The 132,286-nt window shown below is 29.9% G+C and overlaps 4 protein-coding genes across 4 annotated transcripts; all 4 read right to left on the reverse strand.

Annotated features, from left to right (window-relative positions):
• Nucleotides 1-5,356: 5,356 nt before the first annotated feature.
• Osi20 (DUF1676 domain-containing protein Osi20) lies at nt 5,357-8,096 on the reverse strand. The gene is made up of 3 exons (XM_085954968.1): nt 7,682-8,096; nt 6,557-6,742; nt 5,357-5,661 (listed from the first exon to the last, which is right to left on the reverse strand). Exons 1-3 carry the CDS (start codon nt 8,094-8,096, stop codon nt 5,357-5,359), a joined length of 906 nt encoding a protein of 301 aa, XP_085811094.1.
• An 8,779-nt stretch (nt 8,097-16,875) lies between these two features.
• Nucleotides 16,876-18,624, reverse strand: Osi19 (DUF1676 domain-containing protein Osi19). The gene is made up of 3 exons (XM_085954970.1): nt 18,412-18,624; nt 17,495-17,911; nt 16,876-17,013 (listed from the first exon to the last, which is right to left on the reverse strand). Exons 1-3 carry the CDS (start codon nt 18,622-18,624, stop codon nt 16,876-16,878), a joined length of 768 nt encoding a protein of 255 aa, XP_085811096.1.
• An 11,254-nt stretch (nt 18,625-29,878) lies between these two features.
• Osi18 (DUF1676 domain-containing protein Osi18) lies at nt 29,879-31,824 on the reverse strand. The gene is made up of 3 exons (XM_085954972.1): nt 31,395-31,824; nt 30,759-30,905; nt 29,879-30,063 (listed from the first exon to the last, which is right to left on the reverse strand). Exons 1-3 carry the CDS (start codon nt 31,822-31,824, stop codon nt 29,879-29,881), a joined length of 762 nt encoding a protein of 253 aa, XP_085811098.1.
• A 6,404-nt stretch (nt 31,825-38,228) lies between these two features.
• On the reverse strand, nt 38,229-94,201 carry Osi17 (DUF1676 domain-containing protein Osi17). Its single transcript, XM_085954973.1, has 8 exons — nt 93,853-94,201; nt 83,255-83,479; nt 60,197-60,453; nt 59,650-59,885; nt 52,437-52,560; nt 43,863-43,982; nt 40,518-40,741; nt 38,229-38,379 (listed from the first exon to the last, which is right to left on the reverse strand). The coding sequence occupies exons 1-8, from the start codon at nt 94,199-94,201 to the stop codon at nt 38,229-38,231; spliced, it is 1,686 nt and encodes a 561-aa protein (XP_085811099.1).
• Between the last annotated feature and the right edge of the window lie 38,085 nt (nt 94,202-132,286).

The following is a 132,286-nucleotide window of genomic DNA, read 5'->3' on the forward strand; positions in this document are numbered from 1 at the left end:
CCAGAATAGAACACGCACATGACTCCAAATTTGTATTGGCAGTGACGACATGCAGATCGTAAAACTGACAAATCAGCTAAATTTTCAACTGTCTGACGTGAATGAAAATCCATCCCGAAGAGAAAACTATGGCGCCGTCTATACACACTTTACAATTATTATATTAAAATCCAACACCAAGTCACTATGACGAAAAGCTGTCTGCAAGACCTAGCAAGACAGACTGGCGAGAGCCAGCTGGCTCAGCTAGTCTCCTATATATTATTATCCTAAGAGATTTTGGAAAATACACCAACAGCTCATTTAAGCGACATTTTATTGTTATTTTTACATCTTCACTTCGAAATGTGCGCTACCGATTCATCTACCGATTGAATTGAACACATTTCAGAAATTTTCCATGATTTTACATGTACGTGACGTTTATATCCGATATTTTCTTACACATCGTATGCAATCGCCATATTTACTGTTTACGCCCCACAGAATGACGTCTTCGTCGCTTAAGACCTTCTAATCCTTTATTTGACAAACGAATTCGATTATTTTTATTCAAATATCGTAATGTAGGCATTGGCGCACTTTTTCCGGTGAAAAAACCAAAATCCTGGTACAATTCACTATGTATAATATCTTTTGACAGGAGCGTGCGCCACTGTCCGCCATTTCATAGATAACATGATATTCCAAATTTGATTTTTTTTAAATACTTCTTTGTGGCTGTTACGCACTATTTTTTTTATTGAATAATTACCTAGGCTACTAATTTCCATAGATCAGAATATAGTCATATTAAACTAACAAAGTTGCCATTGCAAACAATGAAAGAAATTAATACGAATTGTTATAGTTATCAAAATGAGTCATATTGTATAATATCTACCTATTTTTATCGTCCCTATCATCATAAATCTTGACCTATCCACTGCTGGATGAAGGCCTCCTCAGCCTTATTCGACTCCTTACTTACACATGAATTGTTATATTTATCAAAATCAGTGATATTATATTATTATCTACCTATCTATATATAATGCCATTATTATCACGAGCCTCAATAAATCCACTGCTGGATGAAGGCCTCTCTACGTTGATTGTATTATTGACAGTATTGAATTTCTAATGTTATTTATCTACATATTCATATCGTCATCATAATCATCATCATCATCAACCAGGATCAATCCACTGCTGGATGAAGAGTTCCGCAACCTGATTCTACTACTATTGGTTTAACGAATTTGTGATATTATACATATTTCTATCCATCTTATCATCATCGACTTGAACCAATCCACTGCTGGATAATGGCCTCCCTAGCCCGAATCTTCTCCTTTCTGTCATATGAATTGCTGTATTTATCAAAATCGGTGAAACTATATTTATCTACATATTCATATTGTCATCATCATCATCATCAACCAGGATCAATCCTCTGCTTAATAAAGACCTCCATAGACTGATTCTACTCCTTTTTGTCATATGAATTTCTGTATTTATCAAAATCGGTGATATTATATTTATCTACATATTCATATCGTCATTATCATCATCATCATCATCGACTTGAACCAATCCACTGCTTATTAAAGACCTCCCTAGCCTGATTCTACTCCTTTCTGTCATATGAATTGCTGTATTTATCAAAATCGGTGATATTATATTTATCTACATATTCATATCGTCATCATCATCATTATCATCATCATCATCATCGACCTCAACCAATCCACTGCTTAATAAAGACCTCCCTAGCCTGATTCTACTCCTTTCTGTCATATGAATTTCTGTATTTATCAAAATCGGTGATATTATATTTATCTACATATTCATATCGTCATTATCATCATCATCATCATCATCATCGACTTGAACCAATCCACTGCTTATTAAAGAACTCCCTAGCCTGATTCTACTCCTTTCTGTCATATGAATTGCTGTATTTATCAAAATCGGTGATATTATATTTATCTACATATTCATATCGTCATCATCATCAACCAGGATTAATTCACTGCTTAATAAAGACCTCCCTAGCCTGATTCTACTCCTTTCTGTCATATGAATTTCTGTATTTATCAAAATCGGTGATATTATATTTATCTACATATTCATATCGTCATTATCATCATCATCATCATCATCATCGACTTGAACCAATCCACTGCTTATTAAAGACCTCCCTAGCCTGATTCTACTCCTTTCTGTCATATGAATTGCTGTATTTATAAAAATCGGTGATATTATATTTATCTACATATTCATATCGTCATCATCATCATTATCATCATCATCATCATCGACCTCAACCAATCCACTGCTTAATAAAGACCTCCCTAGCCTGATTCTACTCCTTTCTGTCATATGAATTTCTGTATTTATCAAAATCGGTGATATTATATTTACCTACATATTCATATCGTCATTATCATCATCATCATCATCATCATCGACTTGAACCAATCCACTGCTTATTAAAGAACTCCCTAGCCTGATTCTACTCCTTTCTGTCATATGAATTGCTGTATTTATCAAAATCGGTGATATTATATTTATCTACATATTCATATCGTCATCATCATCATTATCATCATCATTATCATCATCATCATCATTGACCTCAACCAATCCACTGCTTAATAAAGACCTCGCTAGCCTGATTCTACTCCTTTCTGTCATATGAATTTCTGTATTTATCAAAATCGGTGATATTATATTTATCTACATATTCATATCGTCATCGTCATCAACCAGGATCAATCCACTGCTGGATGAAGGGTTCCGCAATCTGATTCTACTACTATATTATACCTATTTCTATCGTCTTTATCATCATTGACTTGAACCCATCTACTGCTGGATAATGGCCTCCCAAGCCTGATTCTACTCCTTACTGTCATTTGAATTGCTGTATTTATCAAAATCGGTGATATTATATTATATCTATTTATATTTCCATTATCATTAAGAGCCTGAATCAATCCACCGGTGGATGAAGGCCTCTCTAAGTTGTTTGAATTTCTGTCGGTCATATGCATTGCTATATTTATCAAAATTGCTGATATTATATTTACCCATTCATAATATCGTCATTATAATCATCAACCAAGATTAATCCACTGCTGGATGAAGGTTATCCCAACCTAATTCTACTCTTCTTGGTCATATAAACTGCAATATTTTTTTAAATTTGTGATTTTATATACCTACCCATTTATATCGTCATTATCGTCATCAACCTGTATCAATCCACTGCTGGATGAAGGCCTCTTTAAGCTGATTCCACATCTTTAGGTCTTATAAATTCCTATTTTTATCAGATATAATATGTATTGCTTCATTATTTATCAACATTTGTCTCGATATGAATGTCCCGCACCGGGAAACTATATTGTTTAAGGTTAATTTTTAAATCAAAATATGATTTTTAAAATATTTTTCTATGGCTCCGAGCATTTATTTTTTATAGACAATGAAACAAAATAATGTTTAAATTTATTTTTTATGCTGCTAACCTTTTTCTATTATGTAAATGGGACCCGAAAGAGATTAATATTCGCGTTATATTGGATCGCTATTTATGATAATCACGATTGAGATGTAGAAATATGTATCATATTTAAATGCACATACCTACACATAAATTGTATTAAAATTAAAATGACAGTGGTAGCAATCGGCGATTGCCAGCTGTTCTGCTAGGCCTGGCAGCCTGAAATGGTTTCAGACGATATTGAGAAGGCCAGACTCCAGAATAGACTACGCACATGACTCCAAATTTGTATTGGCAGTGACGACATGCACAAATCAGCTAAATTTTCAACTGTCTGAAGTGAATGAAAATCCATCCCGAAGGGAAAACTATGGCGCCGTCTATACACGCTTTACAATTATTATATTAAAATCCAACACCAAGTCACTATGACGAAAAGCTGTCTGCAAGACCTAGCGAGACAGACTGGCGAGAGCCAGCTGGCTCAGCTAGTAACAATAATTATCTCGTTTTTAAATAAAATTAATCATGTTTAATAGCATGAAGGAAAATACGGCGCAAGTAACTTTTTTTGCCATACATGAAACAAATTCATGTGAAAAATGCCCTTTTAAAATTTTTTTAGCTACTTAACACTCAAGCCTATTTCCTAGCACCATTTATCGTACAAAGAATTGCCTACATTTTTCCAGATAATATGTTCTGTCTATTATGTTTGGATACTGATTTGTTTTATTGAGACTCAAATGTTATGCACTAATTATCAGGAATTCTTAAACTCCTGAATAGAATTATTATTATGTATTTTTAGCAATATTTTGCATTAATTCTTTTATTTCATACCTGGCAAGTGTCGCCCTTCATCGGTACACAACATACGTAGGTAGGTATTTCATAAATTTCAACATAAGATTCGGTTTTAGTACCTAACTGAATGTAATATATTTTCAACAGTATTACTAAAACATGTTTATTCCATGTACTTATGTATTTTTCCGCCAAGTGAAATCTGCTGTGCACCCCCAACACTCACTGAACTAGAAAATAATTTATTTTGATGGCATAAATTATAACAAACAAAAAAAAATACACTGTCATTTAAAATGAGCTGACATCTTTATTTCTGTTGTATCAATATTTTGAAGTCCAAAAATATATCTTTCAGTTTTTACAAGAGCTTTCTGTATCTACTGGGGTTGTGGTTTATAAATTTATTGTTTTATATACATTTTTCATAATTTATATAAATAAATAATTTATTAAATACTTTGCATTATTAAATAGATGAGCAAATTCACTTACTAACATTGGCAGTATGTGTTTAATCTCGTGCATTTAAAATATAATTCGTCGACTAACATTTTTAGGTTTTGTATAAAATATTTGATTCATTGGAACAACTGTCTATCTTTGAAATAGAAACAAAAGCTTAATAAAAAAATGTTGTGAAAAAAGTAATATAAAACTTAAAAGAAAACAAAAATAAATGTGAATATAAATAAAAAAAATCTTAAATTTCTTAGAAAATATAAAAAGTGTAAAAAATTGAAGCTGTCAAAATAAAAATGCAAATAATAGTAAAAAAAGTTAACAAAAAGCATTTACAAGAGATTGAGGTACGTAGTATCAGTCTGTTAATTTCCTAATGATAATAGCATTTAGGTAAAACACATTTTTAAACAAGACTTTTTGAATTACAATCGTCATCAAAAAATCTTTAGAAACGTAAACCGAAATAAAAACATAAATTACGATTAATATTTAAATAAAATATGTAATGGCGAAAAAACTCCGTTCTCAACAAACCAAAATAATATCCTACACGTAAACCGTTTTTCGTCAATGACTCAAACCAATAATACATTAGTACGTGGCACTACTGCTAGATCCCGTTGATCCAGAAGAAACTGAGGGGCTTGAATAACTTGAAGATGAGATGGAAGATGAACTTCCTGATGTTCCTGGGTAATAGGCACTGTACGCCGTGTTATGGGCAGCTGCTGAGTCCCATACTCTGGATGATGCGGGTCCGTATGAGTTGGAAGGTTCCCAGTGAGGACTGTAGCTGTCTGACGGGGCTGAAGATGCGACAGGCGCTGCTGGTCCGTATGTGTTTGATGGAGGTGTTGGTTCTGGAAGTGGAGTCATCGCCATGGCCATTGGCATACCTGAATAGTTGAATAAAGATAGTAATACACAAATTAAAATTAAGTACTCAGACCGCCACACGCCCCGATTTCTAAATTCTAGTAAGTATAATCGTCCGGTGTTCGAGTTTAGAACTAAGCTCATCACAGTATAACAAGTATTGAATGCTATGTCAAACGTAGAGCATGGCGCCCTCACTCAGCGGACAACTTATACTTGTGGATCTATACGAGATAAGTTTATTTATATTCGTTACCATTTTATTTTTCATTACTATTTGTTTAAATTTCATGGAATTGTATAGTTTGTTTTCTTTTTGTGTGGTTAATGACCGTTGGTTTCATTGCAGAAAGTTTTTACTGTAAGTAGAAAAGTCTAAGTAGAAAATAATATATTTACGTGAATAATTTACAAAATGAGTCATATTAATAATTACCTAATCAATAAATACCGAATCTAATATCAAACCATATTTCTTCCAATGTACCATAGAATAAAGGACAGATTAAAAAGATAGAAAATAGAATCTAAAATCCATCGCCATGGACCAGGGTTTTGAAGCAGGATAGTTTATGACGGCCAGGCCATAAAACACAAATTAAACAAAGCGCGCCGACTTACTCAAATATTGAATGCGCGTTATAGTTACGTGACAAACTGTAATACATAGTGATACCGACGTATCTATTGAAAATAAAATATTTTTGAACATATTGTGTTTAAGTTTAACCCATATTTTCCACACTGGAGATCCGTATCCTGTTATACCACACCCAATATGGTGAACCAGTTCTTATTAATAGTTGTGTGTTCCCTGCCATACATGGCTTTGTAGAATACCTAATATAATTTATACGAATCGTATATTATATAGAATAAAAGTACTAATAAATTAATCAAAAAAATATATTTTACCTCCTTTCTTGAGCAATTGCATGACTAAGAATCCTACGACGAGAAGGATTGCCACCTTGCTGAGCACCAAAGCCTTCAGGGCCTTGAGTCCGATGAGAGCGACGAAGATGGGCATCAAAGCTTTCATTTTCAGCTTCAACAGAAGCAGTACTGGCAGGAGAAGTTTCTTCTTCAGAAGACCTCGTGCTGAAAGAAGATATAAAGTTGATATAGAGCTTTATGAAAATCTGATTTGTTTTTCATCACTTTCTTTGATAATCGAACCAATGAAAGTAATTACTTAATATAGGTACCTAAAGTCTGAAATTTTTCTTGCAAATACGTATAATAATTATCTCATACGTACTTACCGATTTTTATGTTTGCTACACAATTAAAAAATTTTCCGAAACAATTAGAAATTAGGCTTACGTCATTATTATGTCAATATGATTACAAGCAAATAACATTGATATAATTATATATAATGAAATTTATGCAAACTTATTGCTATACTTTATCTAATTTTTCATCGATAACATAAAATTAGGAATTTTTATGAATATTCATGAAAAATTAATGATTCTCACTTAATACTTTGGACGCGGAAGACGCACACGGTGCGTAATGACCAGGCGGCCGATCGATGTAATTAACGTGCATTTTAAAGGGGGCAATTAAAATCTCATTATCTCTTCAGCAGCGAAAGCGTTAAATAATGTATAGTAGAATTGTAATATCTACTATACTCTATTATAGGGTAGATAGCGGTAATTACATAATATTATTATTTCTACTTCGAACAATCTAAACGAATATGTATTTCTACCGAACTTATCATAGATTCGATACTACTTAGTTCAATTATTTATGTTAATCGAAAAAGTATTATGATTAAAAATAAAACTAAATCTTTGTATATGTAACTCTTTCATTTCATAGTTACTTGGGTCACTGGCTCGGTACCAAGTCAAAATTTCTAATACCGCGAGCTTTTATAGCATTTATTTATAAGATTCCATATTATGTTTAAATTAAATAATTAATTATATTTTTAGAGACAAAAAAGGGTAATTATATGTCGTGCATTTATACCTTCGAATACTTATTTATAGTTGAATTTGTTTTTATTTTAAGAGTTTGTACCTTCGACGTCCTCTTCGGCACTTTGGGGGAAGTCAATATCCAGTCCTCGATCAGCCCTGTAGCTAACTTCAGCAGCTTGGAAGAAAAATTCCGGAAGTTGCACTTTGAATTCATTATTCTCCATCACCCTCCCAACCCTATTGAATATAACTTTATCGATGTTATCACCAGAAAGAGATCTTGCACCGTCTTCGCTTAGTCCCAAAACTGTATCAAGATACGTTAGGACTTTAAGTTTTAGACACTCGGTCGCCGATTCGGCGCCAAAACAATCGTTCACAATCGTCGAGAGAAGTTCATCTCCACTGTTTATTCTTGCTGTTGAAGAAATCTCGTTTCCGGTAAGTAATATCCTGGCGTCGCACGCTGATAAAAATACTGCGAAGCCTATGACGATGCAAGCGAAAGGCTTCATCTTTATATAATTATTTTTTTAATATTTAAAAATTATGAATGATTATTATTGATGTCTTTCTGTTGTCAGAGTCGCAAGTGTTGTACAGTTTTCGAGGTTCCGACGGTTTATATATAAGCGGAAGCCAGGTGAGTTAGGTGGCGCACTTTGGATCGTGTGCGGAATAATTGATTTGATTTGATCGAAGAAGAATTTATTTGTCCGTACGCGTGCAATGTTTATATGGCAGTGAGCCTCCAAAAATACACAGCACACTTTATATTAAACGACGTTTACAAGTGGAGCAGGTGACATATTGAACGGACGCTGGTTTGATTAGTCGTCTACGACTAAATGTCTTGACAGTGACACTTAGGAATATTATTTTATAACCATTATCATACCAAATAATATACGACAACTACTTTTCACAATTGCATATCCTTGTTTGATAGAGGAAACTAATCCAAATAAAAAATTAAAATATATACCATATCTTGTCATTGTGCCACCACTCACCACGCCTCCACACCAGTTGTGCATGCGTACACCATGGTGTAAAGAACATTAGGCACCCTTCAATCTTATACTAATAGTGTCCCAGCAGCAACTTCCCAAGACATTAGTGGACGCTTCATATTCTGATATAATATATTACAGTCAATCTTCGATGACAAAAGACTTTCTCGCTCGCCGTAAAATGATGTATTTTTTTATAAATTATAATATAAAACTATTTTCTATATAATAAAACACAATTATGCATCTCCTTCCAAATACCGTTTAAAAATTCTGATTAATTCGGAACTTTAGCTTTTTCATAATTTAAATATTTCGTAATACAGTTACTAAAGTACCACGGTCAAAGTTTAGTAGTATATATCACGTAACCAATATAAATATAAAGGGCTTCTAAATATATATATTGTTCATTTTTACATAAAGATATTGCGACTAGGCTGATTATGTATTAATCATATTCGGAAATAGTACTTTACTAGTTTATCTTATTTATTGAAATTTAATTTCTGGTCACTTGGTCATTATCAATCGTTGCTGCTATTACTTTAATTGAGATCAACACTAATGTAATATTTTTCAAAATCATTAAATTATCAAATTGTCAAAATCAGTCAATTGGTCCAATGATTAATAATATATAGGTAATGATACATTCATGGGAGGAATCTCGGAAGTACTTTATTATAGGTTTTGAGATGTAGAAGGCTTTGGGGGACTCATTTGAGTCTAGTATGACATCTTGATATTAATATAGGAAGTATTAAAGCACAAACTAGGTACCAGACAGTAATCGTCCGCGTGGATATATATAATAATTGACGACTCTAGAAACAAAAACCGCAGTTTAAATTTTTTAAATGTTGAAAAGTCAATAAACATGTCTTATATCTCTTTTATATGTATAACTTCTAAAAAAAATACTATAAAATGTGAAATATAATAAAACTAGTGTGTACAAAAACAATTTAAAAAACAGTTTATTTACAGAAATTACACTTATTAGAAGGATTTGCCAACATTTTATGAAAATTGAAACTCCCGTTTTTATTTCATTCACATAGCCCCTCAATTCATTTATATATTTTATATAGTTAAACAGCATAAATATGCTCTAATTATTACGATGGAAAAATTTGGTAAAACTAATTTAGCTTATTTTTAACACACAGAAAACACAACATCTTGAATTATGACGGTGCGAAATGTTTTTGATTTTCGACGGATGCATAATGTTACGAAAGGTTGAATTTCGGGTCTTAATTTGGTATCAATACATAGGCTACAAAGTTTTTTTTCTTAACAAAGTTTTCGATGACAATGAATGAATCTGATTGTCAAATTATTGAATGGCTTGGAGCGACAAAGCAGCAGGGATTATTGCGTATGCTCTCATTGAACAATTTCAATTTTCTGTGATATCATACATTTTTTATACCCATATTTTTTCTAACAATGCAACAAAACGTTAAGCCCAATTACCAATAGTGTAATGACACAGCAGTGTATTTAGTAATAGAAGAGAAACAATCGCAAACACCTAGACTTTGAGAAAAACATGTAAATATATTCACCTCACCGAGATCGAATGAAAGGCCAGCGGCCTACGTACTGGACTACAAGGGACTTGGATTATACGCAAGCGATGTGGATGATTTGAAGTGAAAATCTTGTACACCACGTTATACATTTGGGACTCGTTGGCTTGCATCAGTTTCACTGAGAAAATCCACCGCTGATGATCACTCATACAATAATATCAACGCATCTTGGTATTCATTGCCTGCGCCCATGGTCTGCTGAAGTTACATTTTCCATATTATGTATCGAACAATATTAAATTTTGATTAGAATTATATATAATAGATTTGAATAGAAGTGATTGATTACCCAGTAACAGTAATACATACAATAATAAATGAATACGTTCATATAAGTAAACAATATACACTGGGTTAGTTACGCTTTAATTAATACACGAAAAATATAAGATAACCATTATGTTATTAATTGGTTAAAATACATATGCGTGCATATAACTGCATCACGTCAAGTAATTTATATAAATTATATATTAAAAATGATAACTTCTTAATAAAATAAATATCGAGTCATTCTTAGTGCAAGTCAAGTGATTACCTGGCCTGCGTCTACGGCAGGTCTACGGCACCGTAGAGACCTTGCAGTAAACTAATCTTTGGTCGCAGTGTATTCTAACTAATGATCTCTTCATCATCATTATTTGTATACACATAAACTCGTATTGTTTAGTATACAACTAATATTATGCTACGCTGATGCTAATATATGGAAATTTTATCGCAATTAATATATTATTATTAGTAATAACAATAACTAAATTTTTGATTGTTAATATGCAAAGCTTTATAATGCAGTGAAACGTTCGTATTACAGCAATTATTCGTAATTTTAAATGAAAAACAAAACTGAATCAGAAGGATTTTTCTGAGCGTTCATGCATTCAAACATTCATTATTTTTTCACACTGTCAAACTCCAGCATCGGAGTATAAGACAAGCGTAAGTTCCCATAATTTACCTCAGCTTGGTTACCACCGAGACATGAGTACGATTCAGCCACGATGCCACAATCCATGCGGCTATGTTACAAATCACTAATTTCCATTCTGCTTATCTATGTTGGCATATCTACATACACCATACCACTGGTAAAAACTATTATAAAGATGCAGACTTCTCATTAATATACTTTTAATTAATTATGTTTTATTAGGATATATACAAGTGTTATATTGTAAACCTATCGGTGAAGTTTTTTTAATTTCCTTTAGTTAAGTTAAGCAGTTAGCTTAAAATGTAGAATGTCGATCGCAACCACAAAGAAGTTGACCACCTCTGCAATATAACAATGCATTTACAAAACTACCATGGTATCCAATAAAAATGTTAACTTTTGTTTCGACAAACGTATCAATCACCATTGTCAGATTTCAATGATTGTGTTAGGTTCCTACGGGCTTCTATGGTTGTTTTGCCTTAATGGTATCATTTTTTTTTCAGAATTTTGACACCCTACCTACATATATACTTGTACTCATAGCTTTGGTATTGCGTAAATTTAAGCGACCGGAACGCTAATGATTGTCAAAGGAATTAAAAATAAAATAGTGATGGCCATACTTAAGGAGATTATTTATTTATTATCACGACTTTCTTTTGTTTACGTTCATTGATTAAATAATAATACCTTGATTAATTTACAGTCGTTGTTAAAAAAAAGTATCCGGCTCTTGCAGCACGTATTACAAATTATTTTGTCATTGCATATTAAATACGTCAGGTTCATAAACGTTTGTGAAAACAGGATCTATGAGGCTCATTCAATAATAATTATTATTACTGAATAAAATATACAATCAAAGTTGACATTTTTTTCATGTGTATCTAATAAATATAAACAGTTGTAGATTAAGGCATGTGTTTCAGGTACTAGGGAAAGAGCTACAATTATTGGCCAGTTAAGGATTTTTTCAACTTTGTTAATTTTTTGTAGACAGATATCATTAGGAAGGTGAAATAAAAAAATATTATTTGTTAAATTGTTTATTTATTTATAATAATCAATTATCAAAACATTTAAAAAAATATATTTAACATCATAAAAAAAATAATCAAAAAAAAAGGCAGAAATCTACAATTATTGGCCACTTTTTTCAATTATTGGCCACCCCGAAATTGCTGTAATAACATTATTTAAACAAAAATTAAAAAACAGTTTATGTAATATTATGATCACACATCATTATTAAGTGTTCAATCAAGTTCTTAATGCAACTTTATCGTCATTTTATTAGACATACGTAACATATTACTTAAAAATACAAAGAACACATTCACATTGAGTTACAGTGAGATAGGCATATTTAATTAAATACGTAAAGCTTGTTGGAAATTGATTTTAAAAATTTAAAAGAAATATTATACCTCCCTGATAGAAGTTAACAAACATCTTGACGTAGCATAAAGGATAAATGAGAATCATTGAAGTTTTCTCACAGTATGAACAGCATACATAACTTTTCAGTAGAGGATTTTTGCGGAAGGAATTTCAGTGTGCTTCTTGGTATTTCAAATCTTCTTGTTACTGAACGCAAAGACTCTTCACTATGGTCTTTCATATACTCTATTGCTTCTTTTATTCTTCAGTTCTTGACTATATTTCATTCGTTTATTTTGATGCATTTTTATTCTGGAACAATCAAGAAAAAAGTTTCTATTATCGGCCATCAAAACTACAATTATGGGCCAGGTGGCCAACATTTATCCACGAATGTCGGAGAAATATAATAAAAACAAAGATGATTAATAATACTGTTAAAACACTATTCAACTAATAAAAATAAATGTAATACTTTACTAATTAGTCACATATTCTATTATTAGCAAGGCCGGCCGATAAAGGAAAATCGACGTATTTTGGAATCAGTTATTGGCCACCATCATAATATACCTACCCACCTATTTTTTTTCCAAAATATATGTCTAATGATATATACATAAACCAAATACATAGATACTTGTCAATTGGATTAGCATTTTGTATGATATTAAATGTTTAACATACCTTTTAACAGAAGTCATGTCCTTGTACAATTTACAACAAATCGCACTTATTTCACGGTTTTGCTCGAACTGTCAGATAAAAATGCGGTTTTGAGGTTGTTTTATAATGCTAAAAGTAACAATTATCTGTTTTACCAATGGAGGAACAATTGACGAGATTTCTTAATAACTGAACAGATGGCAATGTTGATTTAATATCTTAAAAAACTAGATTTTATCTGCAAGTGGCCAATAATTGAAGCTGGCCCATAATAGTAGCTCTTACCCTACAACCCAGATGAGCTTCTAACTTGTTTTCATATTATTTTGCTGCAATTTGTCTGCAATTGTTTAAGAACATCTAAACAGCAATATAAATCACTCCTCAATGAATAGAGCTCAGATAATTTAGTCAAATAGAAAATAAAAACAACGGATCATCACGCGACGTTAAAGCAATAAGCAGTAAGAGTGAGCAGTAATGTAGATTGTTGTGGATACAAAGCGCTCCAGGTCTGTGACCTGGGATTTTTTTCCCAGGCTGGACTATTATATTATTCATACGATTTTTATAAAAATAAACAAAACATAGTTTAAAAAAATTTAATAAACTCTTAACTCTAACTCTAAAAAAGTACGTTATAACGTTATAGAGATCTTGTTGTCTGTTTTATTAATCAAAGTAATTGATATATTGATTTTAAAACTAAAAATCCGATTGAAAAAAAATAACGCTATTTTATACGCACTTCAAGATGTAAAAACTACTAGTTAATTTCATCGTTACCAACAAAATAGGACGCTCGTTAATTGGTAAAGCATATTGGCGCGTATCCAGTGGATACAGAGTCGAGTCAATCGTCGAATTTTTTTGAAAGATTTTTTCTAGTGGGTATTTATATACCTGAGGTGTTTTCAAATTAATATGAACTTTATGCGTGGTTTCTCACTAAATCAACCAAGATATTAGCAAAATCCTGATAAATCTAAAACGTCTCTTTTCCATGTTAATCACTTTTCAGTCTACTTGTTATTACGATTACATTAAGAATCGCTTTGAAATAAATATATTTAAAATATATATTCATAATAATCAAAAAAAATATCAGTGGTAATCATATAAAAGAGCAATTCAACATAATATAAAATTTTTACTCCGTATTAAATAAGATTGCGATTATTTTGCCGATACACAACAAAATGTTAATAATATACAAATCATTATGATACAAAGATATTTTTATACTTTCATTTTTTATTGTTTAATTAACTTCTCAAATTCAGATTGTAAACAATACATATTTTATAAAATATTCTGAGATATATAATACTCTAGAACTTTGGTATTTAATAGTATGGCGTATTATTTTTATCACAAAATTTCACATCTACAAGAAAATTTGTTATCCGTTATTTATTAGATACTAATATTCATATGAAACAGTATAGGTTTCTATTATTTATGTTTGAATCACTTTTGTAGTTATTATAATGCACAATTTTATTATTGAAAGCTTTTTTGGTCAGTTATATAATAATTATATACTTATCTATAATACCATACTTCCACGATGTGAAGAAACGTAATATTTATTCAGTAGATATGGTTTGTATAAAATGTGTAGATAAATTAAGAAAATTTCTGTAATTTACACTTTCAGATTATACCTATACATTGACTTATTCTTACTCTTGCTATCTGAATTTAGTCAATATGTTTCTATTCACAGCACTATGTCTACCCGAGGATAAGACCTACATAATCAAATTCAAAGGACGCAATTAATTATTGTATGTCAGGAGGTTTCAGTGGCAAATTCCTCTTCATCAAACAAATGTTATTTTCCTACCAGGTACTACGTTCATCAAGTATGGTGACTGACGCCTCAATATAACAAACTTATAGTGCATACTAATTTTATTGTATTGAATATATTATTATTTCGGCTTCTTGCTTGGTAAGCTGTAACGGTAATAGATAAAGAAAGTTTAATTCATTTTTAAATATTTGAATCGTCTATCATAAACGTTCACTAAAAACTATAAAATATTAGATTAATATGCAATGACGTTGTATTATTTTTTTAAATATAAAATACCCATTTTTAAATCTACATTTAAAAAAAAGTAATATTTACGTATTAAGTATTTAGTTTACATCAAACAATTTTTATTTCAATATTACAACATAATACATTCCATTTTATTTCTATTTATTATGTCTATTAATTCTTTAAATAGTTTTGTAAAATTGAATTATATCTCATTTATTGTATTAATTTAAGAAAATTCTTATTTATGATCTAGCCACATAATATTATACATATATATATAATAATAGTGAAACTTAACAATATATTAAATCGCAACTCATAAAATGAATGGACAATATTTATTAATTTACGAGACCATGTCAAAATATAGAAGATATAAAATTTAACAACGATACATTTTAAAATCTTATCTACTTATTATAAATTCAATCGTTTAATTCTCCACTTTATTTTTCTAGTATTTTTTAAAAGAATTGTTTTTAAAAAAGTAGTTGTAACGACTATACAGAAGATAATGAGAGTCTTGACTGTCTCTCAGAAATGTCTCGTCTCAGTTCTACCTACCGCAAGTTTCCATCTGATACCTACTTCAGCTTCAAGGATTTCCTGTCCTTTTTTACAGATTCCAACCACTCCAGTCTAGGTCTCCCGAAATATTGATTTAAAGCTAACCGTATTATTTTTCTCGTAATATTAATTTTATGTGATATATTATACTCCGCAAAAACCGCAAATATGTTAACATAACATCTATCATCATGCAACGGCTTTCAGGGTTTCATTTATTTATTATTTTTTCTGAGTTGGCTCAAACAAGTTGTTTGAATATATGCAGGAGCACATTTAATCGACTTATTCTTTCAGCAATCTATAATATATCATTATGTCCTATAATTTAAAAATATCTCTGGATTACCACTCGGTGTCAAAATTAAATATAAAATATAATAATTAATACCTTTGAATGTGTGCCTTTTCTCAGTCTATTATCATATCATATCGATAAGAGTAGGTATATTACAATATTTTTTTTTAAATCGATTCCAAGATCTAAGTCAAATGAATTATATTATTTTTTAATTATGTGTAAATATTCTATACCATATCCCACATTAATGTAATTTTAATATAAATCAATATGTAGTGTAAGAAATATTCTTTGGTTTTTCTAATATAATATACAAACCGATTTAAAATGTTGATGAAGATATAAGCTGTTTCTTAATTGAAAAGAATTAAATGTAACAGTCGAACAATATTATTATTATTACTATTGATGAAATGTTTTTTTATATTTCACTTTTTGGTATTAAAAAAATGAAAAAACAAATGTTTAAGTTCATATTTTATTTCAATAAATAACATCATTTAATAAATTAATACATCATACAATATTGTCTAAGAGGTGTCACTCCAATTGCTTATCAAAACGCTTCAAATATTTCCAAAAATCTTTCATAGTAATTTGATAAATTCATTAGCATGTGTTCATTCGATGAAAATAGTAAGTTGTATTGATTCAGATCAGATTCAGAGGTAATTATTTGAAATATACAATGGAAGAAAAGGTAGATTTTTGGAATCATAATATTTGGTCTCGTTTTTCAGATTTTTCGTGAAGTTGTTTGCGGTTTTCTTATTAATTTATGCGTATGCGCTGTAGGCGATGTCTTGGGCTTGGAGTTGGGGCTGTTCATCCATGGAGCGAGCTCTGTAGGCGCTGGCCATGGCGTCCCAAGGTCCGTGGGCGGAGATCTGGGGGTGTGAGTTATCAGCAGCAATCTGGAAGATACAAAGCATATTAAATATAGCAAATTATAATGTATGATTCAATCATATAGCTTTAGATTTGAATGAAGTTGAAATCAAAATTGGATTCAGCTGTAGTATTGGTCTCTAAAATGTTGCTAGATGAATAATAATAGTGTGAATTAAAAGAATATCATCTAAAGGTTTCTAAGCGGTGCAATTAATATCTAAAATCCTTTTTCGTGTCTAATATTATAATTTAAAATAAACTAATGTATTAAAAACTATTTATGAAAAAAAAAACCACCAACAATTGACATTTTGACTTTATCTATTTTAATAATAATTGTTAGAAACTCATCTGTGTATTAGAATTAGTTGTAGGATTAACCGATTTAAAACTACTAAATTTTAATGAGTTTGTTCTCATTATAATCGAGTATACGCTACTATACATTATTATTCTAGATAATTCACGAACCTAGAATGAGTTATTTTTATTTGACTATCTTACCTTCTTGCACAACTGGAAGACGGCCAAAGCAACGGAAACGACGAATGAGAAGAAAGAAAGCTGAAGAGCGTTCCAGGCCTTCAATCCAAGGACACCGAGAGCCAGAGGAACCAAAGTCATAGCCTTCAAGAGGACGAACACGAGGATGGGGACGATGATCTTCTTCAGCTTGGACTTGCGGGGCTCAACTCCTGAGGACCTGGCTTCATCAGCGAACTTAACATTGAGGTTGATCTCATCTTCCTCGAGGTTGCGAGGGCTGACAGTCACCTTGGCGCCTCCGACGGGGAGTTTGAAGGTCACGTCGTGGGATTGGATATACTCTTGGACGGTGTCGAAGAAGTCTCCCGATGAGCGGCCCGATGCGAGGTCGTTGGCGGAGTAGCTGTTGCGGACCACTTCGACGGTTTCGGATACCTTCAGTGACATTAATATTTGTAAAATATATTTTTATTAGAGAAAAAACTAAGAGTATAAAAAATACACACAAATTATTGATGTTTTTAGTTAACTAAATATATCGAAAGCCTATGCTTCAAATTAAAAAAAATCTCGTATACTTCATAAAAGCATAAATAAGTAAGTGTTATTAATTAATTTTTAAAACACATTTTTAATATTTTCTTAACTATTAAATAGTGACTAGTTATTGGTGTTTAAATTGTATACTTTTATTACTTATAAACTATACATTGATTTAATTTTTTTATGATAATCAATTTGGAGAATTATTTGTGAAGATATTATATTATTGAATATTCATATATGTTAATCTAGAAATGAGATTAATTAAACCGTAGATGCGTTTAGAGATTAAAAAGAACTTGAACATAAAAGTGTAATTTCATCAATGGTGGTTTTTAAATTTACTATTAGTGTATGTTTGTATTCAGTGGCTGTAAATATTTTAAAAGCACCTGGTATGAGTCTTTCTTGAAGATAGTGTCAAGCAGAGACATCACTTTGTACTTCATGCAAGCAACTGCATCATTTCCTCCGCTGCACCCTGATCGCATCTCTTCTACAAGACCATCCATGGGAGTGCCTTTCCAGAAGGCAGGCTTTGCAGGCTGCGCTGCGGCCATGCCTAAGATGGCGAGCCCGAAGAGACACAACACTTTTCCGGACATGTTTTATTTGATTAAAACAAATTGAAGTTGATTACTTGAGATACTAATGTGCTGTTGACAGCTGGAAGGATCGTGTGCTACTACTGATTAGTGGGTGTGGACTACCTTATTTATACTGCAATTTCTTACAAGCAAACTTAACGAAAGAAAACTCACACATGAAAATTCAATCGTACGCACACTGTTATACACTGCATCACTATACACGCATAAAAATAAAGCTCGATATCTTACAAATAACCACAGTGTAATAATACAATACAAACTTTATTTGACATCCGTCGTTTTGGTACTAGAAATAATTTAAATTCTCGCTTTGATACAAATAAGCATCCTATTTAGTATTGACGTTCTATTTTTTATCTCTTTTCCACACATTTGCAATATAACAAATCAAATGTGATAGAAATACTTTTGTAGACTTACTGAAGGCATGCTTTAATATTTTATATGCAAGGCAAATTGTATTGAGGTGCCTGAACTGCATGCAAATTTTATGTCAGGCTTGTCGGTTTACTCTTGACAATGAATTCCTTTGGAAGTCAGTCACGGATATTGGCAATGCTTCATTTCTCTTCAATGAACCAGTAACGATCGACTCTTTGTATTTAAAACTTATTTGCAAATAATTAGTTAGCATCTTTCACTAGTTTGTTACCTATCCAGTTTTATCAATCAAGATCGAGCAAGATTAAAATACAAACAAAATATTCACAATACATACTATATTAAATTTATTCATGTGTTATTTTGTTCATTGGAAGTAAAGAAAGAACATTATAACTTTATATGAAGTAATTAAGAGATAAGTGTATCTAAAGTTTGCCAATGAATACCTAAATAAATGTACATTCCAATATGATAGTGATATTATAATTAAACTATTTAATAATGAAAATTAAACATATAATAAATAGTCCTCAATTCACGTAATTTAATAATGACCATTACTTCGGCTACATTATGAGAGTATAAAAGTACATCTATAATCAATTACGTAACTCGTTACCTTACGTTATCGAAAGAGACATCAACAGTAAACTTTACTTCATTACTTAATAACCTTCGTGATTGGACCGAGCGCAGTTCCACCAAACCATTGTAGATAGCAGATTATAGAGTAAAGAGATCGCCCTGATGGTGGCCGACCTCCAATAGGGGATATCATGAGAAGGGCGAGGATTAATTTTATATGCATATAAGGAAATTAGTAAAACCTATCAAACAGTAAAGTTATAAACCGCAAAAAACACTATGAATTGTCAAATCTCAACTCTATTTCGACAAGAAAGTAAATTAAGCGTAGGTATATTTATTTATGAGGAGAATATTCGTGATTTGTTAATTTTATTTATACGTGAATATTGTATTAAGAAGGAAATTATTTGAAAATACTAGCATATTATTCCTTGGCCTAAGCACTCTATACTGAATCCTATTGATCGCCAGTCCTTTGTAAATTACAGGTCCATCCATCCTGCTCCAGTCTTCCTTCACACAGACACGCTATCTGATTCTTGACCGCAGTCGCTTCCCTCGGGGTATTCACGTGATCACGATCTCTGGTACCCTGGTATCATATATTCTCTTAATGTAACCTGCTCATTGCATTTTATGTCCCTTACAGAATTCTTCAATGATTAATTTGGTTTTCCACCAGGATGTCTAGTCAATGTTTGAAGTTGTTCGAAAGATTTTTTGCAATAGTTGTCCTTCAACGACTGCTAATTTATGTTCTTCGGCCTAAGCTAGGTACCATGGTTCATAACCATGGCCCCCACATCCTGAAGCGGGCCCCCAGGCTAGGATGTTTGGGGGCCCCCCTACCTATCGCTAAGAGTAAAGGCAGTGTGACGCGCTACAGTAGCGTTTTCCAAAATCGTGTATGCGGTAAAATTAAAGTGTATTTTTAGTGATCTTTTGTATTTTTAATATGTGCATCCATTTGAATTATGGAGTTGTCGAGTAAAGACACACAGTTAAAAATTGCATCGTACAACCAAATGTTTTAAATTATCAATATTATTGAAGTAAAATAGGCTTTTTTTACTATTAGAGCAAATTTGTGACCTGTGTTTATCTCATTTACCTGGTTGACTCGCCACACTGGGCCCTTCCTGAGCCCGGGCCTCCAGGCTAGAGCCCTGTCTGCCCCCTCCCCTTGTGGGGGCCATGTTCATAACCATAAGTTTGCATTGATTTTATTACAGATTATATAAATCAAGAGTTTGCTTATTCATCCCAGTCTTTTCAATCCTAGGAGTTTTCCACGATTATACTTAGACTATGTATTCCGGCTGGATCATTTCCACCCCATCATACACATTGCCTATAGATATTGTATTCTATGTGATTTTATTGTGCCTATAAATATTATAATCTATGATTGGTTTGTATGGTATTTATTTGCATCCCGTATGCTTAAGCCTACCTTTCAAGGTGCTACCTTGGTCAATCATCCTCTGCTTAAATCAACTCGTAATAGTTATGTCGTTTGCATACATCCACATCCTATTATTCATATTGTTTACTATTATCAATAGTTTGATCGTTATATTGAAGATTTGTGTTATATATTGTTCTAATCAAAAGTTCATTGAAACAGCGCAATTTTGAGAAATATTGGTCTATACATAATAGTATATCAATTATTGCGCAATATCGATGCGGTAGAATAATGGAGTGTGAAAGTGAGTAGCGAAGAGTGGAGGTAAGTTGTTATGATCCAACATAAATAGTGGACAAAACTTTGTCAATCAAACGTTTCTATTTTCATTCTTCTAAGACTACACTATGTAGACTGTAGATAGTGTTTTTTAGTTTTTAAAATTCAATTAAACCTCGCCTAATCCAAAACATAGTATATAATAGTCAAAACTATTCGTCTAAAATGATGCCATTAAACCATATATAATTTTAAATATTTTATAGATAGAAAAATATTTTTTATCGATTATGGTTTAGTATAAGCAAGGCTTAATGAATTTTAAAAACTAAAAAACAACAACTATAATATGTATTATCAATTCAAAGAAAACAAATAAGTATGACTGAAAAAATGTGTACTATTTTTGTCGAATATTAACAGCCTGCCTTCACCCCTCGCCACTGACAAAAGCACACTATCAACAATCAATTTGTTATAATCATGAACTTTACTTTATCATATTATGTATTATATTAGACTAACTAGTCTATTCACTTTTTTATATTGTTATAACGTATGTGTATTTTTGCGCAACCTCGGAAAAAATCTAATAACCCTAAAGTAAAGAAAAACGCGTTACACTTATGATTCGTGTGTAAGGATACCAATCCCACTGACTGGGTAAAATTTACATATATTTTCTAGCAGGTGGTTTTGATCCTATCAAAAGAGATTACTAACTTTACAATCACTCTAGAAGTAGATTTGTATTACAATAAATATTTGTATGTATTTGGATCCAGGGTGTCAGTAGTTGCAACGTTTTCAGATTCCTCTTCCCATTTATCCTCAACCTAAAAGGATTGATCAAATAGCGAAGCATTGGTCCAATCGTTTGAGGGAATGACTTTCAATCGATTCTTGCGATAAAACGTATACCTTCGTATTATTATGGAGCTTGATAAACACCGCGTTAAAAAAAATAGTGATTAACCTTGCTTAAGTAACATTTTAAATTGGTTTGTATTATAGTTAGATAATCAGATTGTTTTGATAAATAATTTGTCGATTTGTATGAGGCTCAACATTGCACTTTGTGTGGACACATGCAAGTAATAAAATCACATAATCAACAAAATGGTTCATTTAAAATTGATAAAATATGTAAATATAAAAGGCGGCATACAGCGTGGTATTTTATGCAGCCTTTGTTGATAGTTATATTTTTTTATCATTTATTTTAATTATAGTTTTGCATCGTATATTATAAAACAATCAAAGAAAATTAAAATTTCTTAGCCTATCAAAATATTATGCAGATTCTCTCCGTATTACGCGTATTGCATTCACTATCGTTTAACATATTACTCTGAGAAGATGTTTAATGATGCATTATATAATTACTGTATCAGCACCATCATTAGTGACTTAAAAACCCAGGATGGGTCCTAGCCTATTACAAGAACTTACTCCATTTCTCCCTATTTTAAACCAGTGTGCTTCAAGTGTCTGCATCGGTTATTCTAACTTGTTTGTTGACAACGTTCAACCATGGACGTTTGGGCCTGCCAGTCAACTTGCGACCGTTCGGCATGCTATCCAGGCTATCCCTAGGCAGTTGGCCCCTGTCCTTCTCGTTGGAAGAGATTGTAGAGCTCCAGATTATGTAATATACGCCCTCTGCCTCCCTCCAACTAGTATGGGGAGATATTATAGCCTAAGCATCATTTTCCTCTAGAATACATTGAGTATAGTTAATATAAGTCGGATCAACGTCTTATCTATAAGGATTTTCGCACGACAGAATAAGAATAGATGATAGTAAACTTTTTCAATTTTTTTAGACCAATGTAGCATCCATTTGCTGTTATGATTATTTGTTTTATAATTATTATATACAATTTACAATTCATGGCATATAAATAAATATTCTTCGATATGCAGATGATGAGATATAGCCAAACTACTTATGACTTTCGAGATAACTGAATCTGTGTGGGCAAAAACTTAGTATTTATGTAATTGGAACAATCAATAGTCAATAAATAAAATGACATTATAGAGCAGTTCAAAACTATATATTTAATTTAAATAAAGAAGTTTTTATGCAAAACAACTGAATGGCGAATTTGTGGTAAATGTGGACACAGCGGATAAAAGTACAAAATTTTATCCACGTGCTACATATGACCATAGCTTCCAATTTTTGATAGGAACCACCTCCCTTGGTATCTTAGATTTTTAGCGGCCATTTTGATATTGTATATTCACAATTTTGGTAGATATGTAAAAATACATATTTGGTGCCTGGGAAAAATAAATATTTAGATAATTAGATTTTTATTTATAATGTGTATAAGTCACCAAAATTTTGTTTCTAAATGATTTAGACCGATGTATTAGTAATGTGGTTATATTTCAAAATGACTGGTATAAAAATCAAGATAGTAGTCAAATAAGATAGTTATTATCAACAATTGAAAGGTATAGAATTAATACTTGTAAAATAAATGGTGATTTTGTCCAGTGTGTTCGTATTCATATTTGTTGTGTAGAATGAATGAAGCATCGTTCAAAAGGATCTAGTCGTTTGAGTATTAATAACATAGAAGTATGCTTTAAATATTGTGAAATCACAAGATTAGAAACTACCCAGTATTATAATAACTGGAGTTATTTATTACACAGTACAAGGAGTAGAAAGCTAGAGTATTTCGGATGCAAGATGCATGGTGAACTACCTCTCGTTGTTCTGGTCAGCGATCCTAAAAGTGGAAATCGCTTTGATAATTGCCTACCTTCGTAGAGGAGATGCCACTCAATTTTTCCCCCCTAATATTTATGTTTTTAAAATGATGTATTTTCAAATAATAAAAAATCTAACATTCTTAAATCTTATATTATTATATTCAGTAAGTATTGGATAAAACATTAATTCGCAATAATATTATCATTAGACTTTAATTATTACAAAGCAGGTTACCTTCGACTACATCAGAAAGGGTAGTTAGTAGTAGTAATTTTTACAACTTATAAATTGATGACCAACTCAATTATAGTAAAATAAAAATATCCATCCGGATAATTAAATACATGAGTTCGTCTGTCCACCTCTTTTTATAGGATTTTATCTAACATGTATGTTTCTGATGTTTTCCAAAATCATGTATTATTATCATCTTCAAAATAATACACGAATTTAAATTTACGCGTAGTAATAAAGTCTATCACTAATCCACTACCGGATAAAGACAAAATTCACGAATAATATTTGGAATTTTTTATTCACAGTTGTTTTATATTGAAAATATTAGTAAACCACAGAATAAATCATAGAGATGCTATACCTGCATATCATTAAATATGTATCAGTGGAAACAAAACTTGTTGAAAAGGGCTTTATTCATTGTAGACAGAGCATGGCCTCCACAAAGGGGGGGCTGACAGGGCTCTAGCCTGGGGGCCCAGGCTCAAGAAGGGCCCGGCGTGGCGAATAAGTGATTTAAACACACATCACAAATCTTCTAGAATAGTAAAAAAAGTCACCTGCGGTGCTATTTATCTTCAATATTATTATTATTTAAAAGTATGTGGTTGTATGATACAATTTTGAATTATGTATCGATACTCGACAACTACATAATTCAAATAGATGAATTCAAATATACAAAAAACACTAAAACACATTAATTTTACTGCGTACACCATTTTTTGGAAAACACTATTGTAGAGCGTCACACTGCCTTTATTTTTAGCGATAGGTAGGGGGGGCGTCAAAGCTCATAACCTGGGGGCCCGATTCAGGATGTGGGGACCATGAGACAGAGTCTAACCATATGAAAGTGATGCTAAAAGAACCTTTGGTCTATTATTTTTTATACAAACTCTGAAAAGCCGTCAACGTATGTAGAACGTAGTACTCACTGTTTGATGCATTGAAAAAATATACTGATGGCAAACTGGGACTTACTTAAGGCTTCGGCCACATAGGCAGGTGTTTCGCTAGTGCTGAGCTAGGTGCTATGCTTGTCTACTAAAAACACTACTGCCCCATTGCACGCTACGTACTTAGGTACAAATTCATTTGAGATTTGGGAGCGCTCAAGTCAACAACGATGTCATTCTCAAAACTAACCAGAACGCTACTTCTCACAGAGAATTAAGTTTAACATTTCGAAAGTCTCAAATTCGAACTTGTTGGGTGCATAATATCAATTCATCCCATGCGTCATTATTCATAACCTCAAAATACACGGTGTTTGACGTTTGTCATACTGAAGAAACATCCGCCATCTTGCAAAATCCATAGATATTGGCAAAATCACTAGGTGACACAATAAAAATAACCAACACGTTTGTTCGCCGGGAAACTCATGAGGTGACCCATAATCACGTAGCGAGGCGCGAAGCGTGCAGTGTGGCCATTGCGATGATATAATGTGCATCCGTTCGCTAGAATATGTCACCTAGCACGTAGCCACCAAGCAAGGCACCTGCCTATGTGGCCGTAGCCTAAGTGATTTTTTTTTATATAGAAACCGTAGAAGGCTCCACGTGGGTGATGATTAAACATATTTGTGGAAACTGTAAAAAGCGAGCAGATCTAATATTCATAAATCAGTAAACTGACATCAGCTTATAATTTTGAATGTTGGTCATCATCATGAGTGCTTTATTATATATAAATTTTATTGGGACATAAACAGGAGTATCAAACTGAAACTTTAAAATATAAAAATATTACTTTTCCAGATTCTCTATATTATATAGTGACAAATGATGAAAATCTATTGCAGCCCATTTTTTTTTTTTTACATCCGACGCCGTTTTCAGGCCATTAGGTGAGGCGTCGCTTAGCATTCTCAAAGGCGCCTAATGAAGAATTTCTTCAAGGTGATATCCAAGCGGAAACCTACTTTTCGTAGCGGTTAAAAGATGCCATATCGGGTTGGCAGTAATATTTTTTTCTCTGTGGCTATAATGTGTCTCGTTCGCTTTTCATTTCGGTCAGCTCCAGCCGTTACTTTCTTTCTATACAAGGTTGTGGAAACTTACAAGTATTTTTAAGAACTTCCACCACTATAGGATGCATGAATACACTAATAATTATGAACAAGGATAAAAATGATTAAGTACATATAAAAATATACAGATTTTTTTTTTTTAAATTACGTAAGCTAGGAATGTTTTACGGGGATTTATCTAATACCCGTATCAATTAAAAAAATACAATGTGATACAAACAGGAAGCTGATGTGATAATACATAATCATTCAAATACGAAGGATTAACGAAAGTTTAATATGTTATATAGATTTTTTTTTTTTTTAATATTTTGATTTTAAAACGAAATACATAATAATAGTGCAACAATCACATTAACACCCCGACCACGTACTTACATTTATATGTATTGCGATCTCACTAGGAATCAAACCATATGTTTTTGAATGAAATTTTCTCACAAAAAAATTGTTATCGATTTGTAGGTATTTAAAGATTAAATAATGAACTTGATAATTTATATATGTAAAATTGCAGTACAGTATGGAACCCTCACTATACTATTCATGATTAATAACCATTCAGATTCCCCACAATTACTTCTAACATTAAATTTAATGTACCCAAAGTAAATATTCGTCCTCACATTTAATCACTTGTATACATTCATACATATAAAAGAATCTAGGTAACAATTGTCTGATGGCTCGACTCTACAGAACATTGAATCTTTACAATGATCGAGTGGATCTGTTTTGTTCTCTTGCTTCTTTTAAATTAAGTTGCCCCAAATTCTACGACTAATTGTATCTAGACGACTGATTTTTTATTGTATTTTAGCGCTTATTCTTATATTTCAGTTCTTATACTTTTATATGTGTTCTGTATTTTTTTCTATTTTTCTTACGATTACTACTAATGTGTTTTTTTTTAACTATTTTCAATAACTCTCCAATTATATTCTTAACAACTACTGTACCTAATATTTTATCTAATTTAATTTGATTTATTATGGTTTGTGTGTCCATTTGTAATTGGGACCATCACATATTCTTTTATTCTATATGATAATTATTCCTAATCACTGTAATTGATCGTATCGTTTGACCTAAATAATTATTATTAATTAAAAATAAATACCCAAATGCACGTTGGTTGTATTAATTTAAAAAGAATACCTTAAATTCAACGGAGAATTAATTGAGAGATTTTGAACATAATTGGATGATATAATTTTATAACAAAAAATAATATTAAAATTACCTATATGGACTACGAAATACTTAATGTCATTATTCATATATTTCCAATAAAAATAATCTTACATTCTCAAGTCATGTGTACATAATGTACTCAGTATCGAATAAAAATATTTATCTAATAGATATGTTTTTATTTTTAATAATTGATTTGATGTACCTAATGCCGAATGAATTAGTCATCTCTATCTAAAAATCAGTTTGGTGTATGTATAATTTTGCAGAATTTACTTTAAATATATATTTCAATGCCGATTTTCCTATCAAGTTTAATTTGAACATAAATCTTCAATTATTATGAAAACCAAAATACCGAAATTCCATACTATAAAAAATATTATAGTATTTTTTCCCAAAAGTGTTCTTTTAAAACAAATGACACACTGTCTCTAAGGTACAGATATTATATTATTTATGCAATATTTCACATTTATTTTTATTAACCTAACATTGATCGAATGGTAGAGCAAAAAAGCTATCAAATGAATTATAAAGTTTTTTTTTATAAAAATAGGCTTGTTCTGTAGTTTCACTCGAAAACTGCATAAATATACCCAGCAGTAAATTACAAAAACAAAATGATCGTATAGTGGCAACTGAATCAACAAGAAAGCTTTTATTCCTAACAAAATACTACTCGATAATCAATACAACATTCTACTATCTAACTGGTGTCTAACAAATCAATTGTCTCAAGAGAAAATAACTCTCACCGAATGTAAACTGAATCCTCGTATGCATAACAATTCATTCTACTTTTCAATTGTTTTCCATTTGATATGACTTGTTATGTAAATGTCTTTTCAAAAATTTGTTCCTATTAAATTATGGCCAACTGGAGTAGTTCACAAAATAGATTTGTACTGCTGAATACCTGTTACAGTAATGTTACAGTTTTGTTTTTATGTTAATTGGTACACTTTCACTAATATAACCTAAATAATAATTTTATTTACTGCGAGCTACACGACGGCATAAAATAAAACAAAGTTGTCTGAATTAAGTTATTTTTTAACTTTTGTAGGACCTAAATAACGTTTTGCATGATCCCAACTGATGATTAAAATTTATTGTCAGACAAAGTTATTTCTAATTTCCTTCTTGAATTAATAATGATTAATTAAGTTAATCAAGCTTTAATAATTGTATCTATTGTACTCATTTTATTTTACGAATATAAATAGTGGGTATCTAAGGTATTTTATCCTTCGTGAACTTACTTCAGTGAATTAAAAACTTTTTTTTATATCGAACTTCAAATCATTCATGAATAATTAAATTATGTGTCTTGTATTAAAAATAATTGTTTTATTTGAATGTTTATAAAGCTTTACTGAACTTAACTTTATTTTTCAAGAAGATATAAAAAAGCGTGATTTTTTCCACAGTATTTTATTAAAAAAAAAGCAGAATAAATATTAATATTCATACAAAAACTTTATTTTGAACGCTTATGTGTTCATATGATTGAAATTTTGTAAATCGATTTAATTTTTCAATTAAAATCACAGTATTGTGTGTTATTCCATTCTTTCCATCACAAAGTAATTTGTAAATATCTAATGAGACCTTTACGAACAAACCAAGTGTACGCAATATTAGTTAGCTTTCTTCCACTAGGCAAAAGTTAAACAGTTTATTAATATTTTATTTTAACTTCTTACAAAAAATGATGTGCACCGATATTAATCAGTTCTTTTTTGCATAGATTAATAAACTCGTCAAATTATTATGCCGCGAAATAAAGTGCCAAAATAAAAAGGAAGTAATTATTTTAATACTAACCATAATTTCTTCTATTGGTCGAGAGTACATTAAAATTTACTAAATATTAAATTTTTATAAACCATAATAATGATATACGTAATTAATTAGAAACATGATTGAATGTTACATTTGATTTGATCTTCTTATATTTAAGAAAAAATAATAGTTTACAATATATTTTAGGGTTAATTTTAATGTTAATGGATTCATTTACAATGCATGAATACTTGATTACGTACACTTTTTATGTACTTAATTACTTTTATGTACTGTAATGACACTTTTTAATATAATCAGTTTCAATACCTATATTAGTATTTTCTTAAGTAGTGTAAATGCATTAAAAATATCTTTCATACAATTATTTTTTACTATTGTGTGATAAAACTTTTTTTGTGCAGATCAAATGCGTATGTGAATCGTTGAAAACGTGTGTGGTGTTTCATTTTTAATGATACAATCAAATCATTTCGTAATAATTTATTCATTCATAAACATTCAATAAATAATTAAATAAAACATTCAATAAGTTAAAGTCTTCATAAATCGGAACACGAAAGCTTTCGCCTGTTGATTCTTAAATCTGTCCAGCGTATGCCATCTCTTGAGCGTCTCCAAAGTCTCTCGCGCGGTAAGGTCCGTGGTGGGCATCCCACCCAGGTGCTGGAACATGCTCCACGTGGTGATCGTGGTGCTGCGGGTAGTGGATGACTTCGTAGTTGACGACCTTGGGCTTGGTGAACTTGAAGATGACCATGGCACCTGCGGGAGATTTATAATATTAATGATTGCACATTTACAATACAAAATGCACATGCACATGCACTCTACAAAAAATATGTTTGAAATTTGATCAGCAAGATGCATCATGATGATAATAAATGTATTCAATTATATATTTTCAATTAAATGATTCACGGTAAATTGACCGCAAAATAAATATGGTAAAGAGGAAACGTTATATTTTAATGGTGTGTTTTTTGTATAATTTCCTTGTGTTGATTATTAAATTTTTCAACTCTGCTCTAAGTAGAAAATATTAAGTTGGTAAATCTGTCCGCTCTCGCAATAAAATTGTTCGAGTACGTGCAATATTTAGTACCATGACAAAAAATCAAAAACATATTTAAAAATATATTTATATATTAAAATTATAAATAAATATATTAATATAATAAACATCCCTATGTTTATTAAATTTTTATGAATGTAAAAAATCATATCCGATTTTGTTTACATAATATATATTTCAAAGAATTATGTGAATATATCAAAGTTAAATAATATTCCAAAAAATAACCAACTGCCTATCACAGATTATAAAATATTTATAAAAATATTCATTTAATATTAAAAATTTATGATTCAGATTTGAACGTATTTATTTTCGTATAACGTATGAATATTCATTATTTTATAATGGTCTGGTAGACATAATTCATAAAATAATAACTTACCAGATAAAACCATTGAGATGAGTCCAAGGGTGAGAGCTTTCCATGTCTTGAGGGCGATCAAAGCGAGAGCCAAAGGTACGAGAACGGAAGCCTTGAACTTCAGACCCAACAAGAATGGGATCATTACCTTCTTCACGAAACCACGACCTACAAATAATAAATAAATACATTGATTCATGTTCATGTATACGTTATTAACAATGCAATGCACATTTTTGTTTAAGCAAGAATAATATATTAATTCTCAATTTATTCTTGCCAGAATGATATTATACTATTAATTAATATAAAACACATACATGTATATGAATAATAACGAGTATGCCCAGTTTTTTTCAAGTTTAAAGGGTTAGTGCCAACTGCTACAAAAAAAATAATTTTACGTCAAAAAAAAAAACAAAAAATAGCAATACATTATTTACCGGGACATGAAGAATAATTTAATACAATACTAATGAAGATTATTAAACGTTCGTACTTTTTATTGATAATACAATCATTAATAAATAATATGTAATTAAAAAATCATCACTCGTATATTATATAAGTAACCCACATTATTTTGGAAACTGTTAATGCACTATTAAACTTATCACTGTTAATGTAAAATATAATATTTTAGCGTTTTTTCATTACCTTCTTGGACACCACCTTCAGCTAACGGTACATCCAACTGTTCAGGTAATCCTTGCAGCAAAGATCTTGGTACGTATTCACCAGCCGCTCCAGAGGATAGGTCTTCGGGTAATTTAATTTTCAGGGTATGCGTTGCCAAGAATCCGTCAATTTTGTCGAACATCTCAAACCTCTCATCCTTAGCGCTTCTGGCTTCATTGTCTTCCAAAATCCCAGTCCTTACGATGGTTAAATCGTCAGTGATTTTGATTTCATCTTCATTGACTACTTTGCTCAACCAAGATAAAGCTTTTGGCTTAATACATGATGTGGAATATTGGCTAAGACAACCTTTGTATATATCGAAAGCTAAGTGAGCCGCTGATTTTTCGTAAGCATTCGCGCCTACAAAAATTAAAGCTGCAACAAACAAAAATAATGATTTAGCCATTATGTATTGTATCGACACTTTGTTACCGTGTCGATATATTTAATGATGTGATTTGTTTGCGATGTTGTCTAATTGACGGACAGTGGCCGAATACGATACCGTTTTGGCCAGGGCTTGGTTTTTATACGTCGGCATTACGCATGGTATTCTGAAGAAGACCATGCGTGGATTCGCGCTTCTTCGGGACTTTCTTCGACTGCCGACACCTCTCTTCGGCAGTATGCTGTAGGGCGTTGCCTCCGCAAAGAGGAAAACTGGGTTATCTGGTATCACGTTTGGAATAATTTCAATGTATGCTGATTAGGATAGTGTCAAGTTACTGACTGATTTGATTTTAAATAATACCATATTATTTAAAATTATCAATTTAAAATTAAATTGTTAGATGTTCTGCTAAAATCACTTTTTAATAATGAATAAAGTCAATAAAAACGTGACATTTTATGAAAATGAACGCATAAAACTACTTTCTTTATTAACAACTAACGATAAGCCCCTGAGTTCATCTGCGTAAAATACAGAAATACAAAGTAAACAAATACACAGAATGAAGAAAAAAACTGATTTGACTCTAAATTAATGAAACAGGCAACGATTAAATGTAAGCACGCGCTCTGGACATACACCTCACCACAATGTCACTACTATTTGAATACTTTATCTGTGAAAAAATAATTGATTCTTAAACCTGATGTCAGAGATTCAAATCATAAATCTGGTCAATTTACATGGTGCTTTAATGTATGTTTTTGGATCTAAAGTAACGATGGCAAACCTTTTTATGAGTCCATGTCAAAAAACGTACAAAATGTAATAATGGGTATCATATCAACAGTTAGTATGAGAGATATCATAGCATTATGTAGCTTTTAGTGCTATCGATTGTGGCAAATTGACTTATAATGTAATGATTGATTTATAATGTCGTGGGTCCCATGTTCGAATTCTGGGCTTGGCAAATACACATATTGATTTTCAATTTATGTTTGGAGTCAGAATATGGACTTAATAGATTGATCAATTGGCTAACATCCGTTTTTCAAAAAAAAAAAAAAACAGAAATCTGTTAATACAAATCTCTATTCTATGGAAGCCCATATGAGCTTAATAGGATCAAACATGGTCAAGTTTAATTATGTCAAATTCATATAAATGTATGTGTTATTAAGAAAAATCCCAATTGGAAATGACATTTTAATAATAAAAGTTTTTTTCTAATGCTGGCATGATGTTCCACAAAATAACGTATAACAATAAATTGGTAATTACATAATCACAAAAAAGAAAACTGTTAAGAAACCTTTCCGGGAAGCGGTCAAGATCAACCCGGAATTATATTTTTTTTAAAGCTAGCTTGTAATACTCGTAATATTGTAAAACGAAAAAACTGAAATTACGAATTAGTTACGAAAGTACCACGCGTTACTAAAAACGAGAAAAAAGAGGCGGGGTTGCACTATAAACCAGATGCAAAAACTACCGTATAGTTTGGTTGTGAAAAAACTATTCTTTCATCTATATACAAAATGATGTGATTCAAGTTGATGAATTATTTACGACTTTTTTAATATTAGGGGAAATTTTTATGTGTGTTTTTCTCATTTGGCTGGTCGAGCCGCCACACGGGGCCCCCAGGCTTGAGCTCTGTCAGACTTTCCATTTGCCCAATAATTTGAAAAGAAAATACAGGCTCTTGTACATAGTTAAAAGTTAGTACCATTCCTACACGCCAACTCTCAAGTTTCAACCCCTGCGGGTTACTTAACTAAAATAATATATAACAGTAGTAGCATTTTGTCTAATATTTTAAAAAGATTCATTCTTATAATAGCAATAAATTATTGATTTTAATTCCCTAAAAACTACAAAATCTACTGAAATTACTTTCAATTGTATTGATTTTCAATTATACCTAATACTTATGGGACACAAAAATATTATTTTCGTGAACTATAAATATATCATGTTAAACCTCAATAAAATCATTGGAATGATAATTCAATTTTGATGAAGGATCTAGTTTCAGTGTTGTTTTTTTTTTAATTCTTGGCACGATGCCACTTTTCCATAGTGAAGCGTGCAGAAACGCCTCGAAGACATTCCTTACAACTTCACTTTCTAAGGTACGCAAAGAATAATAATATGATACGATATTTTACCACTTGTGTACTCGTACATACATTAAAATCAAAGATGTCGATGATAATCTTCTTTTAAAATAATCAATTATAACACTGATTTTAATACAATAATTAAATAATATGACATAAAAAAGATATATATATATATATTTATGTTAATAAAAAAATTGGGTGATTGTCCTATGTTTTTAGTTTAGAATCTGGTTACTAGGCGGCACCTAACGGAAAAAAGATTTGAGACAATTTATTGATTTTGACATATTAAACTGTTTTAATTAATCAATAAGTATGTAAACACATTAAAAATTCAAACACATATTTCAAATGTCAAAAATAATCTTAGATTTTTTAAAAAATCGCTATAAAATATGGATTCGAAGATCTTAGTTATTTTCATCACTAAAATTTTGTTTTTTAATTTTTCTATAAAATATTAAGTTTTTCATAGATGATGAAATTGAGCATTCGACTTTTGACGATATCGAACATTGATTTAAAATAAATAATAAAGACACATCACTTACATAATATTTAAACAGATTTTTATTTTTTAGAAAAACCAATGTTTTTTTAAATAAAATATAAAGTACATTAAAACTATGAAACAAAAAAAAATTGACACTTTAGAAATAAATAATAAAACTAGAGAAAACATTAAAAAATATTTTTTTCATTTTATGACGTGTTGATTAATAAAAACACTAAAATATAAATTATCCACAATTTGTCTCAAATTTCAGCCTTTGTGTATTTCTACCAGGTGCCACTAGTAAGCAGAGAATTCGTCTTAACAACAAAACATAGCAATTGTTATTAAGCCTAATGTAAAAGTATATAAGGTAACTACTACTTATGGCCTACCCGTTATTAAAATATGAGCATTTGGTAATTCATAAGCCATACTAGGTATAATTACTAATATATTATCGATTTTTTACTGACTACTGCATCAAATAAAATAGTAAATCGATGTTATACGTTTAACGACATCTAACATCCGCCTCTATAAAATATGTTCATTTATCATTGATAAAGAGCATCATTTTATTCGAGTTTTCAATATAATTAAATACACCATTCTTATTATAAAATAATAGATGGCACTAAATAAATTGTAATATTATTTTTATAGCGATAATTATATATGTACTATCATAAAACTTAATACACGTCGTATAAGTAGATATGTTTTTATATAAAAAAAATCTTAATTTGTAGGCAGGTATAGGAACTTTCTGATAATGCATCATTTTTTATTTATGCTCATAACTTTTATTCAATGTGTATTTAATCCGATGCAAGTACCCAAAGAGTTGGGCATATGGCAAAAAATATGGATCGTATAAAATCTGTTAATATAAGAATTAAACCATTAAAATCCATTTGCTTCGCTTATAATCGAACTAATTTACTTACCATATAACTTTTCATACAACATCATACAAGGAAATTATTTATCATATATGAATAGGTACTCTTTTAGTGTAATAACATCTGCTCTGAAATCATTGTTTACCTGTATGTCACCTGTGCCTTTAATTCTCAACTCCTCAATAATTATTGTTCTTCGATATAATGAAACAATAAAATATGTGTCCTGTTCTAGAATTGCTAATATAATTAATTGAAATGTGTCATAGCTTATATTTAATATGCAAATTCATATATAATAATATATTACTTGGATAGGTAATTTAACAATAATATATTTATCTATGTTACAGTCTTTATTTCATCAAGTTGTCAATGCCAGAAAAATGATAATAAGTACTATTATTAAACCGATATGACAAAATACTCAAATCACATAAATAAAACCCTTTTTTGAATCCGACGATGTACTACCTAACTGCTGGAATTCGCGATAACGCTAACCACACTTCCCAATTTATTAGAAAAGACGTTAATAAATTAATGTTTACCCTTATTTATTTCGTGAAGTAGATCGATGGCATCTTTTAACGTTAACGTTAAAAGAATATTCACGTCGTCATAATTATTATCGTAGTGATTACACAATATAAAATATTTTGCAATAATAATTGATGGATCACATTTACAGTTTTTACATAAGTAAGTAGTTAATCTTTCCTTGTCTTAACATTTGACTGACAAAGTTATTGTTAGGATTGAGGACTTTGTGTAATTAGTGTGTATATAAAGTGTAAGTAGGCCATTATCAAAAGAGGGTAGAAGGGCCACGAGCATCATAATTTTCAACTTTGTCAGAAAGAAATCATAATTCATTTGTAATAAATATTATATATAACAAAGTCGATTAATGCATTATATTATTTTTATGATAGCGGTTCGATTTTCTAAAATCGTGCCTGTGAGTGTAGTAAAAGAAAAAAACGTACTGTAGGTACTATACACTGAAAAGGTTTTAAAACTTTCTACAATCAACAATGCGTCAAGAGCGATTAAATCGATCTGTGTCGCTAAACATAAATTTCCAGAAATGACGTACTCTATATATTAATTTGGCGGAGCAAATAATTAGTAATAACAAATACTGTCAATAAATTAAATCATTTAAGATTGACTTCCCCGTGGTTTTGAATTACGAAGGGAGACCTCAAACATATTGGTTGACCCAGGCCCCCGCATTCACTTTGAAAGTCCCTGAGAGTACCCTATATAAGTACTTAAGTTATGTACCATATATTTTTATTATTAGCATTGTTTGAGTTTCTAAAATAGTAAAAAGATGTTGTTTTTTTTATTTATAACACTTCATTCCTTTATTTTTAATAAATAATAATTTACAACACACTGAATAAATAAATTCACATTCAATCAATAAATACATAAAACAAAATATAGCAAATAGTTATATTTTATAAACACGAAAATATCAAATAAATAATTCTTAAGAATGTGATACCAGAATTATAATAACACACTGTCTGGATAGAAACATAAAAACTAATTTATTATTTATTATACTGGCTAAAATAATAAATAAACTAAATATTAATCATTACAATCACAAAACATAATACAAAATAAATAATTATAAATAAAAAATAACAAGAGATTCCAAAACGAGTCATATTCTTCCAATAGACGAACAAAATAACAATATTTTATTTATTTATTATGAGAATATGAACATAATATTAATTAACTTTTTGATATTTTACAAAAGTATACAAAATAAAATAACGTATTATTTTACAAATATACATATGCCTGTACATATATCTCTAATTACATCAGTCATTTATAAACTGTTTGATTATTGAACGGAAATATTTAACGTTATCTGACAAAAATGAAAGGGAAAATAAAAAATAAATTCATATTAAAATGTATGCAAACACAATGTTTGACAAACAGTTGAAACATGTTTGACAAACAATTGACAAAACAAATGAGTTTGTTTTAAATATATGCATATAATATGATTTGATAAATTAATTATACGTCAAATAAATAAAAGTTAAAAATCTTTTTCATACACATTGAAATAAATTATAAATTTATTATTAATTGAATAAATTACCTATAGCTAAAGATTTTCTTAATTAAAAGAACCATATCCAATTCCCCCAATAATAAATATTAAAATGACTAAGACGTGATTTTCAAACATCTCTAAGAAATAGATAACGATAAATAAATGCCTTTTTTATGAAAAGCTGTGGCACATAAAATTTATAAATATTAAAAATAAATAAATATGTTTTCAACCCGGTCAAAACAATTAGTAATATGCAATGTTAATTTTACAACGTCAACGAAATTAATTTGATTTAAACATTATTAGTAGTATTAGAATGATAACGTTAAAACTATTCAACACTTAAACCAATGGCGTATTATGCCATGACAATAGTTAATATTTTTGACTGCAATATATAAATTAGTTAATATTATAAGATATCTTAGGACTCTTACAATATTTTACATTTCTGTAAATCTTAGAGTCATAAAATAAATTAAAATAGCTTAATTTCCATTCGATTATTTTTCCATCCACCATTAAAACCCACGCGTAGATAAAAATGTAGCAACATATTTTATTCTACGCTAATAATAATATTGTTTTCGTAAGTATAATATAAAATTTTGAAACAGACTGAGATAATTTTTACAAATCTACAATATTGTAGGTTTGCCGTCTGTCCAAGCGTCGAAGTATTTTGTCAATACGTAGGCAAACTTCATATTATCCAATATTCTATCGTACAATAACTCAAAATTTAAAACTAGATTTTACAGAAAAAAATGCATATCGATTTGAACTATATGATTGTTTTATCTCCTCTTCTCCGTGTCCACAACGCATTGAGGATATAGTCTCGTGCAATCCTTCTTATCCTGGCCATCCCTGGCAGATTGGACGTATCGGTAGAATCTCACAGCTGCAAGGCTTCCTGGCACAGGCTTTTGAAGTTCATTTGCGTCTCTGAAATTTAAAAAAAAATCATTATAAAAATTTGACCTAAAATATTACGTTTTGCAAAGTTGCCACCTGTCACATGAATTGGGCATTAAACATGCTTGAATAGCACCGATAAACTGCTATAAGGTAAGCAATATTCAATCAAAACACATACATTCCCAAGAAGTATGTTAAAAAACAGTGTGTATGTATTATAAAAACCAAACATTCAATCAATTCATATAATAACGTGTGGCAATAATAACTAATTATGTAAGTAAAATGTATATTTATTCAATTTATGTGTAAAATTTTTCCTATGAATATATAACGCGAGAAACTAGCAACACGTATAAATTATTTTGTCTGTAATCATGACAAATCTGTGTATAAAAATATTTATCGTCGCACGTTATAATATATTGATCACTACCTAAATGTGTATTGTTGTAGTTTTGGGTCTATGACGATTCGGCGCCAGGACAACTGGACGCCACATAATAGAATGAAATTCTAAAATAAATAGATGTTCGTCAATTATAGGTACTATATTATATTTAATACATTTAATATAGTTATTTATATTTTAATTATTATATTATTATTTAATAGTAGGTGAGAATTTAAATTTGCACACGTAAATAATGATTTAATTGTACATATTATGTTATGTTCCAACGAGAAGAAAGTTCTTTTATTTTTATATAAAGTTTCAGGCATAATAATTCTCAATCCGAAATAAAAAGATTATGTTAAGATCAAAAACTAAGCAGTAGATAAATTTCTCGTTCACTTTCTGTATAAAACAAACGAACGTCTATTTATTTCATTCGACAGAGCGGCGCGCAATTGTCCTGGCGCCTAGTTGTCCCATTCCCGTAGATTTTGATTGTGGCAATCATCTAACAAGCAGTCTTTGCCAGTGATATTAAGTAATATATTAAATTATAACATTTTTTAAAAATGACAAAATATAAGCGGATAGCTGTGTCATGACTTGATTTGTGAAAACATTTTTCAAGCAAGTCTCATAAAAGTGTCATAGGCCTGGATAATGAATGCAATCCAGAATTGTAAGAAACTATATCAATGCAACCACAAACGGCAAAGATACGCGGAATTTACCCCACTGACCGATATTTAAGTGGCTTACATGCCGGACCTACGGTGCGTGGACAGGTATGACGTCATAATTTGATTTCCCCCTCCTCATCATTCAGATTTTAGTTTTCAAGGCACCGCCAGAGTTAAAATTTTTAAATTAAGTACAGACGCACACCAATTAATTACAATTTATTATTTTTTTCTATAAAACATACAAAAATAAATGTAGCGTACATATCCAGTAATCATTGATTTCATAATATTGTCACGTACATTGCAATTAAAATAAACCATAAAAACGTCTGATTGCTAGAACCGTAAGCTTCTCTTCTGATCTTCGTATTAGAAGTAATTAAATAAATAATATTGATCTTTATATAACATTATTTTATCTTTTTTTATTAAATTAAGGCACACGAAGCACAATAAAGTATTCGGTTAAAATAAAGCTACACCTTCATAGTCGAGAGGTGTTTTAAAATAATTATAGAATATGTATAATAATTAAAAGAATATTTGTTTTAAAAACGATTTCTTTTAAAACGCCACAAATCAATCTAAAAAATATTTGCCTAATGATTATAAAATTACTAATATAAAGTTCGCCCCAAATTATACGATTTAATTTTTGCTTGTTATTTGCTGTTCATTTTGGTTTTTAAGTTAATTCGAAAAGGATGATATTATGTACCAACTTCTGTAAATATTCAAGAAAAAATTTAGTTTTGTAGCTTAGTTCTACATAGTCAAAGAAATATAATATGGTTTATAAAATTTCAGAGACCAGTTTGAGCTCTTTAATCCATCCTTGTTTAGAGCAGTGGCATGTAGGACAATATTACCAAAATTATCGTTGATATCCAGTGCAAAAATATGAATTAAGATACTTTCACATTGTGACATGCAAATACTTATTTTGGATAAGGTATATGATATTTCTGTAAGACTAGAGCTGTGTCATTCAAATGACAGATTCGCATTGCTTTCATTAAATTCGAGTATTATTTTGATTCAAAATATTTAAGTAATTAGAAAACGCATTAAGTATAACAATTTACCTGCTCAGTTCATTTGAGATTAGGTTACTGTGTGGACTGAACCGTTGAGGATCTTTGTACATGGAACACACGAGTCGTTCTCTGCACGGTTCATCGTGGAAGGCCATACTAACAAAGACCTGGTCTACTCGCTGAAGAATTGGAGAGTAGAAAGAATCATAAACTGGGGGTGAGTCGATTCCAGGTTGCACCAGCTCTTGGGCCGAAGGAGCGGTATTGTACGACTGAAATTAATAAATTCAATATAAATATAATTGATATTATCGTTATACACATATAAGACTATATTAATGTATGTAGAGATGATTGTTGATCGATGAGTGAATATCTGAAAGATAATATGCTGAAATGAAAGACAAGCTGTGAAAAGAAAGTGCGTAGAATAGTGTGATATAAATTTTTATGAAAAATTACTAGAAATTGACATTAGGTTATTTATACCTAATAATAATATAATTTTATTATAATTATAATAGACAAGAGGTTATTTATAATTAACAGTAATTACAGTTCTTCATTTTTTGACCATGTTAATTATTTGTAAGTTAAGATTAAGACGGATGTTTTCCTAAAATATACGAAAGGGGATTGGTTAATTAACATTTAGTGAAATGTAAAAAAATGGCCGAAAATTATTAATCAAATTCTATATATTAGCCGAATCATATAAATATACGCAATTAATTATAGCGACTAAATAGACTTTGTCTAATACATTTTTATTCAGCGTCATAATATCGTTGATAACTAATTGTGTCTATATTAGATTGTGAAAGAGAAAATCACGCCTATGTCTTAGACTTCTCAGAGGCTAATCGCTCTGTTTATAACTGAATATATAATTGAAATTATTATTTGTTGTTGTCTTATTTTTGTTAATTTGGACAATCTTCGGACGTGTCTGCGTACGTTCTGCGGTTTTGGTCGCGTTTGTTTGCAACGCAAGTAATGTATGCAACAGATTTCTCTGACGAACCTATTGGACGAGAAGACATTAATTTTCTCTCGGAGGAAATAATTTTAATGCACTATTTCTTTCACGCCATGTATATGAGTGACGTCACGTCAGGCTTCGGTGAGAATCTGACTATGATTTCCGCCTATATTCAAGTATTCTCATATAAATAACATAGTTTGTATAATTTATTGTTTACAATATGCTAAATATCTTAATAAAAATATATGTGATAAAATCAAATTGTTTTAAATATATATGTTTTGCCTGTAAATTAATGTTTTAGTTATTTTATTCGATTTGAATATTATATAATATATTTCATTTTTTTTTTAAATTAATGTATGTATTTATTATACAGAATATACAACTAAAGGGCAGAGCTGGTTGAGCAAATGAATTAGAAAGAGCTAATCTAGTAAAAAAATCAACCATACCATATAAGGGTCTATGTAATTAATTTTTGAAATATGTCATAACATAATATTATTATTATAATGGTTTGTATAAAAATGAAGAATATAGTACTGAACGATGAATTCTTAGAAATATATCGGTCGATTTATGATAAAACTAATACATATATATTTAATAACCTTCAGCCTCACGATATTGCTATCGCAGTATCTGACAGGCTGCAGATTCTTAATGAAACACGTTTAATGTAGAGCGAAGCTTTTACTAAAATCGCTGTAATATCGATAACTTGTGGCTTATTACTTCATAATCATTCAAACAGGTGTCACTGTGTGTTTAATTGTTTAAATTATGTAAATCAATCGACAGAGGCTAGTAATTTGAGTTTAAAGTCAGGCAAGATAACTCGCGAAATTTGTATGTACGGCTTGTTTATCACGGCCTCATAGAGCAAGAAAACTCGTTGAAGGCATTGAACCGGCTAAAATAGTATTTAAAAAATTTAACGTTCATGAAAATATATTATTTGATACGACTGTGTCATAATAGTATTTCACAAAAGGAAGTTTGAATTTTTTCGTTGCCACTTGTGTGGTTCAACGTTTTTATTGAAAATATACTTTTTAAGTAGGTGGCTTTAACGATATAATTGTTAATTAAGAAGATATCACAAAATATCGTCTAATACACTTTCATGGAATGTAAAATTATACGCGTAGGCAATCAATTACCTACTTAGTTAAATACATTAATAAGTGGTCAAGCGAACGTCACGGAAGGCTTATAGCGGAGGAGAAACCACAATATGGTTTTGTGATTCAGAGAATGAATTTTTGTAAATAGTATCAATTTCTACTGCATGGCATATTGAGCAATTTATATTTTTTGTCCAATGGCTTCAATGAATGAACGGAGTAATAGTCATGCATATGAATGCACTTTCGCGCAATGTCATTTTGCTCTCGGATTCTACATTCAATTCTACACAAAAAATCAGGTAAATTCTTTTATTATTTCATTAACGACCACTTGCGCCACCTATCGAACTGATGGTTCGCCAGTTTAAATATTACCGGACTGAATACTTGACAACTGAATAAACCAACGTACTTTCGTCGCTAAAATGGTAATAATACCTACATATGTCATATACATATTGTGAAATACTTCAGAAACAAAAATACTGTCACCAGATGAAAACATTATAATATTTTGTGTGTATGCAAAAGGGTGCCAAATTCTGAGGGGATCGACCTCTTTTTATTTATCTCTTCAGAGACACAAATTCAAAGTTGTAATTTTTGTAAGTATCTTTTCTTGATAGATCCATTCGGATATCCCTCAAACAGATCAGACTTTGACGTACGGTCCCAGTCAACATTTTACAAACTTTAAATTTAGGTGAAGGTTGTGTGCTTTTTAGTAAGTGCTTATTATATTATATTAAATAAAGAGTACAATGCAATACAAAATATGTAAAGTTAAGTCAGTAACGACTATTTTCATTGTTTCGCCACTGCTTAGTCTTAGCAATTATGTAAAAGGTGAAATAGCTATCGACTCAGTCTTAAATAATTTGTAAAATTAGAATAAATGCTTATTTTAAATGCGTATTAAAAAAAATATTGATTTGGGTTGTTGTTATTACTATTTTTTTCTATATTGCAATTGTTTAAAAAACAATCATTTTGGTCTTTAGTATTATTTCAATAATAGTAAGAAACATAAAACAATAGCATGAAAATGTACTGTCTTTTTTCGAAACTAGGTATGCAATATTGAGTAAGTTAGATTATGAATGAAGAACGATTAGCTATTATATTAATGATGACAAGGTGAATATGTGAATACTCTGCCAATGATATGAGCTGAAATGTAAAAACCACAACATGATCCAAAATTCCAAAGATGAATGAGCCCAGTGCAGTGATATCAGTGTGATGTGCGAACATGAAGACTTGAGAGTCAAATACCGTGGCCTGCAGAATCTTTTGCTGCTCTTCGACTAACTTCTGCTCATGATGCTGGCGAAGTACTTCGGTTATTTGCGATTGAGCAGCTCTTAAATCTTCTTGCCGGTGAGCTTCTTGTAGCTGTAACAATTTAGCGGACAACTTAGCATACTAATGTTAAAACAGATATTTTTAAAAATCGAACAATGTATGCTGAAAGAAATATAACATAAATAAAGACAAATCAATAACTATTTCCAAAATGAGACTTAAAACAATATAATATTATTGTAATACTTATAATATTACTTAATTCAAACAACATAACGTAATTTCTAAAGTAATAAGCTACCTACTTAGTGCTCGGCCGTAGTGAATTGGCGGGCGCGACGCGGCGGCGTCTTGCGAAACTCAAACGTATAACCGTGCGTATTATGCCCCAAAAAAGACACTGTCTACGAACATTTTACACACGGTTATACGTTTGAGTTTCGTAAGACGCCGCCGCGCCGCCCCCGCGCGACCACTACGTTCTTGCACTTATACAGTAGGATGTCATAAAACTTGCTGTTTTAGATACTGTTAATTATTCATGTGCATTGTTACAACAATTAATAAAACAGTTAGGTACATAACGAAAGAGAAATGGAATGACCGGATCTAAATGTAAAAGTCAGATAATTTGATATCACCCGTATAGGTAAGCTCAAATAACTTGCAATAAAGTGAAATAATTTATGTCTTCTAATATTCGCTTTCGTTTAATACTCTAACTTGTGTAGGTATGTATATACTATAAAATGTATAATCATTTATGAGAACATATTCAATAGCATTGTATTAAAATAAATGACATTTTTCTGTTGTGTAGGTACCTACTTAGCTGGTTTTTTTATAATATTAAATGCCTACTGATTTTATTATATATTATTATAATAATTTATCTTACTGTTATATATTATTAATAATAATATTTTCTATGTGCTCTATGTTCCTGTTATTTTTAAATATTTTCATATCATTTGCGTCATTTATAAAAATATATAAGTAAATTACTAAATTAATAATTTTCTATTTTGATACTGGCTATAGTGTCTGTACACGTTCATGGATTCACTGATGACCAATGGTGTGTATTTTAAACTACTACGATAATAACTGTTTACACGTAAAAATGCTGACTGTTTCGCCAATCACATTCTTCAAGTGTAAGCGAGACGCGATGTTGTCATTGTCTGGTACTATTTGACAGTTAGTGAAAATCAGTAAACGTCAAAATGAGTCTCTGCACGATGCAGTTGGATTTTTTCCCGACAGGTTCGCCGCTATCGTTCTACTGCGCATGCTCAGATATCGCACAGTCCAACTGTCGCGTGAAAATTCAGAAGCAGACAATTTTTTTTGATCCATCCATGCAATCTTGCAACTTGCATGATAAAACGCGTTTACGCGTGCATTTTACAACGTTTTTATTAGGTCGTATTCTTATTTTTCCGGTGGTTGTTTATCCAGTACAAATCTTGCCATCGATTTTTAACTAACTTCCCGACTAGCTAGACATTTTAAACTTTTAGAATATATCAGAACACGATGCCAATGCATTTTTTTTATACCTTATATGCATACTTTTCTTCGACCATGTCCGATCCTAATAGGATCATATGGGCCTCCACAGAGTAGAGGTTTGTATTAACAGATTTTGTTTTTACGAGAAATGGATGTCAGGCACTTGCTCAACCTATTAGGTCCATACCCTGACCCACACACATATTGAAAAACAATATGTGTATTTGCCAGACCCAGGATTCGAACCTGGGACCCACGGCATGATAGTCCAACGCTTATACCTTTAGCCATCTTTAAGTAGAATTGAATTCATTTTCAGTTAATTCTATTTTGTATGAAAAGTTATTTCGGAAGAAATCCGTAATCCAATCCACTATTATTGGTTGCTAGGAGACTGGGATCCTAGCAACTAAATTATTAATATATACGTGCGTTACTATGGAAATCAATATGAAATAACATTTCAGTATTATTTCTATCAAGTACAAATTGTTTTGATCGTTTAAGCTAGTCAAGTCAAGTCAAGTTTATATGATTCAACAGAAAATTTAAAAACATTGTATATTAAAAGTTCTTTTTATCTTGTAATTATTTTTGTTATGGCCGGGATAATACGTACTGTCAGCAGTAAATCCATGCACGTGTAAACAGGGTATAACAGTGTAACGCTAACAGTGGCTTTAATAAAATAAAAAGAGTAACTAGGTAAATGTTTATATAATATTTTGGAATAAACACTACGATTAAAATAAAACACTACATACAAAAATACTACAATTAATAATTCCATTGAAACAATAAATAATTATTGATATGTTATGATGGCCGTAAACTTATTTTCAATATTGTTTATAATATTTATAAATACAATGTACTTAATTAAGGTATTAATTATTTCTATAGTTCACTGATATAGGAATAACAATTAAAACTTATTAAACTGCTTTATAGTGCTACTGAACGCGTTAAGCGTGTATCTTTTCTAATATCCCACGAAAAAGATAAGCATCTATTTCCACCGAAATACATAGTAGGTACATAGATAAAGAATTTATCTTTTAAAATAAAAACAAACAAACAATGGAAGATTATGTCGACGTAAAAGTGTGTTAAATACCATATATGACACATAAAATACAATCATTGGCATACGTAAACTACGTGTTAATGAGGCCTGGTGATACAATGACCCTATGGACATTTTAAATGACTATACGAGCCAAGATATTATAAACAAACATTATAAAAGTATGTCAGGATTCCTGTATTACACTTTCGCATTTCACAATTCACGTGGTTAAAAAATATTTTATATCCAAAAGAAGTTTTCAACAGAATAGAAGAACAGATTTTTTAACGAGAAATATCATTTTTTTCAGTTTTATGTTTTGTTTATAATTCAATCCTACATTGAAAAACACCTGAACTTATAAGAAACAGAATTTAAATCAGAATCGAACGTACTGTGACTTGTCAATCATGGGCAATTTAAATATTCTAATAATATTATTAAATATGCTTTGTCTGTAAGTCACATGACATCATTGAAGTTTTATATATTTTAGTAACTGCACTTTTGTATATTTTAAAAATATAACTGTCCTTTTGTTTGGTGATGTTAATAGCTACGTCGAGCTATAAACTGATACTCAGTGTATACAATATATCAGAAACTTTTATTCAAAACTATTAAAATGGATTTTATTGTGTACATAAACACCGATTAAATTAATAATATTGGCTATTCTGTTTTTATTGTTATGAGTGGTATGTAAAGGTAGTTGTAATCCAGATTATCAATACATGTTCATATTTACATAAATAAAATGATTATACTATAAAACCTTAATTTTATTTGACCATTGTTAAATCCAATTTAAACGGTTTATAAATGTATCAATGAATCTAAACTCCTAATTTTAGTAATCTTGGAATACTTCAGAAACACACCTTTTTTTTTAGAATTTTTATTTACTCTGAATTTGATTTGAACACACATCGATCGATCCATGCGCCACGGCAACATGATGTATTTTCAATAAAGAATGGTGTTTTATTTAAATCACCTCTATCATTAATGAAATAAAAACATGTTAGGCATGTTAATAGTATCTATTTTTTTTTTAATTTAATTTTTATAATTCGATTATCACGCCCTTATCAATACTACGAATTTACACATACTGCAAATCCAACTGTGTTTATTAGTATTCTTTTTGAACACATGTGTAGTCTTTTCTTAGTTTATTTTGTTGTAATAAAAAAAACACAAGGCAGTGAATGATGATAGATGACCATACATTTCTTTATTATTCCACTAAGAACTATATTTCGTTTAAAAAATAAACTGTATTTAAGAACATTAAACCGGAAACATGTGGCGGATATAATGGAATATTAACACGACTATGACACTTGATATGCAAAGTACAAAAGTGCACAAAGAAGACTCGGGACAGAGTCAAAATGATATTAATGATAATTCGATGACATCTCTTGTATGAGGAATACATCTAAACATTTCCATCTTAAGTAATTCATCGCATTAACTTAGTTTTAAATGCATGAAATATTTTTTTTCTACAACTTTAAAGTAATAAATAACATATAAATTATTTTTAAACGTAGGTATAAAATATCTGTAATATGATTTGCTTAAAAATACAGAGATAATCAGTCCTTCCTCTACCTAGCATTTTTACTTTACTGTGGTTATTAGTATGTATTTACATACATTGTTAGATGTATTAAAGCTATTATGATAATTACCTTAACCCATTTGACATAAACTATTCTTAAAGTGTCGTGTGTTTAATTTATTAACAACAACACTATCTTTACAATATATCCTAGTATTATATATTATTTACTATGCTTTCTAAATAAACAATTTGTCCATAAAACCGTTAACTAGATATACCATTTCTCAAACAGATCTATTCGCTTTCATTCAATACTAACAATAAAAAATACAAATGTCAATGAAAACCATTCAAAACCTACAGAGACGGAATATTAACAAAGCACTACTTGTACAATTTTACATTTGTAATAAAGATTTGAAAAGCCACGATTTCAATTGACTTTTAACATATCTAACCAAATGGTTTATCCTTTTTAACGATGACTAATGGTGACACGTTATTAGAAAATACAACATCATTTAGCGCTAAAGTCATAAATTAGAATCGGTAAAAAATAGCTACCTACTTACCAATTTATATATAAAGATTATTTCTAACCAGTTAATCCATTCATATTAAACAAGCTTATTGTATGTATAAGTATATTTATACTTGTTTGAATCAAATATTATTTTTATAATAACTTATGTTTGATGGCTCTCAGGCAATTTAAGTTGTGGTATACCAAAAGTTAAAATCTATTATCATAAAAAAATGTGTTAAAACATTTACTACGACGTACCTATATCATGCAAAATACAATAAAGGAGAGAGCTCAATCTCTACTAGAATTGATTTTACGACAATTTTGTATCGAAACTTAGATGTTTCTAGGAGAAATTTATTAATTCAGAGATGTCAATTTGACTTGTCGCATTTCTATATACCTACCTATAGTTTATAGTTGTTTTGACATATTTAGAGAGGTAAATATATTTTTTTAAATTTTATTCCTCTTTCTTTCACATACAGAATAAATTTTCAAAAATATATTTTGGCCCATTATGGCTGAATGGTAACATATCGATTTAGAGTTCAAATTCCGGGTCTCGTAAATATACATATGGATTTTTTATTGTGCGTTTAAAACCAAAGTAACCTTACAAAAACCTAAAAAAATATCCAACACATATTTATCGTAAAATAAAAATCTGTTAATAAACCTCTTTGTAGGTCTTGTGGTCATTTATGTAGATATAAATAATACAAACATTCTTTTAAAACCAATAAATTATATCAGATACTCTCAATATAATAAACTATTGCATCAACATAATATTATAGACATATGACTAAACGATGCGTATTTGTAAACAGTACTCATATTATACTTATTATATATAAAAAGTACAAAATGATCATTAGATCTAGAAAAACAACTCTCAAAGAACAATCGCTTTATTACGCACGTATTTTATTATATGCAATAAGATATTCAATAATAGAGCTTAACCACGGGAAAAGGCCTAGAAAAATGTAACAAGACGATGCTTATTGTTAAAAAATTAACGTAATTATACATTTGAAAACTCATTTAAATTGTATAACTCATTCCTACAATGTTCATGAGAGTAATAAACATGTTCAGAAAAATACCAGAGTGATGTATTTTTATTATAATAGTGTTATTAGGGTACCAATTATAAATATATCAGCTTAATCGAAAAAAACGTGTATAGTACAACCATACATTATAATGTTATCTAAGTGTTTACACCATCATGCATTTTTTTTAAATCGATATTAAATTTAATATGTGATAATTTTGTATTTAGAAATGGTTTCAAAATTAAAATAATCTGTGATCCTAGATAGGTATTTAAAATAATTTTTATGACATTTTTCTCCACTGGATCTAAAATCCGTTTTACATATTTATTTACAGATTTTTTCCGTGAAATTAATGTTGCCATTTCCTCAACACGGACACGTTATTGCTCTCCCATCATGGTTGTTTATTACAACTATGAAATCAAAATATTGCTAAGGTACTTATAATAAGATGGGTTTTGAAAAAGTAGCATGAAATTTATCATGCGACAACTCCAAAGGGATCTGTGATTATTACGCACTTTTGAATACAACTAAAGTAAGGAACTGAAGAGTATATATTTTAATATTAATTCATTATTTTTTCTACATTATCTATGCAATAAAAGTTATAATTTTAAATTATTTTTAAAATATGATAATAAAAATCTAATTATATTATGGTTTCGGTTTGATTTGATTTGCATATAATGTTATATCATGTGACTAGTTTCAATCTTTTCTCAATCATTATTTTTAGATTTGATGAATCTATTATGCTTACCAGAGCATCTTTTTCTGGATTTATCATTATTGTGGGAGGTCTTCTAACGGCAGAATATGGCGTAAGTGGAGGCCCTTGGGGAACAACAGCTGGGTTTACTCTGAAAATATAATGCACGAAAAATTAGCATGAAAAATACTTTTTATTTGATTTAGTGTTTCAGTAAAAAAAAAATCATTTTGTCTTGTTCAAGCATATTCTGAAGCAACCATTATAATATTATGTAATAAAATATGTACGAATAACAATTACGAGAATTTTAATACATTTAATTAATTACTACGAGTAGCATCGTATAATTAGCTGTATATTAAAGTTAGCACAATCTGCTTTAAAACAAAAGGCACAATAATTATAAAATTTATACAGATGTGGTTCAAATGTGAAATGGTGTGTTACCTACCGACTTATAAGTATGTTATTTTCTTGGTAATAATTAAATCTATAAAACTACAGTAAATATATATTATGGGCTGAGTAGCTATTCACTATATTCACATACTTCATGTTTAATCATTCATCAATTTCAATTACCAGTTTATTAGTTTTGCGCTCATAGCATGTTTGTAAGTTCTCAACTTTTCGTATATTTTACGAACGTAAATATTTATGAATGAATGATATATAGAGATAATAAAAAATTTAATTAACGGTATTATAAATGGTATTTAATTTTAAATTTATTCATCAATGAGATTTATTATAGCTCTAACACATAATGCCAAATATTAATAAAAACCATTTAATGAATGAAAACTAGAGACATACTCGTACACATATTATCATCTTAAAATAAAACTGCCAATGTGCATATCTAAATATGCGTTCTACTTGGTGGAAAAAACTAGATACCCAACAATTATTTAACGCTTACTTAAACTATAATCCTTTCTATATGCGTTAGTGTAGTAGTAGTATTTATTAATTAACTGGATAAAAAATTGGTTTTAATTTTATTTTGGTATATTTAAATTCTCATCTCAGCATATTGATACACAATTCATTTGAGTAAATTGTGCAGGGCAGTGCTTAATTTTATTACGATCCCAACGTGCAATTAGTACCACATATAATGCAAATTAAAAATTAATTTAGCCTTATTTAAATTAAATAGGTACATCGCGAATAAATTAGCGACAAATAAATGAATTCAATTGCGGTAAGTGTATTTCTCTCTTTTCAAATGAATGAAATGTAAATTTAAAAAATATTCGAAAATTCTTACCACATTGCAAACGTACATTTTTTATCAATCAAATAAAGCTTCGCACGCTACCACATTACAATAGTACTTATTTTGACAACCACCACAAAAACCACCGACGACATGATTTCGGCTTTATGTTACGAGCTTTTATTAAAAACTAAACAATTTGTCGTATTGTGGAGCGCGCATTTATCGATATTTTTATAAGTTATTGTATTCAACGGTTATTTAAAATTGGTATTTACTTAAAATAAAATAATACATAGTTTTTTTCGCTCATTTTAATAATGATCGGGACTGATTTCGCCCGCTTCAAAGAGACATTGTCAATTGCTACAAAACATACAATAATACAGATATGTATACTAACAAATTTTAAAGACATCATTATTATTGATAATATAATATGACAATTCTCTGTTCATATTAATAAACTAAGTGAAGTTACTATTACATATTATTTTATTTTTATTAATACAATGTACTTCCATCAATAATTGATGGTTAAGACCATAAAATAAACATATAACAAATTATTGTTATTTTCGATTACGAATCATTTACCTGCACCCAATAAATATTTTTAAGGTGTAAATTTGTATTTAAATATATTATCAAAATGAATGTAACCCGGCTACAAACTGCGGTTCATAAATGATATATCTCAAGCCTTATAATTATGATTAATGATAGTGTGCACGTATAAAATACCTGTTGGCAACATCAGCGGCAGTAGTTTGTCTGGTAAATCTCTGTTCATCATAGAGCGGTCCACCGTAGTAAGGCTTTCCCGTACCGTAAGAGCCTCCTTGTGAAAGATGTACAGTCCCAGGAGCTGGCGGAGGTGATATAGCCGGGCCCAATCCCCACGCGTTGATGTCACCAGCGTCATCAGGTCGAGGGCTGAAGCTTGCGATCGCGTTTCTGTGTATGTCTCCGCCTAAGAATCTGAGAAATGAAAATAAAATTAATATAATGTTTCGCACTGCTCTTCTTCAGATCGAATATGTGTACGTAGTATCGTTTTGTTTTTGTTTTCTGGTGAATTATATATTATCTATATGAATTGTGCACTGAGCTACGCCTCAACTAATACATCAAAATAATCTGCGTCCTTTTAGTAGAAGAAAGAAGTCTACGTCATTCAGAAATTTGCGTATAAATTTTCAGAGTAGAAAATATTTATTTATTATAGGCTCCCAAACCATGGGCTACAACCCTCAGGGGACCGCACGGTCGGCGTCAACTATAAAATATAACTACCTATATTTTATATAAAACAAAATATTTTATTCGTTTGGTATAAAAATTATGTAGGTATATGAATTATGAATATATTTTTTTCTCTTCAAGACTACAATTTGGATCCAGAGTATAGACGTTATAGGTTGAGCAAGTGGCTGACATCCACTTCTCGTAAAAACAAAATTCTGTTAATACAACCTTCACTTTGTGAAAGGCCCATTACGATTATGGGATCGAACATGGTAAAAAAATCTTAAAATTCTTCAAAACTTTTGAATTTTGAAGTATTGCTATATTAAAATATAAAATTCAAAACTCGGGAAATTTTAATTCAATTTGCGTCTATTAAAAATCGTTTGGTTTAACGTAGACGCAAGCAGTTTTAGTTTAATATTATTAAAAGTGAAACTAACATTATATCCACAACAAAAATAGATACCGCTGAAAACTATGTCAAATAACAACGTAAACATTGAAAATAAAATATGAACTCACAACACATTGTATAACTAAATTCTATGATTATTTTTAATATGTTCTCTTCGCTATATTCATTCATTAATATCGACATTACCCACTTATATTCTTCACACTACTTAAAGATATGTTGCTTACTTCATGGCTTCAAAGTGCATATCCGCAAAGGAAATTCCTACATGTATTATTATTATTATTTGTCATTTTACTCGGCGCTCCATTGACTGACTACAAGTCAGCCCATAACCTTAATGCAGTGCAATATTTAAATTACTTCGTCTGCTTACGGACACACAGTTGTTGGTTTTTGCATATAGGAGTACTAATATATACCTACACGTAGGTACAATGCATTACATATACCTACAAAATTATTGCACACTTACAGGGGAAATCAACAAGCACTCCTATATTATCGTAAACCTGTTGTATCTATTTTATTTTTTTAAATTTGGGTTTTCCATAAGCCATGTTTTAACCACCATATTATATTTAACGATAAAAATAGTAATATATTATTTTATTTTACCTCTGAATATTACATATTTATTTTATCAAAGTATAAATAAATTAAAAAACAACATTTTTTATTAAGTACGTATAATATAGTTTAAAAGTAGGTATATTGAAAGGTATTTTGGTACAACAGTTCTCTCGGTATTTCTCGCATATTTTTTAAGTAGTACAGTATGTTATTTTCCAGATCGCTATTAACCATTGAAATGATTACAACTACAATAAAACTCTAACAAATGAACAAAATAATTTTGTTTTGTCAACTAATATATTATAATAATTTCATCTCATAAGCGTCAATTAGATCGATCAATATCTCAAGATAAAATAAACAATTAAAAGTGAAACTAAAAATAACGAATAAATTTGGTTTTTATACGATTAGACATTTTTAATATTTAATTTTATATTAAATATTCTGATAGATTATTGAAGTATTTAAATAGCCACTATAATCTTACCGGTAGTAAACTACCTATGGCTGTGAGACATGGTGCCTCATTCAAAGGGAAGAACATAAACTGGCCATATTCGAAAGAAAGATCCTCAGGAGAATTTTCGGGCCCACATTGGAAAATAGAAGTTACAGGATAAAAATGAACCACGAATTAGAAGAGTTAATAAAACATGAAACGGTGGTGAAATTCTGTCGATCCCAAAGACTAAAGTGGGCTGGACACGTTGAGAGAATGCCTGAAATGAAAATCATTACCAACTAGATCTTACAGTGGAAACGGTCTAGGGGCAGACCAAAGAAGAGGTGGGCTGACTGTATCGAAGAGGACTGGAGAAAGATGGGGAGGGCTGGAGACTGGAGAGGAGCAGCCAGGGAAAGAAGCGTGTGGAGGACAATTGTAGAGGAGGCCAAATCCCGCCCCGGGATGTAGTGCCGAGAAAGAAGAAGAAGTAAACTTGTTTATGTTATATATAATGACAGAAGAATTATCGTTAATATATAATTATATTTAAAATTAAAATAAGTATATCCAATGTCAGAGATTCTATTTCTTCCCAAATGACAAGAGGGATGAAGTCGATCCACGATGAAGGCTAGCCGGTGTAAAATCACGATTGCGATCCTCAGTCTTTGAGTCACAGTGAGGCAAAAATAGGCAATTCAATTATAATTTTCTTAATAAAATTTTCAGCATTATCTCAAAAACTTTTTTCTCAATGCCTGGTTAAACCCGACAACTGTGTCACTAAGAGCAATCGATTTATTATACTATTAATATAACTATATACACAATAGTAAAATAATTGTTATCTATCCGTGACTATCATCCAACACTTAACGAATTTTTGATAGGAAATTTATACTTTTCCATAACAGTCAGTTTTAGCTACTATTATATAGTTATATTTTGGCTTTTTCAAAGTGTATGAATACTTAGGAATCTACACTAATGAAAGTACAACTTTTTAATAGTTTCGAACTTAAGTTCACTTTTCATCAAGTAACTACATCCAATCAAAAGTATGCATTACCTGATATCAATAAAGTTACCGTTGTTGCTTTATACACCGTTTAAACGTGCATGGATTTACTGCTGGCAGTACGTATTATCGCAGCCATAACGAAAATGTATTATCGTGCAAATTGCAAGATTTGCATGCATGGATTAAAAAAGTTCAGAAGCTTCTGAATTTTCACGCGACAATTGGACTGTGCGATGCGCAGTAGAATGATAATAGCGAATCATCCAGTAAAGCTTCGCTATTATACTAATTACATAGTTTAATAATATCAAATGTATTACCATGTATATCGTATTATGCACTCGTTGTATCTAACCATGATTATATAATACTTATATCATGTTAATATCATTAACATGGGTTTATAAGATTTTTTTTTGTTTTTGTAATTTGTAAATCTATATTATACACTATTGATTTACAATCGGAGTTGCAATTTCTGATTATTATGAATGGTCAAAAAATTTCAACTGTTAGCGAATTCTCAATACTTTATTTGCAAAAAAAGTCCGTAACTTGGAGATTCCATTTCTAAGCAATACATCAAATTCAAGTGGCATGAGGACCGATTCCGAGTTGGGCACTCACAATGTATGTAGGCTGTTAACGGCACAAGAATATTGAATTGCATGCCCTCAAGTTTCCCGGCACAAGTATAAATGAACATACACACTGCGGAATTGGCTGCAAAACACGACAATAAGTTAAGTATGCATGGCAACCACGGTGCAATTTAATTGGACACAAAACAAAGAAACTTAATCGGTAATTTCCTACGACGGATATAAGAAAAGTCTTTCTAATAATAATGTAAATATAATTGTAATATTTCAACACGCAATAAACGCACATATTATGTAGCATATACAGCCAGAGAAAGAAGAATATCCAGCCTCCAACTGAAATAAAATAAAATTTAAGACCTACGGAGTTAAGATTATATATTTTAAGATGATTATATGTTGGCCGATACAGAAACAATTGTTCAACAAATATGTGCTATCAGTACTCATGTATGCATAACATGGACTCTTTATGTTAAAGTAATTCAAAAATTACGAGTAGTGCAAGTGGCATAGAAAGTTGCATATTATGCATAATGCAGAAAAATACCACACAATAAATCAATGCAGATGCAATGGACAACCGCTCAACAAACTACTTCATATGGTGGTGCCCAAGGGGCACCAGATGAACACTGGGATGCTCTAATCCCGCTGGATAGACGAACTTATCAATTTCGATGCGTGGCAGCAAATAACTAGTGACTGAAAATAGTGAATATAGTTATGGGGATGCCTTCATCCAGCAGTGGATTGACCCTAGTGACATGACATGTTGACTAAACCAGTTCCCATTTGACAACCAAACATAATTATTATCATTATGTACGAATGTAAATTGACTAAGTAAACTAAACCGCATGCTGTTGACTCTGAGAGGGTCAGCTTATGTATATTGTCATAAATCATCATCGTAATCATTTCCAACGTGGGTCTGATAATTACCAACATCTGCTAGGAGCAGACAATCAAAGAAGATGAATTACGAATTATATTTTATGTATAATGCGTGATCAGGTAAGTAGTTGACAATCAAGTTGTTGTACAATTGGGGCTAGCCTCATAGTATCTATTATTCTAATTTAGTATTTTAAGTTATTAAAAAAATGCATTGTTGCAATTCGTAGAAAATATAAATATCATTAATTTATTAAATTTTCTAAATGTAATATGTCAAAGGTCTTTTTAGTATGTTTTAGTATTCAGTATGTAATATTACCCACTAAAAATGTACAACAACTAAAAAAAACACTGAAATGGTGTCAATAGAAAATGGGCGGATGATCTTCTTGAAAGATTCATATAAAAGTTTAATTAATTATATTTGAGCTGCATTTAGTGTCCCATAAATTTCGTAAGCACCACCCAAAAATATAATGTATGATTATTAAGAGATGAGAAATTTTTAATTCTCACAATGGCCTCAAAGCAGTGAAATGTAACGGTCAAAATATTCTAGATAGTTTTTTATATTACCGTATTTATACTACCGTCGGACATGTATTTAGATGATGAATTAATTTGTTTCGTTACTTTTATGATCATTTTTTTTAAATGACGTACGATTGATATTATAAGCTACGTACGAATTACGTGTTATTGTTTATGTTCTATTTATTTCAACCCATTCAATACTAAAATACTAAAATACTAACGATGTATTTAATGCTATCTCTTTTATTGAAAAGCTATATATTGGTAAAATTGAATCTAAAATTCGCCTGATTCTTTTGAGATATAATAATAGTCCACATTAAACTTTGTTAGGCATACGTATTTGTTTTTAATGAACTAAGACTACAATTTGCAGATGGTGTTGGTTTGTTTTTAAAAAGCAATTGAACCCTGCCTAAACCAAACCATAATAGTTTTGGTATTCTTAAAATTGTGCACACTTTTTCATTATTTGTTTTCGTTGGATTAAGAATACATATTACACATATTGCATTTTGGTGGACATGGTGCATTTTTAAAATTCATTAAGTGATATGACATCAAACTATAGTAGATACACAATATTATTAAATATATAAAATATCCAAAGTTATGCATAATTTCAGATATTTTATATATAGAAGAGTACTTTTGACTATTATCTATAATGGTTTAGTTTTCGCAGGGTTTAATTGAATTTTAAAAACTAACCAACACCATCTGTAAATTGTAGTCTTATTTCAATAAAAACCAATACATATGACTGACAAAGTTTAGTTAGCTTTATTTATGGCGAATCTTAACAGCCTACTTTCACCCTTCGCTATGTTAACCATAGTTTACCAAATAATTTTATATGGCAGAAATAATATAAAAAATGACCCAACACTGAAAAATATTTAAAAAAAAAAACTGAAACATTTTTTAGGAATAGGACGCCGCTTATGAATCTAATCTAGTAGAATGCTGTCAGATTATTGTAGCAGTGCAGGCGACTCAGTTAAGTATTGGTTTTGTTACTTTTAAATGACACTAATACCGTTGCAACGTGATTTCATTGTGACCGCAATGCCAGAATAATCTGTCCTTAATCTACCGATTGTTTTTTTTTTAAATTTAAAGTTACAAAAAGATGCATAGTTATTTAGAAATTTATGCGTGATTAGTAACTCATGAGTCTTTATTGGTAAGGGTCAACTTTCTCATACGGTATATGTTTTTTCCTTTTTTTTCTAGTACGTTTTACGTGTACTTAGTAACAACTGTACATTATTTCTTAAAACTTCAGTGAATACAAAAATAATTTTATTACAAAATATTTTTTATATGTTCAATAAAAAATTATTAGAAATTTTGAAAGAAACAATTATTAAAACATATTGTACAAATTATGTACAGTAATTATTACAATAGGCATTTTTCTCTTTTCACAATACTACATACTGGCATAGGGCCTAATGATAGTGGTTTAGTAGTTACAGTGAAACTATCATATAAATCAGATATAACCTAAAATATATTTTGTTGGGTTTTAAGATAAATTTATAACAACATAAAGTTTGATAAATTGGTAGATAATTGGGAACCCACTTATTTTGCAGTTAAAGAAAGTGCAAATGAGAATGCATAAGCACTTTACGAGGTTAATAGCATAATTTTCTCAGCTTATAATTACATCTTAAATTGAACGTTAGCTGACTTTAATTATTTGCAGTGCACAAATATTACTCATGTTGATAAGAGTGATTACTGTATAAGCATGGTGCATCTACATACATTTTTCCAAAGATATCTAGTATATTCAGATAATATTTAAGATGGAATTATTTAATTTTAATAATCTATACTTGAATGCAGAAGAGTTTTAAAAATAGTTGTTTTGGTTTTGCTTGAGAGTACTTTAATTTCAGACGCCTTTGAAGATCAAACGGTTGGCGAGGTTGGTCCATCAATTTATTTCGTATTATACATTTTGTACTATACATAACAAGGAACCGGAAATAAACAAATGACGCGACTGTTTTAAAAGAATCGTCGCCAACGATAAAGTTGCTATTGTCATTTGTTTATGCACTGTAGAGAACTGCTATGCATTTTTTTAATGCATTAAATACCCCTTTGAGGTCTTCTGGATACGGGGCAATAGTATCAATATTATTAGTATAGGTTCATAATTAAATTTAATTGATTTATGGAATAGTATGCCATTCACTTCTATAATGCGTGATAGCTTATTTATGTTAGTTATTTATTTTAGGCGTATCTACAAAATTTTGCACTTTTTCATTTAATTCAGCGATGCGGTAAAAGATGATGTACTTACTCTGGTCCAAGTCCTGGTCCTGACAGTAGCCAATCCGGTTGTTGATGCTGGTATAAGCTTTCTGGAACACCTGATGGGGGATATGGTCTTCCGTCAATCACGTGAACTTCATGAGGAGGTGGTGGTCCGTGGCCAATGTGAGCTGGTCCCGTGATATGAGGTGGTCCCGAGATGTGATGTGGTATCGAGACGTGGTGAGGTGGAGGGAAATCTGGGGGTGGATGAGGGTGGGGCAGCTAAAAGAAAAATAATATTAAATATATATTATGTTATATTTAAATTCAATTTTTTCTATTTATCCACAATACCTTTTAAAATTCGAATGATTTGGTAGGTATTCAATTGTAATAGTTTACATTTCAAAAATATTGCATAAATAATATAATATTAAATAAAAGATGTATGATAATAGTCTTTATTTAAAATATATATATATATATATGAAGAAAAGAATTCTCACATTATATTTAAAATTTAATTTGATAATCGATTTATATGCTATTCCAATTACGTCAGTTAATAATTTAAATACTTTCATGTCACTAACCGTGTGGTGGAGATGCGAGATCTTATGGTGATGATGGTGGAATTTGGTGCTATGATAATTATTATGGTACCAAGAACACAGCTGGAAAATGTTGCTGAGAGCCGGGAAGATGAAAAGGACAAACTTCAGGAAGAACTTCTTGGCATTATGAACTCCAATGAGGAGAGGTAAGAAGACAAACAGTTTCAGTTTGATCAACTTGACGATGAGAATTATTGCCACCAAGCCTATGAGTAGTTTGTTTTTCAGGTACTTTTCTGAAAGTAAAGAAAATGAATTGTAAATAATAATACATTATTGAAATCAATTACATATTTTTGAAAATACATCTTTAATAAATTTGAAAATAATTAAAAATCATATTAATAAATATTACACAATTTACAAGTAGATAGTTAATAATTAAATTTCTCGAATCATATAATAAATCAAATATTAATTTTATTCTCAATTAAAATTTGCCGTTTTATTGGTATCTACTTTTTAGGTAATAAAGATTATAAACACAACATTTTACTCAGGTAACTTGGTTAAAGCAAATATAAATGTTGTAAAATGTTTGATTTATGACATAGATTTCGTTTGAGATATATTTAAGAGCTTTTTATTAAGCTGATAATATTATATAAAATTATATAGATATAAATATGCCTATCTGTATGTCCTGTATATGTTTCCCTACCCGTATTTTATCTACTGAATATATTAAATAGGAGTCCAGTGGGCATTTGTATGTTTTCCAACTTTAAACTATATCTATACTGTACCAATATAATAATTTATGGCCCTACATTCACCTGTGAGACAACAGGGGGATTAATTACGGTACAACACGTACAATTCATCATTGTATTTTCTTTGCTAAATACGCGCCATTATCGTCGCACATTGTTACAAAGACTATTTACAATATATTTATTTTTAATATATCCGGCTTTCGATAAACATAATTCGTTTGACAGTATAATTCTCAAATTTACTCTCATTATGAAATCGTTAAAATAAAATACACTTAAAATTATATATTACTACTGATCAATAACAATAGCATGTAAAGTTTTTAGTGTCTCAACTCAAAAATAATCTTTTTCACGATAAATTTTGTGTGTTTGTTTTTATGTTTTAGAAAAGAAAACAAGAACCAAAGTAATCGATAGGAATAAAGCTTTTGCTTGCTACCTTAGCTAAAACGTCGTTGACACACATCAAACATCTAAGAAAGATAATAATTCTCTATCCACAATACTAACACCGTGTTTTCTTTAGCTTTCCTTGAATACAAACTAATATATACAAAGAAAATAACAATTCTCCATGGTTAAGCAAATCGTTTTGTCTATATAATACAACAAAAAAATACTTAGATTACTTTGTATAGGATAATTGTAAACGATATTTTTATATAAGCTTTTACCATAATATAATTTACACACACATAATATACTTAAATATATAATTACAAAGATATCATAAAAATATAAAGTTAAGGTAATATAAAAAAAATCTGCAATATTTGTTTTCATATTGACGTTAGTTAAGAGTGTTAAGACTCTTTCTCGCGAAACAATGTTGTCTGTAATTAACATGCTTAGACAACATGAAATTATAATAATCGAGAATATGATTTGCAGTTATGTACGATAACTTCTTTTACATTTATTAAGAATGTTGTTATTTCAGTAGTTTCTTTTCTATTTTGTGTCAGATTACTAATTACCAAATCCAGTTCTTTCGCTCATAAAATTAATTGTTAAGTAGGTAAATAGTATTAATTTAACAAAAAATATAATTTTTAATATTTAACATACATTTCAGGATATTGCGACTAGAATTTCTAATTATATTAAAGAATACACATTTACGAATATCATTGACTTGCAACTGGTACCCCCAATTTATTATGAATGGGCACAGGCACCGCCATCTTTAGATTAATAAAGCCTGAGCATAACTTTTTGCACAAGCAACGAGTGGTCTACTTTTCAGCTGTCAAAATCATATCCCAGATTGCTTGACATATTGAATCGTCCTTTCTCGTTTCAAATTGAATTATAAAAATTCTCAAATCAAATATATTAACTATAAGTGTTATTAATAAATAATATACATTCCTGTTATTCATCAGTTGTCGAAGTCAGACTAGTCCTTCACACAAAAACCGGTGGTAATATCGATTTCCAAAAAATATTTAGCATTGATCTATGCATTACATTTGTATAAGGTGTGTTAATGCTAGTGTATTATTTATTATGTAACTTATCTATTCAAATCAAACCATTCCCTGTGTGAACACGACAGACGCGTCAGTATGAACACTCTAAAAAACAATGACATGCAATGACAGTTCATACATAGACAACAACGGGAGAGGAGGAAAAAGTAGGACCAGTCGTTGTGAATATATCGGCTTTCTACTTGGGTCGGCAATGGCACAGATAATTTTTGTCACGTTTCTGATGTATCACTAAATATTTCCAGTGTGACGAAAGTGTTTCGTTTCACAAACTCCGAGCTGACGCCTTACGATACCTGTAGAATTGCATACAGCAGCGTGTGTATAATAATATTATTATCCTGCTACTATTTTTTTTTTTAAATCATTAGACAACGCATAGCATGTTGTTGAAAAACCGCAAATAGCATACTAAACGGTTTCTGACAGATATATTCAGTAGGCACACGTTGTCTAACATAAATATATAATGTTATATTTTTGTATGCTTATGTATCCAAAGAAATCTAATGTGTTAACTTAAGCGTGAAAAGTAGTGCTAAGAAAATAAAGGAAAGTAAATTTAATGATGCAACAAATAATTCCATCAGATTCAATTACTGCTCTATAATACCAAATCACCTATAATCCATGCATAATATTATCGTGTATCGGTTATAATTTTTTTGTGATACATGTTTGGCCATTAATAATAAATGATTTAGTTTACGTGAACATAGAAAAAATCCCTCCCTGAAAATACTGTACAGTGGAGATGGAATAAAATTTGATATATAACATTACAAACAAAGTTGTATTATATCGCGAGCAGAAGAGCCCAAAATCTCTTTTCTATATATCCAATCTATATAGTACAATTATTATCACCCACACCAGTTATAATAAAATATGAAACACGTATTTTAAGGTGTTTTTATTTAATCATTGAAATTCGGTCGTTTATCGTTTGCGTTACCACAATACTTTTAAGATCAGTTATTAAAAATTAATAAAGCAGATTTATAAATATTAATTTATGATTATTTGCTATTGTTGTCGACATTTCTAAGATAGTTAAAATATTACGCGAATAAAATGCATATTAACTGAAATATAAAATATTTAATAACCTATGCATCGTGACTTTACATCAGATAACGGAAAAGGTTGTATCTACACTTATATAATATATAATTTAACCGAGTGATTTAGTTCACATTGATAAAATTGTAATAGATGAGATCCAGAAAGTTTATAATAATATTATATTCAATAAAGGCAAAAGCGTTTTTTGCTATTTTCTCAGCATGCGATTGATAGGCATACATTTCAATGAATAAATGTTGACTGTAACATTATTATGTTTGTATTTTATCAGATAATAAAATACAATAAATCGCACAAATGTTCGATATAAAATAACAATAATCATTTACTAATGTTGACCGAGCATACAATGAAAACAGTCGAAAAGAAAGTCTTTTTGCCAAGAATTTGTTTTTCACATGAAAACTCATTCACACCCATTTCTTTATTCATACCTCCAGTTAGCACCGTATCATACCTATTTACCTGATTTAAACACCAGGTAATGCGGTTCCAGGTAACTAGGCCGAGAGTATTATGATAGCGACTCGTTTTGAGGATGTGTGAAAAGTTTTTTTTGAATGCGGTGGAAATTCCTGATGCTATTATGACAGTATTTATAAATGCGTTAAAACAAAAAAAATGTTGCGTGTATGTCAGTCAATGTAATCGATTTGTATGGTTGAGTTTATTTATACACAGTTTCCATGGAATCTACTATTTTCAGAGTAGGTAAAGATTAGCATGCTCAACATGTTTATCAACCATGCCTAGTATGTTCAAATCATACGAACGAGTCGAATTAACATTATGTTTTATACTAATATCTGTGTTTGAATACGGTGCATAGAGTAAAATGCAATCAATATAATATCTAACCACAATGAAATCGTCTCGACGCAGAAATGGCGATCTACCTATTTCGTATTACATTTATAATATTGGGTACAATATTTAAATAAAGATATTTTTTCTGCTAAGTAAAGTAAATTACTATGTTCACTCCCATAGAGTAGACGTTCTATTTACAGACGTCCATACATTTGCCAAACCCATTGAGTAGGTACTCATACTGGATCGAACGCACATTGAAAAAATATGCATTTATGCAACATCTAGCGCAGAAGCAATGACTGCCTCTTAGCTATAAGTAGATAACGAGTATAATAAATAAAAATTATAACAATACACATCTGCACAGTGATTAAAGTATTATAAACGTTATAATATAAATTATCGTGTTCGGTCCTAAGCAAAGCATTTGCTCGATTCACCGCCCAATACACAATGAAAAAACAACATAATTGTGTAAAGTTTTTCTTTTTAATTATTTGATGTTCACATTTATAGCATTATATATTAAAATGCAGAAGACTAAACACTATTAATAACTGCAAAAAAATATATTGTTATTTAATATTTGTGAGGAGAAAAAATACAGAAAATTTTAAGATATACACTGATTATTCAGAAAGTGAGTACCTACCTATTACAATATGAATACTGTAACGTTATAAATAAATTATATATGTTTTTGATTAAAACCACGATATTACGTGTGTTAAGTTAACTTTAAAATAATGTTTTAGTTTGATTTCAGAGTGCATAACATTGTTTTCTCTCAATTGCTTGCATGCACTAAGTGTCGTAATTCAATGACTACATAGGTAGAGGTTAGTTAATTTTAAATTAGCACGCCAGATGTAATGCCAGATAATTTGTCAGATTCGAACGAGTGTGAGCTAATGAATTCAATGCTGTTTTTTTATAGACGTTACTACACGAACATCACTACCTACTATACTATAAAAAAATACTATGTAGCGTAGTGTACTTTGGTTAATGGTTATAATAAATAAACTCATTAATCAATTAAAAGTAACAAATGTTCAACATATATTTTACATATTATAATAAAGTGTAACCACGTAACAATTTTATGAATGACAAAACGCAATAAAAGGTTTTTAATTCGTTTAAGTGTCAGTTTGTCGCAGAAAAATTCTAGCTGAATTTATTATCGAGATTTTATGGAGATAGTTTTTGTCACGCCTTTGGTTTTATGAAATAGTTTGTATTGAAATTTTCATCAAATCGTAAAACTTTACTGCATCACGTATACAAATAAAGTGCATTCATCTTACCGCATATCGTAAAGAATTTATGATAGTAACGTCAATTTCCATATACGTGTGAATGATACGGCCATAATGAGATTTATAAATAGGAACATAGGCTGAATCGTTTTCTTCGTTTATTACATTATGTTGTTTATATTAGCTTTTTACTATTGTATAGGTACGACCGAATGATGTTATTAAACCTTTATAGTTTCATACAAAATATTAAAAATATCTCATTAAAAAAAATTGTAAGTAAAATATCGTGAGTTTATATATATATATTTATATTACAACTTTATACTTATATGATTTTTCTTTCAGTATTCATTTTCAAATCAATATCATATAGTAACTAATAGCTCCAGGAAGATCTTCGCATGATCATGGTTATGAACAGCGTGTATTAGAATGTGGAAGATTTTAAGTTTTACTTCTATTGTTAGATGTATACAGCTTAGATAAGAAGAAACTTTCATGGAAATTATAAAAGATATTTTCCATACAATTTATATTTCACAATATGCATATTGAATTCAAAATATTTTCCCTAAAAAAAATTTGTGTCTCTTTTTCTGGGTAAGGGTTTAAACCGTAAAATTATCTATTGACTGAAGTACGAGTACCAATCTTTCAGATATTATAATAATAACTATACTACGTATATATAAAGCATTATCAATACTGACTGCCACTTTTGTCAATGTTACTAGCTTGATCATATTATATATCATTAGGATTGCTTAAATTCTAGTTTTAACGTCCTTAAACTCTCTAATAATTATTTTTGGTTCATTATTGAAAATAAATTACAATTATAATAAAAAGTAGATATAGCCCTTAGCCGGCAAAAAATGTATGTTCGACGCCCACTTGATCGAACATTTTTTGTAGGTTTATACCTACCTACTAACAAGTTTCTTGTATATATTCAGAATAAAAAATAAATCAACTAAGAATAAGATTTATCAGTGAAAATGTGTAAAACATTCTCCATAAATATGCAAGTGGGTATCAAAAGACTATTCATTACCATAATATAAAATAACTGTATAAAAATAAATAAATTAATAAATAAATAACACAATATGCGTGTAGGTGTGGTGCGTTTCTAATTTATGCAATATTAACCGCATTTTAATAGGTATTCAATATCTCACAACTATTTTAGGTTTATGTCACAAACCTAGAAAACTAAGTTATGTGACATATAAAACTAAGTTATGTGACATATAAAACTACGTTTACATACACAATACATGTTTTCATTTAAATATGTATCCGTGGCAAGATTGAGTATATTATATTGCGGTCGGTTCCTATTTTACATAATATATTACTATCATTGACAGATTACGACTTACAATCACTGTGATAGCAACCAATTTAAAGAAAAACATGCATTTTATTTCATAATTCACATTTTTGTCAAAATTTTGAAAAACGAAAAGTAAATATACTTTGCTTTGGCAGCTTTGAAAGCTAAAAAAAGTTTCAAATATCAACGTATTTTTTTCAATTATCTGCTGTGATTATACATTTTTAGACCGCCATAAAATTATCTTTATAAACCAAGAGCGTAGTGAAACGGGAAAAAAATTGAAAACGACTGCAATGATCAATGAAAAAAAAAAAACAAAAAACTGTAATCATCATCTGCCAACCATAGCAAATAATGACACATGACCATTTAGTATTGAGCCACAGTTCACATAAAAGCGTGGGAGAGTCCATTAACTTGGAAGTTGCAGTACTTGCAGCAAACCGGTATGATCTTTTTGAGGGCGAACGCTCGTGGCCTTGACTTCGGCATCCTTGGCATCGTGGCCTACATGCAAATTTTACTTTACTTGCACTACCGGACTGTGAATGCAGAAAGTCAGTTATCACTAATCTCACTGTAACCAGGACGTTTTAAATCGAAATTTCTTGCTAATTGCAATCGACACCATTAATTAATTTAACGGTATGTCAATTCTTGATAGAAAAATGACACATTACTTGAAAGAAAACACGACATACTTATATTAAGTACTTTATTAACATACTTTTTATGACTTTCATTAGAGATATATTAGTGTCACATAATTCAAATATTAAACAGTTTTAAAATTACACATAAAATATTCATAATAATTATTTAACAAAAAATAGTTTTTTTGTCCATTTGCTCTACAATCCGATGTGGATCTTAGCCGCCTCACGAAGAAGTTTCGTAACATTATTTTGTTTACAAGAAATTGATGTTAGCCACTTGCTCAACTTATTAGGTCCATACTCTGGGTACATTGGAAAACATCATATATATATTTTTTGCCACACCCGCGATTTGAACCTGGGACCGATGATATTACAGGCCGACACTTTGCCGCTCGGCCATCGTAGGCATACAAAATAGTTTATAATACAATATTCTAGGACCAAGCAGTGGCACTTGTATTTGTCCGCTGTTTTTCCCATTTTAACACAGCAAGTTAACCGATAAAATTATAGTAGTGTAGTAGTAGTAGTAGAAACAATAACAGTAGCACTAAACAAACACAAAGCACATAGGCTTTGAGAAAATCATATAATATTATATATACACACAGAAGATCAAAACCGGAGTCCCCGATGAGAAACCAGTGCTTTACGCATTGAACTACAAAGGCCACGGGGTGCATAATTATAATAGGCCTGAGGCGTTGACCAGTTTAGAAGACTCCTTGCGATTTTTTCCTATGCAATAAAATGCTATTTAGAGTTATAGATACAGCAATAATAGTTATGTTGCCAAGATTTTTTTACTCTTTGATTGTTTAATGCTTTGATTGCTATTTTGAACCATTGTGGGAAAATACGCATCTTTCATACTTTCTGACTGAGATTAATCTGTGTTCAAAAATAAATCAAATACCCTAGTTTAACAGAAAGAATTGTTGTAACTAAAAGTTAGTACCTAAAATTATATATAAAATATCGGTCACGATCATTATTAAATTACGTCGATTATATATCATTTTATTTTATTTAATCGACACTATTGTCTAGTATAGTTAATCCACTAATACTTATTTAATATCTTTATGATTTTTCTTTGTTGTAGATAACTGTGAGACTTTTTTCATCTAACGTAAATTTTGTCAAATCGAATTTGGTAAATTGTCACAAAGGTACGGGTAGCATTCTTTATAGTTTTAAAGTTACGGTAACCTAGAAGTCTATAGATCATTTTTAATAAATATAAATTTTGCATAATACGAGTACCTATAAGTATTGAAGAAGACACGATAAATATATGACACGCGACAGATTTTGTAAAACCCGAGCATTGAAACTTAGATTTCCTTACCGTGGGGTATTTTAATACCGTTAGTGTGATTCAAAAATATTTTAAAAGTAGAATTCCGGCACGTTCGTAGAATAATGTATCCTTTAAGAAAAAATGAACATGAAAAATGGTGGCAGAATGGGGATCATAGAATATAATAAAATTATTCTCTGACAAACAATTTAGTTGTATTTTGATACAGAAATACTAAATCTGTTTATTTACTACGTATATTTTGGAGATGTGACTATATCAGCGTATTATGAAGATATCTTGGGATCATCACATTATCAATAAAGACCAAGAAAAGAAGACTTATAGTTACTATCAAGCGAAGAAAAGTTGCAAACTTCAACCATATTTTTTACAATGAGAAGTATGATTATTCGTCAGCTTTATAATACAGAGAAAACTAGAGGGCTCAATATCCAAGACATTAATAATCTGACACGTTTGGTCCTGATTAGGGAGATATAATTTTTTTGTCGTCAACTTTAGATAATAGGTGACACCAAAATAAGAAGAAGAAAAATTCAAGTGCCTTCAACAATTTTAATTTCATTTAAAATTATTACTTTCAACCGTACATTATCACAATGTAAAAACAATTATGTTATTATTTGTTCTTCCAAAATCTAGGTTGAATATTACCACGATAATTGACAGTCGGTTAAAACCAAATGCCGCCTATTCGACGCTTGCATTCTGATAGTGCCGCTTTACGGCAGCAAATCATGGCACTTTAAGTATTCTCAGAGCAATCGTATACTGAGCTTCGAGAATAGACGTTTACGACGGACACTGGGTTTAGGAGTAACGAAAAGAAAAGAGCAGCCTCTCATCACGCTGAGAATGACGAGTGCTAAGAGTGGTGGCTTAGTTAAATGCTGCAGATACCAGAAGAGAACTTCAGCCTAACTTGCCTATTCTTCAAGCCAACCGGATTCCGGCGTACCGAAAGCCGCTAAATAGGTACTATTTGTAGAGTATATACGGTACGCAAGAAGACTGGCGAGCGACAGTGTTTCTTGGAGGTGCAATCTATGACCGAAAAAGAAGAATTAATATTCTAGTATCTTATTAATGTAATACCAAACTATAAAGAGCAAGAAATAGCAATGTCATAAAGTATAAAATATTTAGAAAGTATCTTTATCTAATATTATAAAATTTATCTAATATCTAATATCTATTTATCTAATATCTAAGTATCTAATCTTCAGTCGACTGTATTAATTGTGTAAGTATATAAATATTATATTTAACATACTACTTGAAAAACCGTTACTTAAAATAAAGCAATGCCAAATAACATTATTATTAATAGACATCTGTTTAAGAAGATGTGGTTTGTTATTATTCTTTTACGGATCTTGCGACATGATTGTATGTAAACTAAATGAGCTACGCATGCCCTTTCTAATTAATTAAGAACAGACTTTAATTTAGGTGAATACGTTTTGTCAAAGAAATGCGTTAGTAAATACTAGTAATTAGTTCAAGTAAGAAAACTGAATGCTGGTATTGAATGTATCATGATCGTTTATTCTTTATGTTTACACTATTATTCTATACTTAATAATTTATCAAAGCAAACTTGTAGTCACACTTTAGCATGCACTATTTATTATCTTGTGTTAATTTCATAACATCAATTAAAATAGAGCAAAAAATGTCAGATAGGTACTTTGAATAGTAAATAATATAAGATTTAGTTATTTCTCTTGAAACGAGGTGCAGTTAATTTTTCAGCTAGGTGTGTCAAATATTAATGAGTGAGACAACGAATTATATATATTTAATGGACAGAAATATGTTAATATTTATATATTTAATTTAATGTGAATTGATAAATTTAATAATATTATAATTATGTATTTATTTAGATGGAAAAGATGGTCCCATGAACATAGATATGTACAAAAAATATAGAATTATTTCAATTTGTAATAAATTTACATAAAATAAAAAGTTTCTACGTGTCACGTTATGTCGCTTGTAGCTTTTAATTTTAGACACGACTTCTTATCGGTTATTTGACTTTACAATACACTCTTTAACAGCAAATACAAATTCTTTCAAATGAACATTATGTATATATCAATCTATTCCACCATGCTATTTATATCATCCCACCGACCAATAATGAAATGTGCAATATATTTCCTAGCATATCCTAGTTAATAGTAGTTATCTAGACTATTTTATCAATGAAAAATCGTCAAATACTTTTATCCATGACTCACACAACGATGAGTATACGTCAAATTTCAAATTAAATTATTTTACAGCAGTTTCGGCAACGGAGACTTTTTATGATCTAGAGCACTTGATAATTTAAGTACAAAATATCAACATAATATAATTTTTTTGTATAATATTAAAGGTTTTTTTATTATATTATAACAGCCAGCTCAGACGGTCAAATAGAATGAAAGTCGTTTAACTTGTGGCATGCAAAGGTACGAAAATATTTTCAAGACTGCAATAAATTATCTGGGCTTGCGAAGTCGTAAATAGTCTAAAAAGTTTCGTATTAAACTTTAAAAACATAATATTATATTTAATTTTTCCATGATACAAAGCAATAATTTTGGAAATTTTACAAACCGGAGCTGCGCTTCTGTCATTTCGAGCTCCGACTATAGTACCTGAGTTTGAATGTATTTGTCTGCTTTAAATATCACGCACATTTACGATATATGTACCTTGTCCAGCTCTAGAGCCTTTACAAAAAATGATTTTCCTGATTAAAATGTTATGCCTCACTGCATTAGACCTACATTGTCAACGGATGTCAAAAAATACATAATCACAGCTAATTATACAAAAATTTAATGATGAAATTATAAGCGAGACACTGAGGTAAGAAACGGTAAATTACGGAAAATTATCATTCGCCCAACCCATCGAATTTATATGCTTGGCCCAAAAAAAAAAACCTACAACACGTGCATTCGATATAACTGCGGAACTCGAGCCCATGACCCATGAAACGAGATACAAGAGTTCATCGTGGTTAATTAATTAATTCGATGAGTACCTATTATATCAGCTCCATCTGACGTTGGTGGATGACTTTATTGTTAATTATTATATAATGTCTTCTAGACGCTTCTAAACCCAGTTCAATCTTAAATGTTTCTCAGCCTCGACATTTTCCTTCATATCGCCGTTGTATTTTCGGGTCTAGGATGATTTGGCGCCGGGACAATTGGACGCCACGTAATTCGAAAATAAATAGACGTTAGGTACTCACTTATAGGTACTTTTAAAAAAATATTTAATATTATTATTTATATTCAAATTATTATATTATGATTTAATAGTTGCTGAGAATTTAAATATGCACACGTAAATAATGATTTAATCGAGCATATGTTTAAGTTACAGCAAAAAAGAGTTTTTATTTTCATATAAAGCCTTAGGCATGGTAATTCTCAATTCGCAATAAAAAAAACATTATGTTAAGAGTAAACTGAATTAAAACTACTAATAAGTAGATATAAACTGATAAAAAATCCTCATCTACGTTCTGTTTACGTATCTACGACAGTGCGGCTTCCAATTGTTCTGGCGTCCAATAATTGTCCCATTCCCGTATTGATAATTTATTATTAACCGAAATATTTTTCCGTTGCCTTCTCTGGTGTATTTTTCTGTGGAAACATTAAATTGTGGAGAATCAACATTCCCTCAACCTATCAGATTTATATGCTTGACCCAAACAAATATTAATTATCGAAAAGAAAAACAACACGTTCATAATGTTCACGATAACTACAAAATTAAAAGACATCACCCGTGTAATGAGATGCAAGAATTGCATTATGGTTAATAAATTATAGATTTATTCTTCTCTGTGTATAATATCAAGTTATCTTGACGTTTGAGATTATTTTGACGAAGCCATCTCTCTATATTATTACTAAATATAAAACAATTACCCGTTTTTTTAATTCATGTCCAGTCGCCAGTGTTTTTGAGTCTGGACGTTTGTTTTTATATGGCTACATAATAACTATCCTTTTATTCAACGAATTATTTGTTGAAAAAATATAGTTTATTAAATGATTAGTGCAAGTACGCTATAACAAAAATTTGGATAGATCCTGATTCCTGACATCGCTCAGTAATTAAGGTAATTTAATTTAAAAATTCAAAAGCTGATTGCTTATAAGTTTAGAAAGCGCTTCAGAGAGTATTGTAAAAATCATTAATTAACTTCGTTGCAATTAGATATAACGTGTATATCAGGACACATGGGAGCGAATTCCGAGGGAAACAGATTTGAATCCCGTTTGGCATCGTATTTTTTTTTCAAAAAGAATTTTGGTCGTGGTTATGTAGTTCTTAAAAGTGTTTTCAAATAAGATATGCTTAGTTTATCGGGTTGTTTTTCTCCATTTTTTTCTCGCTCTCTCTATTGATACAGTTGTATTTTGATTATACTATTATCCGGATTTTATAGAGTTCAAAATGATAATACGTGTATATTATGAAAGACATCAGTTTAATTATATTGCTTTTTTATTAAACCATAATATGTATTAGTGATTTAATTAGTAGGTACTACTACTTCATCTTACGTTCCGTAATCAAAGTATAGGGCAAGCACAAGGTCACGCTACTTCCATCGGTTCATCGCCACGTCTCACGTCTCTTAACATGCGAAACCTGCATTGCGTAGATCGGCTATGCAGTAACGCTGTAAGGTGAACGAGGGTCAGTCACATCAACGAAATCCTTGACGCTCTAACTCAAGAGTGCGGAGAGTTATCTCTGGCAGATATCCAAGCGACGCTATTCACGTATTCGCAATTTCAATAAACGGAATTTTGTCCTCATTAAATACAGCTTTAACGTCCACGCGACTATTTATTTAAATATATACCTATTACGAAAGTAATCTGTTTACTTTTTGTAGTTAAATTAACAAGTTTTATCACTTAATTACATTTAAGCAGGATAATTCGACCCATTTGTTTGTTCTACTAACTTGTATATTTAATGAAATAAAACCGGTTTACAAACAACACTGTTATAATAAATGTAGTTATAATCACGTGATGAGGTTAACTTTATCGGTGCCATATGTGCATTTAAATATTCATAGTATGAGAATAACGTGATATATGTCTATAACCAAAATTCGTAAATTAGTATTTATGTAAACATCGTGATCTTAAAATAAGTGGCACAAACTGATTAAAACGAATCAACATGCATCCGTGTCGGTCATAAAAAACCACAACACTCAATGTTCATCTTCAGACCGTTAAAATTTCTAAAATGTCATAAATACGTAAACAAAGACTATCATATGCTTATAATGCACCGCAGTGATAGCGTTCTCTAGCCCCTGCATCAATCAATTATAAAAAAATACCGAAAATCACCACATTTGGATCCATATTCTGTCAAACTCGTCATATAAGAATACATAATACATACGTTTTAACAGTTTATTGATTGAGATAGAGTTTTTTTGGTAGAATTAAAATTTACGTCGGTTTAATATTAAATTCTACAAAACTAAGTCGCACTTTGAAATAAACACCATCCAGAGTTAATAATTTAGCTTAACTTAGTTGAACGTGTCTTGGCCATGTTTTAAATAATGGTTTAATTCTAGGCCACTGCTTTTTTCCGTAAATTTACTACTTGCTATATTATGACGTATATTATGTATCGATACAGTAGGCGACGTAATTTTTGATGTCGTTATCGCCTCCTAAAAGACAGATACCTATCTTTTACTAAGTATGGTTCTGCATTGCGTTACTATAAAATTCAGTGATGAAGGTGACGACGAGGAAGATGTTAAGTGACCAAATCCGATTGATGTATTTAATGTTAGGCTATGTTAGTACCATGCTTGCCCATAAGCCTCCACTGATTAAAATTTATATTATTTCATTGGGCTTAATGCTATTCTATTATATTATATTTTTACGTAGGTATTTGCAGTGTAAAATAGTTGAATTTGCTTCTCAATTAAAACCGCCAATCTCGTCTGCTGCAGGTATTTTGGCAGTCATTTTCATGCGTCACACAGAGCATGTCGTTGCTTTTAGAAAGCTGAATCGAAACATAAAGAAAAAATATTCACTTCGCAAGCGTGATCCGAATATAACGCGTCTTTAATTTGTGTTGACGCGTCTGCAATGATTTTTCACAGAGCAATTATTAGTGTTTGAACGAGATCGGGGACTATTTACATGTATTAAATAGGTATTCGATTCACATTTGTCATTCACAATTGTGGGTATATTTTTAATAATCATAAATAATTTATTAATTTTATCAAAAAAATAGCGCATTATACAGTCACATGTAAATTAGGCCAAATTGATTTGGTTAGCTATATACTACAGTTACTTGTTTTAGAATGAGTTAGATATAACATACATAATTTTGAAAAACACTTTCGAGAAAATGTATTATAACCAATAGAAAAAATCTTTTTGAAAAAAGTAAGCCACCCCGGCAGGGAATCGAACCATGCATCTCCTGGGTTTTCGCCCCGTCCGTCGCATTTGCCAATATGCTACGATTTATAATTTTTCTATTGGTTATAATATTATTTTCTCAGAAAGTGTTTTTCAAAATTATGTATGCTCAATAATCAGAATGGTACATTCTTAAATCTTGTGAATTATTCGTTGAATAAAAGAAATAGTTAAATATAAGTTTTTTTATAAATTATATATTATCTACTATTTTTCACATTAATTTTTTTAATTTTAAATATTTTATATATATATTATCTCTTATATTTTTATTCTTATATTTACATTTTACCTGAGGTACCTACTCAAAATTCCGCTAATCGTGTAATTAAATTAAGGTAAATGACATTACTAACTTAATCGCAACATACGTCTGACGCTAGTCAAATTTGATTATTGACGTTTGTATACTAATGAATATGGATTTTTATGACTGTTCACACTAAGATAAATAAATATATTTGAAATATTTTTTTATTTAATAGTGAGTAAACGCAAGATTTACCAATTCTGTTCTTTCATTTTTCATAAAGACAAAAACGTCAATAAACTTGCCTCACTAGTGGCATTTACCGTAATTTAATACAAAACTAATTGCTTTTTTATTTGCAGAATTTGTCAGAATATCTCAGATAAAAACGTAGTTAGAAAAAATAATTTTCATGAATGATAGAAGGAAAGTGAAGATGCAAATTCGAATCCTACTCGGTCCAATTTTTTTCTAAAATAAATTTGAGTTGTAATGATATATTACATGGTCAAGTTTTTAATTTGTAGGGAAGATACAATAATTGACATTTTGTATTTTTTTATTTGGATTAATGGCATGAGTTTAAAAAATAATTATTTAAAATTAATTAAACAATATATTCCACATCGCGAAAGTTTACATTAGTATTGTGCTCATTCTAGAATGGATACAGTTATTTTATTTTCCTGTAGCAAATTTAACTATATAGGATTCTACATCACATAAAATTTAATATCCTAAATTATTTTTAAATATGTTACGTAGTTCCAACATAATTATTGTTTTGGGTGGTATACTTTTCTATTAACAAAATTAAAATACTGTATAAGTAGCACTATTAATACATCTCGCTATTTATTTATAAAAAAATATTTTCTATTATAATACTAACAAGATAATTCTAACAAAAAATATACTTTGATACTTGAACTCACAATAGAATAAGAGTCATTGCACTCAAAGTGTAGATGCATTTAAAAATAATATTCGCTGATAAAAAAAAGAGTAAACACTACCGCATATTATATAAAATATATTATGTAGGTGCACGGCATCATTATTAATATTAATTCTAAAGAGAATTACTCAGGTACTATGAACTATTGATTGATTCTGTCCTGTCAAATTTACTTACTTAATAGATACTAATAACTTAACATACATTCATAAGTTTACATCGAATTAAAAAAATTCATACATGTTATAACGTCGAACTTTAGATAGTACCTGTTCATTTTATTTTGAGTGACGTATCTAGGTTTTTAGATACATGTTCGTCAGCGAAATGTAATTAATAATATAAATATCAGTCATTATTATTTAATATTAATTGTAACACGTCATTAATACGTCATATTTTAAATAAATTAGTTACTTATAAAACATTACGATATAATAGGTAATATTTTGCGCAAAATCGTTAGGTAAACATGGGTAAATTACTAATTCCGCTGCAAGACAAATCAACGGCTTACAAAATGGCAGTTCGAATACTATACTTGTTATGAAAGATTGTTGAAGCCATTCGCGTGACTCTTTAAATGTATGTTGTAAAACTAGTAAATCCCATATTAATAAAAAAAAATACTGAATACATATTGACTGTGTTTTGGGAAAAGGGAGTAACCCTCAATTTTTCGAAAAGTGCTTTTATTACATATTAACAATGTACGAGGGTGGGTCAATAAGTCCTTAGAAAAGCCGACAGGTGGCGCGACTAGTACTGTAAGCGGTTTGTTTTCATGCAGCGGCACTACCGATTCAGTATGCTGCGAAGTTTCAATCAGATTGGTCGGGTTGTTGTGTGTTTCTCGTACATTTAAAAAAAAAATTTGCTTGTGGAAAATGAAAAAATGGAGAAAATTGAGTTTAGAGCTGTTATTAAACATTTTAATATAAAAGGGTTAACAGCAAAGGAAATAAAAAAATGAGTTGGATTTAGTTCACGGCATATCTGCTCCTTCACTTGCAACTATTTATAGCTGGTTAAATGAATTTAAACGTGGTCGTACATCAACAAAGGATGAACCACGCTCAGGACGTCCTGTAGAGGTGATTACACCAGAAATGATCAATAAAATCCACGATATGGTGTTAAGTGACCGAAGATTAAAGTTGAATGAGATAATTGAGGTTACAGGGATCTCAAAAGGTAGCGTCATTTCTATTTTACATGACAAATTGGGCATGAAAAAAATGTCTGCAAGATGGGTGCCGCATTTGCTCACAGTCGACAATAAACGCAATAGGGTGGTGGCCTCTAAAGCCCAGTTGTCGCTCATGCAACGCAATCCGGATGAATTTTTTCGTCGCTTTGTGACTGTAGATGAAACATAGATACACCACTATACTCCCGAGACGAAAGAACAGTCAAAGCAGTGGATTGCGAAAGGCGAACCATGTCCAAAGAAGGCGAAAACCGTAAAATCAGCTGGTAAGGTTATGGCTACTGTATTTTGGGATGCACGTGGAATTATTTTCGTTGACTATTTGGAAAAAGGAAAAACAATAACAGGGGATTATTATGCATCTTTATTGGACCAGCTAAAAAACAAAATTGAAGAAAAACGGCCTCATTTAAACAGGAAAAAAATCCTCTTTCATCAGGACAATGCCCGTGTTCACACATGTTTACGATCAATGGCTAAAATTGAAGAATTGAAGTTTGAATTGGTCGACCACCCACCGTATTCGCCAGATTTAGCCCCCAGTGACTTTTTCCTTTTCCCAAACTTAAAAAAATGGCTAAGTGGACAACGTTTTTTTTTCAAATGAAGAAGTCATCGATCGGACAAATGCTTATTTTGAGGACCTTCCGAAAACTTATTTTTCTGACAGTTTAAAAAAAATTGAGAAACGTCTAACCAAGTGTATTGAGCTCCAAGGAGATTATGTTGAGAAATAAAAAAAAAATACAAAAATAAAAACTGTTTTAATGCTTTTTTCTAAGGAATTATTGACCCACCCTCGTATACAACTAAATACACGTTCTGTAAAAGGGAAGTAAGCAGCAAATGCTAAATTATTATCTAAATTCAGGTTTTAATTGAGCTTTGATTAAGTTTTAATTTAAGAAAAAAAGCATTTACTTTCAATTTTAATAACGTCTGTAATTGTTGTTAGGTCGAAAAGATATTACACCAAATCATCAATAATCATGCACCCAATGTCTGTGCCTATTTTTTTTTTTAATATTGAACCAAAATCGTTCAAATATGTTTTTGGCCTCTCCTGTAAAATTTGTTCTGCGAGGGTTATGCTCTTTTTCCTAAACAAAGTCGATATATATACTAGTATTATCGAATTACTAATATTACCCCTGTATAATCTTGCACCCAAGATACGTCAAATCATTTATAAAATCAATCCAAAAAACACCGTAAATCATGTTAATAGTACGGAAAATTTTGCAAACTTCGTCATCTACAATCAATATCATTTTATATACAGTTTAATATTCTTTTGGGGGGACATGCTCGTCGAAGGTCAAAATTGAGTTTTTATTGTATTTTCAAACCATGATCCTGAACACTCCTTAAACGTTGTAGAAAATCTATTTATATAATTTTGAAGCCTTATTATCCTTTATAGTTATTTTAAACATTTGATGACTGCATAAAGTATTTTTGTTACATAAAATAGTATTCTTTTAAACCTCTCGCTCTAATGTTTTAGAATATAGTCATATTTCGGTACATAACTGTGCAATGTTGTTAAGATTTTTTACATTTATTAATTTTTAAACGCATTTATAAAACCATTAGCATAATTTATTACGAGATAATTTTTGTAAAATATTCACGATAAAAAATTATATTGATAATCTCTGTGATCCCAAATTTGACAAGAATTAGGCATTTTATTATTCAAAAAATCGGCAAGATTAACACATTTGAAGATGATTCTAAAGATATTTATTATAAGCTATGTTTTTGACCATTTAAGTGTGATAAACATCTTATGAATAATGATTGCTTTATAATAATTATTGACCTAAGAATAAGGTAGTGTTTTTTTGAAATACGCCATTTCTTTTGTCATTCCCCAGTGGTTAAGCTACAACATACGGCCGTAGCCATAAATTGACAAACTATAATTAAAGTAGGGAGTTAAATGATATTGACGCGCGTGTTTGAACATGTACCAATTAAAAAAAAAATTAAAAAAAATTCAGTTAGGTACATGTTCAAACACACGCGTTAACATAATTTTACTCCCTACTTTAATTAGAGTTTGTCAATTTATGGCTACGGCCGTATGTTGTAGCTTAACTACTAGGGAATGACAAAAGAAATGGCGTATTTCAAAAAAACACTACCTTATTCTTAGGTCAATAATTATTATAAAGCAATCATTATTCATAAGATGTTTATCACACTTGAATGGTCAAAGACATAGCTTATAATAAGTATCTTTAGAATTATCTTCAAATGTGTTAATATTGCCGATTTTTTGAATAATAAAATGTCTAATTCTTGTCAAATTTGGGATCACAGAGATTATCAAAATAATTTTTTATCGTGAATATTTTACAAAAATTATCTGATAATAAATTATGCTAATGGTTTTATAAATGCGTTTAAAAATTATATAAATAGATTATCTACAACGTTTAAGGAGTGTCCAGGATCATGGTTTGAAAATACAATAAAAACTCAATTTTGACCTTCGACGAGCATGTCCCCCCTTAAGGGGGGACATGCGCCGCGTAGGTCAAAATGGAGCTTTTATTGCATTTCAAAGCATGATCCTGGACATTCCTTAAACGTTGTAGATAATCTATTTATATAATTTTGAAGCCTTATTATCTTTTATATTTGTTTTAAACATTTGATGACTGCATAAGTATTTTTATTACATAAAATAGTGTTCTTTTAAACCTCTCGCTCTAATGTTTTAGAATATAGTCATATTTCAGTACATGCTTGTGCAGCGGTGTTAAGATTTTTAACATTTATTAATTATTAAACGCATTTATAAAGCCATAAGTATAATTTATGACGAGATTATTTTTGTAAAATATTTACGATAAAAATTATATTGATAATCTCTGTGACCCCAAATTTGACAAGCATTAGGCATTTTATTATTCAAAAAATGGGCAAAATTAACACATTTGAAGATAGTTCTAAAGATACTAATTATAAGCTGTCTTTGACCATTCAAGTGTGATAAACATACTACGAATAATCATTGCTTTATAATAATTATTGACCTAAGAATATGGTAGTGTTTCTTTGAAATACGCCATTTTTATTGGCACCTCCCTACTTTATTTATCGTTTGTCAATTTATGTGTTACGGCCGTATTTTGTAGCTTAACCACTGGGAAATGCCAATAGAAATGGCGTATTTAAAAAAAATACTACCTTATTCTTAGGTCAATAATTATTATAAAGCAAACATTATTCTTAGAATGTTTATCACATTTGAATGGTCAAAGACATAGTTTATAATCAGTATCTTTAGAATTATCTTTAAATGTGTAAATCTTGCCTATTTTTTTTAATAATAAAATGCCTAACTCTTGTCAAATTTGGGATCACAGAGAATATCAATATAATTTGTTATCGTAAATATTTCACTATAATAATGTCGACATAAATTTTACCAATGCTTTTAAAAATTAATAAACATAAAAAATCTTAACACCACTGCACATGGATGTACTGAAATATGACTATATTCTAAAACATTAGAGCGAGAGGTTTAAAAGAATACTATTTTATGTAAGTAATAAAAATACTTTATGCAGTCACTAACTGTTTAAAATATATATAAAGGATAAAAAGGCTTCAAAATTATATAAATAGATTATCTACAACGTTTAAGAAATGTCCAGGGGGTATGCTCTGAAAATAGTATAAAACCTCCATTTTGACCTACGCTGAGCATGTGGGCCGTTAAGATTTTTTACGGATTTTACAATGTTGAGTTGTGTGACCTACGGTTCTTTTAACAATATATTATATTATTACCTAGTATACCGCAAGCTCAATGTATAATAAACCTTAAACAATAGGTGCGTTGCGACCATGATACAATACTTATTTTAAACAAATAATACCTAACGATATAACATCTGTCAGTGTCATTAAATTTGTCTCCATTTCGTATCTAGTTGGAACATAATTATAGTAAATTTACTCGTATACTCAACTTCTATTTTAGAGACGGGAAATAGGGTAAAAGTACAATTACACCCTGTATCGAACATTAAACTAAAGTTTTACTAGCGAATTGCATTAGTTTATCGCTGCAGTAAAAATCTGATTTGATATTAATACCTCTAGTAAAAATGATATGTACCTATATTTTATACAATATTATAATTTATTATGAATACAAGTGACAATAAATAAAAAAAACTTCCTTTCTAAGTAATAATATATAATTACAAAACATTATTTTCACAAAATAACTAAACATTATGGTTATCTTACGCCTAGACATTTCGAGTAGTATATTATAAGAAAAGTTAATAGGCATACACGTATTAGAACTGATTATAAGAGTTTATTCATATCACTGCATTCAACATAAATGTAATGTTAGTTTATTATAGAGGCGTTTTCATTTTGATGCAATGACTGAATCTTGCCGCAAAGGCATTTATAGACACGCAACATGTTGTGTGAATATTACTTCGTCTATCGTATTAATCTAAAATAACTATTATGTGTGTAGTATAATATTAAAAACAGGCTGGTATACCGATAGTTTCTAGAGATTCATCATTCCCTTAGTATCATCACTATCAGCCTGAATCTATCCACTGCTGGATGAAAGCCTCTCTAAACTGATTCCTCTTCTCTCGATCCCGTGCGTTGTGTTGCCACGTATTTCGACAGAACATAACCATTCCATCGATCCAGCGGCCTCTAGGTCTACCTTACGGACGTTTTGTAACTCTTCGGTAGATTTGTCAAGTAATTGTCCCTTCTTCGAGTTATGTGTGTAGCCCATTTCCATTTAAGGTTTTTAACAAACTCTATTTCGTCGCAAACCCTATCCTTATCCAATCACACAGCTTTTTGTTCTTTCGCATTATGCCCAGCATGCACCTCTCCATACCACGCTGTGCTACTCTAGTTTCTAGATCTCTTTTTTACTTAGGGTCCATGTTTTACACTTAGTATATTTTATAATAAAATTTAATAATTTTGTCACTAGGTTATTCACCATAGACCATAAAAAATATATTTAAGGTACGTATTCTGTTCAAATGGTAAGCTTTGTTCTTTGATAAACCTTAAACTTCAGTAGGTATGTGGTGAATACTAAATATATTTTATAAAAGGTAAGTAGGTAAAACGATTTTTTACGTATAAAACGTAAAAACTTGAATATTTTTGTCGATGTGCAAATTGAAAGAAGACCAGCATTATCATCATTATTATCATCAACTGCTCCACTACGGTCTCTCAAAACGTATGCACATATTTTAAAGTGATAATAGGAACCAGTCATAAAAATTATAAATTATAAATTTGAATTATATTAAACAATAAATAATAGAAAACTCTATTGTAAGTTTCTACATGTAATATATGGTTCGTTAAACTTACTAATTTTCTTGAAGAAAATCCTTCCGCCGCCATTGTTGCTTTCCAGATCCCTTGGCAACAATTCCAAATGTACAACTGCGCCGCCTCCTTCGAGTGATCTCGGAGCAGCTCTCAGCAGGGCTCCAGAGAAGAATGTTTGAGGAAGTCGGAGTTCTAGGTCATGAGACATGAAGAACTTTACTCCTTTGTCGTATATGGCATTGGTCACTTCTTGAATCGGGGAATCTATAAATAAAATAATACAAATTTCATTCAGATGTTCATTTATTATTATTTAAAATCATCGATGATCTATATTTTGAACCGTTAATCATCAAGTTGGAATGTAAATAAATATTTTAATTGATCTTCGATACTGTACCCATAGACCAATGAAAAGAATGTTTGTTTAATTTATAAGGTGTCAAATTATTATAAGCACAGTAACTGTTCATAGCAATTGTTTTTATGTGCCTGAAAAACCTGTTTCATTGTTTAATGAAATGATATTATACTAATATCAAAATACGCCAATGGTTTCAAATCACACATTCCAGGAAATGAATAAATATTTGTTAGTTTAAATAAAGGAAACACGTTAAAGTTTTTACTAGAGCTTTGAGAAATAAAGAAAAAATAGAGATATATAAATATATAAATAGAGAGAATAAAGAAATAAAGAAAAAATAAATATATGGGAAACATTATTACTATTCAAATGATGACATACAAATAATGTACATTATGAATTATATTATTCATTAGTTGTGCATCGAAGATATGATGACCGCTGGATGAATACGTTAATCTAGTGATAAACGAGGAATATAATAAGACCAAATTATCACTCCAAAGTACACCGGATAGACGGAAATATTAAAGTTCAGCAAAGTATGTGGTAGCATAGCTGATATGAATAATTTTATTATTAATATAATCCAACATTGTTAAATTAACTGTTATGTAAGTTTTTTTCCAATGCAGACGGAATGACATTTTACTCTTTTAATTAAACGATTTATACGACTTGTACATACTTTTTTGCAGTTAAACCTAAATAAAATACTACAATTGTCATTTTTACACAAATAAATTACCATAATAAACGCACTTGAGACAGACTAATGTGTTTATATTATAATGTTTTAGTATATATTGAGATCGTGAAACACTTACTTATTCTAAGCGGTAGGGACTCAAAAGTCAAAAGATTTATTTTGTTATCTACTAGTTTAAGCATATTTTTTCATTACATTATACATACACATACATATATATTGTATATATTTCATAAAAATAGTCACAACTCTAACTAAATTGGATATATTATATTGAATTTTGTTCGCAAAAAATAGTTTTTTCTTCATAAATTGTATATAAACAAAACCGTAAAGGCATAAGTTTTTTTTTTGCATTAGTAATAATTATTTATTATAAACAAATCTTTGTATAAAATATGATTATTAGTTTTCATAGTAGAAGCGGAAGACAATTGATGCCTTCGAAATGTGGTGTTGGTGCCGAACGGTTTGTATTTCTTGGATAGAGCACAGGACGAACCTGTCAATCATCCAGAGACTTCAGATAAAGGAATGGCTCTCAACATTGTAGGCATGTCGAGTCAACAATATGTTTGAAACTCATTCTACAGTTTTTTTGGACATATTTTTTGGCGTGGACCAGATAACCTGGAGAGACTGGTAGTTTTGGATAGCCTCCAGCATCAGCGCGCTGGAGTGATCAACAGCTGACTGGAGGCAGCATTCACTCTGTCTTGAGAGAAGCAGAGGATTGAGAGGGGTGGTCGATCAAAAGATGACAACATTGCATGGTGGTCACGATCCTCAGCCATGAGAGAACGACCAAGAAGATAAGAGTGTTATCATAAGATACACAGTATTAATATATTGCATATTTTTTCTTCAGTAGAGTGTTTTAAAAAAATAGGAATTCATTATTAATTATTTTAAATAGGTTGATTCTTTAATTGATTTTTTATCTACTTTTAATACATAAAAGGTAAAAAGTTCTGCATCTATATTAATTATGCAAACGTCTATAATGTGGTTGTATCTCAGCATAAATTTTACAATGATTGATTATTAGCCATTCGTTCAACCATTCAGGCTTATGTACTGGAACCAAATACATAAACTGATTGGTATATTATTATAACAACATGTCAATCTGGCTCAACTATAGATATTTAAAATCAGTGCCGAAGTGATCTCCCTCAATAACGTTAGATATATTATTTAACATATATTAATTGGTTACTATACCCTTATTTTGACTAATTGACCAAGTGAAAATGGTCATATCTGACATTATTAAGTCATTGTCTTTGTATTTTGCTATTCTGCTAATTATTAGTGCTCAAATGAAAGTAAAAATATATTGAAATCCGCTCTGACACTAAATTTTATATATTTCAGTATTACATAATATATATGTACTTCATGAATTAGGTTCTAGATATAAATATATTACTACATTTATTTTAATCTTCTACCCATTCCACCCTGTAAACTCATTACAAAGTAATGCAACTAAGTTGAATAATGGATGCACCACTGACACACTCTTAACTCAGGTGAGGCTAGACGTAAACTCACCTCAGTCCAATTTTGTAGCAAGTAGTAATCATCGGTGACTAGTGACAGGTATTCTATGCTTTTCACATGCCTTCAGGGAATCACTGCTGTATTACATGCAGCAATTTATTCTCAGTGCTCTGTTATGTTAAGCTTTATGGAAACCGACAATGCTACAAGGTGTTATTAAATTTAACCATTATTTAATATTTTGAATTAAAATGTCTTCCGATTCACTTGTGCCTGTTGATTCACTCGGCAATTTTTTTTAGACTACTGGATCAACATTGGTAAAACTTGCACAGACAACAAACATAAACTGCGTCTGTTCCTACCAATTAAGTAAATTCTTTTTCGATATGTATCTTAATAAAATATGAAGTTACAAGATGAAAAATCTCATAAATAACGCACTCTGTAAAGTGGTCAGATAGTCGTGATATAGTGGAAAGATGAGGTATCGGTAGACAGTCAAACTGTTTTGGATAAAGTGGTTGCAAAAATGCATCATAGTTATGTAACATAATGTGATCAGATAACATCGATGATATCGTGAGGTTAGATGACGATAGAGGAGCGCATGCCTAAATGTAACCATTGATAAACCAATTGCATTCCTTTTAAAATATGGAAAAAATTAAGCTGAATAAAATTGTCAATAAAAACAAAAAAAAAATAGTAGCAATCTAGTGCTCACCATATGCACATTTTAACTTTATAATTAAATACGTATATACAATTTTTAAATTTAGTCAAATTGAGTTGAAAGTTATTATAAAATATTATTGTATATAATATGATACTAGTATTTAGTTTCCGTAAATATAAAAAAATGTAAACAGAGGTATTTTTTATATATATATAATATATAATAATAAATAAATAAGTATTTGTCAGTATTGTCTGTTAAGAATCAAGCATAATGATAATAACGACTAACCGGAATAGCGATTGCACTTTACTGGGCGATCAACGGATATGTAGGGCAATATCTTGAGAAGGTTACACTTATTTGAACCCGATGAATAGTGAAAACACAAATTTAATCAACACCGAGACATCGTTCCTAAGTGCTTCACGTATTTTCATTTAACTTAGAAATGCCATTAAATAGCTAAAGCCTAATCATTACTCACCACTAAAGTTCACTTCAAAGGTTAGATCTAAATCAAACAAACAATTCAACGACGAATATTTTTTATACGTAATATATAATTTCCTTAATTGCGAATTAAATAAATTAAAGAACTAAAGAATGAATGTAAGAAGACATTTAATAAAACGCAATTGTTATGTAGTACTTATTCCACTTTTAATCAAGAGATTAGGACCGGTTTTTTTCGCCTCAGAGGGACATTTTCAAGATAACAATTGCGTTTTATTAAATAAAAACAACAATACAATGCAGTTCCACCATGAATTGACAGTTAACAAAATAAAAGAAATTAAGAAAACATTGTTTGCATTTTGAAATAAAATATATAGGTACTAAAAAAAGAAAAGTTCTTTATAAAACTGCATATATTATGTATATCGATAATCACTGAATAAATCTAAATCAAGTGATACTCAAGACATAAAAAAATCTCCGAAAAACAAACTTAGAGGTGGCTGAATACGTGACAATTCAGTGCACTAAGAATAAAATAAGCTTGGAGAGTGTTTTTATTCAGCAGTGAAATAATCCTGGCTGATGATGATGATTAAATTAATTTATCTATTATTTTTTTACAGGGCACCTATGTCTTACATAATTTTTATTTTACGTTAAAAGTGCCTTCTTAAAAAAGGCAAACAAAAATTATGTCATTCCTTATAACAATTGTGTGAACTAGTACATACTATGTAGTATAATACTATTCTTGCTACCTCATCTCATAATAATAGTATAAAATTTCAATACCGTATATTATACCATGACAGTGTGTATCTTCTATTTTTTTCTTTATCAATTGAATACACTTAAAAGGTTTTCAGTATATTTTCTAAATAACCAATTTTACATTTTGATTAAGATGTTGTGATAAAAAAGCTAGGGCATGAAATTGGTCAATAAATAGTTGTACCAGTTCCATGTTATTGTGTGGCATCAAAGGTGATTGAAACTATTTAAAAACATGCACAATGAATTAGTGAGACTTACTAGGAAACTCACAAACATTTTTTTGGTGGTATATTTTATATCTAGCTTCTAAATATATTAGGTGGTGTATAGTATTACTACGAGTACCTACCTGTCCTAGTTGAAAATTTTAGACAATATGGGATATAATTAAACCTTGTCCAACCGTCGTTTATGAATAACCCAAAATGACCCAGCCGGTATCATTGCGGGTTCAATATTCATTTTAAAATCTGGGTTATGCTAAAAAGTTTTTTGAAAAAAAAAACTCGTTTGTAACCGATTACAAATCATAATCGACTTTTGTCCTGCCCACATAATACTTTCTTTTAGCGCTCATTCGTTCAATATATAGCCAAAATATTTTGAGTTATTTTTAGAATAATTGGAACACAACATTTTGAAATCAGAAAATCGACAAAAATATATTATTACTATCGATTATTATATTTTTTATTTTTTATATTATCAATTTCAAGCTATTGGTACTTACTTATGACGTTTCTTTAAAATAAAATCTTGGCATTATTTTATTCATGGAAAGAAAACAAAAATAAGGAAAATGGGTTGCCTTCTGGCTGAGCTATAAGCAGCACCTATTTTCAAATGTGGAAAAATAGAGGATAACCTTAAACACATATTATTTTCTATAGTTATGTATGTATCGTACGCATTAAACTTTGTCGCGTAAACTAAATGCGCATTCAATATTATTGATATCTGAACATTCGGCCCGCTTCGTATTTCTTTTGTTCTATGGCCTGACCGTCATAAACTAATAAACCGAACCTGTCTTCAAACACTTGGTCCATAGCGACTGGCTTTCACATTTATATTTTATTAATCTATTATGATGTTATCAAACACTATCATCCCGTTTATTTTATTTAACTGTCTAACTGTTTTTTTGTAAATTCTGAATAACTAAAAACTGACTGAAAATAAGAGTGTTTTCTTCAACCCAACCTAATACAATATAAATATTCAAGTGTACCTCTGTTCTATTGCTGAATTGTAAGGCTTCGGCCACATACGTAGGTGCTTCGCTAGTGTTTCTCTAGGTGCTAAGCTTGTCTACTAACAACACTACTGCCACATTGCACGATACGTGCTTAGGTTCAAATTCAGTTGACATTTGGGAGCGCTCAAGTGAACAATGATGTCACTCTCAAAACTAACCAGAAAGCTACTTCTCACAGATAATTTAAGGTTAAAATTTCGAAAGCCTCAAATCCGAAATTGTTGGGTGCATAATGTCAATTCATCCCATGCGTCATTATTCATAACCTCAAAATATGGGGTGTTTGACGTTTGTCATACTGAAGAAACATCCGCCATCTTGCAAAATCACTAGGTGACATAATAAAAATAACCAACACGTTTGTTCGCCGGGAGACTCACTAGGTGACTAATAATCACGTAGCGAGGCGCGGAGCGTGCAGTGTGGCCATTGCGATAGTATAGTGTACGTCCGTTCGCTAGGGTATGTCACCTAGCACGTAGCCACCAAGCAAAGCACCTGCCTATGTGGCCTTAGTCTAAAGGTTGTAATGTTTTTTTGTCAGTTCTGACGTATGCGTGCAAAATTCATAAAACGTTTCAATAACTAAGGGTGACACGACATTGGGTATATCGTTTGAAGAACAGCTGGTCATCGTTGCACAAATCATATCATCTAATGATATTCAGGATACATTAAAAGACCTAACCTAAGACATAACCAAGACTAGTAGAATTGCATGGTAATGAAAGACTAGAGACTGAAGATTGAAGAAAATAAGGTCTTAGGCCTAAGCCTTCATCCAGCAGTGGGAACTTGAGATGATATTGAGATTGGTCCTATCGTGTTACTTTTCCTTTTCCTGGCTCATAGAAATGATTCAATATACATTTTATCAAGACTATGTAAAGACAGTAACACAGTTATAATAATAAACTCTTATAAAGTTGAAAACATTGTAGGCCCAACTTTATCTGAAACAAGTGTAGGCACGTGGCAAATTTTATAATTTATTTTATTCAAGCTGAAGTACCCGAGGCTTTGCTTGGATGTGATTATGTATAGTATGAAAATATAAAATGTTCCCTCGAATCGATCGATAAATTTTTCTATATACGTACGATATATATATACGATAAAAGTTAATTATTTCGAAAATAAATCGACAACACCCACTTTCTATCTGGTAACCGACCGAAAGCATTCAACGAAAATTTCAGATTGATATCATTAATAAAAAAGTTAGTTTTTTGGAAGAAGGTTGTATAATATGTACCTATATTTTTAATACCAACAATGATACAAAATGCTGCTATCGAGGATAGTTTATCATATTTATGTATTGAGGCGGTTAATTGTCACAATAAGTTAACCGTCTAAACTGTTCGCATTGTGCTACTGCCATGTTTTAACAGCACCTCTTTTAGCTATGTTAACTTTTAGAGCGATATAGACAGTTTCGACAAATTAGAATGCTAACTTATTGTAACAATTATAATACCTCAATACATAACTACTCTAGATAGCCGCCGACAGCAGCCTTGTGTATAGAATAGATGCGCAGATAAACCAACAGTGTAGTTAATAAAATGTGAAAGTTTCATCAATATTGGTTTAGTAGATTTTAAATTATATCAGAACAAATATAAATTTTACATTTTTTTAAACACTTAAATTTTATTAATAATAATTATTGTTATAAAATTGATTATAATCAATATAAACATAGTATATATATATATATATACAATCGTCATTAACAATATGATGGGTGAAAGTTGGTATAGATCACATACTATTTATTTTTTATTACATCCGTGTGACATTAAAATTTGCGGTTATTGATATATTATGAATAAAGAGTACGTGATGAATATAATTACCATTACAAAGTCAGTATTAAAATCAACTACAATTCAGTTTATTGCTGTGATATCTGGGGAGTTAGCTACGCAGACTTAAACACGTAAATAAGAGTAACGGTGTTCCCAGACTTTGCTTCTAAAAAAACTTGTATCGTTCACCAAAGACGGATTTTATCGGAGAAAGTTGTAAGCACTGATAGAGCAAAGTTCTGTGATAGGAATTTAAGTATTCGTTGCGAGTATAAAAATCGATCACTAGATGATTTTGACTTTTACTTGATGTAAATTCAGATGTTACCTCGAAAGAGTATTGAATTGTTAAAGCTAAGTATATTGTGTGCAGTCACAATAAATGATTTGATTGAAATTGATTATGGTATTATAGTCATATTATACTGTAAGTAGGTTCGTGGCACTTCTATATAATAAAGTCTATTTGTTTGTATGCCCGTTTGTTTGAGAATATCTCAAGAACTACTGGACTAATATGTATAAAACTTTCATAGCTTATTGACTTATATTATTAGTGTATTTCTATAGTAGTATTCCTTTCGATTTATCCAAAGGGTCTGAAATTACAAGATAAAACTTAAGTAAATAACTCTTTAGGTCAATAAATTGATAAGATATCAGCAGTGGATTTTGAGGATTTTAGTAGATTTTCATCTCGATTCTCAATAGATCAATAGAAATTGCTCTAAAATAATACACATATGACGTGAGACACTCAGGTTAAGATCAAACGCGTGGAAATAGAACAATTAATAATACGATCAGTATGTATGAGTATATTTCTTCTGTATACATAATATATCTTTCAATATTTCATACGAATAAAGATTTATAGATATTGATAATATAACTAATTCGTCGTGATAAAAGGTATTTTAATATATAATTTAATTCATTTAATTTACCACTCGAAAATAAGAGAGACACATTTTTCATTAGGTACCTTTATGAAATTTTATTCTATTTTTTCATTATCTTATAGGTCTCATTATAGTCGATTAATATAATATTTATTTATATTTAATTTTAAAAAAATACTATTTTTGCTTTAATAATAAACCCTACGCACCCAGCTCAACCGACATTCATCCCAATAGCCGATTTGCTAGAGTGGCCTTCAAACCCGCGGGCTTGATTCCGCGAATGGGTAACAAATATTTGTTGTTTCTCAATTTGTATTTGATTCAGTGCACTAAACTAAATAGGTTCTGTGAACAACCATTCCTCTTTAAAAAAAAACATTTCAACATCTTCTCTTAGGAGCGGAAGTTGTAATTTTCTATTTTGTTTGTTATATTAAATAGAATTTTGCAAATATGAATTTAATGGTAGATGTTCTTCATTGTCTGATAAGTCTCAGTATACTATAAATATATAATATTATGTTTCTTAATATAACGTATACCTCAAAATACGGACTTGTCCTCTAGTAGATAAAATTTACATTACACTATAGTATGTCTATCTTCGATCCTACGAGAATCATTATGGGCCTCCACAGAGTGGAGGTTGTATTACAGATTTTTGTTTTTATGAAAAATGGATATTAGCCACTTGCCCAATTTATTAGGCTATACCCTGATTCTAAATATATGATGAAAAACAACATGTTAATTTTGCCAGAGCCAGGGTCCATGACACTATAAGTAAACATGGTACCACTCGTCTATCAGCGGCAATAAAATAAGGATGTATTATATATTTAACAGTAAAATTGATTATTTTAAAAATTTAAATAGTGTGATTATTTTACGACATTTTTGATTATTTTAGATACAAATTTTAATATATAGATATTTATGTTAATACTATTTGAAGTAAATTGGCTGTTTAGTTAAATAAAAGTCATTTAAGAAGAGATTTAAAAATATTATTTTGTCACTATTTTCAAATCTTACAGTCTGTTGTTAAATAATATAAAATAGTGATTTTTTCATGGTCGACACGCATCTTATGCTTCAAATCACACAGTGATAGCAGCTAGTCAAATAGTTTAATTGGATTTCCGCTTATTAAAGAATATTTCTTTTACTCAAACAAATAATAACATTTAAACCGAACCGAATCGAATTACTATTTATTTACTATAAAAACTATAGTTAACAAACATTGATTCATCAAATAGACGAAGTTATCTCTGAGTAATGTATATAGATTGAATCGAAAGCATGGAGTTATTTTACTGTTTTCCTAATTATTGTCGTTGAACGAACTAGTAATTGTAAAAAAAGTTACAATATATGAACACTGTCAAGCTTACGTGCTCGATCTTGAGTGACCATGATGTTAACACTTTAATAAAATAACGATAACATTATTTGGACTATAATATACTTAATAATAATAAACACACGGCTTTCTATTATTATAATCCTATTTCTTCTAATAATATATATTCACTGGAAAGTTTCATAAAATGCATTAAATTAAGATGTTTGCATTTTGTTTTGGCATTTTACTAATTACGCAAAGACTAATTCAGATCACGATGTCAATTTAAATCAAAGAGGTACATTTTCTTTCACGACAAAAACTACATTTAAGTGCAAAAGAAAATGAAATTTGTCCGATTTAGAAAATGTCAGACGAAGTGCAGATTTTAACCACGACTCATCTAATTAACCTTGACTGCAGGGTTTCTAGTTATTTAAAGGAAATTATTACGATTTAAAAAAAACATTTTTGCAATCTTTATCATTAATGCATAACGAAAGTAGTATTTCTATCTTGAATGCATTCGTCAATTTAATATTGTCAATAGTAAAAAAAATACATACTTAATACTTATCTCAGTCCAAAATTTTAATAAATATTCTCCAATCCAATAAATTCTTTTAAAATTTGTGTCACTAATTGAAAATAAACGCAACCTATCTGTGATAAAAGTTAATATTATTTAGTTACCAATTACGATATGATGGGTATTTTATGGATTGGTATTTTAAATAGTTCCTACATATTTTTGAATACATGTAATTACTTCCATTTATAATATCAGATTAGTAAATATTGTTACAAATATTTACCTGCAAATCTGGCCTCGTCTTCATCTTCAAATTCTTCATCTTCATCAGCGTGGTTTTCTTTCTCTGTGACGGTTTCTTTTTCGGTGACAACATTTTCTTCAGACTTTCTGTTTGCTTTTTCGGAGTACTTCCAATGAGCCAGTTTATTTTTCTTGAACCTGAATCCATCAGTCACGTTGACATCGCCACTGAAGCCAATACTGTCATCAAGATACGTGTAGACATTTTTCTGGATGCAGCTCATCGATGGACTATCCATACACTCTTTAAGCAAAGAGTCCCACAGACTATTACCTGTATCAAATGTCTGATTAGCAAACTTTTTAAATTCTCCAGATATTTTAACCATGTGCTTTATGATGGCGTCCTTTGTTTTTGTGACAGCTTGCGCTACAAATGGGATGTAAATTGGAGAATACGGTGTTGATATTTCCGGGTTTGAACTGCTGCCATCTATTGCGTTTTCCTCCATAGATACTCTGTCAAATACAGGACTTTCATTTGTTTTGTTAATCATGCTAGAAAAGCTCACAATTTCCGCTCCAGTAACTACGCTCGGATATGATAACACACAAGACACGACTATTATGGTAAAAGTAGTTCTTTGCAACATCATAGCGAAAATCGCAGAGTTGACATTTGATAGCACGCTCTTTTTCATCGTCCTACTGTTGGAATTTACACTGGCACTAATTTCTTTATCACACTTGCTGTCTTTCGCGCATTCGGACGCCACTTCCGCCGGTTTTCGCGCGCTTTTTTGGAGCATCGCCATTTTTATAAAATCGTTCATATTTTGAGTAAACATATTGCTTCCCTACTTGTTCGATTTTTAAATCGATTTATTATTACTTTTTTCTTATTCTGCGTTGGTGAGAAATGTGATCGTCACATATTCCATCACTGACCTCGGGCAATCTGAAAATAAACAAAATCATATATTTAAAAAAAAACTCGTTTTAGAAATTTAGGTGTTAGCCTAAACTTATATCATAATAATCGGCCTTCATATTTAAAATTGTTAGATAATACAACATTACATACAAATAGATACTTATTCCAGAAAAGTTTATAAACATCTAACAATATTTTATTAGAATCACCGTATTGTAATTTAGGCAGAGATTAGTTTTAATTACATACAATATTAAGTATTTGTAAAATAGTTGACGTTAAAATACAGACTCCTTGTGGAGGTGGGAGAAAAAACAATAATGATGTGTACAAATTAACACAGTTTGAAAACAGGCTCTTATAAAAAATGCGCACAATTCATTTTATATGACTTTATCTGTACTTATACGGTTATTATTATAAAATAAAAAAGATTAAAACTTATGGCAGACAAAAATTTTGGTGTCATTTTATTTTTCACACACTTCGTCCAATTAATAATACGTCAATATATTAGATCGTTTAAGCTATACCACGTACCGTTTACTCTTGGAAAGGGTAGCAAATTATGCTAGTACATGCTAGCTAGCTAAGATATAGTACGTTATTTGACATTTGATTGGCTAATACCACATCAATCACGTTTGGAATAGTAATAACAGCATGGCTTTGAAACTAAATTGCGGAAAATCGTACTTGTGACACTTTTAGCTAAATAAAAATTAAATATATTATGTATATTCATGCAACTTATTAATTATTAGCTTCTTTAATTTATATATATGCATAACCCTAATTATAATAATCTATCACTTTTAATTGACCAAGATATTGCAGAAGTATTCTAACCAGTTAGTAGTTTACCAGTTTTATCTTATAGTAGAAGCTAGTGGTTGTACGTTATCTTAAGAATTTATTCATAATAATTGTAATGTGGTACAGAGTAATTAAGAGATATCAGTTGAATGAATTGGACAGGCAAATTGTGAATACTAACGAAAATAACCAATCATTCCATTAACTGGGTGTTCATATGGCACAATCGTGAATAGGAAACATTTGAAAACTAGTTAATAATGTAATACATACCAGTACTTATCAGTACTGATATGAACTTATTGAATACTTCGCTTTATATTAATAACATCAGTTTTTTGCTGATAATGTACTAAATATTTAAGGATTATAGTAGTATTTGAGTAGCCTGATTCAATGCGCTACTGAATAAACAACTTTCCAAGCTGAACTTTTCTATCAATCCATTACTACATTTCGGATACTTTGTTATTTATGACTAGATTCGTTCAGTGATTGTCTTCAGCCATGTACCCTGCCTATTAGGACTTGACTCACCTCACGAAGGGGGTTCGTAATTTCTTTACGAGAAATGGATGTTAGCCATTTGATGTACTTATTGGATCAATGGCCTAGGTCCAGACACACAGCGACAAAACAACATGTACATTTTCTAAGCCCGGGATTTGAATTCGAGATACACACGCAATTTCATAAGCCAACGGCCTACACCATTAGCCGTAATTTATTATTTTATTAATTATTTTATATATTATATATTATTTTTTTATATTATTTTATTAATTAAAGAAAAATAAAATAATCTACATCTGTATACTATACATTTATCGAATGAAAGATCATTGCTGAATAATTCAGTTATACTGAAGAAGGTTTAAAACATCTGAAACGTAGACATGTAGGCCGATAGTTCTACGACATAGTTAATTTCTAAAGTATGTAGGTATTCCTAGGATTCATTGAAAGAAATGGGATCAAACTGTTGATTCCATAATCGAAATTATCATTATATATTTACAGTAGTCAATATTCTATAGAAGTGTCTGATTAAAAATGATTTAAAATTATTTAAAACACTGCAAAATCTAAGGTGAAATATATTAGTAGAAAATTATGTTATAATTTTACTATTGGCAATTTATTGATAAACGGATATTTTATAAAAATATAGGAACTTCCTATTGTAATATATATGTAATTAGGTAGCGTATTAAAATTGTATCTGGATTCGATTTATATCTCACAGGTAACTAATAAGTAACTGACAAGTTTATCGGTGTTTTTAGGTTGCGTCGCGGTTATGGCCTTAAATGAACGAAACCTGATCTGCAGAAGTTAACGAACTACTGCCGCGTAATCAAAAAATCTTACAAAAAGTATAATGAGTATTCCATAATTCATAATAAATAATATATAATTAAGTGCTTACATTTCCTGCACATGGCAAATATTTTTTTTTTTTTATTAAGTTCTCACTTCGTCTGGTAATTTCAGTGATATGGGATTTTTTTAGTCGTTTAACGTTTAATGTTAATATAATCAAAGAGACACTTAAATATACAAAGAACGACTACTTAATTTAGGATATTTTATAGATATAATAATATTTTTTATCTATTATAGTTAGGTTTAAGCAGGGCTTAATGAATTTTAAAAAAAAATGGACTAGCAATATGTGAATATGTATTCTTAATCCAACGAAAACAAATAAGTATGAATGAAAACATGTGCACAATTTTGTTGTATGGCCCAAAGTATACCAAAACTATTATGGTTTGGTTTAGGCAAGGTTTAATTGATTTTAAAAACTAACTAACACCATGTGTAAATAGTAGTTTTAGTTCAATAACAACAAAAACGTATGCTAACAAAGTTTAATGTGCACTATTTATAGCGGATCTTAACAGCCGACCTCCACCCTTCGCTACTGTGTAACTGCAAATCAATATTGCTTGTACGTGTTATATAACTAGATACTATAATATATGTTTACCAAATTTATATATCATGAAATGTTGCATATTAAGTAAATTTTAAGATAAAACTTAATACATCTGAAGGTTTTGGTCATATTATAATTATTATTATTAACGAGCGTCTGCAGAAACTCTGATTTCAGCGAATGCCATGTCTACTTGTATTATAATTGCATGTTCAACGTAAAATGCTTTCTTTTATCGTGATTTTGTATTATTTATATTGATCTCAAGCACGAAAAATAGTCAATTATGAAAGTGATCATCGCAATACTACTGCTAAAAAATAACGAATGAATCGAGATTTTCTCTAACATTCTTCAGACCGTACGAATAAAAAAATGTACGCAAATATCTGTAGTAGGTAAACAATAATTATTGCATTGCATTTCAAAGTTATTTTTAATGAAATGTATATAAAATAATATATTCCTCTTTATGCACATACACATCATGTTATAAAAATAGTATGCTTAGTTCGTTTATTATAATATTATGATTCCTTGACAATCTATTTTAAGGCTATTCAATACTTAATATGAGATGACTACAAATTATCTGTGATTATAGTAGCATTAAATGTGTTAAGTTGCTTTTCTCTCTACTACAAAGACTCGCATCCATGCCTGTTATATGGGAGTATACCATGGCGGATACATAGGCGCCGTAAAAGTAATCCTGAGATTATCTCAAAGACAACCTCTCATGACCCTGCTTGGCGTACAATAGAGCGTTCGTGATTTCTACTCTGATGCAATGCATTATTTATTCAAATGAATACTAAATACTCATTATTTATGAATGAATGTAGTATCATTTTTAAACATATTTTTTTTTGTAATAAAGTCTGTTGTGACATTGTATTTATATTTAATATGTTATTATTATCAAGTCTTGGTAAAAAGAGGCCTTTATGTTTGTCGGAAAATTTTGAAAGCTGTTATGTTATTTGGAAACATAAAGTTGCATATTGCAAATTGATTCAATACTATTGAATTTCTTAGTTTTTAGCCGGATACGGAGATTATAACTTCAAGCTCTATCAACTTAGTCTAATAAAATCTCATACTTGCTTGTGTGGTAAATTTTATGATGCCCATTGACCACATCATCCGAGAGATTCCCATATATCGGTGGATAGGTAGAAATTGTCAAGTCGGTCCGGCCCTCAGTTGGAAATATTGGTATGGAACGAAACTTGACCCCGCATCCATTGGATTATGACCACAACATGCTTTACTAATTAAGCCATGCGTTCCGTACCTAATCACGGAAAGATTAACTAAAAGCGATACGATTGAAGTGCTATCGAATTTCCTTAATATTAGTAACAGTTTTTTGTGGTTTAAATCAAGTTATTAACATGTTAACATGTAACGTCTTCACTCATTAAGCAATAATATATTCAGATTATATACAATATACTCATGTAGTTTGTTTTATTATACTATCACGCTGTAAATAAAAATCCGCCTTATCTCCGGGAATAAATGCTGGCATACCTGCAAGTGACTGGTGGGGTTGAAAATTCTAGGCCGAAGAAGTAAACTTCTATTATATAAAACAATTGTAAGGCCAGTGGTCACTTATGGCTGTGAGACTTGGTGCTTAACTCAAAACGAGGAAAATCAATTAGCTGTCTTCGAGCGCAAAATACTCCGCAAAATCTATGGACCCACGTTGGAAAATGGGAACTACAGAATAAAAATGAACCACGAGTTGGAAGAGCTGATAAAAAAGCAAACAATCATAATATACTGTAATTTCCAAAGACTGTGATGGGCGAGATATGTGGAGAGAGTGCCTGAAGTTAGAGCGCTAAGGATCATGACGAAGTGGCTACCCCAACGGAAGAGACCCAGAGGCCGACCAAGAAGGAGATGGGCTGACGCCGTAGAAGTGGACTGACTTCATATAGGAAGACCCGGTAGCTAGAGAAGTATGGTGAGAGACCGAATTGAGTAAAGAGCGGTTGTGGAGGAGGCGAAATCCCACCTCGAGATGTAGCGCCGTGGAAGAAGAAGAAGAATTACGCTGTAAAACCCAATCTCTTTTTGTATATTTTAAATATTGTCAGATCTAGCTGGGCCCTACACAGTCTACAGCAAGAATAATATTATCAAGAAGATCTAGCTGGTAACAAAATTACTGCCGTGTATCAATATCACATTTGAAATTGTACATAGCCTCAAAATGATATTAAGTGTTCCGTTTAGCGCGGGAAATCTGTGCGGAGTTACGTCACGCGCAAAACAATGAAAGCGTATAATTTGCGTTGGGTACATTTACAACAAACTCCGTCTCAGCGCGAAACTAGTCTAACAATAATAATATCATCACAAAATTGTTATTACTTAGTAATGGGTAAGTGTTAACTTTTTAGAATGGACGTGTATGAACACTGTCTTCCTGTGTTATATAGTGTTATATTGGAACTGTAATAATATGGTAGGTACGATGTCCACCAAATCCAATAAGAATGGTATTTTGAATATCAAATATTTCTAAAAATTTGACATTTTACTAGATTACAAGTCTTATAACAAATAAAAGTGTCCAATATTATTTTTCATCATATGGCTTATTTATAAAGTTTTTTTTAATGTTTTTGTGTGTATTAGTTCCATTTATTTGGATATTTTTTCACGGAAAAGACTTATCTGACGATAGTTTAAATAAAAAATAAACATGGCGTATTATGAGGCTGATTTTAATTTAAAATGCAGCATTTTAAAGAAAAATTTTAACCCAGTTATCTTGAAACTACTTAAATACTCGTAACTGACATTGTGAATGATAGTAATTGTAATGTGACAATTTTTTGCCAATGCCTCATTCTGCCTAATTATAAACTCAATATATTATGGCTTTCTGGTCAAGAATAATAAATAATCATTTAAGCAGTTCATGAGCACTTAATCTCCTTGCATGATGGTGTTTTAGTAATTATCATAAACGCCGCAACAAATAATGGACTTTATTTACATACAATTAGAAGTCATACATACATAGGTACTTGATGTAAAAGTCGCGCCACCGTTTAAGGTTCACGCGTATGCCGGTATTTGTGGCTCTTCTAAAAATATCAATATGTGAGGATACTTCTTTATCACCATGCATGTAAAATGCACCTGCTTTTATTTATATACAGTTTAAACTTCATATTCGAGATATAATTTATTTCAATTCAACACATTCCTTTTGTCAAGAAAAAAGAACCCGTGAGCATATTCTAACTAGTTAATTTAGAAATGGCAGGAGTTTCAAATACTATTTTTTTGTATCATGGACTTACGGTAAAGCATTTAACGCGCAGGGATTAAAATATGCATCGTGTTATTAAAAATGGGCTCACCCACACAACCAGTAAATGTTATACGAGGTATGTAGGAATCAGCAAAGTTTTGCCACGGTCAAGATAAACGTGACCTCAAAAATATTTAAATTAGTAAAATATGTCCGGTAATGATGCTTTCTCTCTCCTGACCTATTTAATTACGATAAAAATTTGAGGATTAATTACCAACTAGAATAAAGAAATAGCCATTAGTGGTTAAAGCTTTTACAATAACCATTATGCAGATTATACTACCTTGATCATCAAATTTCAGAAAGAATTAATGGTTTCTACAGAGTAGAAACAGAAAGTGGGTTGACGGGTGTTTATCTCTTAAAATACATAAATCGAAGACCATACTAATGATACACTGATTAAAAAAATCTGCAAGCGATGGAAAACATGGCATCGAACAACTCATGTGTGACGGAAAATGGGAGTTGTGAACTAAAATTTATTAAGAAAATAGAGATGGTGAAAGTTGTTATATATTGCAATAATAAAAATGTACATATATATACTAAACATGGTTGCACGTATTCTCCATATATTTTTATGATGTAGAAACATAGATAATGAAGGTAAGAGAGAAAAAACGACTGGACTTTTTTGAGATCTAGTGCTGAGAAAAATGATTCAAAATTCCATGAAGGGCCAAACGTATAAACGCCTGGTTCTTTAAGGTTAGCCTCTCAAAGTTATGCGTGGACACACTCAGTTTCTTTAGTAATTTTGCTTCCAAGAGCTTAACTGGAAAGTCTGGTAGTCACATTAAAAGTCGATCGAATAACAAAGTGAATTAGCCCTCAGAGCAGCCCAGTGCAGAACGAAGTGCTAGAAGATCACCGAGTGTAACGGATCTGCTTCAGTCAGTGGAAGTTACTACCCTCACCAGTGAGTCTATCAATTAAGGATATACTCTTCATCTTTAGATGACCAATTTGGTAGCCGATATAAAACCTTTAAAACAAACTGCCGTAGTTTTAAGAATACTCTCACCCAAAATTAAAAATCACTCAACATGTAAATTTTTATCTTATATGCATGTATAGAATCTTAGTGGCAACTGAACATAAATGTTACACAACATAATAGAGTTAATCGCTTTTTAAATATTCCTATTTTGTCAGTATAGAGTAAATATAAAAACAAATAAATACGATAATACTATTACTGAATAATTCCATTAGGCTATTGAATATGATTGAAATATTATTTTGTGTCGTTTTTTTCATTGGCATCCTATTTATAGTAAGTTAAATACCAAATGAATAGTCTTCTTCTTATATGAAATGATCATTAAAATGATACATCCATATTTTAGAATAAATAATAGTTATATGCTATTTTTCATGAATTGGCATTTTTCGTTAAATCAACTTACTATTTCTGAATGTTTGAAGAGATGAATATATATTTTTTTAAATAGAACATGGTTTTTACTCATCTATCTCTAAATGTTTTTTATCGGTAGGTAGGTATACACATATGACTATTTATTTTATTTTTGGGAATTTTCGTTCAGCGAGTTAAATTCATATCATGATTGATCTAGAATACGTACCTTAATACCTAATCTAAAGTACATAAATAAGGTCAATCTAAAATATTTTAAAGTTTTGTTTCTATATATTGGAATGAATCAAACGCACATTGCTATCACTTGCATTTAGAACCTTTTCAGTATTCTTTTTGCCAACCTCATCTGTTAACAGGTTTATTCCACGTAGTCGATCTACTTTTGTAATATGGTATATTTATAAGAAAAGAATTCAAAGTAATATTTTTTCAACAGTGAAAACACGACAAATACAAATTTCCAGTATGTATCCGTAATTATTATTTATATGATATTGACATTAAAATATGTACTTACCCAATATTAAAAAATTGTTAAGTACGTTTTTTGGAAGAAAAAATATACTTCTACCTACAATACAAATAACTACATAGCGATGTATCTTAATGATAGTGTATTTATTTCAATGTAAAATAAATAAAAGTATGTTTGTGGTCGTAACCGTTATTTTAATTATGTATTATATGTACCTATGTATGTATTGTATTTTTTACGACTTAGTTTTCCTTGTTTAAGATACAAAATCACTCAATAAAATAAATAAAGCACGGCAAAATTGTCACGAACAATGATCCAAGAGATCTTAATGTCGTATTGTATTTCTCAATCATTTTTTTCTATACTGTTATTCTGCAAATAAAAAAGAAATTAAGATATCAGATATCAGTATAATAAATCGCTATATAATATACATAAATTTACATATTTGGTTGACAATTCTATTTAAATAATGTATGTGGGCATTTAATTTTGCGTATAGATATTTATTGAGCACAGTGCTAAGCAGAATACCGTATCCCTAGAAGAGGGTCATTCATTTGTAAATCAATAATATATATCGTACAACTTTTATTCGACAGATTAAGTAGGATTCCGGAAACGTGTGAATTTAAAACATCAAAAGTTTATGTAATCATTAACATAGATATTTTTTTGTATCTATGCTATTCGCTTTACTAGAAGTTATGTCACTTTAAGAATTCTTACATTATATTGAATGAATGTAAGGCTTACGGCATTCTAATACATTTATTTTTCAATAAAAACCTATTACTCTAATTTTATTTTGATTTACTCGTGTATCCAAATTTCTATTAAAAAATAACCATGGTCACCTATATTTGAATAACTGTGTTTTTGGTAGTTGTACAATATTTGACTCATTATTTGGTTTGTTTATATTTTAACTATGTTAACATTTTAAAATGCCTATAACTCACAAATTATAGAATTATCAATTTCTAATATTTATAATGGAGATCTTCTAGGCAAATATAAATTTAATTTATATATTTCTGTTTTCATTTGAATAAAAATTGCAAACATTTTCCTTAATCAAATTCATTAGAATGTATATTTATATACAATTATATTATATTTGGTATTATAAAATAAACACAATTTTGACACATACATAAATAACTAAAACATTTGTTTTGTACTGAATTGGCGCATTGATATGGATAAGTAAATTATTTTTTTATGTAAGATTTTGCATTAATTTGTATCATAGATCATCACCATATATTTTTTTTTAGATATGTAATTATATGTTTTGGCATCTTAAAATAACTTATATTATGTATATTAATTAATTAATGACTTTATAAAAATATAACAAAATATAATATATGTTGCTAATGCTGACGCAGATTAACGAAACTAATTGCTAACAATTTTGACAATGTGGACCCTCCGCACTAAAAAGAGTGGCGGAAATTTGATGTTACTGATGAGTGTCGTTTGGTTTAGATAGTGGATTAGCATGTAACTTCAAATATATAACCCATTCGCTATTTTTGGGGACACTGGACGCCGCAAGGGAGGTAGTCTACCTGTTCGGTAATTTGTATCGTTTCATCATTTACATAATTACTTAATTTAACGTAGTATTTTATTATAGAAATATTTTTCCAAATAAATAAAGGAATCATAAAAAATAATTCATCAATAATTACAAAAAATTAGAAATACAGAATTAGATAAATAATAATCAACATACATACGTGGATTGACGATCTTCATAACATATCAATTAAAATTGAGAAGAAATTCTACTAAATGTACATTTAATAAATATAACCTATTAATAGTGTAATTTTCAAAAAATAAGTCAATCAGGAATATTCCTTATTCCATTATCAATGAATGCATATAACAATAATAACGTTCGAAATAAAATGAATGACTATAATAGATATACTCTCATATTTAGTGGAAAACCATTATATGTTAATAAAATAAAATAAAAATAATACAGTACTTCCTCCACATACTTTAACAACACTTAGTATCAATTAAGAAAAACAATATCAACTCAAATAAATTATATAAATTTAATGTTAATCAATTAATATTGTCAGAATAAATAGTCGAAATCGGTAAGTTAAATAAGGTGGTTTGACTAGTAAATTTATTTACTATCATTTTCGTATAAACTGAGAGTTTTAATGTTTACGATAGAATTATCGAATATCACCGAAGATGTTAGTTTGTATCCATTGCAAGTGCAATTATTTCAAAACTTAATCCATACAAATCTCGTAATTCATGTGTACACAACGGAAAAATAGCAACTCCCGTAAGTATCAGCAAATGTTCGCATTTGTTATCTTCTAATTTATAATTATAATAAAAAAAACTTAATTCCACACTGTTTTGCTGAAAAATATTGTTTTAGATTTACAACATTTAGGTACAAGATAAACCAACTGTATATTAATTTTTATGGAATAAATATGATGCTGTTAGTTTCATTACAAAGTTATCGATACGCAATACAAAATTTCAGAACAGAAGCTTCTCATCATATCAGGTTTAAATAGTTGTAGCGCTATTTATTTGTTTCCTAGTTCAAATATTATACTTTAATATAACGCCATTATGTGCTGTTACAGGATTTTGGGTGGCGAATACAAACCAATTCTTTAAATATTCCTACTGAAAAGATACCAACACTGCACACACACTGACTTATGAAAAATCAAAAAAGTGTCCTTATAACAAGTTAAAAATAGGTAAGGATATTTTGAACGAGTCTCGTGACTGGATAAATTTGATTTTTTTCATTTTGTTCTTTCCCACAATATCAATACCATACAAAGACATATCAAATGTTAAATATATTGATTTTTATGTATTTTTTCGTGTAAAAAAACATTTTTAATAGTAAACAAATAACAATAAAAATTAATGCACTAATCGATGTTATAAACTACTAATATAATGTTTTACATTATATTATTATGACAGTTAATAACAGTATATTGATGTGTATAACGATTTATGGCTGCAACACCAATTTAGGTGTGAATTTATATTTTATGATCCAAATTGATAGATATTTTTATTTTGCTATAGTTATAATAAAAACATCTTTTACTACTTCAATGACAATATTGAATTCACCGTTCAAAACATTCACGCAATATCAGAAAGAACACAATTACATCGACAATAATATCCCAAAAACCACTTATTTTATATCTGCAAAATTCGACAGTCATAAATGCTATCTAACCACCATAAAACGTCAGTAACAAAGTCACGTTTCAAACAATATAAAAATATATAACACACCTTTAATAATACGTCTTTGAACAATCCACGAAAAAAAGTTTCAACAATTCACGACCGAAAAAAGTAAAATCAGAACGCGGGTTTCCGCCTTGACCATGCGTCGATGTTTAATTTTCACCGGTAGGCAGGAAATTGAATTTGGCGGATATTGGAACACGCGAACAACACTCGACTCGGGCAAACCGGAAACACTTAACGATGAGACGTGTGCGTCTCGCTGACGACTGGGCGCGAATGAGGACGATGGCTTCAAGAGCGTCAGTTTTTAAACCAGGGTCTGGGTCATAGATGTTCAACTTTTTATTTATTTTGGTACGGAAAAATGTTAAATATTTTACTACATGAATATATCAAATAACATTTTCCTTCATTGCGATATTTGATAAATACTCAATCAGGTAAAAACAGGGGTTAACCATAAAATAAATTCATAATAAAACCAAGCAAATAACTAAAATTATCAATATATTTCGATAAGTTCCATTAAAATGATCTCCGCATATAAGACGATAATAATGTTGTACTCTTATAAACCATGCTCGTAGATTATTCGAAATATTAGATTTTCGTCTTATGGCCGGACCTCTTTTTCCTGGAGTTTTCCCTGTGTAATAAATCAATGCATAGGATGTTAGGTACGATTTAGATGTCTAAAATATTCTAGTTTTCTTCGCACTATATGTATTAAATAATAATGAGTCATATCGAGTTATATTTTCAATAATATTGGATATCAATAATAGGTATGCATTAGAATTAGATACTAATAAAATAATTTTACTTAATTTGTAATTAATATTATGTTTTCTTAAATATTTCTTAAATCATTAATAGAATTAAAATATATTATAAATATATCAATAGGAATATTAAATTTTCTGATTAATTTAACGATGTAAGATTATTTTATTATTGGGTGCTATTTTTAACTACGTGTTCAATAAGCATTACAATTAAGACGAAAAAATGAACGCTAAATTAAAATTATGATTATCGATTAAAAAAAATATGTACACCTACATAATTATGTTTTGTATTATGAGTTTTTGTCATGAAAATAAAATTGCAAACCATTAATGTCAGTGCGGGTACGGGTTAAAGTTTTTAAAAATATGGACTCGGAGAGAACGTGATAACCAAAAAATCATTTATATATCTATTGATTTCTAAATAGTTTTATCAACGAACTTAAAATATAAGCCACTTCTAGTCTACGGGTCTGAGATTGACAACCTCTACGATGAGACAAGTGGCAAGTGTTTGGGCTCGATCGGGAGACAGCAAATGTGGGTCACTCGAGTCGTATCTCGGCTGATCAATTCGCTCGTCTCCAATCAAAATCAATAACTGACAGCACTAAAAATATCTTAATTTTGTTAATTACCTACCTATATAATATATTTTTTTACTCTGAGTTGATGCCACAAATACTGTTTCTAATCATTTTATTCGCTATAGTTCATAATTATTGTTAATTTTTTTGACTAATTTGTAGGGGGCTGTTTCCGAAGCCGTGACTTTAGACTCGCACCTGAAAAAAATACCTCGTATAATCGTATACATACAATATATGGAACATGGTCATTTACTTATAAACCTAGATATAATTATATATTTAACCTAGTATAGATTATATTATGATTAGAAAAAATCTGGTGACATTTCTATTGAGTTTGATAAAAATAGTTTCTTTGTATATTCTGTTCGTTTAAATAAAATCCATAGATTAATAAATCCACAAATTTAATATATAAGTACACCATTTTATATATGTGAATTATTTGTAGTTCAATATTTGCAATACCCCTCCCCCATGTATATATGTAGTTATCACATCGGAGTTATTAAAAGTTTTTAACGGTTGTATCAAATCTTTGTCTCTCCTATAAAATCTCAATGTGATCACATCACATCAGTGGTTTGAACACATCAACGATCATATAGTGTTATATAGCATACAAACATATATTATTTTCATTAATCTGTATTATATCAATAAAAACTGCCGCCTTTTTCATAACGATATATATTTGGATTATATAATAGTATTTTTAAAAGTTTTTGATTTTGTGATATAATTGTATTGGCTTTTTTTGTTTGGAAGAGTAAAGAGTGAAGTATTTTAAAGTCACAAAGTATTTTAAATTTTTAATAATTTTATTTGACAATAGTTTAACCATAAGTATTGTGTAAGTATTAATAATACACAAATTATAGAGGATTTTTTTCATATTTTAATAAATGTATTTTAATAATTATTTTTATTTAGTTTTAAGTTGTCGCATTAGCAATGCTTTGGTGCGTTTTTTAAGGAGCGTCCGAAGTTACGAAGTTCATGGTGATAATATGGTTCCAATAGCATAATTCAAATGTGTACAATCCAAGAGTTTCGAACAAAATACCAAACTTCTAGTAATTATAGAACACCGTTCAATATATCCGTCTTTGTCTAGTCTGCAAAAAACCAACGCGATCGAAAGTAATACGAGTTAGTTTATACTAGTATAGTGTTTGTTAATTTGACTGATGTAACTAACTCTAATGTACTCATATCAATTTAGCATTTTATTATCGGTTTGAAGTAGTTGCGTTGTCATTAAATTACATGAAGCGATAATAATGTGCTATACCATATAAGTATATTTTTCTTATACTTACCTAAAATTCAATAAATTAAACATATAGTTTTATGAAAAATTTATATGAAATATAGAAAATAATATACTTACCAATTTATATTTACCGTGTTATGTTTTTACAATCGTTAAATACATTCATATATTTTGTTCAAAATAGATATAAATTCACACACTTTAAAAACGGTATTCGAAAAATATATTATACCGGACAGAAATCAAAACCGCATCTATCGAACTTTGGCGAATATATGCCATACCTAATTACGATGAAATTTACTAATAGTCATGTGACTAAAAGCTTCTCAAATTTTGTTAATATTTGCTATGGGCTTTTGTAGTTTGAATCAAGATACTAACTAGATGTACTTACTTTAATTCCTACTTGAATTTACCAATAATTTAAAAACTATATCTTTTATTTAATGATTTCAATTAAATTATGCATATTGATATGATATCAATTAACTTCTATTAGTTACAATAAAACAGAAAAAGTATACTTATAAGACATACTAAACATAATTTAAATAATATCGGCACCAGTTTCGTCTGCTCTAATATAAAATTGGCAAATTATTAGCATGCTGATCGTAATATTTAAATTATGTAGAATACGTATTATGAGATTAAAACCTACTGTTTCATCATAATTTATACAATATCTTTCCATCGTAAATTGAGACTTAACACAATTAAAATGATTATTAATAATTTTTAACTATTAACATCACATAATATATCTAATCAAAAACTGGTTTACTGTCGATTGCTGCATAATATAATATAGATCAGCATTATATTATGGTATAAATATATGATTTTTTGCTAGTCTTTTATGTTTTCTATTTCATAATTTTCAGTATTCATAATCAGAAAATTTTACGACTTCAACATTATCATATTACTACGTATTCTGCGGAACACATAATTAGTCCTAAAATTATAATATTTTCATAACGCCTTTCTTATAACTGGTTTTATGTGTAAATTTTTCTAAATCCTCAAAACCTCTAATGATAAGTTCAAGTGGATAAATTCTGCTATTAGCCGAAACAAAATTACATGCATTAGTATCAACGCGACAAAACAGACATGCTTCGTTACACAGGCACTAACTCATATAGCCCCTGTTGTAATTTACAAATAATATTGTTTTGTTTTTATAGTTAGTATTGAATTTAAGCTTTTACTTTTTTGAGTAAGCTATATAAATTTTATGGAACCGTTAGTTTACTTACATTTTTAAGTAATCTTGAATATTATTAGCTTTTAACATAAAACATATTTCTTGTAAATTAAATAAACTGAAAAAATGATGTTGAATAAGATCAAAAGTTATTTATATTTTATCACAGATCAAACGTCATTATTTAGAATAAAGTAAAAGCCGAAATAAGATATCAGATGATGATTGATAATATATATCGCTTCAGCTTTGCTTTGTCGCTATTTTAAGTGCATGGTGTAAAAAATACTGGTTTCGAAATTTGGCACATGACCAAAAGACAAAGAGAATTTGAACAGAGGTGTTCCGTGGTATTTTTTAACTGATAAATTATGGATAGTTGGGGTGGAAAATAAAAGACAACTAAAACTATGTGAGTTTTACAAGAGCCCACATTATCATCAACACCATCAATATGAGACATCTTAAATAGATGGACCATGTACTACTACATCATATGGATGAGTCGCAAAGCAACTGACATTTTGACAAGCAGATGGTATAATAAGTATACGCCAACCACATCCACAATAGTATGATTTCAGGACATGCGCTACGACTATGCATCAGGCTTATATTGTCGTGAGTCTCGAGTCTCAATGTATATTAGGACCCACCGTACGAAATTGAAATGTTGAGCAAGTGACTAACATCCATTTCTCGTGAAACATAAATCTGTTAACACAAATTTTCATGAGGCGGCCCAGATTCAGATAGCATTGTAAGTTTCTGATGAAACGACAAATCGGTCAACATTCAATGGGCTGGACATGTCGCTCAGTGAGTGGACAACCGCTGGATAAATCCTGTCATACAGTAGTACGCAAGGGCCACTAAATGCCCACAGGGACGCCCTTAAGCCCGCTGAATAGATGAACTCACAAATTTCGGTGGATATACGTGGCAGCAAAGAATTATAGACCGAGAAGAGTAGATGGAGCTAGAGCAGGCCTTCATTTAGTAGTGGATCGATCCCGGCTGATGATAATTATGTGTTAAACATTATCTTCTGAGATTATCTTGTTTTTAGTAGCATTCTGCTCCTTTGTGGCATATTCTATTACGAATACTCTCCATAGTGATACTATAAGAACGATCTACGCGTTGCAATACTGGCCGATAAAAATGATCTGACATCATGTTTGCCCTAGACTCTGAGACTGAAGAGTGGTAAAGCAAAACGAGTGTGTTGCGATTAAGATGTATTTAATAAGTGAAAAATGCTTAACAAGTTGAAAAAATAAGGACCTTCATAAATTATAATATATTGACTTTTCATAATATATGTATATTATTGACTACAATATATTTTGATTTATTATTGAAAGGGTTTAAACGTCAATTTCTTGAACAAGCAAATCACCGTACCGCCGACAATAATAAAACGATTGCAAAGAAAAATTCTTAATTAGTTTTCTTTTTAATTTACAAAGGGAAATTATATCTTACTTAAGTATCGTTTTTATTGTTTTTGAAAATTCATTTCTTTCATAATGGTATTTTTAATCATCATTTTTTAAACTACTTGCTTATATCAGGATATACCCTTTCATACAACATCTCAATGTTAAACCAGAATCGGCCAACTACATGAACGCGAATTTGTAATAATCATAATACGATAGAATTCATTTTTAATCTACATACAAAATATGCATTTTATGTGCATGTGGTCATATTGAAGCATACATCTTGTGTAGCAGCATTGGCAAAATAGAATACACAATACTGTGGTAAATATATGAATAGGTATGGATTATCATTAATACCCCTTATTACAATGTAGGTAGTTTTGAACTAGTGTATTTGTCTGTTACCATCATTGGTTACCATACGATAAAATGTTATTGTATGAGGGCCCTTTTATTCATCAAACGTTACCTTCATTAGTAAGTCAATGTTTTAATCTCACCATTTAAATTTTTAAGTTGATTTTATTTTTTACGTTTATAATCCACACATGTGTCATCTCAAAAAATATTATACAATAAATAAAAATAAATTGGTCATATACGCCTTACAAAGAAGCATCCGTGAATTTTCATTCTACTGACATACATACATATATTTTATCATCAAATGATTCGGTGGTTAGATGATTGACCATCCACACTAGCCTCAAGATTTTTTTGGGAAAAGTTGCTTTTAACAGTTTCCATACGGATGTGTAAATTCTTTGGTGATATTTGAAATTTTATATAACCTTGACATTGTGCCTATATTCTTGTGACATTCTATTTCACTGATATACGTTTCAACTGTGTAATAAAACACCATATTAAATAGGTAGGTACCTTTATCAATATTTTCAGTAATAGAGAAACACATTTTTTTTTGTTTTTAGATAAATCGATGTTAGGTACTTGCTCAACCTATTAGGTCCATTCTCTGACTCAGAACACACATTGAAAACAAAATGCGTATTTGCCAGCCACAGAATTCGACCCTGAAACTCATGGTATTGTAAGCCGACGCGTCAGTTGTCAACATGTAAGTGATGTTGAAGAAGTCACTATGCATCCTTTATTACGTCTTGGCATAGATTAAAATAATTTATTTTCGAAAATAATTATGTTTCCGTCGGAATTTTAATACAAATTAATGATATTTTCTTTGAATTCTGGTTTTAAATAATAATAAAAGTATTGCCATTTTACATTTGAAATGGAAATGACAACATTTTTGGGCAACATTTAAAATTTACAGTCATTTATACAGAAATCAAAAAAAAAATGTAATATTCAAGCGAGATGCCCCGAGCTTATCCACCACAGTGACATCTCAAACCATGCAGGCCGCTTGACATCTTATCGACAGACACCAAGAATTTATTGCCTTGTCGGATCTCCCGACGAAATCAAAGATCTACAGATCACATCCTTGATGGCAGAATGACGATCGTGTTTCCCGACACTATTCTGGCAGCTTAATCCATTCGATCCATACGGTCAACTGTTCTTCCGCAATTCCATTGGTGTACATGACACAAATGTTAACCGAATCAGAGAATAACAGAAATGCGGTAAGGTAGGCATCATCATTCAGTAGGGTGCCGAGGTTAGGTCATTTAGCCAAAGACCCGACTCACTCCACGAAACTGCCGAAAATCGAGCAGTTTCCGTGGGATCATTCAAAGAATTACTTTTCTGAAAATACCATCACATACACTATAATAGATTGGCATAAAATATTGAATCAAATGATGCGGGTTTTACATAAACGTGTTTTACTTGATAGTTATATTTTTCACATAAATATTGTATTGTTATCTATTATTATAGTACTATGTCGTGACTTTTTAATATGAAGATTCGAATCAAATTTTGTGAATGACAACAACATTGAAATAGAAAATAAGGTCATAGAAAACGTTTTTAAATGTAGGAAAAGTTTTTTATATTCTCATATTAAGTGGGTATAATAATATGTGTATTTTTGTTAAAATATTTGAAAAAAAATATTTGACCTCAAACATCCATAGATTTAAGCCACATTTGGTTACACTCCGTTATAATAATCGTCCGATAACTTGTTCTGCGTATTTTCTATGAGAGTGACATTTTTTAGAAATGACTTTTAGAAGTGAATATTGACGATAATGCGTGTATCGAATCGAAAGTATGCAAAATTACGCATCTTTAACAGATATAAAATTCAAAATACATTTTTTATTATTCTACTAAGAATGTTATTTTACGAAAGGAAATGAGATCAATATTTTAGAAAATAGAAAAAAATGTATAAAACCAACTTCATTTTAAAATTCAATCAATACAATTAAAAATAACTTTAAAGACTACAATTATGCTATCACTGATAAGTTTTATAATTCAATTCTTCTTCGTTTCGAGTATTAAATGTCTACAAACCCCAGAAATTTTTAATGAATAGAAAACAATTTTCTTCAGCTTTTGTAGGATCAAACTCCAGTGGTTATTCACTCTGCTTTGTATACCCATTCTTTGGGACCATCTGAGATCAAATTTGCTTCCCATACGGATAGAGTTGGAATTTTTAAGTGAAATAATCAAATGTGTAGTTATTGCCATATTTTTTTGGATTTATACTTTGTTTAACAATAAAAAATATGACAAAAAATAAACTTGAGTGATAATACTATTCCAAAAAGATGGGGAAATATACTTTATATATACGGGAAACTAAATAGCCAAGTATCATATATCTAATTGAAATATAACTGATGGAAAATATTAGACAATTTTCCATTAGTATCTAAACTATAATTTTCTAGATGGTTACCATAGAATATAAAAATATTTACAACAATAAAATACCACATGATAATAATATTTTAAAATATGAGACTTACAAAAATTAAATATGATCAATATAAAATTCAGACATAAACAAACACGATAAAAAGACTTGTTTTTTTGTGGAAGTAAAGTAAAAATATATCAATCTTTAGGTATTTAATCTGATTTCATTATTTTATTGATAGCGTCCATAATAATAAATATCAGATATCACAGTCCATGTTGTAAAAATTTGCATAGAGGTCAAAATTTAACGGTTCAAATAAAATGGAATTAAGTTTATTAGAAAGCTCCTCAAGCAAGTTTATGAAAATAATACTATCCCATTGACAACATTTTTAGACTAATTTACATAATGATCACACAGATGACCAAAATTTCTATACAAGGCCGCGTATTATCATAAAAATCCACTCACTACATCCGTACAATATTAATTATTAATGGTAGGTGAGTCAAATAAATATATAATTTTATGATTCATATTTTTGCTTTTTGCTATGCCATTTTGGTGGTACACAGTACACAGCACACAGTACTGTGTAAAAAGAGATTTGTATTTAATAATCAGAATTATTAATTAATTCTTTGTTCTCATGTTCATTGGCTGTACTAGTTATTAGACTGTGCCCAATCAAATTAATTCTGACATCGATATTACGTGAACCCACTAATACATCTGCCAAATGATGACTCCTATTGTTTTACCACGCAAAACTTTGTCAAGGTGTATTTGTTAATATAATTCTCAACTATTTTATGATGGCTTCATATTTTCGCGTGTACGTAATAGAAATATTCTACGATCTACGGTATAATGAAGAAAATAGAAACACAATAATTATATATCTGTAGTGTTTATTTTAAAAAATATATCGGGGTCCTTTATGAGATTATCCAGATCTTCATTTCAATTTTTATGAAATCTTGCCTACCCCAGCTTGTAATCTTTTCATACCAACAATGTATATAATATATTAAATTAAAGCTAAAAATTAAGAAATTTAATGAATGTCGTAATTATTTTAGCGAGCAATAGTAGATAGATCTTTGAAGCCGTTCATCCAATAGTGGATTAAAACATGCTGATTATGATGACAGTCACCTACAGAGACTTATTGCTCCTAATACGCATAGTTCTTTATCTGTTTGAGTTTGTGTTTTTTTAAGTTGTAGAATGTTTTATTTGAATTATCGATGTTATTATGAAATGCAATCAAAGAATGAGAATAATTTAAGCAAATAAACCCTGAGAATATTTTTTTTACCTAAAATTATATAAAAAATATTTATCTATCCTTCCTCATAATGCAAAAAAGTTACTGCCCAAAGCAGATATCACCCAAAAAACGTGTCATCCAATAAATCACACGCAATATAATGACATGTATTCGAGGCAGTAGGACTAAAATGACGGGCCCAATCCGTTTTTTGTCAAATCTCATACAAAATAGTAGTTTTTATTTGTTGCAATAAAATTAATTTTGCAAAAACAACTTTCGACTCAATCAACGGTGTGTATTAAAAACAGCCTTTACCTTAATATCATTATTTTTCTAAAGTAGGATAGGAATTTGGCACAATGTGACCGTAAAATTTGATAGAAACGAATGATTTCTAATGTTCCTTTAGATTGTCAATGTACAAAATATTATTTTTATTCCAACTGTTTTTTCTACATTTTATAGGAGCGTGGGGTACGTGTAATATATTATCCTAATGTATCCATTTCGGATATTTGACTGCAATCATTAATATTCTAAAGAGAATGCTGTACGTATTTAAAATATTTTAGTGAAACACCTATCTTGAGATTTTATAACTTATTGCGATTAACATATATTATTTCCAATTTATCTGTCACACTTTGATTTATTTTTGTAATTCTTAAGGGCCAGGTGCCTTCTAAGGTTTGAAAGTAAAGAATTGAAGGTATATTTTTTAGTTAATCTCAACAATTTGAAAACTGTAGAGTCTCTTCTCTTCACAGAAATTAAGTTTTTTATTCAAAATAAATACCACAGTCAGATTTTTGGTACAATCGTTTCCGTGGTTATAGCACACATACATAATATTTAATTATATTTATATATATTTATTAAAATTACCCATAAAATATAGTTGATTAACTCTACATTGGAGTTTGCGGCGACTAGTTATTTTTGAGAAACTAGATAATTTTCCTATCTAATTCTGCTATGATATATTATTATGTATTTCATGATAATTTAATGTATTTTTATCTCACGGTTCCTTTTTTCACATTCAATAATTAATATTGATTTCTAGGATCACAAAGAATATGTCACCACAATTACATAATACATATACTTCCTACAAAGTGTACAGATTATTCAGGCTATGTTAAAGTACGCCATGTGGAACCTTATACTCGGTGATGTTACAAAGAAAATTAAGTTGTGTTCCGCAACTCATATAATACCATCAACGCAAGAAAGCTTACACACAGGCGAGAGCATAAATGTTTCCAGGTTAAATTAATATAGTTCATTAGACAAGTAATCAAAGGTACGATATGCCGCACTCTCTGGCGGCATCCGGAACACATATACCAGCCACGTAAAGCGTCTCTTTGCGATTACCTCAATCACCGAGGGCTGATGTATCTGCTCACGAACACGGGTGTTTGTAACGCGGTCGTTCCAATGTACTCGTTTCATCGCCGTGGCTGGCCCTCTGTCACCCTGCAGCGGTGCTACAAAAATGATCTACGCGCTGCAGGTTTAGCATGATGGGAGGCGCGAGAGTTTTGACGATTGACCGAGGGAAGTGGCGCGAGCTTGTGTAAGCCCTATGCCCCAATGCCGGGCGTGACAGGGTGAAAGAAGAAAGAAAAGTAATCGTTTTAGTAACAATTTTTTTCAGATTTGCAACCTTCGTTACTTTGGATTAATGGTTATTGAACCATTGATATGTATTTTACATCAATGTATTGAACACACATTATTTGAAAATACCTCAGATATATGTATATCTCCTGGAAATTAATACTATTAATATTTATACCGCCCAGCGGGACACTAACCCGCATTCACTGAATTCATGCTAATGTGATTTACCAATTGATTCATGTGCATCCTATCCAATTACGACGTAATTAAATTACAACTTTTACATTTCGGAAGCACTTCTGAAATTGCCTTAATTTTAGCAGTCATTTCTTATAGATGTTGTGTCTTGTGTTTAAATTATACTACCGTCTTTCTTTTCACACGCGTTACTATGTCGGTATAGTATACTGTTATGTTGAGTTTTGTCAAAACAGTAGGTACCACTAAAGATTACCTTGCAATTCTATACGCAGTTTTACAGCTGTTAACCTCTGTTACATGCAATAAAAGGGAGTATGTTTTCATTCCTGATAGTTGCTACATAATATTATGATACATAATATTTATTCTGTTTCAGTTTTAAAATGTGTGTACTAAGAATACGTTGATTTACTTGAACATTGTGGGTATTAACAGCTGCTCTTTGAACGAATAGACGGGCCATCATGTTAAGAAGATTTTTAAAAAAATACAGTCCTAATTATTTTTAGCCACACAACACAACCTTTTTATATGTTACGAGTATATATATCGGAACCATATTAATATTTTAGTATAGGACATAACATAAATGCACTGATTTTTTTTCACTGCAATATTTTTCTTCATGTTTAAGTGCTGAAAACGAATTTTATTTTTCTCCACAGCTGAAATCCATAATTAAAATTAGTAAAATAATTAAATTATATTACTTATCTTGCATAAATAATGTATAAATGTTCATCATTGGATTAATAACCATACTTAATTTAATTTTTCGAATGTCAGTTAGATATGCAATTTGCGTGCAATTTGGGATGCCCACGTACTTATCTATGATCCCAAAAATATATTGCTGTAATTCAAACATTCCATTCAACTTCGTGATAACACTCGACAAGAATTTACATATAATTTAAAATTATCGTGACTGTAATGGTCGACTTTTATTAAAACTAATAATTTGGACCGCTTCAATCTTGCAAACTTTTAAATCTAATTGAAATCTAGTCGTCTATATCCATACCATCAAAATTATATCATATAATAACAAGAAAATCTCGTCGGAAAAGCTGTACTTCTTAATAAAAATGTTTGCCGAGCCAATAACGAAGGACATAAAAAATCAAACAATCAAATAGTAATACCATCACAACCATCGTTTGTACATTATAAAAGTTTTTTCTATTGACATAATTACGAAATATATATATTTTAATAAAAATCTCAACAATAAGAATGTAATTTTTTTCACTTAACACATAATTTTGAACAATCTAAAAAACATGATAAGTTACATGGTAAAGCTGCTCACCCAGAATGCGATGAATATGGGTTCAGGTGCCATTCTGTTATTTTTTTTTCTGTACATGCTTCTATATAATATGATAATATTTTTTTTGCATAATTAAAAACTCTGGTCTAGCCACTATAGATATGTTATTAATTACCTAATTTAAAAGATTCATTAACAAATCCAATCTCAATTTCTGTGACATGACACACCAGTATGAAGTGTGTCGCGATATATTTGACATCAAATAATTTTCTAAACTAACAGTTTTCCTCTACGCAAGTTGGTATAATATATTTTTTTAACAGATGCTTACCGCTGTTTTGCAGTGGTTAACAGCATATCTGTGGTATTTCACCTATGTTATCCACAAGATGAGAGTCCCTGCATATAATTTCATCATATGAACTCAAATATTTTTAACAATTTCCGAAAATGTTACAATTTTTGTTATATAGGTACCAACATTGGATATCCAAATCCAATAAAAGTCATTTAACTGCTGATATGCATATCTAATAAGGATTCGGCAAGCAAAGTTTGTCAAAAAATAGAATAAATCTGCCGCCTATAATCACCGCATAGTTTACCTGTTCCCTGTAGTTTTCCAAGTACTTTGTAGTTATAAATAATGTAATATTAACAATCATTTATTAAACATTTAATTGTTTTTTTAATACTTTACGATTCGGAATATAATTTGAATTTATTCACAAGCGGTTGTCTCGAAGAGTTGAGGTGTGCACTTAATCAGAGTCTGCATACTGTTCATTTATGTGTACATTTAATTCAAAATTATATCTAACATGAATTAAAAAAAAATAACACTTTAGCAGTTTTACTATAATTATATAGATGTATACTTTAAACATACGTATCGTATAATGTGTTTAAGAGCTTTCACGCAAAGCTCAAGCTATTGATAAATTAGTATTGATGCAAATATTCGTAACCGGATACTCAGGTTTCTTGGTGCAAAAGTTGTGATGCAGCTTTTTCTCGATTAGTCAGTTTCGTGATCTGATTTTATTTCTGGGCCATAAAAAGCTTCCGCCAAAAACTGGAACATAATCTAGATCGACCCTTTTTGGAAAGTGTACCATTTTTGTATAAATACACTTAATTCGTCTTAAGTTACACATTTAAAATACGAAATTACATTACTGCCATATCACATAGTTCATTTTAAAAATACTACATGAAAAATATTTTCAGTACGTAAAAATATTTTCGGTTGGTACTCACTAGTAGATTGGTCATTCAGTTTAATGACGTAATAAGCAAAAATTATAATTAAGCACACTTTTTTTAATCAGCGAATAATTCATAGAATTTCAGAATGTAACATTCTTCATTGATATATTATTACTTTACTTTTAAAAAAATACGACGCTGTGTGGGAATCGAATACGCACCCATCGGATTTGTGCCACTGTAGTTCACCATTGATCTACCTGCGTCCTACCTAATTACGACGAAATTAACTAATAATTGTTAATTATAGTATTATTCATGGTATATCTGAAATGCTTTACAAATTGCGTTAATTTTGGCAATCGACTTGTGGTGAGGTATTTTCAAATTACGTAAACCTATTTATGAACATCAATATTGGGACCATACCGTCCATACATAATGAAGATTTCATACATATAAAAGGGATATCAAGTTTTTATACACATTTATATTTTTATAAAAATCGATGCTTTTTAAAATAAATATAAAAAATATTAAAACTATGAATTAGTCAAAAATCTCTATGACAAAACATATAAAACTTAATGAACTAAATTTTAATAATAATTAATATGACCATAAATATATGTAATTATAAGATGGGGTCCTTTGACAAATTCACATTTTATAATATTTTTTACAATTGTAAGTTTATCTTTGACTTAAAATAAAATATATTTTTCTTTTTAATGTTTCCAGATACGTATTTATTAATTAGTACAGTTGTAAATTATCAACAAAAGTCTCAAATTGCAAGCTTCGTATTTTTCCGCTAGGTGCCTCTGGTAGGTAAAGACATCGCCTTAAGATAAATTCAACCAGATCGCTTCGGGTGTTGATATATTCCACCTACGTGAGGATGAGAATTAATAGATGGGCGCTGTTTTATAAATTCTTAAAATTGGGTCCACTTAGCTCATTGGGTGTGCTTCCATGCTTTATAATGTTTATAATTTTTGTACCTTTTTACTTTTATACTGGTTTTGTGATACTGCATATATTTATTTATTCTTTACATTGTTTTAATACATTTTCTTTGCTTTCAAATGTGATGTTGGGAACGTCTTAAGTTTATAATTTGTATTGTTTACTATATGTAAAAAAAAATTACTTTAGCCTATGTGTATTCGGGAGTGGCAAAAAACGAAGAAAGAATTAAATATTTGATTGATTATTTCAAAATCATCATTTCGGACTTATTACATTTTGGAATGACACTTTTAAATTTGGTTTTGAGTTTGGATGAGACACAAGACGAAGAGAATTCAATGAGTAAATGGAACTAAAGAAAGTAGATCGACACTGGTCGATGATGAGAATAATATAATCAAATACTATTAGTCGATTTTAATGATTTTGCAAATTATAAAATATTATAACTGATATAAAATTTAATTATTTTTAATATTTTTACGGAACTGTGTCCATAAAATATTATTATAGGTAATAAATGAATACTGTTGTCGAAAAGCTTTATAAAAAATAAAGTGTGGCGGATTCGAAAATATTTCACAAAATCATGTGTCACTTTTGTGGCGTTAGTTTTTTTTTTATCTATTTAGTAGATATTTGTAATAAATTTATCGAAATGTGTGTCGCATAACATTGACCCCCATCAGAATATCATGTAAATTTTGTTTCCTTTTAACAAAATTCCAAGAGATCACACGCTGTAAGCTTCCAAACTGCTACGACCATTAACATTGTTGAAATAGAAAAAATGTAGTACGACCAATGCAGCTGTCTTCACATGAGGGCATCGGGAACTTTCATTAGAATCTTTAAAACATTTGTAAAACAAGAGTATTATTAATAAAAAAATTAGTACCATTTTTTGTAATGATTATTTTATTCATAATTCATTGAACAGAACGCTTTTTTCGGTTTGTCTATGGTTTAGCTGTTTTAGTTTGTGTATATCTACGAAAATAGCTCCGACCTCCCGTTTTATTCCAAAAGTTTACAAATCTTTAATCCAATTGTTTCACCAGTGCAGTTGATATTTTTTGACAATAAAGCGCCAACCAAATTGAGGTGCATGTCGTCTTCTGTCACGGGCTGCCGCTACGGGGAAAATGTGTAATGTAATTATTCTTGGTTTTTTAAATGTTATCAGACTGATGGTCCCATCCCGTAGCACATTTTGAACCTTTAAACGAACATTGTCAGGTGGCAAAATCTGCCAACATCACTAAAACAACAATGAGCTCGCTTCACGTTGAACTGCACTGCATCGGCACCTGCATTACGTTTTGAACGTTTTTATCATATTCCACATGCCTAAACTTTTCAAATGTCATGTCAAAATCACGTTTTTTTGTTTTTTTGTGGTTGGCACTATGTATTTTCTATAAAAATATTGTCTATTATCTGTCTGCAGTTTGGGTTCTGTTCAAAATATTATCTATGGATGTCATGTCGGAAGTCATTTTAACGTACGCACACGTAGAAACTGTTAAAATTTATTGAAATTAGCATGCATAATTAATAATAATTCAAATTACTAATACATTATAGTTGGCACTTTTCATCAGTGTCATTTTTCAGTGAATTTACGAATTTTAGTGTTTAGTTTAGATTTAGTGAATTTCAAAATATTCTGCAAAATGACAAAACCGTAGACTTAATTTGGTTCGCGCTTAATATTATTATGCACCCACGATGGCCGAGCGGCTTATACGTCGGCCTATCACTTTGTGGGTCCCAGGATCGAATCCTGGATCTGGTAAATACACATAATGTTTTTCAATTTGTGTTTGAGTCTGAGTATGGACCTATTAGGTTGAGCAAGTGGCTAATATTCATTTATCATTAAAAAATAATCTGTTAATACAACCTCCACTCTGTGGAGGCCCATATTATGATCCTCTCAGGGTTGAACATGGTGAAGAAGAAAGAAATTTATTAGAATAATGTCATGAACAACCAGCGTTTGCCGGCTGTGGCATTAGACATTGTTGGTTGCATCACATGAAACCATATTTACTATTTGATTCTAAAATATAACAAAACGATCGACAATTTATTATAAAAATCAGATTTTAAATTAAAGCATGTAAATCCGGAATGCTTATTTGTAGTTGTTGAACGTCTCCCTGCAAAAAAAAATCTGCATTCCACCTCCCCTTTACATTAAAAAATATCCAAAATAGTTTACCGAATAGTTTTATTTTAGGAGAAAATCTTATTAAAACTAAATTAAAATGAATAAAAATGGTATGGTACTCGTATATACGTGGTAGAATTATTTTTAATAATTCTACGATATTTTAGTTTAGTATTTATGTTTACAGCTATTTTGGGCTAAAGCCGATTTTCTGACTGATGGCCGTTTAAATGTTTAAATTATGTAGTATTGTGTAACGATTTTCTTTTTAAATTGTATAAACTATTTACTATAATTTAATTGGGCCAATGCACGAAACGAATTTGGGGTCATATTTCCCAAACTCTAAAATGTTATTAATTTTCTAGTGGCACTGTTGAACACAATAAATAAGGCTTAAAACCGCTTTAACACTCAAATTATTATTATGTTATTACTATTATGAGATTAGATTTGATTTTAAATACTGGAACCTCTAAGTGCATTTACCTACACCAGTAATGGCAAACCTATGGTATGCGTTCCATGTTTGGTACGCAGAGAAATTCTGTTGGCACTAAAATAATAATTATAAAACCTCAACCGCTTGCAGGTAGATCCCGGCCGACGTAGCAACTGGTAAACGTTTTTTTGAAAGAAGAGCTAGTTAAAAAACACTTCACTTAGGCTTTTGGTTGGAATATTATTTTTTGGATATTGGATTTCGGATTTTGATACAATCAAAAGGCTAAACAATATCGATTTAAATTTTAAATGAAAAAAATCCTCAACTCTCATTGCATGGAGGAAACATCATTGGCCACCCATTATTACAAATTACTATTTAGTTATTTTGACACTTAAAAAAACATAAAGCGGTTCGCCACCCCATACCTATATTATTTTATTGAAACATAAAATAATGACAATTGTATATTCACGCATTCTGCAAGAGGCATTATTTTATATTACTTATACGCTGATTTTTCCTTTTTAAGCTGACATCTATTGATATTGCCTGATTTTTTTTAAACATGTAGCCAGTGAGCGGTTTGTATAACCACTGTATTATCATTATTTCGATACGTGGATTGAATTTACGAAGCGACAAAAGATGGTGCTATTTTACTATTATTTTATAATATAAAATGTATAAATAATGTTTTATTTCAACATAATAATATTATAATTATGCGTTTAGAAGTTAGTTTCGATTAATAAGGATTATTTTTCAGCTATTCATAAAAATGCCAGCCAATGAAAAGACTTTTATAGATATTTCAACCAAATTAATAATAATTGGATAGCGTTATGTATTTGTATAATATGAGGTGATAATTTGACGAAATTTAAATAAAATATGGCTTACATTGTATATTGTCGTAACTAATCAACTACTTAACTATTGACACAAAACAACTGTCTCAAAACAAAACCACTGTCTCTATATTTTCTTATGTTTTAAATAATGTGTACTATTTAAATATAAATTATATATTAGCAGCACGTCATGTTACATATGCAAATGGGATGACTGCGTTGGGCAGGCCATGTCTCAAGGATGGAAGATATCCATCCATCAAAGAGGCTCATTCTCAACAGTCCAGTAGAGAAAAGGAGATTCGGCATTCGCTAAGAGGGCAGACTATTGTGGATGAACAGTGTAGAAAGACACAGTCATGGCATCCATGTCCTGAGATTAAAGCGGTATTCTGGAGACTGCTAAAACCCACATTAGATTGTAGTGCATAATATATGATGAAAAGATATCGTTCATGGCGTATGCTTTTTCAAATAAATAAAATATGAAGTTATATTTTTCTGTTTAAATTGTATTATATCATTATTTAATGGTTTTGCTATAATTTTATTAAATCACGACTGCTATAGAGTGATGTATTTATGTTCATATATATGATCACTTTATATCACAACATTTGAATACAACTCCCGAACGGTTTTGTTAGATTTAATTGATAACTATCGAAAAGTTTTTTTTAGTTTGATTACAAGCTTAATTGTGTACAATTGTTCGCAATTTTATATGATTATTCCTCTGAATAATAATAGTAATTTAAGGTGTTTTGATATCTAAGTACGGCGTTGGAAAATTGAAAAATAAATCTCAGAGTACGGATGTGATGTTTGCTATAAATAAATCTACTACTTAACTATATTCTACTAATGACTTCTACAACATTTTTGTTTCGTCACTATGATATTATAAGAAAATGATGACGTCTAAAAAACATTTTTTTAATATTATGTATCGTCTTCAGGTAATGGGTGTAGGTAAGTACTGAATTTTTATTATACTAAGTTAATTATTTTAGATTATTTCTACTCGTTTAATAGTGACGTAGGTATTTACTTTACGCTGATGATAAATTATATAAGTAGGTATTAATGGTTTCCATAATGAGTTCGTCATTCTAGATCACATAATGTTACGTAGGTACATCAGCGCTCGGAATGGAGCGGAACGCACCGGAGCGTAGCTCCGGTTCGTGAATTCCCCGAGGATGGCGTTCCTGTTCGTTAAAACCCCGAAGATAGCGTACCGGTTCGTAAAATCTTCAAGCCTCCTACTTAATATTATTACATCCCAGTTCGGATTTAATTAGAATTGAGGAAAAATTAATTGATAAATAAATATAAAACATCAATATAAATTAATATTTTTATTATTAAAAAATAATTTTGCTTGTTTAGAATCCCTGGACTTCCAATGACCCGTTCATTTATGTACATACTTAAGTTTTTTTTGAAATATTGATAGTGTAAGACAAAATATTTGAGAAATAACCTTTTTTCAAGACAATACCATATGAATTATGGCCTTCAAAATGCACCAATAGACCTTTTCGCGACAATGGTGATAAAACAATAAAATTGTATACAAAAAAATGCACTGCGGTTACGGGTAAGATTTATTGCCTGGTCCCATTTATGTACAATAATGTATATTAAAAAAAAGATTTTTAGGATTGTAAAGTAGGTAAGGGTCGAAGATATTTTACATTGGAATGTAGGTACATATTATTGTAGTATTCATTTATCAAACGAGAAACTTATTTTTTTTGCAAATTCTTACACATTATATATTACAAAATATAGTGAGTTAATAACGTACTAATTATAATCCACACTGAAACTTTTAAATTTTTAATTGAAACACATTAAATACCTACCTTATTCTTTAATCTAAAACTTGCCCATATCTTTGATGTGTAAAACATTTAACTTGTTAAATATACACAAAAATAACATAGTAAAAATAGTGTGAATAAAACTATGTGCCCTACCTAGAGTATCAACAACTGAGATAGGTAGATATACTATATCTGTTCTACCGAGGGTTGAAATTCTTGAGCATGTTTATGATCAAAACAGCAGTGATAGGCAATTGTTTTTTGTAATAAAATTTTAAATTTTATATAAATAAGAATTGATGAAGTTCAGTGGAAATACTTTGCAGTGAAAAACTTAATAGGTACCGTGATAGATGAAATAAAATAAGGGAGGCCTTAATCGAGCACTAGATCGACCAAGGTTGATGGGTTGGTTCTAAATAATTATTATTGCATACATGATGCATACGTGTATATTTATTTTTCAGTGTAAAAATTATGTATCAAGATTTGAGGCTATATTTATGTACTAAAGTATTATTTATGAGTAAAATTATATATCAATAAATAAATAAATTTTGTGAATGTTGACTTAGTAAATAATTCAAAAAATACATTCAAATTTGATTTTTTACTATGGGCACTTCTGAATCGATTATAACCGCTGTATGGCAAAGATGAGTTATGGTCCAATACAATAATTAAATTACAATTTTCATGTGCTATATGAGACACAGATGAATCGTGTACGTTTTCATCAACCTAATCCACTGTAATATCAAAAGACTCAGGTAACGGCTTATTTTGTTTTATTACGTCAAAGAAGTATAACTTCTAATGCGCGTACTTAAGTACACACACCAATTTTTTCTAATAATATGTACCTACACTTCTGAGGTTGTTTAAAATGATTCATATTTAATAAATAATGCTACATTCGGAAAACTTGCGTTTTACATATTTTTTAAATTAATTTATTAAAAATCATGCCCTTGCTTTTTAATATACGATGGATTTTAATTTGATTAAAAATAGTTTACTTAATCAAAATATTTCGAATTTACGAAAAATCAGAGCTTTGAATGAAGCGGCATGTATTTTGTTTTAACCAATGTATCTTCACTCATATTTCTATCCACTCTTAGTTAGATGTTTTTATTCAAACTCCTAAGGAAACCAATAGGAAATTGTGATTAGTTTGTCTATTATTTCATGTCTTTTAATAATGTTTCTCACCCCAATTAGATTCATATACATTTAGGTATTTATATTTGTATAATTATTCATACCTATTATTACCTATTAATAATGTATTTTTTAGAAAACGATTTCGTAAACTAAAATAATTGTATATTTGTATGTTACCACTGATGATGAAAAAAGTACATTATGTAAAACTAAGATTTATTTTTATATTACAGGTATTACTATATATAATATTACACATTTTTGGACAATTATCGAGCGTTCCTGTTCGTGAAATTGTCCATTTCGAGCACTGACATAATAGCAATCTCGTGGCTTGCTGATTTTTTTCAGTGGGTAATTATGTTTGACATTTTTCGCCCACGTCTACTGAACATTATAAAATATGTAGTAAATACAAAAAGAAAAGCGGTGAGTGTGTCTCTTAAAAATTACGATATCTGTGTCATCTTACCGATATAATTTGTCACTCTCTATTATTTCACAAGATAATGTTATAACCGCTGAAGGACAAATTGCCAAATATAAAAATAAAGCTTTATTGTTGGTCTATATTTTCACCACGTCACTTATTCGCGGTACGTATATCTTTATTGATAAATGTGTATATGTGACAAGACTAGTAGACTTAAACTCAGGCTAGTCTAGTTTTTTTTAATTATAGAGAAACATGCTTTGTTAAACTTGTGTACAACTTTAAATACGATTCTGATAAAATTTGGTGTTCAAAAATAACTTTTAACCAACTAAAAACCACTGTTTAAATATTTTAAAATATACACAATGTGTATACGTCTGAAAATAATGAATCAATATCATATATATATATATATTACACACACAATAGTCAACAAGTAATTCACTTTATTACAACGTTTTTATTAGGTCGTATTCTTGTTTGTCCGGTGGTTGTTTATCCAGTACAAATCTTGCAATCTATTTTTAACTAACTTCCCGACTAACTAGACATTTGAAACTTTTATAATATATCAGAAAACGATGCCAATGCATTCTTTTAATACTTTTAGCCATCTTTGAGTAGAATTGAATTCATTTTCAGTTAATTCTGTTTTGTATGAAAAGTTATTTTGGAAGAAATCCGTAAAAAGTAAAACACTATTATTGGTTGATAGGCAGGCGTCTGGGGTCCTAGCAACTAAATTATTTATATATACGTGAGTTACTATGGAAATCAATATGAAATGTCAAAATGCCATTTCAGTATTGTATATTTATTCAGTATTTCTATCAAGTACATTTTTTTTGATCGTTTAAGCTAGTCAAGTCAAGTTTATATGATTCAACAGAAAATTTAAAAACGTTGTATATAAAAAGTTCTTTTTATCTTGTAATTATTTATCTATTGCAACGTATTCCAATTCTTCTTTTAAATAAATTATGTGTGCATATATTCTAAGAAATGTAGGTAGGTATGTATTTTTGGAATGAGCTGTACTTCTTTCAGATTTTAAATGATTTTTTTCTCAGAAACGATAGAAAGAAGGTTTATAAATAATCATAGATCTATTAAAGTGAATATTTCTTTAATATCGTTTAATGAAATTGATCAATCGATGAACGATAATTCTTTTGAAATGCTTTTTTGTTCTCTTATTTCATCTATTTTATTTTAATACCGACGTCACTCCGAATTATGTGTTTACCAAATTAAGCCATCACAATGATGGATTATATTATATTGTATGACGATGTCTACCATACGTATCACCTATTTGCATACACAATGATATTGAAATATTAATCCAATAATTATTACACATCGATGTGCAGAAATATTCGGTAGGTTTTTTTATATTTTTTACTTGACCATAATAATATAATATTATTATTGTTTACATTGTATGGTATGTAAGTTTTATGGCTTGTTTACGCGGGCTTGGTACTACTTGCTACTCGCACCAATATCGACACATGGTAACAGGCCGAATACTAATACTTACTTATGTTATGATTAATTCGGCCGTACTGGCTTTAGTTTACCTAAGTGAAAGAGCGCGGATAGCTATATGGCAGCTATTATACTACAAACACAATTTAAAAGTCACGTTTTACTTTATACTTATACTAGTCATGGCATCCGACATCATACGCGTGATATATGAAAACAGAAAGTAGACCGATTTACAGAATAAAACAATAAAAATAAACTGGGTGCTTATCAGGGAACTCAGAAATAATGGGAACTGAAATACACAACGGGTAAGGCGATAGCAGGTAACCGACTCGAGTAAGGAAGAACCCGGGTTAAACTTACACACGTGTTAAGAATACGTTTCACGTCGAATACTAAAAACTGCTCTCGGTTTATGCATTTACGCTCATTTAATGTTGGTGTATTACACACACTATTGCACGTGCATAATGCGTGCTTCATTTTCGTAGGATACTCATACATTCAAAAGCCTGCTTCACCATGCGGCGTATTGAATATTGCCTATCGGTATTCTATTTATTATCTGTTCTGTGGTGCTTATGTATCATGGAAATAGCCAAAACACTGATCAAATGAAAAATATTTCAACAGACGTGTCAATTTTCTTATTAGTATAGAATAAATATATATTGAGACCCATTGGACAAAAACTTTCAACGCATATGACATATTAGAAAAAATATTAGACCCAGTAAAAATATTAGCAGTTAAGCTATCGAAACTTTTCCTAGAAGTTTTTCAAAATTATGTTTTTTCTATAATAAATAATACAAAATGCAAAACCTTATGTACATTTAGTATTAAATTAAAAATTAAAATTTCCATAATATTTTGTTAACTAAATAAATAAATAAAAATAAATGTCTACCAGATTGTCAAATAGGTACTTAAGTACATATTATATGAAGACGCAAGGAAAATGAGGTATTTTGTAAATATATAATATTTACTTATCTGTTAGAATAACAATACTAATTTATGTATAATCATGACATATTTATCTCTTTTTGTTTACCATTTTTTTATAATCATGTATCGTATTTAACGCTATTAAATTAAAGAATATCCAATTTTATAATTATGACTGGCAGTTTTAAAGCAATTTTCATAACGACAGGACAATAATAATCCAGCAAAAATATGGTTAAAAACATACAGAACAAAAAACAAAATTATTTGAAAATCGTTCCGGTATTGTGTCATTTTGGATTGTTAAAATAAATAGTCGACACATGTCAAGCTTACCTTTGCCTTGGTATAACGAGTAATATTAAAAATACAGTGTGCTATTAAAATAATTTTATAAGAGCCATGAACTTCCCTCATGTTTTATAAAGGTAAAGGACAAATACCTTTTATAGAACCGTTTTGATTTTTCAATATCAATAGCAAAATTTTCAATGACAAATTTTAATAAAAAATTGGCTAAAAAATTATTCAACTTTAGATTGTTTCACAATACCCCCAAAACACTCATAATATTATATTACAATATGTTATATTATTAAATTTGTTGATTTTTATTATCATAAAATAATATGCCGGTGTTTTTTCGACTTTTTTCGTTTCTTGAATTCAATTTGTTTTGTCACGTATTTGAGATTGAATTAATATTGATTTCTCGAGAATGCTGATAATTTTCGGGCTATAAATATTTTTTTATAACCCAAATTTTCTGGTTTAGGATCATTCGATATATTTTTAACCGTTTCTTACCAGATTTTTGTTTCACCGGCCAATTAAAAACATTCAGATCGGATTCAGAGTCAAGAGTTTTTTCTTTTAGCTTTTCATGTCCATTTATTTGTTTTATTTAATTAAAAATAAACAAATAAATGTCTGCTAATTAAATGCATTTATCTTGAAATATGTTTATTTGTAACGAGCAACGCCGTGTTATCATAATTCATCACAAACTTCTATTCAGTAGTAACTTCTAATTACCTCTATTATTTGTTCCATTTTTTTATAAATATAAATCTTTGAAATTTTTATATATTATACTGTACTCATACTATCATTTATAATGCTTGTCACTAGATATACAAACCTGAAAATGAGTTTTTGCAATATTGTTGAGCACAGTGGTTGGTCATGGTTAGGGAATCCAATCCCGAGCCAAAATTTTGATCCCGGGATTTCGGGATTACAATTTGATAATCCCGGGATTGGCATATTTTTCCATAGTTAATATATACAAATAACATTGATAAAATCGGTCAAAAGTAAATCTTGTATAATTTATACTATTTAAGACATTTATTGTTAATATTGTGTACGTTCAATCCTGGAAATACATTGTTTTAATCGAGTAAATAATATTTTATTATAATTAGATAATAATGTGAAACTAAACAATTATATTTATTAACGAAAAGATAACAAATAAAATACAATTTCAATTAAATTAAAAAATAACATATTGTCTTGAAAAAAATTAAAGATTTTAGTAATTAAGACATTCTCCAGAATAGCATTTTCTGGTAGTGCGCAATGGTTTACTTTTTATTAAAAGAAGACAGCTTAAGTGTAAATGGCTGAAACGTCTAACTAAATATTTCTTGATTTATTTATTCAATTTCTCAAATTCACTTTACGGATGTTACCTGCATCGTACATATTATGTGGAATTTTTAATTTATGTTAAACTATTTACAAATCTTTAGATTTTCATTTATAAGATTTCGTAAAATCAATATTGTGTTTAGTGTTTACATAATATATTATATGAGATTGCTGTTTCTGATATTAAAGACTTGATGAATGGGTTAACGAGATTTAACATAGTAAAGCAAATCATGGCGGTTGGCTTTTCCGCTTCATAAATCTAAATAGTCAGCCAAGTTTGAAACTGCCGTAAAACATATGAGATTGAGAGAGTGGAACTACTTTTTTAAAACTTCAAAGCATTTTTTTTCCAATCTATCTCAATTTTATTATTTTATGTGAAAAAATAAAATAATTTGACAATTTTCACATGGGTAATAAATCAAAATTCATTCAAACTCAGTTTATTTCTAATGTAGTTATTTGTATTAGTATTTTTTCTGTTATATTTTCGTTTTTATTTTATTTTCCATAAAAATTGATAAAAAAATCAATCCCGAAAGTTTCTAGATTATGTTTACCAATCCCGGGATTCATAGGTATCGAATA

This window comes from Rhyacophila brunnea, unplaced genomic scaffold (genome assembly GCF_057557595.1).
Source record: "Rhyacophila brunnea isolate RB1 unplaced genomic scaffold, BYU_Rbru_1.0 scaffold_4, whole genome shotgun sequence".
Taxonomy (NCBI): Eukaryota; Metazoa; Arthropoda; class Insecta; order Trichoptera; family Rhyacophilidae; genus Rhyacophila; species Rhyacophila brunnea.

Bases quoted from the DNA above. Each gene is read 5' to 3' on its own strand.
- Osi17 (XM_085954973.1), bottom strand. From the start codon at position 94,201: ATGGTTAAAATATCTGGAGAATTTAAAAAGTTTGCTAATCAGACATTT. The intron at 52,561-59,649 runs GTAAGTACATCA...TTCATTTCTCAG, and splicing joins GGACCAGGACTTGGACCAGA to ATTCTTAGGCGGAGACATAC. The intron at 38,380-40,517 runs GTAAATTGTTAT...TTTAAATTTCAG, and splicing joins ATCTCAAATGAACTGAGCAG to AGACGCAAATGAACTTCAAA.
- Osi20 (XM_085954968.1), bottom strand. From the start codon at position 8,096: ATGAAGCCTTTCGCTTGCATCGTCATAGGCTTCGCAGTATTTTTATCA. The intron at 6,743-7,681 runs GTACAAACTCTT...ATCTTCTTTCAG, and splicing joins TGCCGAAGAGGACGTCGAAG to CACGAGGTCTTCTGAAGAAG. The intron at 5,662-6,556 runs GTAAAATATATT...TCAACTATTCAG, and splicing joins GCAATTGCTCAAGAAAGGAG to GTATGCCAATGGCCATGGCG.
- Osi19 (XM_085954970.1), bottom strand. From the start codon at position 18,624: ATGTCCGGAAAAGTGTTGTGTCTCTTCGGGCTCGCCATCTTAGGCATG. The intron at 17,912-18,411 runs GTGCTTTTAAAA...ATGTCACTGAAG, and splicing joins TCAAGAAAGACTCATACCAG to GTATCCGAAACCGTCGAAGT. The intron at 17,014-17,494 runs GTAAGATAGTCA...TGTATCTTCCAG, and splicing joins TCTTCCAGTTGTGCAAGAAG to ATTGCTGCTGATAACTCACA.
- Osi18 (XM_085954972.1), bottom strand. From the start codon at position 31,824: ATGGCTAAATCATTATTTTTGTTTGTTGCAGCTTTAATTTTTGTAGGC. The intron at 30,906-31,394 runs GTAATGAAAAAA...TATTATTTGTAG, and splicing joins TGAAGGTGGTGTCCAAGAAG to GTCGTGGTTTCGTGAAGAAG. The intron at 30,064-30,758 runs GTAAGTTATTAT...AATCTCCCGCAG, and splicing joins CATCTCAATGGTTTTATCTG to GTGCCATGGTCATCTTCAAG.